A 144179-nucleotide genomic window follows, 5' to 3' on the forward strand; every position below is an offset into this window, starting at 1 on the left:
AGGCTTTGTTCATCCCCTTTTTGATGCATGAATATTTTTTCCAACAAAGTATGAAGCCTCTTGTCTAGTTTCAATGAAAATTTAGAAATTGATAAGGCTAATGGCTATGTCCTAAGTATAAACTATTATAGTCCTTAGTAATAGAAAGTCTAACAAATACAGCTTTTGGTTGTTCTTTTAAATGCTTCTTCATTTATGTTCATTTCCTTCTTCCAAGCTAATGCAGATGCTAACTAAATACATAAATCTGCATCAGCTAGCACTGCCCTCACTGAAAACATGACATAATTTTTTTTTACCATTGTTTAGCATTTTCTGTCACTTTTGGACATCATGAGAATACAGATATATTATCAACTTGTGTTTAATGTCATGACATATATTATATGTTTCATAAAAGAAATACGGTATGACAATAATGGTATTCTGTTTATAGTTACAAAAAGCAGTCAATTATTATCATCCTTTTAAAAAAGGCCAAATAACTATTGTTTTTGATCTCTATAATCTCTCTGTTATAATAAGTATTTATTATAGGTATATTATAATTATAGATTGAAATAATAAGCTATAATTAACATACAATAGGATTGGAAATTGCAAAGGCCTATACCATACTTTCCAGTATTCATTATACAGTACTCAGTATTCTCCCACTTTTGCTATCTTCTATAAAAAAAATATACCTCTCAAAGGAGAGCAGTAAAATGCAAATTGCTGGCCTACAGTCATCTAAAATACAGCAAACTTGTCAAACTATTGAAAAGTATGTGCAGCTAATAGGATATTTCAGAAATTAGAGGGCTTTTAATTGAAAGCATGTCTAGTCTCATGGAAGCCCTGGGGTTTCTCACATAAGTAAGGACAAGGAAAACAACAGAATTAAGTATGTAACAGGATAGCAGAAAGAGAAGAGATTCTTGAGTTTTTCCTCACAAATTTCTAACTGTAGGATAATGCAGAATTAGATTCCTTTCAAAATGGAAAACAGAGTGTCTATGGAACATGAAAATATTGGCCTCAAATGAGTATAACAGAAAACCACTTTAGATATTCCACTACTATTATTATTCATTTTTTCCCTCACACAGACTTAAAAAACTGGGCCATAACTAAATCTGTCTTATAGATTTTCCACCCAAGTGTTTTGCTGAATCCATCTGACCTTCTAACCACAGCATTAATGACTGTAGTTTATTCTGGCATTATGTGCAGATTCTCCCAGCTTTATAAGTCAGTCTGAAATGATAATAAATGGAGTTTGGCTGTGTAGGGGAAGTATGAGCAGGCAAGAAAAATAAGGGTAACTAAATACTTAAGCTTTTGCTTGTCTTCATGCTGTTTGGATGAGAATAGTAAAAAAAAAAAAAAAAGGCTCATAGCACCAATTGGCCTTTGTCCACATCACAAAACCACCACAGAATTTAGCACAATTCAACACAGTTTCTGTTTCTGAAAGGCCCGGGACTGGAAACACATTGAAAAACATAAAATAAGGGAAGACCAGTACTCACAAAATCCACAGGACAATACATTTACTTCCAAAAATCACCAAACCCCCCTGAAATCCATAGCATAGAGCCAAGATCTCAAATACCACTGCATTTGTTCTGAGGCTAATGTACATGATACCTGCTACCCCAGCTTACAGATGATCACCACATGACAAGCATTCTTGTCCAGAGAAATAGATCACATCTCTGAACCTACCACCCAAATAAAACATGTAGACATACTATGCTCTGCATGGATCCTGTACATATTCATACCAAAATATGATATATTTCTTCCAGTACATTAATCATTTCATGGAAAGGAAATGGATGAAGCAAACATTGTTTGATCTGAATGAATATGAGTGAATGGATGCAACCAGATGCCAATAGGGAAACATTATTCAAAACCATAGTTCCACTCCCATCTCTCAAGGCAGGCCTGAAAAACATATATTCTTACTGGAAATTAGCACATACTCAATGGAGTTACTGATTTTGTGGCACATTACAATCTTCCTGCTACTTCTTCCCCATTACATAAGCATTAATGATATTTTTTCCCTCCATTCCACCATGTCTTGCTATTTTCCTATATTCTGTCTCTCCCTGGTACAAGCATCTCTTGGTCAGTGTTATTAATGGCCTTTCTCTCTCAGGTGTTCCAATCAAGCAACATAATCAAAGTTAACGAAGAGCAATTACATCTAATGTGTATTTAGATTACACTTTCCTGCTTCTTCTCAAACTTGATGGAGGGATGCTGAACCGGAAAGCTTTGTCTGCTTTTTCCACCTATATCATCTCCTCTAATAAGGTATGACCTCTTCCTATATTCTTCTGTGAAACAAAGAATCTCTCTAGGTTAAGAATAAACAGACTATATTGACTAGACTTATCTTCATCATATACAGTTTATCTCAACATTTTAAAATGTTTATAAGTTTAAGAGAGAAGACTTAAACAACTGTCTAGTTTCAATAAATTACACCTCTATTTTCTTTCAGATGCTTTTTAGTGGCAAAATCTTTGCTTCGCTATCCCTCCTGCACAACTGCATAGCTCCTTGGTGGTATGAGCAATGTTTGGATATGGCAGAATACCAATTTTGTGTGATGCCAAGAGCTTAGCAGGACTCAAGAAAGGATTAGACATTTATATGGATAATGAGAACATCCAAAGTTACATTAAACAGTGTAAAAAATTAAAGGAATAAAGCTTAATTCTAAAATTCTGAAAACAACCACTATCCAGTTGGGAGCTATGCAGAAACTTTTACCAGTAAGTAGGTTACAGTAGAGTTTTGCTACAATATTTTCTGCAGCAATGGACAGTGATATGTATTCTATTTAGATGGACTAGCCTATGGATGTAGTAATAAGATTCTTATGTTTCTTCATTGCTGTCTAATCAATCAAACCTGTTTTAGTTGCACCAAAGTTTGAGAGCAGTTTATCACCTAAAACAAAATGGATGCAAACGTATATTGGAAAGCTAGTTTAATTTAGAATAACTGAAACAATAATGTTCTCTGCAGAAAAAATGCCAAGACTAAATGTAGTAAGTATACTGAAAATACAGCAAATACTTCCTTAATTCAATTGTTTTTTACAAAAGCAAATCAGCCCTTCAGGTTCATTTTTCTGATTGCTGCTAAATTCTAAAAGCCTCTTGCTCCCTACTATAAACACTAGAGATTAGAAATAAGATAAACAACAGAACAAACAACACCATTTTTAAGAGAAGCTCAGCCCAGAAAAGAATTCCTCTATTTCTCAGTATTATAAATAAAAAGCAATAGCTTTTTTAAAAGATGATTCAACTTCAAAGACTTCCTGTGATTTCTAACAATTGAAACAAAATCAGATTATGAAATCTTTTTTATTTTGTATCCCCTCTCTAAAGAAGAGGGGAGTCAGAGCAAATGAAAACACAAGGCTCATATATCTCCAGGAAATGCTTGCATAAGGCTTATTTATCTTTTAACTAACATTTGTTAACTATGGATTAGTGGAACAGCCTCTTGTAATTATGGTTACTGTTCCATTTGTGGCTATCTTCATGAGGCCAGTGACTCTTTAAATTACAGGCTGACCACTCCGAAGCACAAGGATTGAATCAGCCACATCTCCATAGGTGCCACATGTGGATGATTATCCCAGAAGATGACATGCTAACACACACATACACAACAAAGAAGGTTTATGCTCACAGCTTCAGAGTCACTTTCAGTCCCTGTAGTGGTTTTGACTTCAATAAAACCAGGGTGGCCCCTGACATAATGTGTTCCATTTTAGTAAGGGAGAAATAGCTGGTGAAGACAGTCTTTGTTAAATACCTATTCTGATACCTATCATAGACTTCTTCAGTTATATGCCAGAAATTAGGCTGTAATAGAAGTTAAGAAATTGGTGCAAGGAAAAAAAATGTTTTAGTTTTCTTAAAGGCTTTGCAATTCAAAATATACATTTTTTTTAATTTTTATGTTGTAAATGTAAACAAGATCTTACTGCAAACTTATACCTAGCAAATGGCAAGAGAAATAAAACCATTATTTTATTCTTAAGAGTTGGTATAGTTAAGGGGATTTTACTATGGGTTTGTTATTGTCAATATAGCCCTAAGGGCTTGTCATTCAAACCACTGCTTCCGATATAAAAGACCTTATGATCCTTGTGAACAAGGAAAAACATCATTCATCTTGAGACTCACCTTTCTGCAGTCCCTTGGGATCAGCTCAGAGATCCAGTTCTCAAATGCCTGGATCTAAAGAAATCCACAGTCAGCCAGCAGAGTACATTTTGGGGCTCTGTGCAGTGCCAGCCCTCCCTTCTCTCATGGCTCTGTGTAAGTTGTGCTGGCATCAGAGATGTACCCAGGTGCCATCTGAAGGACTTACAAAGAAAGTAGTACAGTCCCAATCTGAGATTTATAATGATAAATTTACAAATCTGAACCAATTCTTGACTGAAGGGTTTTCTGCAGGCCTTAGGTAGGGGTGGCAGAGTCGGCATCACAGAGCCGTGACCTTGCCCTATCCCAGGGCATAGCTATAGGTGGATAGGCAACATCATACAAACACTATTCTTCCAGAAAATTTACTCTTATATATTTATTGTCTAATAAATTAGCCCTTTAGGATAGAATTTCAGAAACAGATGCAGCACTCTTCAAAAATCCCACTCTAAGTAAATAAGGGCAGGAAATCTGGATTTTACTTGGTTGTTGTTCAGCTCTTCTATAATGCATAAATAGTATATGTGTAATATATACACACTTATAGACACATTTTGATGGCATCTAAGAATTCAAAGAGGATTTGGTTTCTCATTGTGCAGGGCATTATATAAACACTGATTGGAAAGGTGGTCCTTTCCTCAGAGGCCTTTTAATATACAGGTTTAAGGTGCACTAATGGATCGCACCTGCCCTGCCATGAGGATATGGTCCAACGATATGGTAGGTACTCCAGGACCACAACTTCAAGAAAGTACCGTGGAGTGTGCTTTGCATTATTATGCGGTAGATTATAGCCTTTGTGTTACCCTCTCTCCTTCAATGGCAGGTGAGAGGTAATGGGGATCAATAAGGAAGTGATTCTGTGGGAGTGTTGACCCTTGTGGGTCTCTTCCCTTGAATAGTCTGTGAAAATATTCCCGTGAAACATCACCTTTGCTCCCTCATCTCTTGGCAAGGATGGAAGCAGACAGAAAATAGTTATTTATCCTGCAGTTTGCAAGCTTTCTCTGAGCACTCATTCTCTGCTACCGTTATCATCATGTACCACCTCACCTGCCTGCTTCTCTGAAACTTTGGGTCCAAATTCAGAGTCCAGTCATTTATACCAAATTGTCTTCTAGTTGCTACACGGCCTTTCTGCAACACTGATGTTGTTTCATTTCTTTTCTGACAGTTGGCAAACAAGATATTGAGGCTTTCAACTTCATACAGTTTTTTCTTCTTCTATATAGCCACAAGTGTATTTTATGTAGTGTGAATGTTACTCCTTTGACTGTTTCATTCTGGCAACAAAAAACTGCCTATGGAGAATGGTTGGTGTTCATTCTATTGTTTCCCTATCAAAAAGAATTTGGAGGAGGAACAGAAGTGGAACAGTAACAAGACAAAATAGCCACAGTTGTAAATATGCTGCATTCCTTTCAGGTTGCTGCAACATTTAAAGGTAGCTTGTTTCAGATACCAAAAAGGTTGGGAAGCATTACTGAGGCATCAGATACAAATCTGCCACAAACACCAAAAAATGCTTCTGTCTATTAGGACAGATTAATTGATAAGTGCCAAAGCTAAGACTGCAATTAGCAGCATTGACAGAGGGAAGCTTGTCATATCAAAAAATCCCTGTAACAATTTTAGGCAATACCTCTACGATAATGTTTTTTATTATTCTTTAAGAATGGGTAAGAAATCAAATTAACAATTGCCCATATCTATAAAAGTGCACAAGTGTGTTCTACTGTAAAGGTGATTTGGGATGGCCACAAATATCTTTAAGCATAATTCTAAGAAAGTTTACCTTTTGACTGAGATAAAACCACTTGTTTTTTATTTCTTGGGAGAGTGGAAAAATGTATTGGTACTACATTCACCCACACTAGAGCTGCAGCTAGGACTATACCCAAAGACCAAATCAAAAGATATACAGCGAGCAGCCTTTTTAAGCTGTCTGAGTGCTGTCTTAAGGATTCTGGAGATGTTGGGTATCATGGTATTTAGGGCCTCTGTCATGAGAAGCTGGCTAGGTCTGAAATGCCAAATCTTGGACAATCTTGAACCAATAAATCACATGTGCACTGTGCAACTCAGGATTAGATACATGACCAATCAGATTCATTGCAGATATGGTACAGAATGCATATGCAATTTGACATTGTGTATTACAAAATTTCTGTGCATACACAGTAGATGTTTTTTCAGATGACTGAAAACCTGGGCTGATGTGTCCATCTGCCACAAAACTAGTGAAAAGAGCTGTGTTCTGTGTGCTTTTCACATTGGACTGGGAATTGATCGTAAAATATGAAAAATCTGGTATTCTCTGGTATATCTAGTCTCTAGCTTTAGACCAAGGGGTCTCAAGAGCCCTTTCTGATTGGGCCCCTAAGATTCAGTGGGATCATGCCTTAGGTTGGCATTAGGATATCTGTTTTTAAAAGGGATTTTTGTACTTTACTTGTCCCCCATTTTGTGACAGAGAGAAGGAGCAGGTGAGTCAGTGACTGGTAACTGCTCTGAAGTTGAAGCTTAAGCTAAAATTAATCTTAGAACCACAAACTGTTTCATAATATCGTTCATAATAACAGCAGTTTATTGCCTTGTGATGCTAAGTCCCTCACTGTTTCTTCACTGTGAAAAACCTGTATTGTACTGGCTTCTTCCTGTTTCATTGAAGGGAACAGCTTGTATGAATCAGGGATGAGCTACTCTCCTGAGTTATGAATACCCTGCTCTCCCTCTCAGTCTCGACTGCCCAGAGAGACCAGAGTTGCATCTTCAAACATCCTTCCATCCTTCCATTCTTTTCCCACATTATAAGGGAGCCCTAGCTGAAAGGAGGGTATTAATCAAGAGTTTAGTATATAATAGAGATGCAGGCGTACTAATAGTATGAGCAGCACACAGCTGTCAGTTTGTGTCCCATATTTACTAAAAATCAATTTATGTTTGTAATTTCTTTATACACTTTTTAAACAAAATTAACTTCCAGGTGAAAAATCTGAGTTTGAGGCTTCCAATCAAGATGTCTTTCACTGAAACTTTATGAATCATCTGAATATATCATAAAGTCTTATGATACACAGACATCAAAGATCCCAACTTTAACATCTCAAGAAACAATTGGTGAAGTCAGCTCATAACAAAATTGTTATTATTTATGCAGTTGTCCATATTTTAAGAGTTTCCTCAGTTATTTTTATATGCTCAGTCTGTTTTCAGATTTTCTGGTTATTCAGTACTCTGGGAAATTTTGACTGGCTTAACAGTGGCCTTAAAACTTCTATTTCCTTCTTTGATGGCACAGAAACCCCTATTTGCTCTCCTCTGCTTCTCTTAATCAAATTTTCACAAATAGATGGAAAGAGTTAATGAACAAGCTGTTTTAACTTAGCATAAATATGGGATTTAGGGCCCAAAAATAAAAATGTAAAGCATTACTAAATCCACTTTTTCCCCTAAACCAAAATAAAACCGCTAATGTTAAAGGGTGGATATGACAAGTTCGTCTGCAGAGCTTTCACAATCAGTTACCGTATAATACCAAGTGTAGAGTATTTATTACATGCAATGCTGGACACTGTAGGGTTTCATTGTGAATCTGCAAGCAAATGACTGTTCAGCATTTGGATGGAGTACACAGCCAGCTTGCAGATTACCACAGAAAACATGGGACGTGGGAAGAATATTGTTTTCTGACCATGAAAAGACCACACACATGGTCCATGTGGAATGCACACTGGACCATCTTCAAAAGCATAGATGTTGCGTTCTCTGTTATGCTCACAGGCTGGTTTAATTATATATAGGCACTAGGCAATGAATGTGTTGGCAGTTTCACACTGAAATGCTGCTGTTCTACAAGTAAATTCCTCACTAGTTTATTCTTTTAAAATGGTACCATATTTTTTCATTCTACTTATAACTGTAGAGGCTTACAAAGGAAGATATTTCTACAAATCATAATTGGAAAATACAATATGATACAGAAAGTATAAATTAAATTAATAAATATTTATAAATTAATTAAACAATTTTTTTAAATAGGTGTTTACAAGGTTTAGGCTTCAAAAGGTAGTTGTGGGTCATATTATAAATTCAAGTGGTTATCAGTTTTTCAGTTTAATAATTTTTTTGACAACAATACTACTTAATACTGTTATATTTTTATATAAACATATATATTTATGTAAATGGCATTTATACTTTATTCAGTTTACAATGTCAAAGTTAGACTGTGACTGAAAAATATACATTACAATATTTGTGACCCAAAAATGTAATTGAATAAAACTTGCTATATGAGCTTTGTAAATTTTAGGAATATAAACCTCAGCCATTCCCTTAGTGTATGCATTTTTTAGCCTTGAAGTTTGAAGATCTGATGAAAGATCTCAAACGGTCCATATATAATATTGCTTTTCTTCACCCAATAACATCCTTTCAATGATAAAAGCAATCATTGCTAGTAATGTTTTCCTTTCAAGGTACATTTTCTAATTGCAGGTTACATGCTTGTGTAACACATTGCTATGAAGTCATGATCTATATGGCTTGCTGATTTGTATGGCTGCAAGCTTACAGTTTATATCATTATTCTGCTTTGCACAAGCAGGTAGGAAGGAGGTACAAAGGTCATCTTTTCCTTATATTTTCCCCTTTCAAAATAGGAGACACAACATCAGACTAAAAAAGATGCACAGACTAAAAGGGGCATTGCCATTAGCTGGTTTGCCTGTTAAGAAGATGCCTTACCTGGAGAAACCCAAAGTCCCCATTTACAGAAGCAGCAGTTATATATATGCATACCATCCTCAGCTAAGTTCATGGCTTTCCTTAAGCACTGTCATTTCAGCATGAAAGATGAAATTATCTCTCTCTCATGTATTTGGGAAAAAGTAAGCTTAGTGTTGAGAAAGATATTGATTCTTGTTGAACGAAACTGTTGTTGTTGTTGTTATTGTGACTCACCTGCAACTTTCAATGGGCTCTACTTTATTTGATAAGTGTAAATTAGCATAAACTAGGCAAAGAAGCAACACTAATGAGAAATATGTATCACGAAAGTGATTATAGGCAAGGAAAGATCAGAAATGAGTGGAGTGAGAAGACTTTCAAGCTCTAGAGTCAACTTAGAATCAGCTGTAGGCCAGATAGCTCTTGCTTGATGGCAAAGTAGAAAAAATGGTATATCCCCTTACCATTTGTTGTCAAGCAGTTTATCTATGGGATGAGGTGGTGAGAGGAGAGCTCTTCTCCAGGTGTGTGTTCTTCTCATATTGAATTTGGTCAGATCTTGCTAACAGGTTGGCCAACTGTTAGCTACTCTTAGGATGTGGAAGCCAGCATTTCTAGGTGTTTTAAGCTTTCTGTGATAACTTTAGAAGTAATTTTAAAGAATATAACTTTTTTTTTGGTTATGCATTATTTGTGTGGCTCTCAATTTACTAGCTCTACTACTGTTTTAAGACTCAGAGTAAAATTCTCCTAAGCTCACTCCTTTGAAGTGGTCTCTCTGAGACAAATCCCTTGAATTCCACTTGGTTACCAGGTCATGGCTGAGGGTCAGTTTGCCTCTGTTCAGGATACCCCCTTGACACTTCCCACGAGCGTTACAGTCTCTGAGGTGACATGTCCTGTGGGCTTGGGAAAGTTTACTTTTTTATCCTGTCTCTACATCACAGAGATTTTGAAGCTATCTTGAAAGAAACCAATATGCTTAATAACCTGTTTTCAGGCCACACTGATATGATAAATATGTCCAAATTATTGAGCAGTACAGTGTGTGTAGAAGTGGCTTTGTAGCTGAGGTATCAGCACTGGCCTGAATGAAGCATTAATAGTCCCCTGGTGACTGGGGATATACATCACTATATAAATAAATGAAGGTTTCATGCACTTTACTTTGACTTTTTAATTTTTTTTATTAAAAAGATCTTTTTATTTTACAAAGTCTGCCTTTTATGTACGTTCTATATGTTCATAAGCTTTTCTGTAACATACTAAAGAAACTGATATTTCAGTAAAATGTGTTAAAATTTTTCATTAAAAATCTGTTTAGCCTGGAGAAGAGAAGACTGAGAGGGGATCTCATCAATGTGTACAAATATCTGAAGGGAGGGTGTCAAGAGGATGGGGCCAGACTCTTCTCCGTGGTGCCCAGCGACAGGACAAGAGGCAACGGGCACAAACTGAACCACAGGCAGTCCCATCTGAACATGAGGAAAAACTTCTTTCCTGTGAGGGTGCCTGAGCCCTGGAACAGGTTGCCCAGAGAGGTTGTGGAGTCTCCTTCCCTGGAGATATTCAAAACCCTCCTGGACGCGATCCTGGGCAATGTGCTCTAGAGGACCCTGCTTGAGCAGGGAGGTTGGGCTAGATGATCTCCAGAGGTCCCTGCCAACCTCAACCATTCTGTGCTTCTGTGCTTCTGTGCTTCTGTGCTTCTGTGATTCTGTGCTCTTTAGGAGGCACAGCAGTATTTATTCTTACTCCGAGGAAAAAGATTATTTTAGTAGATGGCATAGACTGAGGCAAATTATTTGGAGGAATGGAGTGACTATTCTGGTTTTTACAACTTAAGTTACACTTCTCCTGCCATTCCCTATCATCATTTGTGTAACCCTCAGGGTATGATGTGTCCTGTTTTTTCTGATGTGCATGGAGAGAACTGTCGAATGACCTGTCATTTTCCCAAATTGACAGCAATATATTTATTCTGTTTTGAGCCTGCATGTATGCACATCTCAAGTCAGAATTTAGTACTGAAAGCATATGTTGTTGTAATCTGCTTTACATCTACTATCAGTAATAACAGCAGTAATATAACCCATTTATTTTGCCTGAATGAAAGAAGCCAAAAGCCACCCTTTTAATGATTTTTCCATTCCTGCTGTTTATATTTTTATAGTGCCTATTAATTGGAGACTATTAGTAAAACAATACTGTGTACATTATTTAGGAGCCGTGTTTAAAAAGAACTCATTAGCTGACAAGTTGTTATAGAGAAATACTTTGGTGATTAAAATAAATAAATAAAAAGTGCATGTACTTTAATCCAATATTCTGTCACTGGCACTAAAAGGAATTCCCCCATTTTCTGAAAGCCCTTCCATGGGGGAGAGTGAGCCTACTTCCTAAGAAAACTACTGTAGAAGTGTCTGCAAGAGAAAACCAGGCACTGCTTTGCAGCTCTACAACTGCAACGAGAGTAGTCATGAATGAACACTGAGCCAAAAGCATGATGCATGTTTACATTATGCTTACTATATTATTCCTGCAAATGCATGAAAACATAGCTGCTATGAACAACTGTCATGTATAGCACTTAGCATTAGGGAAAGCATTTGGTTCAGGGTATAGGACTGTGCATTGAACTTCTTTAAAAAATCCTCCTCCAGATAGTTTCAGACTTGGAAGGATGAAGGGTCTGGCACGTAATGCAAACTACAGCAGATGAGCACGGCCTGCTGGTATGTTTAATCAGAAGCCATTCTTTTCTGAACTGGTTTTTCATTTATAGAAACCCTGCTGCTGCCCCTTACATTGTTCTGGGACTTTAAAGAGAGCAAGGCTTCCTCTGCACTAGGCAGTCACTTTGCGCTGCCCAAGTGACAGAGAGGGAGGTAATGGATTACATGCATGTGTCCTTTGGCAACTGGAGAATCTCCCCCCGCACTTTTCCACCTGGCACAGGTTTATGCTGGTACCATGGTTTACAGGACCACATGATGAACTGGGTCAGGGAGTGAGCCAAGTTTGAAATTACCCTTAAAAAAAAAAAAGAGGGATTATTTTTAATCTGGATATATTCCCTGATTATTTCATGTTACAGCTTCATAAGCACTTATACTGACACCATCGAGAGCCTGGCACAGGACAAAAAATGAGCAGGTGGAAACCACTTAAATGACACTACCACTGAAAAACAGGCATGTGTAAGCCATACCCTTAGTGTAGACAAGATAAAGAAAATCAATCCATGGGTATTTGTCTTGTGATTCCTTTGGGACCAGTTAATGACATTTTGTTTCGGTATTGTGAATTCTCTTAGTCCTCCTAACCAAGAGGTTTTCCCAGACTGATACATTTACAGAGGCCAAAAGAGATTTAAAAGTTGATTTAGAAAAACAATGGTGACTGAAGAAACAAACACTTTAATAATTTCTTTCAAGATTAGCAAATCAGCCTGATTAGGCAGAAATTTGTGCTACCAAGCCTGTAATACATTTGGAAATCAGAGGCTAATAAAAGAAGATGAGTCATGTATGAATTTCTTTTGCATGACCCTAAAAAATGAGTGTCTTCACTAAGTCTATCGTGGAGAAAAATGTTTTCACAAGCAATTCTTCCTTTCTATTTTGCATATTGTTTTTGTGACTGGTATATTAGCATTTTAACATTCATCACATAGTGAGTGCACCAGCTGAATGACTCCTTAACTAGGAGCAGAAATACACGTTGATTAAATTCTTTCAAACTCCTTGACAAGAAAATGAGTGTTATAAGAGTGTTGAAATTGAATTATTCAAGTAGTGCTACATTCACAACTTAATTCCTTGAGCCTGCCTATTTCCTCTGGACTTATTAACTTCTAAAATCCTTCAATGCACCGTGTAGGCCAACACAGAACAAATTAACCCAGTGCTGAGGCGAGCTGGCATTCAGGCACACCTGTAAATCCTGGCACAGGTAGTACACCTGCTGTGAAGCTCTGTGATCAGTAAAATAGGAGTCTGCAGGCAAACAGGAGATAGATTGATAAACTCTGTGCCTAATTTCTGTAACCGTCATGCAACTTGAGTAGCCAAGTGTAACAACATCCTGTGCTCCTACCCAGGCACAAAGCTTGCTGTCTCCTGAAGGCAGGGTGCTGGAGGGAAGGGGGAAGCAAAAGCACTGTCAGTGTCTCGTTGTACCAAAACATAACTAAAGTTGTGGTATGTACAACATAAATAACATTTGGCTGTTTTTAAGCCGAAATATCATACTCACTTTCAGTTCACTTTCAGTTCTCAAATACTTGAAATCCACATTTGCATCGTGTAGCTGGTCATATACTACATGCATACACACATCAGGTGATCTTCTAATACTAATATTTTGCACCTAGTTGACATCTGCAAGATCTTACTAAGCCTAGCCAATTAACCTTGTTTGTACTGAGAATTCAGAAAGAAATCATCGCAATTGCTCTGCTGTCAGTTTTCCCAATCCCTTCAAACAATTACTCCTGAGGACTTTCACTAAATGTTCGTAAAATACATCCTTCCCTTATAGTCATTCTTATAAGCATTACATTAGTTCATATTGCATTTTCCGAGCTGACACACGAGAGCATCAGTGAGCATGTGCCTCCAACAAGCACCCCAAGAAGTCTGAGAGCAGCAAGCTCCCTGTCTCCTTGGTCACTCTCCATGTATTTACATGCCAGAGTGATGAGAGTGGATGACAAGCTGCTGTTCTTCAGAAACCTTGCAGCTCCCTCAGTAGGGACATTTTAGGAGCAGATAACCTCTGCTTTTTAAAGTCCCACTACAAATGGACAGACAGGGAGAAAATAGCAGTTGGTAGATGTAAAGCTAGAGACAGAAAAGAGTCAGCAGAGGTTTGGACAACCTCAGGAAGTGAAGCTGGCAGGCTGCGTCAATTATAAAGGCAAGATAGGGAAAGGAGGATGAAATGTATTAGTTGTACATGTTTTCTGTTCACTTGAAAATCAGGTTGATTAGAGTTTCTTGCTCAGTATTCAAATCCTGAACATTTTTACATCCACAGAGGATGATGTGAAGTGTCAGGTCTTGAACGTTTAGCACTGTTCACTTGCAGGCTTCACCTTTTAGAGGTCCAGGACTCCAGCTCTGAAACTCAAGTACATGAAGACAAGGAATGTTAAGGCAATTCTTGGATAAGAGTGGGTTAAACCACTTTAGAGTGATCTGGTCAAAGAGTTATACATGAGGGATTTTGTACTGAGAGTCTACTTAAAAAACAAATCAGTCTCAACAGAGCTTTTCAGTACTAAATGTGTGAGTTTTAACACAGATACAGTTTGTAGGAAGCCCAAATATCACCATTTTAGCTTTCTATCTTGTTAATGTTTTAAACACACTCTACCATATTTACTTCACAACAACAAATCCTCTTGCTCCAAAAAGGCAGTCTGCCCACAATACTTTCCATCTCCTAACTGTTTTTTTTCAATTCACATTATATGGAGCTGGTCATGGAAGCAAAAAATAGGCTACAACTCAGGCAAGATGAGGCTATTTCATTATTTGGATGAGCTGCCATCAACAGCCATAGCTGTCATGAAGACACAGTCTTTTGCAATAAGGTAGCTTGTTAAACAGAGTAACATCCAGAAATAGAAATAAGCATTCTCTGGCAAGATCTGTATTTGAGAGCTGTTTGTGTGCTTATATAAAATTTAGCTCTCTCCATTAAATCATTCTTAGATATGTGGTTGCTAAAAGATATACATGCCAGTCCTATTTACAGTCTTCTCCTTGCTACCAGAGTACATAATGGTATGGGGGAAGAGTGGAGTGAAAGCTCAGAGAGCTAGAGTAGAGAAGAAATATCTAAAGGCCTTTGGCCCTAGCGCATCATGGTTGCAAACACCTGTGAAATTCTCATTGACAATAGCAAGCAATAAAATACCTTGACTTTTTCAGCATGTATGACTTATTTTTGATCTGATTGTTACTGACTAACGTACTACATATACCTCCAGTATTCTACGACACTGATGCATGATTGTTAACATCTTTTGGTAGCTAGAGAAGGTGGTATTAGTGAGTGACATCATTTTTGATTGGCTGTAAAGGGATCTATAACCATTCTCAGGCATATTACTGAACAGTAAGGGAGCTAGGCCATTGCAGGTAAGGGCAAATGACTGCAAGAAGGATAAATAAAATCCTATGCAAACAATGGTTCTACTAATTAGTCTTTCTTGGCAGACGCTGAGTTGCTCAAAACTAATGCTTTACCTACAAAGCACGCTTTGATCATCTGTTTTAAAGCAGACTGCATTAGCTTGGTTTTCTGAGGAAATGAGAAGTATGGAGCTGTGTGGTCTGTTTGTTTGTCCATCTCCTCTCCTTAAAAAAATTTTGGATCTATTCACTGATTTTAACCAAATTTAAAAGATAAGAAGTTTTACAAGGTGTTACAAGGGATAGAAATAGGTCAGGGAAACCAAAATTCATTAGTGCTTGTTTGAATGGAAGAACTTATTTTTCTGTTTCAGTCAATAGCACATGCTACCTGCTTCTTTTGTCATCCTCGCTGACGCTGTCAGAAAGGAGACATGAAGAAGTTTTGCTTCTCAACTGTAGAGAAACTGAGACTCAGAAAAGCATAGGGAAGGCAACAGCTTCTACACAGGCTATATCCATTCTGTGGGTGGCAGGCTAGACTGTGTTTAACTTCATTTTTTTAAAGGTTAATAAAGTAGATATCTAATTTTTTTTCTGATCAAGGACTCAGAAACATCTAAAAAGTTTCTTGTTGATCTACTACATTATGCTGCTTGCACTGCTTTTCTGTTTTATCAGACATGATAAGAACATTTTTGACTTTTTCTATGGACTGATTCTCCTCTTCTTTTGATGTTTTTTCTATGTGGCCATGTTACTAGTTGCAGTATCATGCCACCCAAGTGTGAAAATCCAGAAGATCCTTGTTTAAAGATTTATATGGATCTACATGTTCTGCTACCTCCTGGAATCAGAGTGGAACAGTGCTGATTTTTACATGCTTTTCCTACTTCTCTTGATTCATGTCAGACATATGCTGATGTGAGTGAGCAGAGTAGAATAGGTTCTTTGCATTAGCATTTGGGTGATTTCTGAAGCGCAATAGCTGATACTAATGAATAATTCATAAATCTTAGTAAAGGAAGGATTCAATTCTAAACTATGCTACAGGTGAAGTAATATTAGGGGATACCAAAGTTTCCAACAATTATTTGACTTAAGAATAAGTCCTTAGTCAAAAGCTATAGATTGCTTATGCAATCTTGATGTTTAAAACTTAGCAGAATTTGCACAGCTCTTTTGCCATTTCGAGAAGCAATCCCAGTAATTACTTGGTCTATGCAGCAAAACAGCAGCAGGATTTTAAAGGCCAACAGGAATGGCCACATTGTTTATTATGGGTGACGACAGCCACCTTTCTCTTTAGTCTGACTTCATATCAGCCTTTCATGCATTCAAATTCCCATCTGCAGCCGTTCATCTCCACGCAGGCTCCCCGTGTGGGCTGCTCACAGAGGGGCTTTCCAGTGCTTCAAGGCTATATGTTGTGCCAGCTCTGATGCCTATATGGCTGCATAGTGAAATAGATTAGGAAACTGATCTGGCTGAAAGCTAACCATAAAGAAAAAAAGACTGGTTGGCTCTCTATCATCAGTTATCTCCTTATTATTAGGGCTCAGGTTGAACACCAGAAAAGTTGGAGGCTTTGTATGGGTACCAGGTCTGCCCATGTGCTTCTGATAGTGTTATGTGGCCAAAAAATGCTTCTGTAAAAGCCCATCATCATTTGCTTAAGTTAAACACCTTTTAAAGTATTTAGAAGGAAAACTTTAACAAGTATTATGAAGGTAAAATTGAATGAATTACAACTTTCAACATTCAAAGGTTTCTATTTTATTTTAGATTCAGAAGAACTTCTATGCCCTGTGTTCTCTCAGCCTAACTGAATAAATTCTAATTCAACCAATTTATTTTATAAGTTATAATAGGTGAATAGGGAGGCAAAGCTTTGGCTTAAAAAAAAAGAGTGAAATATTCAGATTCCTCTATAGCTATGCCTCTTTTAAAAGTTTCCCTTTATCTTTAAAAATCTGAGCTGGAAGGGCCTTGCCAGAGTTTCAGAAGTGCTAACTACCCAAAGCTGTGCTGGATGGTGCCCACATTAGCTTGAATGAGCAGTCAGGGTCTCAGGCAGAGAACTACAGAGAATTCAACTCTGAAAATACAGGCTTTAGTCTAACTGTGTGACTATGGATTTAGGTACTAATGCTAAGCACATAACAAGCACATAACTGAGCTCTACACAACAGCGTGCAAACTACTAACATTCTTCAAAATGTATTTAATAAGTACAAGACATTTCAAGCCTTACCATGCATAGAAAGGCCTTTCCATAATGGCCTTTTAGTATAGCCTTTTACTAAGAAGATTGGTCTTTGTTGTTAAAGAGTAAAAAAAAGTATCTGCTATGCGGTACATCATGTCCACTTTTTCCATACAATTGACTACAGTCAAAGAGCAAAGATTCCCATACATTAACTTCTACAACATAGACAAAAAATACTTTTTCCTCTTCAAAGATAAACTTTTTTTAAGAAAAGTCTTAAAACAATGTCAATAATGTTTCATGAGTCCTAAATTCATTCTAAAGCATCCTTAGTGCTTTATGCCTACTGACTGTTAAAAAGTAGCCTTTACATTACAAAGCTGCAGCTTAGTTTCATGAAGCACTAAGCTGAGGTGGCTATTGAAAACCACTCAACCAGTGCTAGCCAAATATACCCATTAATCAGTGCTATTTGCCTCTTAAAGTTAGGACCTAATCCCTAATGTGATACCTAAGAAGCCTCTACTTTATTTTTTGTTTTTTTCCCTTGGAATCTACTGCCTTCTTCACCACAGAGAACAATTGATGTCTCTCCCCCTCTCTCTCAGTTGTGTCACACCCAAAATTGTAAGCAGAGCTGGAGGGATCAGTTCAGAACAAGTACAAGCTCAAAGCAGGCCTTGCTGGCAGTTTGAAAGAGTATAATTGCTTTATTCCATTGTTTTTCTTTTTTCTCTTTTTTTTTTTTGTCTAGCTCTGTATGTTCTGATTCCTGCAGGGACTGGAAGTGGAGATGGGGAAATGCCATGAGAAAAGCTGTTTATGCAAGACTGTTAGCCTGCTCAGAAGCATTAGAAATCTCGTGAGGACTCTTGTATACATGAGATTTTCAGCCCAATTGTACAAACTGAAGAGTACTGTCAAAGTTTCAGATCAACACCCACACATCAGTTGATAATTATTGTTATGTATTTGTGGTGTGGCAAGAAGAAGAGTTCCCACAAGGTTAGGTACAGTGCAAAAGAGTCTCTCTTCTTCAAGCTTCAGATTAGCAATAGATTGTTATGCATCATTTGTACTGTGATGGCTCAAAAGAGTGCTAGGCAGGATCATAACCCTCTTGAAGTAGATACGAGAAAAAAGCTTGATTACACATAAAGTAGGATAGCTGTCCCCAAATAGCTTCCAGCTTATTGTTAAGTGAGAACACTGTGTTCTAAGGTAGGGTATCTTAATTCATCCTAAAAATGAATAAACTAAAAGGGAACAAGGTCCCTTTACTCTCCAATGAGATTGTTCACAGCTGAAGTAAGCCAGGAATAGCTAGAATGCCATAAATTCAGACACTTTCATCTGAACTCATTTTCAAGTGTTATCAAACCCCTAAGAGAGAGTACCTATCCTATACTTCAATTTAGATTCTACAGCTTGGGTAACAAGGAACGACAACTAAATTTGTCTCCCTGTTATTGGGTCTACATATTGTGGTACCCATGTGCCTCATGTATTTTGGAAGAAAAAATACATAGATTATTACACATTTGCAGGTTTTGCTTTATATCCTGCTAACCTCTAAAATCATAAGTTCAAAACAGTTGCCTTTTGGTCTCATACAAATATCAGGGTAATTAAACAGCTGGGGGGGGTTCTACATACTATGGTAGCTAAAAATAAAATATTAGGAATTCTAGCAATTAATGCATTTTTATTTGGTGTATTTCCTACTTTTCTTTCCATATAAGAAAAGCCAGTTCCAAAAAGACATTTATTATGTAGCAAGAGTTAATAATTACTCCCTAGTGATACATATATAACTTCCGTGTCAGTTTTGCTTGGTTTATAGGTCAATAGCTTATTTTTTAATGAAAGAAGAAAAAAATGGTGCTGAAATCTTAGTAACAGTTCCAGAGCAATGCAAAACCCTTGTAAATCATGATTCCCTCACAAGGCAACCAACATGAAGGATTTCCCCAAACTACTCTTATTTTGCTAAAAGTGTCATCTTGTGGAATTCTTGGAATGCTCTTTGGCCCTGATTGGCAGCTCAAGAGAAGGATTAGTTTTCCTCCTGGTGGAGTAGTCCATTATAGTTGAGGGCGATTGCTTTTAGGAGAGCAGTGTGTCAACAAAACACGAGAAAATGTGGTTCCCTGACATATAACACTAATGAGACACCATTCTTTTGTCTGCTCTCCAGAGGTATTTATTAACGAAGATTGAGATTTTTGTTTGTTTTTTAACCTATGGCAGCTGTACAGACTTTGATATCAAGCTATTGTAATCTTAAATCAAAAGGCTCTTACCACCCATAGGACTATACTGGCTTCATTACACCTGATCAGCTTGACTCCCCCATTTCTATCACAGTTATCCTCACCTACAAGGCTCTGCAATACCAATAAGCGATAACCTTAACCTATGCATACATCATCCTCTTGATATCACACTGCAAGAGGAGTTTCTTCACATTCCCTACTTTTGTCCATCTTTCTGTAGTGCCTGCTGTAGGTCACAGTAGTGTCAAATCACAGTAATGTCAAGTCAATCAAAAATATCAATTCTGAGAATGGAATTTATTTCCTGTATCTAAAGCTGTACACCATGGCACTATGCCAAAAGGGAAGTTCATTTCTCTTTAATCATCTAAAGCAATTCATGTTCTAAAGCATTTTTTGCTTTAGAAAAAAGCAAAGAAAATATGGGTTCGAAGCTTTAATGATATTATATAGGTCAGCAGACAAGGACACAGTTTTCCAAGTACAGTTCAGCACGATTCATTGTACGGTGGCTTAACATTTAACTTTGTGTCACTCAGCCCACACAGCTTCTATATAGGATAGTCAAACTAAATACGAAAGGTTAGAAAGGCTGCTAGCTGGAGATTTAGAAAAGGAGCTATTGCTCTTCTTTATTTGACATATTTGATGAATCTTTGCTGTAGGCAGATACCTTCTGTAGGTAGCATACAGGCACCTGGCTTGCAAAAAACGCTCTTTATAAAGAAGAGAAAGAAAATAGACATTTCTGAATGTTCACAAATTCTGAACTGAAATTTTATTAAATAACACATGAACAAGTCAAAATGAGTAGTTTTACTAATACTGAAAATAGCAATGAACTCTTTAACTAGCTCACAATACTAGGGCTCACCCAGATAGAAGAGTTCTGTCCAATAAATCAACAGTACTACTTCATTTAAGAGCAATTAATTCTCAATGAAGTCAAAGCAGCTGGATTTAAGCCCATGGTTCTAAAAGGTTGCATTTTCCTAAGGTCTTCCATGCAAATATCATGTAGCCTTACAGTGCTCATTTTGCTAGAAATGACAGAATTGTTGCACACAAAGATACAACTGCAGGTATTTTTGAAGGGATTAATTTTACCAGGATACAAACATTCACCTTTCTTAAGTGAGGTCTCAGGTTTTTAAGCAGATTTTCACTTGCTTATTTGTTTGGGGAGGGGCTCCTGACTGCCTCAGAAGTGGAGGAAATTAAGTGCTTCTCAAATCAGGAACACAGTCGATAAAAAGAAAATACAAATCATAAGTCTGCAATGACGAGAAAAAAAACACTATCACTACTACCAATGCAAGCTGTAAATGGTCACTTGCAGAATAAAAGGTAGTGTAATAAATGTATCTCAGAATCACAGAAGGGCTGAGGTTGGAAGGGACCTCTGGAGATCATCTAGTCCAACCTCCCTCTAGAGCACATGGCCCAGGATCACATCCAGACGGGTTCTGAATATCTCCAGGGAAGGAGACTCCACTACCTCTCTGGGCAACCTGTTCCAGGGCTCAGTCACCCTCACAGGAAAGAAGTTTTCCCTCAGGTTCAGATGGAACTGCCTGTGTTTCAGTTTGTGCCCATTGCCTCTTGTCCTGTCGCTGGGCACCACGGAGAAGAGTCTGGCCCCATCCTCTTGACACCCTCCCTTCAGATGCTTGTACACATTGATGAGATTTCCAGCAGGTCAACCCCCAGCCTGTACTGGTGCCTGGGGTTATTCCTCCCCAGGTGCAGGACCCTGCACTTGCCTTTGTTGAAGTTCATGCGGTTCCTCTCCGCCCAGCTCTCCAGCCTGTCCAGGTCCCTCTGAATGGCAGCACAGTCTTCTGGTGTGTCAGCCACTCCCCCCAGTTTAGTATCATCAGCAAACTTGCTGAGGGTGCACTCTGTCCCTTCCTCCAGGTCATCGATGAATACATTGAACAAGACTGGACCCAGGACTGACCCCTGGGGGACACCACTAGCTACAGGCCTCCAACTTGACTCTGCACCACTGACCACAACCCTCTGAGCTCGGCCATCCAGCCAGTTCTCAATCCACCTCACCGTCCACTCATCCAACCCACACTTCCTGAGTTTACCTATGAGGATGTGATGGGAGACAGTGTCAAAAGCCTTGCTGAAGTCCAGGGACACAACGTTCACGGCTCTCCCCTCCTCTACCCAGCCAGTCATCCCATCATAGAAGGCTATCAGGTTGGTCAAGCATGATTTCCCTTTGGTGAATCCAGGCTGACTACTCCTGATCACCTTCTTGTCCTCCACATGCTTAGTGAGGACCTCCAGGAGGAGCTGTTCCATCACCTTTCCAGGGATGGAGGTGAGGCTGACAGGCCTGTAGTTCCCTGGCTCCTCCTTCTTGCCCTTTTTGAAGGCTGGAGTGACATTGGCTTTCTTCCAGTCCTCAGGCACCTCTCCTGATCTCCATGACCTTTCAAAGATGATGGAGAGTGGCCTAGCAATGATGTAATGTAAATGGCAGAAGCCCTAAGAAAGGAAAAGAAAATAACTTTTTCCAAAATGAAGCTCAACTAAGTAGTAGCAATAATGATGAGATATGGAAAAATGAGTAAGTATGAGAAATAGATTCATAAACTTTTCTGTGTGTGACTCTGAATAGTTGCTAGTTTGGTGAATCCTAGCCTATTTGTCCAGACGATTTGTTGCAGATGACCACAGAATGCTCACTAGCATATGCTATAAAATTTTACTAATATGGATGCTTTCTTAAGTTTTACATTTAGCAAAGATTTAGTCGCAGAGCATTACAATGTACTTTCCTATTAGTGTAATAGCATAATGAGTGCTAAGATGTCATTAAATCATTTTCTAGGAGATTAAATAATGTCATTAATAAGGAAAATGAAACTGCCAAAATAAATGTAGAAAGTACGTTGTGATGCATGATTCTTGGGGCAAGCGGGAGAAAGTTGCTCTGTGCATTCCTTTCCTACTTTACAAAATAAAAGGCACAATTTTTCCATTGTTATTTAAGAGGAAATACTCTACCACACGAGTGTTTTGGGTTACAATTTATAATACAGTATTTTTACCCAGGCTCATTAGAGAAGACCAACTGGCTGCTCTTCCCCCATTGGAACATGAAAGTACTTGATGGAATGAAAAGGCAAAAAAAACCCAAAACCATGCAAAGTACATCTTCATAATGTTACTGAGGCAAATAGCTGGCATTTATATGGGAAGAAAAATTCTACAGCTAACTTAGCTGGGATGAAATGCCAAGAGCAGTCTTTCAGTTCTCATGATTCACAGCCTAAATTCACCAGCAAAGACCAAAGCAGATTTCTGTCCTGCCATCTATGGTTGAATGGCTAAGTGCCTGAAGAGGAGAGGAAAATTAGACTTTCTTCTTAACAGTTTGGCATTCAGACCCACTGGACTTTTCTACCACTGAACTGCCACTTTGTTAAAATGTGTGCAGGTAGAGATATGTCAGTCCAATTTGTACAGCTGGAGAGAAAAGGATAGCTTCTGGGTGCTTCTTCCTTCTTCCGTTTTTCCCTCAGCTCCCTCCGAAAACCTGTGTGTGTTCCCCAGGCAATAAATTACCTGTTTCTCAACTACCATAGGAGATGGTACCTCTTAACACTTCTCCCCTCTACTCCAGAGGCCCAAATACCTTTTCTCTCATTTCTAATTAAACTCAGCATAATTAAATTCACAAGCACTGTTCATAACTTGCATGTAGCTTTGAAGTTTACTGTTTCTATTTCGTAGCTGAAGAAAGACTTGTGTACCCATGAGTTTGTCTAGATTCCCAGCTGTTCCAATTGTTCCAATTAAACAAAAAAAATTACCTCTACTTACAAAATCACTCTTTGTTATCTCTTTAGTATACGCGAACCCAGCACCCCACAGTCATTCACAACTCTTCAACATATCCTCCTAGCCCTACGTCCCAAATCCTCATTTACCACCGAGGTTTCAGTAGATACAAGGTATGTTTCTGTTTATTGGATCCAAACAAATCCCTGACAACCACTCAGATCCATAGTGCTGCTTCTGTTGCTTTTCTGTACCACACCAAATCTTCAGTCCCACAGAGACAGTTTGTGCCACATCTTTGGGCTGACATGTAGCCCTAGCAAAAGGCCACGAACACTTGCACACACATATGAAACTTCACAGCTCCAGCTTTGAGGCTGATGCAAAGGGAGAGACCATAGAGAAGATGTGCCTCTCTTTTGCCATTTGCTACTTACATACAACCAAGAAATTCTGCCTGAGAGCCCACCATATTTCCTGCATGAACACACTGCAGACCTTACACATTTGGTTTATTAGCTGAGAAGGCTCACCAGGGACAGCCTAAAAGTACAGCCTGGAGAGCACTTATTTGTTTTCTGCAAAGGGCTTCCCTCACTTTTAAATTTCTGTTAGGTTTGAGAGTATGGCAGGACTCCTTGATATGACATGGGGTCTTATATTCTTGATATGACATTCTGAAACTGAGCTATTGATTTTAGTAACCTGTACTTAATGAATTAGCAGATGTAAATCACTGTACTCTTGCTGACTTATGGAAGATGTGCTGAATCACAACAGCTGAGCACACATCCTTATTAATTTTCAGAGTACTCTTAATCAAAAAAGTATCTTTACATTAAGTCATTGAGTTTTGGGTTCCCTTAAAAGATTTCCAAGCATAATTGTTCTAACAAGGCCTAACAGAGATAAGGTAAAACACTTCATGTTTTCATTGACATAACGATGGCCAAACTTTTACTAGAAAGCTTACTGTATTGCAAGATGATACCAAAGTAAAGTAGATAAGAAAATCATGAGATTTCATAGCATTGAGTGGTGTAAAAAAGGTGGAATATAGCTGTTTTCCAATGACATATAGACATGCTTAAAATGAAGACTTCAATGAAGGGTACTGCAGAAAAGGATTTGGGGATTATAGTGGATCCTATGCTGAGCATGAGCAAAAAATGCCATGCTGTTGCAAATAAGGCAAACCCCACGCTAGAGTCTATAAAGAGAAATCCTGTGTGTAAGCCATGATTCCCCACCTTTTGGACCAGCTGTTGAGTGTCCTGGGGAGACTGATAACAGTGATCAGAGGTTTAGAAAATATACCTCTGGAGAAAGGTTGAATGAATTGTCTAGAGACTAAAGACTGAGGAAAGACATATATAGTCTAATGTATTTTTTTTAATGTAAAGAAGAAGGAAATAAACTGTGTGTTCACTGTGAGAAGGGCAAGAAGCAGCAAGCCTAAACTATAGAAAAGGAAATTTAGGTTAGACATTGGGAAAAATTTTCTAGGAGTCTGAACCAGTCTCCCTACAGGTTGAAGAGGAAGACTGTGAAAGACTGGACAAGCATCTTTCAGGAATATAAGAAGAACTGATCCTGTCTTCAGGCAGAAGGATGGACTAGACCTAGCTGGCCCTATTTGCTAATGTTTCTATGACTTCTAGAAGCTTTTTTTTTGGAGATCTTTTTGCCATGTGAACATATCTTTTCCTAGGGTTTCTTGAATTACCAACTGTCTGCAAGATCCTCACAATATCAGGTTACAAAGGACAAGCAGATTTAGATACACAGCTGTGTTTCTTCTCCATACCAAATTAAAGCAAAAGGGTCAATATCTTCCTCTTCCCCCTCTCCTTTTTCTGCTCCAGAGATGAACACACTCAGGGCTGAAAATCATGGGACTTTTCTGTCCCCTTAACAGTGTTGCGTCCCTGACAGAGGTGTGACACAGTCATTGACATTGTGGCATTGTCACGTTTTTGGAATAGTTTTCTTGGCAGCACCATCTGTCATTACAACCAAGACAAACTTAAGACCCACAAAAGTGGCCTCAGAATAAAAGAACAGTTGGGCAGAGTTGGACTGAAATATGATCTTTAGTAGCACAGAAGGAAAAGGGGACTAAAACAGGATGAGATCCTGCAGTGGGATGCTGTTTACAGAAAAGATATCTGATTTTAAACAGCAAAACCTTAGAAAAGTCAGTTTTGTATTAGTTTTTTCACTTTTAGCATGGAATAAGATTCCTTCCTTTCCCTTGTGAAGCACTGAGATCCAAGTACAACCAGAATGAACTTCCAGATTATTATTTGTAATTATCAGTAGAGTAAATACTGAAGCACTGGCCAGTGTAGGGTTACCTGTCTGCATTAGGAAGCTGTGATTGGAGATGCCATTGGAAACTATCCACCAGAAGCCTCTGAGCTTTCACGCTCAGGTAACCTCCTAACAATTAAATCTGCCAGTGGGGGCTCACACAGTCATTTCTACTCTTTGGGGACAGCATGATGATTCATGTTTGCCTAGCTATGAATTGTGTTCCCCATCATTTGCAAAGGTTATTGTCAATGGATTATAATCTGTACTCATTTTAAGAGTATGGGTCATGCAGTAACCGAATCACCTATGTTTTTTTCCAAGAGTTCCATTAAGCATACATAGACAGATGTAGATAGCTACTCACTATTTAGTAACAGCTACTTCTAGTAAATAATAATAATTTAGTGAAATAACAGTCAAAACACCAAACTATTTGCTATATAACATCATAAATAAAAACATTGTGTGTCATGCGAAACCCCAGCCTGATCAACATGCCATCTCCAACAGGGTCCAGTAGGAGGTGCTTAGGGAAATAGTATAGAAAACAGGATGATTATACTGTGATTCTTCCCTGGTTTATTCTTCCAGCTATATATAACCATAAGTATTTATATTTTACATGATGAAGTATTTTTGTCTAAATAGCTGCATTAAAGAATGCAGAACCTGGCACTCTTACCTCCGCCCTCCTCTTCTGAAACATTCTAGGCAAGCCTCATCCATGTCTGTTTTTTTTCTGTCCTTTGTGTTGTGTGTCTGGACAGCTCATGTCTAATTATGCTACATTTTCTGAACACATGAGGCGCGTTAATGACATGGAGTGCAGAGGACTCAGGTTTGCTGAGTAGGACAGGAGTAACTAGTGAAATTAGACTGGCAAAAGAGAGAGGCAGTGAAGACTGGAATTTACCACTGAACTGTTTGATGTTGAACAAGTGAGGAATTTTATAACATATTTCTGATGTTATTTTCTCTGATACTTCCTAATTTGCACTAACATCCCACTTATTGTATTGTTTCTAATTCTTTGTCTATATTGCATGCCTCTTTCTAACATGCACACGCACATATTGCACTACTTTCACCTTGGTCTTCTTCCCTAGCAGGATAGTTGGCAATTTTTAGGTGACTTTTCTGCTGTTTTCCCTCCTACCAGTTTAAATAACATTATTGTGGCTACATGGCATGGCTAGGCTAGGCACTGTGAACACTATCCTGTCAGATATGTAGAGTTGGAAACCACTGGAACTTATTGCCAGGAGTTATGATGAATTTCTCTGGAAATTTTAAATCAAGATTGAATGTGATGTTCAACTAGAGTGTGCTGGGTGGGAGGACAGACTAGAGGATTATAGCCATGATGTTTATGCACCCTCTGCCCCTGTAAGTCTGTCTTTTGCTTCAGTAATCTAACTGTGATTGATCAGTGAGGCCATAAAAAAGTGATGTATGTTTTTCATACACTCTTTAAAAATCCTGTAAAATGTCTTTTCCCATGCTCTTCCAGCTCTTTATCATTGACACAGGCCCCTCTGTCATGTAAAAATAATATCAATTTTGTAGGCAAAATATCCTTCTTGCTTGTTATTTTGATGCCTAGCCTGGTTTAATGCAGATAAGAATATACATGGAATTAGGCTGTTTAACGCAATCTGATTGTGAGATGTTCCCTAACAGTTTTGCTTACATAGCTTTTATATTCTTAATAGTGAACATATGACCCTACAATATACATTATTTTCTATTAGTGGAATTCTCTAATAGGAGTAATATAGATAAAGCATGGCTAAAAGAGTATCCAGTAAATTCATGTGAAACCATTGAACCCAATCATGAAGCACACTTTCTAAATGTAACACAAATAGAAATATCTGGGCAATGTGGACACAAGACTTTGGCAGTATGGAATATCTTTTATTCTCAGAATACACTGTGGGTGTGTTATTCAAATACAAATGAGCAAATCAAATGTACAGTCTGGTGACTAACTAGAATAAAAGGACCTTCTCTCTTCCATAAGCAGTGTGACATGTCTTGCAAGAGACACTATTTATTCCTTGCAGTGTGCTGTAATCCAGGAGCAATACTTAAAATCACCTCTCCCAGATCCTGTAATGATATTCAGCCACCACTAGATCTTAAAAAGGGAAATCTTTGTAGTAATTTTCTAGTGTTTATATCCTTTTAGGAAATATGCAAGAAAATGTTTTTAAAAAAAATCCCTGCGGTCCTTCCCGGGAACAATAACATTCAGGTATTATTTACCTGAGCTAATTTTCTTGCTTCGCCTTGCTTCACCACCTGATAGCCAACTTCCTAGTGACTCCTAGCAAAAATGACCAGGACGGGCATAAATCTTTCAGACCCAAACATACTAAATCCAGTGCAGCGCGGAGTCCTAAACAGCGGTAAGAAAACTCCCGCCGCCTTTCCCCTCACCGCGCTCCGTGTCCGCGCAAGGGAGCCGCGTCGCAGCGCCGGGCACTTTCCCGCTCCCCCCCCGTGCCGAAAGCCGGGCAAGGAGAGGGGGCAGCGCGGAGCGGGCCGAGAGCGGCCGCCCAGCGGTGCCCGGCCCGGGGTAGTGGGAGGCGCGGCGGGTCCTGGCGCGGGGGGCGTCGGGGGGGCGCCGGGGCCGGGGAAGGGCGGCGCTCGCCTTCCCCTCGCCCCTTCGCGGAGTTTCTTGTAAAGGGGTGAAGTGTGCGGCGGCGTCACGTGACCCTGACAGGTCCTGCCTATTGAGAGCCAGACCACCCACATGGAGGACGATGGAGCTGCTTAATAGAAACAGGCATGTAATTGTGAGCCTTTCCAGCACTCCGCAGAATGCCTGCAACCTAGGAGGGTTATTTTTTTACACTTTCAGTTCCTTTGGGGTTAAAAAAAAAAAGAAGAAGAAGAAGAAGAAGGAGGAGGAGAAGAGAGAGGAGAGAGGGAGGGAGGAAAGGAGGAAGGAAGGAAGGAGAAAAAGAAAAGAAAAGAAAAGAAAAGAAAAGAAAAGAAAAGAAAAGAGAGAAAGAAAAGAGAAACGAGTGAAAAGAAGAAGAAAAGAGAAAAGAAGAGACTGATGTCCTATCAAAGCCATCACTGGTACTGAATGAAGTCGCACCTGGCCCCTCGGCACGGCTCCCCCCGGGCGGCTCCAGCAAGGGCAGCGATGGTAGGTGCAGTCGCGGGGCGCGGGCCGCCCGTGACAGCCGCGCCGGGGCCCGGCCGGGGCTCCGTGCGGGCCCGGCGCCGGGAGGCAGGCACGGCCGGGGCACGGGGCGGCGGGGCTCCCCGGGGGGCCGGCACTGCCCCTGCCGCCCGACCGGCCGGCTCCCCACGCCTTGGGGCTGCTCTTGCTTTGACCTGCCGGGAAAGATGCTCGGGGGTAATGCCACTGATTGGAAGCGGCTCCTGCGGTGTCTCTCTGCAGTCCTGCGGAGGACTGTAAACGGGTCCCCGGTCTCAGCATCTTGACACTTGTGTGAGATGTGGCTCAAACAACCTGCCGTGTAGAAAGCAGAGAGCTTTCTCAGAGCCAGGCTCTGTAGGACAAGAACGACAGGGAAGATGCAGTTTGCAATTCTTCTTTCTCCTAGGGAAAGCCAAATAGGGGTTCTTAAACGAGGTGCACCGAGGAGCCCTTTTACTCTGTTTGCAGCTCCGAGTGAATGTCCATAGTGAATGGAAGCTGGTGAAAACATATAGGTATAGAGAAAAGGGGTGACAGTGGCTTTGTAACTACAGCAGTGAGATCGGAAGTGTGCCTTAGACTGAGGTGACAATCCCTCGCCAAGAACAGTAGAAGTCGATGGGTTTTGATCAATTAAAATAAGCTGAATACCGGCCTCAATCTCTGGCTCCAGGATAACACTGAGGATGCAGCTGGTACCTGACACCTTGAGGCTGGGCTAGCGCTGCTGTGATCGGTCTTGCCCCTGATATCTCACTGCACCCAGGAGCTGGGGGATGGAGGGTGTTCAGTGACATAACTCCCTCTGGCCGCCTGCCTCCGCCTGAGCTTGGGAGGTAGAGCTGGGGGGCCGCGGGAGGGGAAGGGAGTGGGGCCGGGTGTTGCGGAGTAGTTTAAAAAGAAATGTTGGGGCCAAGGTGGGTATCTGCCAGCTCCTAACCAGACAGCAATTACCAGTTCCGGTTCGAGGGTCTTTCACGTCGTTTCAGCACCAGGCTGATAGGTGTATCTAATTTCTGGGCTATTAGTCATTGTGCGGCTGGATTATAATCTGACACTATATCTGAACAGGAGTTAGTATTGTTGAAAAATGTTAGGGCTGACGGGGGGGAGGAGGAGGAGGAGGAGTAATCCTTTAAAATCTGTTTGCTTTCAAGAGCCGGTAGATACAAAACTGGCAGCTCGCTCTGAATTAAAATGTCTTGAGCTCCTCTGTTTTTATCCTTATTTCACACACACATGCACACACCCGCATGCACTCACACACACACACACACACACACCTTTTATTTTCTTCTGCCTTTGCCACAGTGTATAAAGCCCTATTGAGACATGTTGGCGTGATGTGTAAACCGGATTAGCAGTATGAAAGAAAGACACACAATGAGCCTGAATTGTTTTACTTCCTTTTCATTTCTCACGCCTATATCTCTAATAAATTTGTTGCTCCAGCAGTGGGTCAAAGAGATCGTGTCGCTCAGCTTTTTTCCTGCAAGACCCGATGGCAGAGATCATGAAAATGAATGTCCTGCCTTCTGCCAAATGCAAGGGTTGAGCTATATCGTTACACAGACTCGGTGTTGTCCGGACTGGCTAAAAACTGTTCAGTGTAACTTTCCCCCCTCTGTGCACATTAAAGTACTGCAAGTGGCAGGGCAGTCTGCCAGAGAAGGAATGCGTTTTGAAGACGACTTTGGTTTATAAAGCTAAAGCGCCTTGCAGAGTATGACAAGGGCTGCTATAGCTGGGATGTCCTCCAGGTTTCCGAGCGCGAAGGCTGCTGCTGCCGCTCCGTCCTCCGCAGCTCGGCGGGCGCCCGGGTCGCCCTCCCCGGGCAGTTTGCTGGAGGAGCGCGTAGATCTCGGCGGCTCTGGAGGCACATCTCCCCGCAGCCCTCTGCGGAAGAAAATGCCTGCGCTCCCGGGCTGCTGCCGCAGATCCCTCATTTGCTCCTTTGTGGCGTGCAGAGCAGCTTTCCATTAAAGGAGATCAGGGGTAATTAGCCGCATTATTTTGACAAGTTGGCTCGAGCAGTTCCCTTTCTTGCAGGGCTGGGGAGGGGGAGAGGGCGAGCAGCGAGCGGGGCTCAGTGCCCGCCGCCGGCTCCTTTCGCGGCGTGCAGGGGCCGCCCCGCCGCCGCGGGGCCTCCGCGCGAAGGCGGGGAAGGGCGCAGGCGGTGGGCTCAGGGACGGTCTGCAAAAGGCAGCCAGGGGGCTGCTGCCCTGTGGCCTTCCTGAGCGCCGAAGCCGGCGAAAGGCGGCTACGCGGATCCTGGGGCCGCGGCAGACCTGCGCCCTTGCCCGGAGGCAGCGCGTGCGCGGGGCAAAAATCGGGAGACTGCGCGAAAGCAGCTGATTTTCCTGCCAGTCAGTTCTGCTCTCTGCTCTGCCATGCTCAGCTCTCTCCTAGCCGCGAGCAAGTAAGGTGAAGGGCAGGTGCTTCGTTTCAACGTCGTTTCTTTATTAACATGATCAGAAGCTCCGGCAGTGTGCTAATGTTCCTGGTAGTGTGACCACAGGCAATGGGCAACCTGGAAAAATGTATTAACATAAACTCAGTGTAAATATCTGTTACCCACTGTTAACCTCTATCGGATTTGATCTCCTGGCTGGGGAAGTGTAAAGCTCTGCAGCATTAGGGATTATAAAGCGGTACCTCTGAGCACAACGGTGGCCTAAGAAAGAGGCAGAACCTTACAAAATTAAGTTATTTGTGTATGACCAAAGCGCTGAGATTCTTGTACGCCAGCCCTAGCCTCGATAGGACCAGGTATAAAAGAGTTCAGGCTGCAGCCAGTTTACCCAACGAGACACGTTGTCCCAGGCCTTCACCCACAGAGCAAGTCCGAGATAGGAAATCTGTGGGATCCTTGCAAGTTGTTGAAGCTAGAAAAAGCCCCTCGGTGTCGAAGAGCAGTTGCATGCAAAGGGCATGCATATCACAGCGAGCAGTGCTTACAAATGTAAATAAGGGCAGATTGATTAGGAACAACATTATCGCTGGGAATGCATGCATCAGCTATGAGGCAAAATGGGGGCAGCCACTGCTCTGACCACCCAAGTGGAGACTTTTACACTGACACTTCTTCCTTAAGGGGAAAAAAAACAGAAACAAGGTCAATTAGATCCCTGCAGTAATTCATCTCTTGTGTATGCTAAAAAAAAAAAAAACCCTCCAGACCACAGGGAGAGAGAGGAGATTAAGATAGCACTTGTTAAATTTGAGTTTTCAGATTGAGTTTTGGAACCTGGAGCAAGAACTGACAGGCACTGGGTTATTGTGTGAAGCCCTGAGAAGTCAGCACAGGAGGCAGGAAGGGAACCTCTGAAGGCTCCAGGTACTTGAAGGCACAGTCTTCCCCGGTTTGGGGGACTGATGGGAGGCTGAGCCTGGCTACCAGTCCCTTCCTTCCCCATCTCCCAGCCCTGCCACCCCATCAGGTCACACTGAATGGGAGCAAGAGCAGTGGCATGTCACTTCCCAACGAGATGTGAGGTCATTTTCCCAAGCTGAAACTTGAGTAAGAGGTGGTTGACTGCACCTTAGGTACGGGTTTCAGCCTCCCACTGAAACCAGCCTCCATCTCTAGCCTCTTCAGCTTTCTTTCTCTCATGTTGGTGTATGTATGTGCGTGTGTGGAACAGTCTGCTGCGCCTAGCAGCTTTCTCGGAGACAGCCCTGTAAGGAGCACAGGGCCTGGCTCTCAAAGATGCAGGTTTCCCGGCAATCAAGAGACTAGGAGGAAGTGTGGGAAAAATGGGGCGTTGGGAGAGGAAAGCAAAGGGGATCCCCCACGGGCGGCTCTGCCCCTGGAAATCCCCTGTCAATAGGTGCCGCTATGTAATTTTCATTGACAGAGCCTCCCCATCTATGCGGCGCGTAGCCAGCTCCTGCCGGCGGCTCCGGGCTCGGGGCCGGGGGCAGCCCCGCCTGCACCCGGTGCGCACCCACTGGGCTGGTGGAAACGTCTCCGGTCCCCGCCGGCCTGGGAGAGGAGCCGGTACCGGGGAGAGACCTCATCGGGCCCGGCCGGCTCCCGCTCGCACGCTGTGGCCCTCCTTCCCCCACCTTTGCCTCCTCGTTTTTTTTTTTTTCAATGAACACACACCGTGCGCCCATCCAGCCGCGCTCCTCCGCTGCCGGCCAGCAGCTCCCCCGCTCCGAGGCAGCCCTCCCCTCCAAAAAAGCGTCCGCAGGCCGAGCGGTTTCCGCGCTGCCCTCTGCGCCCCGGCGGTGGGCGGTCTGCCGGGCTGGGGCCGCCCCGGGGCCCGAGCGCGCAGCGCGGCGCGGCGGCCTCCGCGCTGCCCCCTTCCTCCCGCCCTTCCGCGGGGAGCCGCGCTTGGGCCGGTGCGCGCAGCCCCGCGGCTGGCCCCGGCGGCCGAGAACGCGCGCAGCTGTAACGGCGGCAATTAATGGCTGGTTCTCAATGAACAGAGACGGGGAAGAGTGGTGCCAAAAAAGTAAACGATCACGTATAGTTTAAGAAGTGTTTAGTACGGCCAGGCAGGCTGCGTTTCGTGAATTTTTACACTAAAAACATTAAAATTGGCTTTCCTCAGGTTTCAGTTGAAGAACGAGCCCTAAGTTGAAACAGGCTAGCTACTGCGCAGCTTTAAATCCCTCAAGTGTTAAGTTTTCATTGTGTTTTTCTAACTGGACAGAGTGGTTTTCTTGCAAGGAACTAACTCGCCTATTTAGTTAAAAAATAGAGGGAGAAAAATCTAGCACTTTCTACCCTGTCATTATTTCTGCAAGTCTGGGAATTCAGCTTGGACCTCCCAGCATTTGTTGCAGCTTGAGACCAAGGTGCCTCTAAAAGGATTTTCTTTTAAGGGCTTTAGAAATCGTTTAATACTTCTTTCCCCCCGTTTCCCCCTCTTTTTTAAAAGAAAAAAAAAATATATTTCTGTACATCGATCGCGAGAAAGTTCTGCGTGTGTATTTGTCTAAAAGCATCTCGGAAGAAAAAAAAACGTTCTTGAAAAGAAAACGAAGAAGAAAAGGAGGGAGGCATTCCTTAATGGAAGCATTGCATGCAAAGAAGGCTGGATCTCTTTAAGGCTCCCCCTGAAGCTGGAGATGCACACACAAGGGTTGCCTGCCTGGGTGGTCTCCCTACTTTGGTGAGCTGTTGCTAAGCAGCTAATAATAGTCATGTTTGCTGAGTAATTTCTGCCCTCCTCGAGCCAATCGCCTCGCAGAAACCCAAGCCATCTGACAGCCCCAGGGGCGGGCTTTCAGCTCTCGCTCTCACTCTCTTTTTTTTTTTCTCCCTCCCTCTCTCTCACTCCCCCCCTTCCACCCCTCCTCCTCTTTATCCAAATGGAGAGAGTCCTTTTTTTCTTCTTCATCTCATCTTTAGAACCGAGCGGCTGCAGCTCGGTGCTGCCGCGCACACACCGGGGGAGAGCGCCAGGCAGCCGCCCGCCCGCCGCCGCCGCGGGGCAGAGCCTGGAGCTCCGCCGCCCGCGGGCAGCACCTCGGCCCTGAGGCAGGATGGTGCAGCGCGGCCAGACAGCACAGCAGCAACAGCAACCGCCGCAGCGGCCAGCCGCGCCGCCGCCGCCGCCGCGCCGCCGCGGCTGAGCGCCGCCGCGGACACCGGCGCCGCCGCTTCCCGGAGGCAGCGGCGGCCACAGGAGGCGACTTCGGCAGGCGGCGAGAGCGCGGCGGCGGCGGCAGCCGGAGGGGTGGCGGGCCGGTGCCGCTCACAGCCTGCGCGCCCCCCCCTGTCGCTCCTGCCCTCGCTGGATGCAGGGAGCGGCCGCCAGCAGCGCGGGGTCAGCGCGCGATGTGGCAATGCGAGGCGCGGGGCGCGACTCGGCCGGAGCGGCCGCCGCCGCCCCGTGCCCCGCGTGAGCCGGCCGCGCCGCAGCCCCAGCTCCCGCAGCAGCAGCCCCAGCCCGCGGCCAGCAGCGCCGGCAGCCCCCCGCGGCTCCCGCCGCGCCCCGTGGTGCCCCGCCGCGCCCCCGGCCCCCCGGGCCCCGCGGCGGCGGCGACAGCACCAGCGGCCGCACCCCTGGCCCGGCGGCGGCAACATGGCCTCGGCCGTTAACGCGTCGGAGCCGGAGACCAGCGACGGTGCGGGCGGCGGCGGCCGCCGCCTCGGACGAGCGGCGAGGAGCGGCGGCGGGAGGCGGAGACGGACCGGCGGGGACCTGCGCGCCGCGGCGCCCGACCGGGAGTATCTGCAGCGGCCAAGCTACTGTGATGCGGCTTTCGCCTTGGAGCAGATCTCAAAGGTGCATTCACTCTCTCACTCTTTTTTCCGGATATATAGATACGCATTATTATTCTTTCGGCGGGGGAGGGGGGTGGTGTGGTTTCTCGCGGGGGTGGAAGGAGGAGATGGAAATGAAACAGCCACCAATAAAATGCTGGGAAAAAGAGAGGGACGTCTGTGACTCTTCAGTGCGGGAGAGAGTGCCCTCCTTCCCTTCCTTCTTGCATATGCTTTCCCTGGCGCGTGTTAGCGCAGTGGAGTAGTAGTGCTCTCATTGAATTGCCCTGAGACAGTCTCACCTCCCTTCCTGCCTCTCCCCGGGGAGTTTAGGGCTCGCTCTCTCGCTTTTCTTCTCCCCTCTCCGCTTCCTCTGCTTCTCTCCATCCCCACGTAGTGCCCTGTGGCTTCGTTAACGCAGGTCTCTGTGCAGAAAAGGGCCGAAAACGAGCGGCTGCTTTCTTGGCAAAAGTTGTGCTTTTGTGAAGTTCTCCACCGAGTGCCGAAAACGCGACTCCCCTAAGGGGGGGGAGTCACAGAGCAGAGGAAGTTTGTAACGTTTACCCCCAGCGGCTGGAGGAAAAGTGAAAGCTGTAAACAAATTGCCACCTTAAATCCGCCGTGCGGGTCGCGCTGAGCCGCGGCCGCCGCCGTTATTGTTAGCGGGGAGACGCCGCGGTGCGGGGGCACCGACCCCGCCGCTCACCTCCGCCGGCCAAATTGCTCAAAGTAAACAACCCTGAGACGTTGCCTTTCTTCGGAGATCGTTGCGTTTCAGAGAGCAGATTTCTAGGCTTTATAATAAGGGGAAAGGCGCAAAAAAAAATGTGGCTGCCCTCTTCCGTTCACAAATATTGTCGTAACTTACAGATGGCTGCTCTACTTCCTAATTCAGATCACACAGCGTCTCCAAACTCTATGGAAATGAATTACTTATGATCCTACAGCACTGCTCACCACGTGGACCGTGCGTTTACTACAAAGTTGGTGCTAAGAGCTGGGAAAGAGGGAAACGGCAACAGATTGCTACAAAGTAGCTTTCCTTCACCACCGACACCCCGCTCCCCATCAGCCCTTTAAAGGTCTAATGAGAACAGGAAAGGGGACTTTTTTTTTCTTGGCATGCCTGTTGGGATTCATCTGCACGGGGTATTTCTACCCTGGAGCCACAGCTCTTGCCGGTGCGAGTGAGTGCTTTGCAGCCTGGGCTGGCAGCAGGGATCTGGGTGCAAGGGGACAACAAGTAGTGGCTTAGGCAGGAGCACATGCTGCCTGCCTCGTATTATATGGTTTTCAGGGAGCAATGTAAACCCAGGCCCGTGTGCAAGTCTGGGAATAGGATGGTCACCAGCAGTTACACACATCTTGGCCTAGGCCAGGGTTTATGGTGGTTGCAAGCTGCCTGGCAGAGCCATGGCGTGAAGGCTCTTCACCAAGGATGTCCTTTAAACCTCTGAGTTTGTTGCATTATAGCCCTTACTCCAAGGGGCCCCTGCAAGATGTGCATTTATGCATAAATATCAGTTCTGCTTGTGCTAGTGCTTTTGGGGAGGGGCTTTCCCCATGTGCCCCCTCGAAATAAGTAACATGCATCTCACCTATGTCCATGCCTGCCCTGGCCTCTTGACTACTAACCTCTCCTTGCCTTGCAGGGGAAAGCAACGGGAAGGAAAGCACCACTGTGGCTGCGAGCAAAGTTTCAGAGACTATTATTTAAACTGGGCTGTTACATTCAAAAAAACTGCGGGAAGTTTTTGGTGGTCGGCCTCCTGATATTTGGGGCTTTCGCTGTAGGATTAAGGGCAGCTAACCTGGAGACCAACGTGGAGGAACTGTGGGTAGAAGGTAAGTCCCCGTCCGGGCCGGGCTGTCCCCCCTCCCCCCTTCCACCTCTGGCACGTGGTGAGAGAGGCTGAGCATCAGGGGGCCTCAATGCGTGAGTGTATATAGGTATATGTGTGTATAAAAACGCTTCTCCATGCAAGGGGGGCCTGCTTACCGCTCGGGGCCGGGCAGGCGGCCGGGTGAAGCTCCACACGACAGCGCCAGCGCCGTGTGTACGTTGGGGTGGGGCGGCCAGCAGGTACCACCTCCCCGCCTGCGGGGGGGCGGCGCGGCCGTCCTGGCCGGGCGCTGCGGTGGCGCTGTCCGGCCCCGTCGCTCTCGGCTATCTCGCTCCGCTCCTCTGTGGGCGGAAGCGGTGGTGGTGTTTCTCTGGCGCTGCCTCCGGGGCCACCCCTCCGCCATTTTGGGAGTGCGCGCGCCTGCGGTGGGGGGAGGGGGCGGGCCGGGAGGAGCGCGGCCCGGCGAGCGCCTGTGTGTGGTCCTGTGTCCTGTTTTTTTGGATAGTTTTTAACGGGGGGAGGAGGGAACGTTTGCCTCAAGGGTGTTTTTGTTGTTGTTTGTTTTTTAAAGGGGGGAGGGGAAAGAAAGAAAATGAGCGTGGCGAAGCGAAGCCCGGCTGTTTGACGGGCTGCGGCGGGGCAGTGGGTAAAGGAGAGGTAACTGTACCTGGGAGTTGGGGGTTCGCTTGTTTTCTTCCGAAATAGGCGCCCCCAAACGCACGTCGGGGCAGCGCGGTGGTGCTGGCGCGGCCCGCGGGCTCCTGAGGTGAGGGGCGGCTCCCGCTTGCTCGGGGTTACGCCTCTCGCAGAAGCTGCGGTTTTTCCTTTATGGAGGCAGCAGGGGAATGCTATTTGCTTAGCGTCAGATTCCCCCTTCAGCTGTGTTGATGCAAAACCAGGCTGACTTGGTTGACGTAAATCCAGTGTAGCTTGCGGCAGAATTTATAAAAGTTAATATGGAGAGCTGTACAAGTAATCATTGCTAAATACATGTGTGTTTATGTATGTATTATGGAAGTGGTCTGTCTTGCGCTGTGGATGGATTGTAGCATTGAGGACCAGATTTCATCCTTGTGGATGCCAGCCATATTGGGGTCAGGATGAAGTTCATGGGTCGTTTAGTGAGTATTGGTTTTTCTGTTTTGGAAAATAATGTGTTACTAACTGGACTTTTTTTAGTACGTGTAGTCTCAGAACCTAAATGCACTGAGAATGGCCCCCACAGCCCAGAGAAAGAGCAAGGACTGTAGGAGCCCATCCATAGTCAGAGATGTGCATTCAGAAACTGCCTGTCCTTAGGTGTTGTGTACCTTAATTACTAATGCAAACAATTGTGAATATCTTTTTTTTTCCCTCCACTCTTTTTCTTAATTCTTTGTGAGGTTCCCTTGTGACAAAGTTTCTTTTGTCAATTTTTGCTCTTAATTTTTTGTCTCTGCCTTTTTTTTTTAATGTTTGGTAAATGATATCTGATTGCAGTCTCATTCAGCACTCTTCCTTGAGGTTTATTACCTTGATATTACTGGGGTGAATGCTCCCATCTTATGCCACCTGTTTTTCCAGACAGTTTAATACAAAGAAACTGCTTGATTAACATCCTGACAACTTGTGTGTGACTGGCCCAGCAGTTAAAAATGCATTTCTCAAGGAAAAATATGATTTGCAAAATAGCCATTTAGTTCAGTTATGGCTTAGACCTCTTCTCATGTCATTATTGCTTCATGGGGGCAGGGGGAAATTCCTAGTATAAACCCTAGTTGAAATGGGCCTTGGAGTTCTTATGGCCAAGACTGACTCATAATGCAGTTGGTTGTCAGAGTTGACCTATTTAATTTCACATCTGTTGAGTTTAGTTTTCATAACAGAAGTTAAATAATGTAAATATTAAAACTCCACATTTAGAAACCCCTTTATTTCTAGACTGCAAAAAAAGTTAGCAAATAAAGATGAAAGAAAATATTCTGAATTTAAATTAATTTCTGGTCTTCCCAGACTAGCACTACATGACCATCAACACAAAAGGCCTTGCTAATTCATGTTTTCTCAGTGGAAACTATATAAATGTTCTGGTCATGAACAAGGGTGTTAAACCTAATATATAGCAATTGCATACTTCTCTGACTAAAGTATAGGCAGAAGAGGTGCAAAGTTAGAATTTGAGATTGAAAAAGCATAGAAAGAGGTGGTGTGGAACATGCTGTTTCTCCTATGCATAAGTAGAAAGCAGTGACCAAATTTTTATTTTTCTGTGCATGTATATACCTAACTCATAAGCTTATTGTTTAAAGTATATGCTGTCAAAGCTGTTATACCAAGGAACCCTTTAGATCAAACTTTCTTTTAATATAAGCAGTGACTAAATTGCACTGTTTATTAGACTAGATCTCTTATTTTGCTTTTATATTTTGTTCAAACTAAGAGTTTGAATAGACTAAGCAATATTGGCCAAATATGGTAAATAACTTGAAATGTATTTCAAGTAACGGTTGCAATAAAATGAGTTTTGCTTTGCTACTAAAGCTTTTTACAATGATTACTGCTGAATAAATTGTCAGTATTTTTATATAAAGAGACTGATTTTATATGATATATTTCTGAATACCATGGGGCATGGAACATAATATAGCACTGAAGTTTGCTAGAAGTAAATGATCGCTCTAAAACCATAACACAATTAATTAAAAGTAGTGAAGTTTGAATGAGTTTTAAGACCATCCACATTCCAAAATAAATGATTAGTAGTCTGGACTTGAAGCTATTATGGCTGAAGTATTTACATAAGAAGTTCAGAAACCCACCTGGTAGGTAAACTTTCAAAGCAAGAAAAAGAAAAGCAGATCTCCAAAGCTTCATTCTTTCAGTTTTCTTGTAGTAGTCTTTCTCCTTCGCAACTTGTGCCAACACACTTTTTGCCCAATCCTGCTCTGGCTACTGTTCAGTTACTGTACTTCAGTTATTACTATATGTCCCACAACTGATGCTTTTAATCTGCTTCCCAAGCGCTCCTCTCTCAATCTGACTCTAGCATCTTTGGTAACCAGGACTCATACCTGTCTCCTGTCAGCCCATCAGCAGGGCTGTCAACCCCATGTACCTACCTTGCTACTGTGGGATGCTCACTTTAGTTTTTTGGGCAAACAAATTCTGGACTGACAGTTTTAGTTGAAAACAGAACTGTCATTAAAATGCATGGCTGTGGATCTGCTGTGTGTAGGTGTCCATTCATACTGGACTTGTAGAGTCTGTTTAGTATCTTTATATATCATACAACATTGAGAGAACAAAAAGCTTTGTATTGATTTCCTCTGTGACTGAATTTTGTTGGATGCAGACATGGTTTTAGAAACATCCACTCATAACTATGAAGTACACTGGATGGAAAAGAAGTCATGTCTGTAACTGGTTGCACTCTCCACTACCACTCTGGTAGGCACTGAAAGAATGTGATATTTGAGCAGCAGTCACACATGTAAATTCACAGCCTTTGTATCTCAAATATGATGATTTTGTGGCTCCAGAGAGGATTCTGTTACATGGAACTTGAAATCTGACTGCTTGAATGGCATTGATTGGAGCAGATCATAAAGGCAGAGATGCTCCAGTCTTGTTCCTTGATACTTCATTTCATGTCATCATTGTTTTGGGTTTTTTCCTCACTTTGCTCTTCCTTTATCCTTATTTAAGAAGTTAAAGATCATATTGCTTGCTCCTTCCTTCCTTTCTGCAGTTTTTGCACCAGCTATAGCTCAGTTGAATTTTTTCTTGGTTTCTGGTGCCAGCCCCCTTCACAAAGCTAACCAACATCTAATATGCAGAGCCCCTTCTTTAAGCCAGTTTGAAGCAAAAAGGTGGATGATATGGGTAGGGACAGGACAGACTGGAGGAAAGGAAAATGTCTTGGTAACAACATAAAGTTCAGCTTTGGTACTTGCAACAAAGTAAGTGTATTCTAATTGTGAGTGAATTAGCATTGAGCCTGTAAGACAGAAACAGCTTGTAAGTGAAGATTTGAGCTATCTGTAGTATTGTTCTCTTTTGCTCTAGAGGAGCAAAAGTTCAGTGCCCCTACTGTTGTATTTATAGATAACCTATCTTAAAATGTTTTAATCTACTTGTGCAACAGAAGAATGAGATGAAGATGAGGAAAGTGTGCAAACGTGTCAGGAACCAGTGTTATTTCCATAGGTTCTCAGTTTGCATAACCCATCAAGATCAAGTGCAGGTGGAAGGGAAAGTTACTCACAAGTTCTGCCTAATGCTGTCAGTTAACTTTACACTAGTATTCTTTGGAGGAACAGCAACAAAAAAAGGTAGTGGAATAGATCTTTGGGTTTGTTGTTTCAAGGGGACAAATTTATGTGAGTGGGCTAGAGTAGCATGTTTGGTTTGAATACAGTTAGCAGGAATTGACCCAGTTGGTAATAATTCAGTTCTCTCCATACCCTTTCCCCAAGTTTGTTCACAGTAGTAGAGTTGTACTGCTTAAGGTGTGCTTACCTTTACATCGCTACATTGGCACAGAGTGGATGGCAGAAGAGCAGAAGTTACTCTGCTGGTAAATTGGAGGTGGCATGTCAGTGGGCTGTGTGGCAGTCTGGGGAATCTGGCAGAGTCTGTGTCTCTGATCATGTTTTGTGACTACTGGTCCTGTCCATGAAGCAGAGGGGTGAAGTGGGATTTTTAGCTCCAAAAGAACACAAAAAGCTCTTTTGATCATTTACTGTATTTGTCTGGTTTGTAGATGGCTAGCTACTGGTTATAATACAGCTTTTGACAAATATTGAAGTTGATGCAATTGGATTGCAAGTGGTAGATGACACCAAATCCATTAGATTTGTAGGTATCTGGTGACATAAGAGCTTACCTCTGAATTCTCTCTGATACTGTGTTGTGTCCGTCAACATGTGTAAAAGGGTTCATTGAAAGGTTTTGTTTATCTGGAAAACTTCTAAGTCCACTGTTTTGTTTGAATAAATTGTGGCTTACTATGTTGTCTCTCAAATGGGAAAGTAGCAGTGGTGTTCCCATATGTCAGCCAAAGGATCACAGAATCGTTTAGGTTGGAAGGGACCTCTGGAGATCATCTAGTCCAACCTCCCTGCTCAAGCAGGGTCCTCTAGAGCATATTGCCCAGGATCACATCCAGACGGGTTTTGAATATCTCCAGGGAAGGAGACTCCACTACCTCTCTGGGCAACCTGTTCCAGGGCTCAGTCACCCTCACAGTGAAGAAGTTTTTCCTCAGGTTCAGATGGAACTTCCTGTGGTTCAGTTTCTAAACACCTGGATGGTAATCCAGGTAATAGATTTTTGAAGTTTAAAATCTTTTTTTAAAGTTAATTGTTCAAAATGAAAGAGTGTTTCAGTCCATGCTTCTATTTTTGAAGATTACTATCAAATTTTTATGGATAAAGCAACAGGATGATGAGTGTTATGTTCCTGTGAAGTTGAACTCCCTCCGTTTCCATATATTAAAATATGTTAAGAAAATATGTGTAAAGGATTTTCCTTATATGGACACATAGCCTTCTTTTAAAGGCTAGCTATTAAATTCAAAATTATTGGGGGTTTCTGTCAATTTCCATCTTGACAGGTGTCCACATCACTAAAATTACTAGAAGTAATTTTTTGGAGAAGTCTTCAGAGAAGCCAAGGGTTCAATGAGTATAGAGAACAAACAACCATCTCTGTTTAGATACAGTCTACTCTGGTCAAGGTTGATACTCATTGCTGTAAAGCTCATGCATCAAAAAAAAGTATTTAAAATTCCTCTTTCATCTTTAAGAATTTTAACACAATTAAGGTATCACATGTGGCCATTCTTTGGTTGTTGAGAAGGTAAAGGGTGAAATTCTGAAGTAATGGAAGACAGTGGCAGAACTTGGAGTGATTTTAGTGTAGCCAGGCCTTTGCCCAGCATTTGTACAAAACTGCACCAGGCAATACATGACAGGTGCGCACCCTGTACCTATTTTGGGAATGGCAAGAGGAAGACCTTGTTCTGCAGAACTGGCACCCCTCCTATGCTCTAAATGCACAGTAGTATGATTCCTGTTTACCTTTCAAAATTCAGAGAAGTTTAATTTTCTGGAACTTCAAGTAAATTAATCTTTGTTATTATCTCCAAACCTTAACATGCTGTGGCTAATGTCTGTGCCAAAATGTGCCCTATAGATCCTTGTTTGGAAGGATCTGTTTTTCTTTTCTGTTGGAACATGTGTGTTTGAGAGAGGGCACTGCCTTGGCTGCACCATTCCCCTCTTCTGAACTCTGAGAGAATTCCTGCACCCTGGGGATTTTGCTGGTCACGAACAATGTGAGAGGGCATTTTTGCAACACTGGAGAGCTTGGAGATTTCTGTGTAGAAATTCAGGAGTAAAATAGTGCAGTTGAAAGCCACATTACTTTCCTGTTGGTCTCCTTATGCCACTGCTGCTGAGCAGGTGCAGAGGGAATGTAGGTAAGGTCCACTCAGCAGTGTGTATGGCTCCTGCTGGAGTTGTGGTGCCATGTAAAGGTGCTGGTGAGCGATCTGAGGTCTGTTAACAGCTCCTGTTACCCGTTAAGGGGATTTTTTCTTTTTTTAATAGAACGGGCCTTCCTTTCTCGTTATTCCTCAGCAGACACTGGGTTCAGACAAGAGTGAACTCTAAAAGCAACGGCCACTCAAAATTGCTTTCAACAGAGTGCGTTAAGGCAAGCTCTAACTCCTCACCCTGGCTCCATCTATTTTTCTGATTTATTTTTTTCCATGGGAAGAGATGGTCCAAGCCTTGTTATTAAATAGTATTTGTGGTGGCTCCCCAGAAAGGGGGAATATAATAACAATTCTTGACCACTCAACAAATTTAAAGACTATTACACGCAAGTGGATGTTTCAGTTGCACGTAACTGTTAAGAGGCTCCAAAATATGACAGCTTCCAGATGTATGAACCGACTGATCCCTTTGTTTAGATTATGCACCACATTTGATGCCTAGATTAGTGCTAGCTGGACAAAGCTATGGGAGATTTGTCTGGTTTCCACCATGCCATGTTTATATTTCATTTGGATTTCTCCTTCAAAGCTGACCTTCCTATGACTTGTTAGAGCTGCATCCGCTAGGATGCTAGTTTTAATGTGTCTGCAATTGCTTTCCTTCTGGCATCTAATGGAATATGTTCTCATCTTGACACTTGTGGACTTCTATGCACGACTCCTGTTAACATAACGGTGAATTATGCACTTCAGCCTGTGAGCACTCAGGTAAAACTGTACTTCTAAAGTTTTCTGCCCCACAGCTAGCTATTTAAGAATATTCTGATTGGTTAAAGTACTGTTTTGGTTATAGACATTGCAGTACTGTTCCTTGTCAGGCTTTTTTCTCCTGCATATATAATAAAGTTCAATCTTCCAGCCTTTGCATGGTGCGTTTTCTCTCTGTAGATGAAGATGAAGATATACATGGTCCTAGCTGCTCTTTTGGGAGTTCAGCAGGAGCTGAAGTGCAGAATTCTACTAAGCAGTTCATTATTCTTTGTCTACCTTGTGTGATTACAGTTGTGTATATATATTTCTTAATCTTCCTTATTTATCTTTAATACATCTGGTTCTCTTTGTTTCTCTAATCTCTCCAGTCTTGTACTATGCAGGAGGTCTTTCCCCATGTGTGTTTGTTAGCAACTATCTGGGAAAACCAGAAGAAACCAGTAAAACTCCTTAATGGCTAAGTGACAGTTCTGCAGTAAGAAGTGTAGTCTCCTGTCAGAGTTCAAAAAGATGCACAGCTTTCACTATTACTGATAGACACTACATAAGTTTCTACTGTTGATGCTTTACTGAGGGAGCAGATTCCTGAGATAGTGCCTCACAAGAGAGAACCCAGTGATATGAAGTATGATTTTTCTGTACTGAAAATGCATAGTATCTTAAAATAGCTGCTTTATTTCTCTGCCCCTGAATCAAGGAGAATGGGAAAATGTTTTGCTCCTGTTTTGTGTGATCTATGCTAGTTTTATTATTCCACTTAAAATATGCTAAACATGAATGATGAATGCCAGATAGAATAAGCTGTGTTCATCCTTGATGCTCATGCAGTGATGTTGACTTGGAATAATGTTGGCCCATTGTGTATTGCAGGGTTTTACTAGAAATAGGTGGAGTAGAATTGCAAGGAATAATGCTGAATTCAGAATTTTAAAATATCATATATTTTTCTTCTTAGCTGTATAAGCCTAGTTTTTTCTTTAACAGAAAGGTTTAATATCCATAAATACAATTTACTTGTTATTATTTTTCTGTTATTTTTATTCAGCATCACCTCATTTGCTGTAAACATCCTGAATTTGACAGTAGTAGTAGTTTTCTGAGGTAAAAAGCCCTTTATAGAAACTGTTGACCATGTATGCATTTTGATGTGTGGACTATTTTAACTTTGTTTTTTAGAACAAATGTCTTAGCTTTAACTTCTGCTTGATTTTGTGAAAACTTAGTTATTTCAGTCCTTGAGCAAAATATGTAAGAGGTAAGGGAATGAAGAAAACCATAACCTGACTCCTCCTGCAAAGGTGCTGATCCTTTAGAAAATTGTATAGAACTTCATTCTAGCTTCAAATACACAAGTCGTCATTGTATATTTGAAACATCTGTATATTGCTCATGTGCAAGAAAAAGCTGATATTAAGACATGTGCAGTGTTGAACACCCATATACCTGAAGTTGGAACTGAGCCCTTGAACTGGAATATGGTCTTCATTTATTAACAGTAAGATAAACAGCCTTTTCTTGTTTACCAGTCTGATACGTTTCTGCTTTTCAGTCAGTAACCAAAAGCTAAGTGCAACAAACTAGAAATGAGCACTGTTAAGTCCACTTGTATGATTTCCCCCCCCCCCTCCTTAAATCATTGCTTAGGGACTTCTGGCCCCTAGCTCAGGAATTCTGCCCAAAAATGCCGGATGTATTACACAGTCAAGTATTGCAATATAAATAGTGTTCTGTGCCATGAGAGCAGGGTGGTCCATCTCCTATTTAAAAAGAGGAAGAAAAAAAGGGGAGGGGAAACGGGGGAGGGGGGGGGGGAAAGAAGGGGGAGGAAAAAGACAGAGGGACAATCCATGTGCTCTGAAATAAGCACAGTAGATGTAGTGTTATTTGTATTTTTGGCTGCACAGCCAGTATTTTGGAGCTGAAAGAGCACAGATAAATTAGTGCTTTGGACTGGCAGATAGTAATAACTGAAACTGAGATGCTAGAGTGCAAGATGTGGCTTGGCTGAGACTGCTTAATTTAGTCAAACAAGGATGTAATATGTAAAATATTAGAAAAAAGCAAAACTTTTCACTTTACCTTATTGTGAGCAGTGATCTCATGCACATGGAAGCAGAGTGGACAAAGGATGGGAAGTAGGACGGCAGAGGCATAGGGCTCTCCTTGACCTCACACTGTGTAATGGAAAGACTGGGTGTGTTACTGCACCTTCTGGATATAAACATTGCAGAGCTGTTCTTGTTTTAATTAAATATCTTTTGGTGTATATTAAGAATGAATTACCTTCCAATGTGCTTATCTCTGTCAGAGGCAGTAGTGGATATAGGAGGTTTATTTGCACATTTTTCCTTCTTGTACATGAACATGTCATTAAATAACACGTAAAGTAGTTGAAAAGAGATTCCACAAATCTGAACTAAAAGGAAATTGCCAAGGGTGATGCAGTAATCAGATTTACATTTGGGTTATCTGACAAATCTCTGAGTTGCTATAGCTTCCTTAGGCGTGTGTAGAGGGGAAAGGGGTTATAGAAACTTATTTGTATGTGATGAACTGTATTTAAATAGCTACAGGAATGTAATCCAAATGCAGATCTCGGTGTAGTCTCCTCAGCGAGATAGCCATAAGAAAAATAAGCTTTAGGAACTCTTTTAACCTCTCCCTTCCCACTGACACTGTGATAATATAATAAAACCCACCCATTGCAACTTTGAATTTTTCTTTGTAAGTTACCTTTTCTATAATGGCAAAAAAAGCATACAGTTTTCTAAAAGGACATATTTTCCTGGATGATGTTTCTTGTGCATTTGTCTTGATTGTCCACTTGAGCCTGATTCTGATTTCATTTACACTAGTCTAGAATTTTATTGACTTTTTGAGGGGAAGCTATACTCATAAAAGAAGCTTTTGCTGTTTAGAAACTGATGGTCTTTAAGAGGCAAATAATAGAAAATATGATACTCTGGTGCCAGTTATTAAGATTGAGAAACAAAGTAAAACTAAAACATTGTTTATTATGACTTCTAACTGTAGATAAAAGCTACTTGAGAGAATTATGATCAAGCCTAAACATCTATTAACTGCTCTTTCTAGAGATTTGGGGAAATAGGATGACCTTTTTTATTCTTTTTTTTTTAAATAGGCTACAGTTTCGCATGACTTGCAAAATAAATCTTTCTCCCTTTTTGTTTCCCACACCGATTGATTTATCATTTTGCTTGCAAGCAGACTTAGAATGTTAGGGCAGGAACACACTCACTTTTTTTCTCGTAACTTTTTTGTTGCGGACCAAAACCAGTTGACTTGAATAAATTTTTCTGTGGTCTGAATGAGGCCAGCAACGTGGAAAAATCTTGCCATTCAGGGCCATCTGAATGTACATTTCAGCCACACAGTAAGCTGTATTGGTAGGCAGTGGACTGCTAAATACAACCATTTTTCGCAGCAGAGAGTTAGACAGGTGATTAGCATAATTAGCACAGAGTAGGCTATACATATGGTAATGTTAAGTGTGTAAATGGCAGCTGCGGTTTAAAAATTTATGTCAGGGGTCGACAGGGCTGTGCGAAAGTATTGTGTTACAGCTGCGGGTCAAAGACTCCATTGCTTTACCCCCTTTTCTCTTGTTGGTGAATGTGCTAAACTGAAGAGAAAGACAGACAGAAAAATATAACAGATAAGGCTTTGAACAGCCTGGTTCTGTGCAAGAGGGACTGCTCTTGGGGAGAGAGAGAGGGGAAAAAAATCCCCCAAACTACACACACGCACACAAAACAAAAGTCCCCCTCTTTCACTATAGATTTTGTTTTGCATCATGCAGCCTACAAATGTGTTGCTGTCTCTGAGTTATGTCATTATGACTGGGAGAGGGGGATCTTTGAGGGGAAAGGTAAGAGTGTGGTAATTGTGCTTTAAGGAACAAAACCAAACAAACTTGAATTCAGCTTCTTGCTGCATTCCAACCTGTAATTTCTTTTTTTACATCTCTGTTACTTATTGTGCTTAGGGGGCTGGGAATTAAAAAGTCTTGAAGGTGACAGCATTATATGTAATAAAATCTCAACAGTGCAACAGTCTTCAAGCTGCATGACTGGTTCCTCTGTGGTTGTGTGTGGGTTGCTACACTTATTCCTCAGGTTCCTCCTGCCTCCTAAACCACTGAATTCTTTATAAATTAAAAATGACTAATACAAGTTTCTAGTTTTAAAGGAACACAGCATTGAAGTGTATGTATCTTTTTCAACAGCTGATGGGGAAATCTGTAAATCTCTGTTGCTGTAAAGTGTTCATTCATATATTTCACATTTGCAACTTTTCTCTTTTGTATTTTTTTTGTAGTCAGCTATAAGGAGTGGTGGTGTTGACAGAATATAGTTCACACCACGCTGACCTTGTGATGAAACTTCCTCACAGCCACAGGGGGTCCTTATGAATCAACCCCTAATCCAGCTAATCCTGATCACAACAAAATCATGAAAGTGGCTCCCAGTGATGTGTGTTTCCCTGCACAGATGCAGCAAGAAGGAACAGTGCTGGAAATAAATCAGTGCAGCATGATGCTCCTTGCAGGCTGGGGGAGCCTGCATGTGAAGCTGGGGCCATTCATTGTGTTCTGCCCCATGTGGCCTCAAGCGGGAAGCCAAGGAAAGGGGGCTGGGCTGCACAGTGGTGAGAAGAGGGCTGCGAGCAGGGCCATGACAGCTTCGCAGAAGGCCAGTGAGGGAGCTGGGGTTAATGTTATACAGCAGGCCAAACACACTGGTGGAGTGCTATGCTGCCAGCCCTTGCCTTCTCTTGCAGGGGGTTTCAGGGGGTCTCTGCTGATTGCGGGGAGCTCAGGTTAATAAAATCACCAGTAGCTTGCATGTACTCTCCACTGTTACCCCAGCCGCACATCTCCTTCTCTTCCTTGAGCTTAGAAAGTTCTGCATTTAATGGGAGAATAGACTGTTTATTGCGACGTGGGGGGGATTTGTAGCAAAGCAAAATGTCTGAATGGTCAGGCTAGCTGCAAGCAGAAAGTAAAGATCGTTTTGTGGGGTCACTTTGTTCATTTGTTTAATTTTCTTTCCCAGTCCTTTGTGTTCTAGAATAAACTTGGCCATATGGTCACACTCTTGGTGTATCTGACAGGAATCTCTGAGTGCATCCTGCACGAAGTTGAATGTGCTCTTTACTGCTTGGTGCAAATAGCAAGCAAACTATGAAAAATGGGCTTCTTGACAAATGCAGCACTGTTTTGGGAGCTGGTGGCCAGTAAGAAATATTGAGATGGGGGGAGTTGTGACAGGCAGCAGGTTCGATGCTGGGGGAGTGCTGACCTGACCTGATTGTGTCCAACAGCGAGAGCAGTTCTACTTCTGTACCCTGTTTCATAACATGTTCATTCCTTTCATTTTTCTATATGTTAGTTTTGCTGTCTCCTAAAAGCACAGTTTAGGAAATGGTATTCCCTGAAAGGTTCTGGATGAAGAGTTCATCCTGACTGTTTTCTGTTCCTTTTTAAAAAAAAAAAAAAAAAAGTATATTCAAATTTTGTGCTACTCCAGGTACAGATTAAACTTATGCTATCCTAGGAGTACAGATGAAAATACTTTAAAATGTTACTTTTAACCACACAGGAAAACAATTACATATTTGAGGAAAGGGCACTGAGAGTTTAAATGAAAAGTTGGATCTAGAGGAAAGCTGACTGCTGTGGAACAACACAGCAAATCATTTTTAACATATTACCATGTAGATTCTTAGTCAAGTTAAAGTAACTTAAAATAATTATATTCAGCTGTTTTTAAATAATTAGATTTAGACCTTGAAGCCCTTTACATCTTCTCAGCAGACCTCCTGGAAACCTCAGTCATTTTTAGTATGATTGAGGATTTTGACCTGTTATTAAGAACACATTCATGTGTTCTTAAATGATTGAAAAGTAAAAATTTCAGCTTTGCTCATCAGCTGGTGTAAATTGTCATAGGACCATGAACTGTTAGAGAGTTGCAACAGTCTACACTAGCTGTAGATCTTCTCCCTGATTTCTAGGAAGAAGTAGAGTCTAAGGTCCTTTATTTCTTTGCTTCACCCAGAAAATTCTATAATTAGGCTCCTCCACCAAAAACTGGCTCAGCTCTGACCTGAAGGGATCACCTCTTTGGAAGAAAGGATTGTTCACTCTCCATATCCATTCATTCCCCAGTCTTTTTGTTGAAATGGTCAACAAGGATGGCAATTATGATGGTGGCTTTCTATAATATGGACACCTGCCCATTAGGAAATGGACTGAGACCACCAACTCATTTCACATAAGCTACCAAACAGCTGTCAGATGGTAAACAACTTGTGGTCACTATTGTTCCTGGCCGGATTAGAACCAGTGACCCAGAGGTGAACAGCTCATATCCTGTTACCAAGGACATGTGTCCCAGCTCAGTAAGCAGCTACTGAATTTTATGTTTAATTAATTCATGTTACAGTGTCTATTTGGATGCTGGGAAGGGAAATGGTAGAGTGCAGGCTGTTTTAACCTGGGCAGGCATGATTGTTGCTATTACAGGTGAACTATACAAATGTGGATATGTGTATTAAGTGGAGTAAATGTCATGCAAGAGAACCTAAATGCAGCATGAAATTTCTGACTGTCCTTAGTTCAGTGCTAGCATAAATTGTGTTTAATTACGTGATAAAGGTTATCATTTTTCATTGAGCTGTTGCACAGCCCTTTGAATGACCATGTAATCTCTTAAAAACACTGATTGCATACTATTATGTTCCAACTCTTGTAGTGCATCATTTCTGACTCTTTTTTTTGATAGTTCCATTTCAGACACACCCTATTATGTCTCTATTTTGCACAATGAAATAAATGAGCAGAAAAATCAGTGCAGGTAGCAAAAACTTTATTTATAATATAACCCTGAGGGACTTCAGAGATCTATCCTTAGCACTGTTAGAAAATCAGAATGTACATGATAGTGTCTTACAACCAATAGTTAAATTCAGAGATTGACCATGCAAACCAAAACCAGTTCTGATGACTCTACAAGTAACAGCATTTTAAAAGCTTTAAGGAAATAGATATGCCAACCAGTCCCATTTATTGTACAGAATAACCTTAAATTTCAATCAAAAAGTGTTTTGCAAGTCTTTCAAACAGTTTTACCTCTGTACTCTGCCAGTCAGTGCTAGAGAAAGCATTGTTTAAAGTAAGATAGCACCTTCTTAGAATTACCTGCTCCTCTGTTAGGAAGAATCAGGACACGCTGTCTGTGTGCAGAAAAACTGTTGCTGACAAAGAACATGATGAGCAGCGCACATGAGCTCAGACATCCAAGAGAACCCAAAGCCAGAACTCCTGTGACAGCGATGGGAAGCTTTAAATCAAAAGGCTGTTATTTTCCCATGCCCAATAAGAGGCAGGGTAATCTTCATACCTGCCAGAGAACTTCAGCTCTTGTATCTCAATTTCTTTTTATGTGGTTTCAATCATGTATGATTAGTACTTGGCTGCTTTGTTTTGCTGTCATGAGATGTGTGCTCCTTTATTAATAAAAATTGAAATTGTCATTGATGTCCTTAGATACTGCCTTCTGCTATGTGACAGGTGACGTTTTTCTAGTCCTGGTGCACACTTAGGACAGGGAGCTGAAGCTGTGGCTGGATGCCTTATACACATACTACTGTAAAGGACTGAAGTTGGCTTCATTGTTTTAAGAAGCGTCAATGTACGCATGCAGTAGAAATGGCATGGGAACAGCACAAAGAGAGACTAAGTGAGGAAGAGGAGTAGAGCAGTTAAAGTTTAGAGGGAGGCGTACTACGTGGAGGCTGTGGAGAGAGATGGAATAAGGGAGACCCTTCCTGATCACGGGCCCAGCAGAGAGAAGGTGATGAAGAGGAGGCAAGCAGCCTGTGACTTCCCTGTGAGCACCGCCCACTGTGGGGTGCTGGAGGTGGCGTGATGTACGAGAGGCTGGGTAGTCCCCTTGCAAGTCCCGATTGAGTTCGTCTTTCTCTGCACACGACTGCTTTTTTCAGATTGGTTAGTAAAGGTTAAGTCTCAGGTGACCCTACTGGGGTATGTTACTCATCTTTGTTTTTATGTTTACCAAGTCATGGAGGGTTTAATTCCTCTCTAGTCCCATTCTGGTGATAACAGATATTGCAGATGTTGCCCTTACTGGGTATTGCTCAAGCAGTAATGGAAGCATTGCAAGGTGCTGATCTGCATGTCTGATTCATCAAAAAGGTATCTTTTGGAAGGGTGAAAAGAAAATGCAAAGTGTGAGGTGTCCATGACTATTAGAGGTATGATTTCAGTGCTTTGAGCTGTCAACATCAAAACGTTGAACCAGACTGCTCTAATGATATGTTTGCAATGCTGTAAAAATGGAAAGTATAATGTCTTTCAAATAAAGTGGAAGAATGCTTGTTGATTTTATTTATTCATTTACTTATTCTTCCTCAAGTGCTCAAATGGAAACATAGTCTTTAGGAGGGAGGTTCTCCTGAAAACTTTGCTCCATTCAGGCACTTCAGAATGGTCATACAAAAACAAGCTCCAAAACCAGTAGGTACTTCTGGAAGCTTGGCTCTGATTTATCAAGGTCTGTCCTCCACTTAGTAGAGAAACATTTTTATTCCAAGTGTTTGGCTCTCAGGAATGTTCTTTTTTTAGAGAGAGCTTGCTCTCTACTAAGCTATTTGTAGTGCAGTCACATACAAGGTAGCTATTGAATGGTTAATAAAGGTAGCGTTCATATCAAAAAAATAACAAAACCATAGGCTTTATGCTGCAATTCCAGTAATTTGAAATGGAACATTGTAAGATATCCGGAAAAAGAAATACTTCATGCCTTTTGAATAACTGGACAGCAAATTAACAAGCAGTAATTTTTGGCTGTCATTCATTGCCTGGGGATCAAGATCTGCTAGTGTAGCAGAGGTCAAACTTACTCCTAAAATTATTCTGTACAGAAGGGACTGCAGTTTCTAGTAGCAGATTCCAGAGTTCTTTATAAGCATGTTAATGTAATAGCATGCAAATATTGAATGCTAATTTTGAGAAAGTTCATACAGATAAGAGTGACATTTGAGGTAGAAATTAGTGCATGAATGGAATGACCCAATGACTTCAAAATTGTTAGCAAGTCAGTGGAAATCTGAGTCAGAAATTGTGCCAATGAAAACAAATTGAGTTTCACACTTTTGTTACTGGGGAAGGTGCACCAGCGTTGTGAAAATGTGTACTAGAGGTGAGCAGTTTTGGTTTTCTGAGTGCTTCTCACTTAAGATGCACCAAAGCATTTTATTGCATGATGACTGCGATGCTGGGACTGAGACACAAATGCTTGGTAACAGGATATAGAGACTTTCACCTTTAGATCATGGGTTCAGGTCTGCCTCAAGTTAAGGATGACTAAAACTTGTTACCACCTGTCAGCTGTTCATTGCACTTGGGAGAGGGAGACGTGCTGGTCCTCAGATAGTTCTTAGCAACCCAGTGTCTATATTGATAATTAAATACTCTTTGCAGGCCCTTGAGAAGGGCAAAAGATTTAGTACATTAACCAGCTTCCATTTCAGCCAGGAGGCACAACGATGTGTTTAATGGCCCAGGAGACCCACTGTTTCAGGTCAGCTCTCCTGTGTGCTGGCAAAGAACTGAGAGGGGAGCTGTGGTTGTCCTGCATCAGGGGGAAAAAGGACTTCCCTCTTCTCTGGAAAAGCCACGCAGGGGCTTTTAACAAGAACTAATATTCAGCAACAAAGATGCTGACAGTAAAACTGTCTTATGTTGAACACCAGCCTTCACACACATTCTTGAGCATTAGAAACTGATATATTAAGTGAGGAATGGTGCCAGGACACTGATGTTATTACTTTGACTTGATTTTATTTTATTTTTTCCTCTTGTTAGCTTAATTTTACAGAGGGCGTAGTATCTCGTTTCCACTAGACAGTCACCCAGAATCTGATGACACTACTAAAAGGGTAATGTACAGGCTGCTGTGTTGTATTACCACTGGCCATGAGCCCATGTACTGATCTGTTATTTAAATAAGCGTTCTGGCTTGTGGGCAAGAGTGCTACCAACTCGGCTATCTAGGCACTAAATCATAAGGAATCATGTAATACAGGGCTAGAATGCCATCAAGTGGCTTTTGATATATCAGAAAAGGATAGCATTGTTTGGACTTTGTCACCAGAATATTGACATGGAATAGCTCTGTCTTCAGTGTGGAATGAAATGGGAAGTACTGGTACTCTATGCTATACATACGATTTAAGTCAGTAGCATTTTAACTCTAAAATATTGTTGTCTCCAAATATACAAAAACAGAGTCCAGAAAGGAAAACCACAAAAGACCATCTCTTTGGTCATAGTTTCCATTGCATCGGTTTCCCTGTAGTGTGGGAATCTTCTGATGAATGTAATATGTATATATTGTTTTTCTTATAAGTGTAAGGAATGATATTCTGTGAAGTGTGTGTCTGTGTTGAGCATGGTATTGCTTATCTTCAGTACACAATGAGGCCAAAGGCTTCAGGTTTTTAGTGGTCTCCCTAGGTTTTGGCACCAATTGTGGACACCTTAAAATAAATAAATAAAAGCACAACAAGAGTGCCTGCATAATAAAAGTGCTTATGCAGCCAATTGTGGAGGCTTAAGATCCTTTAGCATGGCAGCCTCCAATGATTTTTTGTAAACTTTCAGTTAAAATAAGTGAAAACATACAACTGGTAGAAGCTTTCTGTAATTTTTTGTCTTCCTTCTTGCTCTTTATTGCTTCTGATATATTGAAAGGCCACTGATGTATCTACTTGCTTCTGGTCCATCCATATGTTTTCACATAATCTGTCTTTGGCAGTCAGTCAGAATTTTCCTCTGCAATCTAAGTGTATAATTTTTTGTATATGAGCATTATGTTAGAAATGTGTTATGTTAAGAAAAATGCGCAGCAGCTCTATTGTTGAGATCTGGAACGTGTGCCCACTTTCTTTGATGTTTTTGTTATTCCTGTTTTGAATGTAAAAGGAGGAAAAAACAGTATCTCCTCCAATGACTGACTTGTGCAATGCAGTTTTGATTAGCTAAATCTGCCTCGTTCAGTGAAATTAATATAGTTTGACAAGAGTTTGATTAGGAAGCAATCATTTCTGTTGATAGTAAACAGTTGACCCTTTGCAGAATGGGAATGCCCTCCTTTCTCATGCTCCAAGTTTGCTCTCTCTGTTCAAGTCCTAGTTAAACACAGAAGTAAAGTGCGAGTGGAAAGGGAGAGACTATAGTACCAGGAGGAGATGTTTACATAGACTTCACAGTCCTGATCAAATTGAGGCTTTATTGTCTTGGGTGGCATTGAAACACAGAGGAAGGGAGGTGGTTTGTGTTCTGAAGTACTTGTCATGTAAAGGACTGCAAAAGTAAGGTTTTGTTCCAAGACCTATAGATTAGGATACATGTGTTCCCCTGCCACGTCCCTGTAAGATGAAGCAAAACGTAGCATATCAGAGTTCTGACTGGTGGGGAATTAATGTTTGATATAACTTAACATTAGCTTTTTTGTTATTATGCATATACAGCCTCAATGATTATATATCCTGTCACTGTAATAAGGGGAATCCAGGTGTGGAATTTGCACTTTGCTTTTTATTTTTTGTGATTGTGGCCTGGTTGCTGTTACATGATGTGAAGGAGGTAATAACATATGTGACAGGCTGAGAAAATGGTTGGAATGTGTTGTGGAAATACTTATTTTTTCACAGAATTATTGAACTAGATATTAAGTGATGCTTTGTGACAGAATAAATATATGACTTAATTGTTGAGGACCTGATTCTGACAGCTTTACCTGTGCCGGGGCCCAGCTTCTTGCCTGGTGGTCCTGTCATCCCCGATGGGATTACAGGTAGAGTGAGGGTCCAGCTGACTGAAAAAGTATGTCCCAGGCCTGTTCACAGACTTGAACGTCATCTACCACACTGCCAACTAGTTACAGTCTTCAGTTACGCGGCCTAAGAAGATGTACGTGTCTAATTTCTATTCACACTGTCACACAACTTCTAAACTTTGGCAGTAATTCAGATCACCAGTGCCAAGGTGACTAGAACTGACAAAAATGTAACCAATTAGACCAGGTCTCTAGGCTTGAACTTAGCAGAACAATAAAGGTAATAAATTGTAAGGGATGGAAACAATTTGTTAGTGGTGTTCTTGTCTTCCTCATCTGGATATGGTCTTGATTCAGCTAATGAACTGAATTAATTGAACTCCCTCCCACATGCATTTGCTAGAGAGACTATAGGGGAGGTTGTGTAAAGTATATAAACTCTAACTGAATGCTTTTTTGTAAGCTGGAAGACAATTTTCCATTTTTTACATAATTTTCTCTGGCAAGGCAAATCAAATATGGCTCCCTCTAGAGCCTTTCTGCTTTGCAGTCTCCTGCCTCTTTTTTAACCTTGTTTTGTTATGCAGCACACTGTTCAATGCATGTAGGTTTAGAAACAAATGTTGAGTATGAATTGTCTTCTGCGTCCCACCACGTTATGTAGGTACCAGACCACTGGGGCAAATTGTTTGACTGCAAATGGTCTGTTCTGCTATGCTCAAAACTGTACCTCTTTACGTGAACTTAATATTTTTTCATTTTACCTAAGGTTCAGAGAAGTACACATGCTCATTTACTCTTTCCCTCCTCCCTTTTTTTTTTAAACTGAGGAGAAACATTCCCCTTCTGCCTTTGCCAAATTATTTAGAAGAGTGTAAATTGAAGCCATTTATCTTGAAATGTGCTATTGGACCAGACTGTTTATACAAGTGTAAGAAATTGTAACATAGGAATATTTGGTCTGGTCTGCAAGGAAAAGATTTCTCTCTTTTTTTTTTTTTTTAATTTTTACATATGGAATATTGGTTATAATGTAGGAAAAACGTGTGTAAGGGGCTCCAATTTGCACACCAATGTTTTAGTGCAGTTGGGACAATGGTGTTTTTTAATGAGGAACAGGATTTTTTTTTTCCCCTCATAGCGTTACTAAAACAAATTTGATATTTGTTTTAGAGTTGCACTGTAATCAGTTTGAGGTAGAATATTCCATGCGTATGGTAAAGTTTTTCTGACCGGAGAGTGCTTATCATGTGAATCCAGAATAACTTGTCATTGGCTAATACAAAGCTGTTAATATTTATCCATCAGTTGGTGGACGAGTGAGTTGGGAGTTAAATTACACACGGCAGAAGATTGGAGAAGAGGCCATGTTTAACCCCCAGCTCATGATTCAGACTCCACAAGAAGATGGTGCTAATGTACTAACAACAGAAGCGCTCAGACAGCACCTTGACTCTGCACTTCAGGCCAGCAGAGTGCACATTTATATGTACAACAGGTAAGGGGAAAAGCAAAGGTTTACTTGGTCATCTGTAACAACTAAAAAGTTGGACACATGCTCCTTTGCATGTATTTTTAAATGGGTAGCACCTCAGAGCCCTACCCTTTGGGACTCTGTTTTGATTTGAATGTCACTGGTTACTGATGCTTGAAAATGTGGTATGATAGCAGTGACCAGCTGGCTTTTAACACATTAAATGGTGTAAGAGGTATTGGATGAGATTCTGAAAATGTACCCCCATGACCAGTGCTACAGTATCCAGCTTTTGTCTTGGTAAAGGAGCTATAACTGTGCTGTTAAACATAGGACGTTATTGATGGGATTCATAACAGTGAAAAGCTTTCCATATTGTAGTTGAATTCTCTTGCTGATACCTGCAGGAGGCACGTATTGGTTGTGCACACTAGTACAGGTTACTGTCCTTCCAGTAGTGTGGGTATAAAGAGAAATGCAAAATGTATAAAGAGAAATAGCAGCGGGTGGAATAACTGGGCTATTTAACAACATAGATGTAGTCATGTCAGAGTTGGCCTTCAGTGTGTCTGTGTGCCAAAGCTGAAGGGTGAAGGTTGGGAGTTTCCCAGAGAGCAGGAGCTAAGAGTTGTCCAAAAATACAAGTATTAAAGATGTGTCTTAACAAGTCACCAGCTTTGGGCTAGTGGGATCTCTCCGTGAGAAGCTGTTCCTCCAAGATTGCTCCTTACAGGATGGAAATGTGCCTAGGGATGCAATCTGTGAGGCATAAAGTTCACTATGTTTTCAGCACATCCAGCTGATGCCTAAGAGAACTAGGGCCATGGTTCCAACTATCTTTTACCCAGCCTTGTCTAGGGCGCTAGAAGCCGCAACAGTGGTAGCTGTAATACGGCTGAACAAAGAAGGCAGAAATTCTAATGGTTTCTTTTCTCACAGAATCACAGAATGGTTTAGGTTGGAAGGGACCGCTGGAGATCATCTAGTCCAAAATCTAGGGTCATCTAGTCTCCCGCATGCAGGAGTTAGGGCTAGTATTCTAGCCCTCTGAGCCCGAAGCTGACCTCTCTCTCACTTGTGTCACTGAGTGATATCTTAAGTCACAAGTGGTCTCACTTATATAGAGCCAGATTTCTGTCCCTTTTAGTTGTTTTGAATAGCCTGATAATCCAAAAGTAGCTCCATTATTTTTAATGAGTTTTACAGAGACTGTTTATCATAACTGAAACAAATAATTCTAGTCTATAACTACAAAAAGAAAGGCCTTTGCCTTTGTGAGGTGTGGTATACCTACACTGAATAAAACCTGCCCTTCTCAGTAATTCGCTACTTGAGGTCAGCTTGTGTATATGAATTGCCATTTTACATGTATGTTACATTTTTAAAATACCTTTTCAGTACTTGTGAATAAAAAAAAATGTGTTGTTCTTTATTACAGGCAATGGAAACTGGAACACTTATGTTATAAATCAGGAGAACTCATCACAGAAGCAGGTTACATGGACCAGGTAGGCATAACAGGCATTTGGTTATAAGCATTTTATATTCTCATGATTCAGCTTGTGCTATTTGATTATGTTCTAGTATAACTGTGTGTTTTTTCCCCTTTCTGACTTTGACAGATTATAGAATATCTTTATCCTTGTTTAATTATCACTCCTTTGGACTGCTTCTGGGAGGGAGCAAAGCTACAGTCAGGAACTGCCTATCTGTTGTAAGTGTGCTGTTTTTATAACTTTATAGTCTGACTGATTTTAAATGTAAAATTATGCATGTTTTTGAGTTGTGTTCCCATTGTTTATTCAGAAAAAAGGTGATGTCACTTCAGAAAATATGCTTTTTTTTTTTTTAATCGAACAAAGATTTTCTGTTTCTAAAAGATGATTTGTAGGCATCAATTGGAAGTCCTATGTTGTTACTTTTCTTGTTCTGCTGGCATGTAAAAGAAAATATAAGTTCTGAAATCAAGCTTTTAAATTTTTTTTCCCTTTTGAAAATAAAAACAGAAAAGTTTATTTTCATAAACTACAGAAATATTGATTGGCTGGGAAGTCATTGTAGTTCTAAGAAAATGTAGCTGTCTTGGGTAAAATCTCAAGTCCTCCTAAGGAATTAAAAAACAAAATCCTTTGACATCATTAAAAAAATCAAATATAGTATCTGTTATGGGTGGTTTCTCACAATTTACAAGTATAATATTATATGCACTGGATCCTTCAAAGAGTTAATTGTTAATCTGTGCATGCATTTTCTGTTAATTATGCAAGAGTTAGCTTTTGAGTTACTGTTTCTGTCCTGGTTTGCATGTCTCTGTAAAAGCAATTTGCAATGGCCATCTCCTAACCTTTAGTGTACAGTTTTAGATGGGGAAATAAGAGGGGTTGTGTTTTCTGGTTGAGAGATTCGGAATAATGACTTAAGCCTGGTTAAGCAGATACAGTGTAGTTTGAACCACAGAATAAGGCAGCCAAAAGCCTTTCTGGTCTGTCAACATCACAAATTCAAAGGTGAGGGGTGGGAGATGTGATAGTGGTGACAGCCATGTCAGCAGGAAAGCATGATGGTTGATAGTCAAGCTGCCAGAGCATTTGAAGGAGCACAGTATTGTTATAGATAAACAAAGATCAGCTATATTGATTGATTACATTTGCAAGATCATTATTAGACTAGCAAGAAGTAATGTGATACTATGTGAAAGGCTTTCTTTCCTCAGCCCCCTCCCTTTTTCCCCCTCTCCTTTCCCCCCCCAAATTCTTTGAAGCAGCAGTTGGCTGCTTTTTTGTTATTTAGGTGCTTGATGCTTTGTTTTACTTTGTAAATTGAAGTATTTTTAACATGTGAATATTCCTTTTCATAGAGTAACTTGGTCTGTAAGTTCTGAGTGTTTTTGTTAAAATTAATGGGACTACAAGAAAAGTATACATACATGAATATAATTAAAGCATGCATTTGATGTTATGAAACAACCTTACCAGAAAGAGTTTAGCTTGTAACAGAAAACAACTCAGTCATTTGTGTGAATGTGAATTAAAAAATTGTTTGTTTCAGTACTTATTTTGTCATTTTCTTTGTCATTTTCCCCTGATTTATTTTACAGAGGGAAACCTCCTTTGCAGTGGATCAACTTTGACCCCTTAGAATTCTTGGAAGAGTTAAAGAAAATAAACTACCAAGTGGAGAGCTGGGAAGAAATGCTGAATAAAGCAGAGGTTGGTCATGGTTATATGGATCGACCTTGCCTGAATCCTGCTGATCCCAATTGCCCAATCACAGCTCCCAACAAAAATTCCACCAAAGTAAGTTTTCTTATCCTTGCATAGATCTTTTCAAAGGAGGCTGTGTATTCGGGGAGAGAAGATGGTACTGTTTCCTTCCAAACAATATATATTTCATATTCTTCAGCAATTTCATTACTCTGCTCCTATTATATACCATTAGCCCAGAGTTGCTAACATTTCCTCAGTCTGTGACGCAATATTTAATCCCACATGTTTAAAGTGAGGTTATGGTTCTCAGCTACCAACTAGGTGTGGCAATGCGGTGACACACCATTTCAGCAGGCAACATGTCTCAGGCAGACACAGCCACTCCTGGAATACGGCTGCGGCTGTACACTGACGCCATGCAGCAAGGCTTCCTTCAAGTAGGGCCAGTTTTGTCAACCTTTGTGAAGAATTGGAAGCCGTGGGCCCCAACTTCATCTATCCCTTTCTCAGTCACACTAGGCTTTGGAGAAGCTGCTGCCTGGTGAACGAGTATTGGGCTGGTTTGGTTATTCCCTTTGAGCACATTTCTTTTTGTAGAGTTCTTAGACTGTCTTTCATATCTGTTATTCCAGTACACTAGGTGTTCATTTAGGATTTGAGTTTGTTTGAAGTTGTACAACTGATGAATTGAGCACATTTCTTTTTGTAGAGTTCCTAGACTGTCTTTCATATCTGTTATTCCAGTACACTAGGTGTTCATTTAGGATTTGAGTTTGTTTGAAGTTGTACAACTGATGAATTGCTTCTTCATAACCTTATTCTAGCCTCTTGATGTGGCCCTTGTTTTGAGTGGTGGATGCTATGGACTGTCAAGAAAATACATGCATTGGCAGGAGGAGTTGATTATAGGTGGTACAGTCAAGAACAGTTCTGGTAAACTTGTCAGGTAAGCAAACAAATGTTTAAAGAAAACTTTAAAGCTTTTATTTGTTAGGGCTTTTGGGGAGGTGTGGGGGATCATGCAAAATCAGTTGCCTTTCAGAATCTGTGAATGATGCGTATTATTATCCCTGGTCTAGGAGGACATCCCTGATAAGGACAGAATTTAAAAGTGTGATTAGACAGTTGTTTAAAGGAGGTGTCATTGCTGCCTGCTTCTAACCTAAGAATAATAGTGTACGTTGCTCAGAAAGAAATTTTTTTCCTGGCAATTTTGTATTCAGAATGTATGTATAAAGCATTGAACAGTGTTTAAAGCATTGAACAACTTTGATCATGTTTTGAAATATGATCAAAGGAAAAAGGGAAAAAAAATAACCTGGGTAATGTGCCTGCTCGCTTGACTTTTCTCAGAATTTTAATATCTCCATTGAACTATTTGTTTAAGATCAATACAGAGAAAAGTCTGTTCTTTGTCACTATAACTTGAATACCATTTTGACTGATGAAACAAAACCCTTTGTTTCAGACTTCTTGAATAAGTCATGGAACACTTGACTTTGGGGGGGAAACCCCTTTGGAATAGAATCGTTCTGAAAAATAAGACACACAAAATCATTAAACAGATGAATAAGCTGAATCCAAATTTATATTAAGCTAAAAGTAATATAATGCTTGCATATTTAATACAAATAATTTTTACTAGAAATATTGATATAGATTCTGAAGGGTTTTTTTACATTGGTACTAAATATTGAAGTTTGGAGCCAAAGGATATATTTTTGGTGAAAAACAAAATAGTTCCTTAAGATTCTAAAATTGTTGGATATAATTGCCTACTATGGAAATTTATGATGAATAATTATTGCCTTTTGGGTATTCCTTGCTGCTTGTCAGGTATTAGGAGTTTAGTCTGGCATTTCTCTCCAAGAAAAAGACCAAGGTCTTCAAATGACAAATTGCCAACAACTTACTGCATTTACAACATCTCATAGAAATAACTAGTTCTGTGTCCTCCTCATAGTAATATGTCTGTTAATTATGATCTTTATAACTGATTTGTAGGGTTACATTCTCTGTTCCTGAAACTGATTCTATTGAAAATAATGGCAAAACTCTCATTAACTTCAGTGAACCCAGATTTAGCCTCAATACTGTATAGACCAGTACAGCTGCACCAGATACATAGTAGAATAATTATACTCTGTTCAATTTTAATGTGAACATGTGCCCTATAAATTCAAAAACTCATGCAAGCTTCTATTAGGCTTTCATTTGGGACTTTATGCAATGGAAATCACTTCCTGAAAATGCTTATTTTATGCTTCTTCCTCCTCCCTCTTTTCTCCCTGCTACAGTGCCCAGGCTTTGCAAACCATGTTTCAGTTAATGACTCCAAAGCAAATGTATGAGCACTTCAAGGGGTATGAATATGTTTCACACATCAACTGGAACGAGGATAAGGCAGCAGCAATTCTGGAAGCCTGGCAGAGGATGTATGTTGAGGTAAAATTGAAAAAAACCTAGATAACATACTATAAAGTCTTACTAAGATCCACTGCCTTCTGTCATGGCTTTACAGTATTTGTTCAAGGAAGATGCTTAAACTAGAACTGTGAGTGGTTGTCTCTTGGTTTTAGCTGCAACAGGCTATTTATAAAGGCAAATTTCTTCCCTTTTTAATTAAGGTGCTTGCTTATTCACACATGAGAAGCCAGGAAGGTTTTGCTGTTTGCTGTCTAGAACTCTAGAACTTTTTTGCTTTCCTGAGACTTAAAAGGAACTGAAGAGCTAGACTGAATTTAAAAGCATCTGGTTGGGTTGATTACTCTAAAGGTGTCTGGAAAACATTAGCTAGCTACTGACTCCTCTTCCAGCAGCAGTCCTGGCGAGGAGGCCATGTGACAGTGCCTGGCCTTTGTGTCCCAAGCCCTGACCTCTGCCACGCTGCTTCTGACCTCTGTGAAACAGCCAGGCAGTGGGGGAAAGATGAGCACCCTGACAAGCTCTCTGGCCTTGGATTAAAGGCAAAACTTGTACAACAGCAAATCAGTGGCAGAGTTATGGAAGGAATAAACCTCCTTACATTTCAGGATTTAAATTAAATGTTTTGAATGAGCTGCAAGTGCAGTGGCCTTTCCTGAAGGATGCACATTCTACTTGGATAATCAGTAGCTTGCAGGGAATAACTATCAAAAATATTTATTTCATGCAGCATCAGTGAAACCTCTTGTGTAGGATGTGTGTCTTAACAGGAACGCTTAAGGCATAAGTAGTTGATTTCAAATGTGTGCTGTGGAAGATGACATGCTTTTGGTTTTTTGTTTAAAGTCCCACTAAGTTTTGTTTTTCTTTTCATAGGTTGTTCATCAAAGTGTTGCACAAAACTCTACTCAGAAGGTGCTTTCCTTCACTACAACTACCCTAGATGACATCCTAAAGTCATTTTCTGATGTCAGTGTCATCAGAGTAGCTAGTGGCTACTTGCTAATGGTAATAAAATATTTTTATTTAATTGTCTTGAGTAGTATAGTAAGCCTTAAACAGCTTCTTTATTGTTACCAGTCAGTGGTTCAGAACATTTTCAGAATACTTAAAATTGTCAGTTTGTAAACATTGGCTTCAGAGTTGTCACCTATTCCTCTATGTAACATCTCTAATGTGTCTATTCTGTTTAGAAATGCTTGTAAGCTGTGTGTATTCTTGGGGGGGGATATAGCTGTTAGAGAAAGATCCATTCTAATATTTTGTTTGTGTCTCTCTTTTTTTTCCCCTACTCTGCTTTCAGCTTGCCTATGCCTGTTTAACAATGCTGCGGTGGGACTGTGCCAAGTCTCAGGGTGCCGTAGGGCTGGCAGGAGTCTTGTTGGTTGCACTGTCAGTGGCTGCAGGATTGGGCCTGTGCTCATTGATTGGAATTTCCTTTAATGCTGCCACAACTCAGGTATCAAGGAGCCACAAGTCTGCTGCTAAATTACAAGTACTTTGTTAGTAAATGAACACATTTGAGTCGATCTTTGAGGAAAAACAAGAGCTGCAAAAGTATATGGATTATTAGATTTTTTTACTTGTGCCTTCTATCTCATAGATTGTGCTGTGAGAAATCAAGAGATAGTGCTGCCCTATGATATTAAAAAAAAAGGGCAGATATCTTTGCAGTTTGTTTCATTAGGTAGATTTTGGAATATTTGTTTCACTGTGTCCCAATGTGAGTGTAGGCATCCAGTTGTGCATAAGCTGCTGCAGGTGTTGTCCTTACATCTGAATATATCAGGATGTTTGAATTCTGCAAGTATTTTGAAAATAATTTGAAATATTCTCTAGTATTCTTTGCCTACCCGAGCCTTGAATTATTTTTAGTGCGGTTTTGTGCCCATACATGGTCTACCCCAAGTTCTTCAGCAGTGTTTGAAAATAAAAGAGCTGTATTGCATCCTTTTGATTTTCATTTTACTCTTGGATTTGAGTTCAAATGTAGTGTGAAAGTTATTTTAATTAGCCATCTAATGACTAGCTGCATGGTAGATCATAGAAGTAAATATATTAATTTTCTTGTCCTTTTGTTTTTTTTCCCCAAGGTTTTGCCTTTTCTTGCTCTTGGAGTTGGTGTCGATGATGTTTTCCTTCTAGCACATGCATTTAGTGAAACAGGGCAGAATAAGAGAATTCCATTTGAGGTAATGACAAAATGGGGAGTTGGGGGAAAACAAAAGAAAAAGCTTCACATAGGAAAATATATTGTACCTAGAATTGATTAGTAGGGTTTTTTTGGGATGTGTGGGTTTTGGGGTTTTTTTGATGATGAATGCAATACACGTGATCTTAGAATATTTTGGAACATTCTTTTTTTTTTCTATATAGTAGTGTCCTAGATTTATTTTATTTTGGAAATTTAATTTATAGCTGTGATATAAAAGCTCATTTACATAATGCAAATTCCACGTGTGCCCAAAACTTAAGTGAAAGTCGATGTAAATTTTGGAGCAAACTGAAATGCAAGAGTCTGATGTTAAAATGATAAAATATTTTTAATGGAAAAAAAATCTTTATGTGTAAAGGAAGAGATGGAGGTCAACTTAGAGAAGAAACATTTTTACTTGCGTTCACTATTACCTTTGTGTTATATCCTTAAATGTGTGTTTTTTCTATATGTTTTTCCCTGTTTCTCTTTCCTTTTATTTATAATTGGCCATGACATTCCAAAGCATAGCATCTTCATGTTATGAAATCTGAAATCTCCTCACTTTTATGATCTTTGACCTTTTTGTTCTCAGTCCAAAGTTTCATATCCAACGTACAAATCATTTAAAAGCAATGTATGTTTGCCCATTTTGTTTTGTACAAGCAATGTCTTCGATGTACTCTTTTCAGCTGGTTCAGCATGCAGGGCACTACAAATGTATTCTACTACAAATGTATTCTATTCTACTACAAATGTATTCTACTACAACCTCCATATACTTCAAAATAGCCTACTGGGTTGGGAAAGGGTCCTGTGTGTATATGCTTGTTTCTTTCTCTTTTTTGTGTGTGTGATCCCTGGTTGTTTTTTTGGTTGGTTTATTTGTTTTTGCATACTTCAAGACATGTAGATACATTATGTATCTATGCTGTTAATGCATGCTTATTTTGTCTGAAAAATGATGAGAACACGAAGCGACTGCACTGCTACAAAATACATCCTACTTAATAACAGATTTATTTGATATCTAATGTCAGTATTCATGTAGCTTTGACTTTTGAAGCTAGAGTCAGCTTTGATAATACTTTCTACCTTCAAAAATGTTAGCGCTTCATGTGTCATCTGCTTTTCTCCTGGACGCTGTTTATTGTCAGATTTTTTCAAATGCACACTTGTATTCAGAAGTTCCTTGTAATAGTTTTCACTGTTACCATGTTATATCTATATGATGACCCCTTCATTTGCAGGACATCACCTTATTCACTTGACTTTTAAGATACACCATTTATTTTGCAGGACAGAACAGGTGAATGTTTGAAGCGAACAGGAGCAAGCGTAGCCCTTACATCTATCAGCAATGTTACTGCTTTCTTTATGGCTGCTTTAATCCCTATTCCTGCTTTACGAGCATTTTCACTGCAAGTAAGTTTATATGCTGTTTTGTTAGCTCCTATAGATGGTCTCATCATGGGAGGCCAATGATAACTATTAGTGTTAGTGTTAAAGTCCATGTTCAGTGCTTCTGCAGTTCACTGAACCAACATGTGATTTCTGGATGATGACAACTGCTTTTTTTCCTTGATTCTGCTCCTCTCATTTCTCACACCTTGAGTCTCTCACATCCTATTGGTGGGTGAATATCCTGCCTCGTCCCAACTGGGTTGAGTGCAAAAACCAAGAAGTATGCAACTAAGCAGAAACAAGTCTCCAGCAAGATTTGAATTCTTAAGACAGTCAAGAGCAGTAGATTGTATTCTAGTTTATAATACCATTGCATTTCCAGAGTAGGAATTCAGTCCTTTCATTGAGGTTTGTCCAATTTGCTGCTGTTATAAACCACAACCAAAGTGCAATGACAGCAGTGAGAATGCATTTGCCACGTTAATTATTACTGCAGCAGTTTGTACTGCCTTATTCTGAAAGTAAGTTTAGCAAACTGTTGGAGAAAACTTCATCAAGAATTTTATGTTCCAACTGTTTTGAGAGAAAATGTGAATTTTATGTGCTGAACCATGTATCGCTCACTCTCCCTTTCTCTCTTTTTCTCATTGTCTTCTCATTTTTGTTTGTGATAATATATCTTCAGGAAGATGAAATAATAAAGGATGCTGAAGAAAGTTTCTTTTAAAAATAAGGATGCTTTGAAGAAAGCTCTGGGATGTTCTCCTCTGACACAGCTTTAACACAGAAGCAATTTATAGCAGTGTCTGACCTTGGTGCAGAGCAGGAAAACTGTACTTCTTCAGTAGTCATTTTTCTTCTGTTATAGCCTGGCTCTCCAAACATTTTTCATTCTCCTTGAGCCCTTGACCTAACCAGAGGAAGCAAGGACTGCAATTTTTCTTAATATCTGTGGCAATTATTGCTGTTTTCAGAGATTTAAGCATGTCTGCATTAAGCTGTAAAATGGTAAAACATTCATGATTGCAGTTAAATGACCAATAAACATTAATAACTTGTTTACAATTTTCTTTTCAAAAGGCAATTTGGTAGTAAATAATAGAGAAAGTGAAGGAGAATAAAGGCATCATTGGTCTGCTGCGTAGTTGGCATTTGAGGAGATATCTGTGGCATCTAAAACTAGAGCTTTTGTCCTGAATGCTTAGCAGTATTCAGTTCTGCTGCCTTGCCAAAACCTAGATTTCTCTTCTTACAGGGAATATGACAGTGAATTGTTTTATATTAGGGCAAAGACCAGAGCAAAAAGGATACTGAAGATCTTTACTAGGAATCAGAAGGTGATGCATTTAATCATAGCATTCAGAATCAGATAGCCATGGCAGATTTTGGTGGGTGGTCTGTATTTCTATATGGATTTATTTATTTACAGTCTTCTTCCTCCCTCTCCTCCTTACTCAGGCTTGTTTAAACAAGAATTCCTTGCTGTCTTTGATAGCTTCCTAGCAAAATTTAGAAAGTGATGAAGTACTGCAGTTTACTTTTCACAGATGCTGACTTCTCATCTAGATAGTGAATTTTTAACAGATGGGCTAAAAATAGGATTGCTCTTGACCTTATTTTACTCTTCGTTCACTTTTCTTAAGGCATTGCAAGATAATTGTCAAAGTTTCTATAACTTTTGAGGCCCAGTATCTTTAAAATAACCCAGCTGCTGAGGGAGAATAAATGGTTTCCTGACTAGCCCTGCATGTGGAAACCCAACTTTTAGTTAGAAACTGATGTTTTGTGTATCAGTGCTTTCTTCTTTCTCAGCTTCTTTTCTGTCAGCTAATGCAGTTCATCGATACCTGTGAATTATTCATTTACTTTATGGAATTTAAACAGTGCAAGTTTGCTGCTGTCTCAGGAGTTTGTTAGAGTTAGCTCTTGCTGAGTTAAACAAAATGAAATTGGTGATTTTTAAAGTGAGATTTTTTTTTTTGAATTAATTCCCTTATGGGGATAGGGACTGTTTTAGCTTTTTAGCTGTCTGCAATTTTTTCCCATTTGTTAATCTTATTAGCCCCTTATTTGAGGGGGTTTAGGCTTTGAGATGCTGAATGTATCCCAAGTACTCAGTCACAAGCATCACCTGCAAGGGAGTGCTGGGGACTTTGAAAGAGTAGGTCCTAAGCTTTCAGATGTGTTGCACTTCTTAAAATCCGGGGAGGGGGATATTGAAGAAATCCCCTGAAAGTGTTTGAAGTTTGCTGTAGGGATGTCTTAAATATATCACTTTGTTTTGAGGATAAATGAAGGAGGCATGGCAGAGTATAAGTACTGCACACAGAATATTCAGACCCCCTTATGGAATATATTCTGCCCTGGAAAGAGAAGGCACAGCTTCATAAAAATTCACCTAACTCTTCTTGCTTACACCAGAAATTTCCTCCCCTAACAGCAGAAAAGTGGTATAGATTCACCTAATGAATAAGGGTGGAACTTTGCCCAATAAGTCTTAGCAGTAACATTTTTTTCCTCACAGTATGGATGACAAGTTTTTTCCTATATATAAAAGTGCATTACCAGGTGGTGGTGGTAGGTTTGTGGAAAGAATGTAAGTTTTTAAGCTCATTCATTATCTTACTATGCTGAAGTGGTTTGTCCCCCTCCTCTTACCCAAGTCTTTTCACTTTCTCTGCTCCTGACATGAGAATTTAACAAGCAAAATTAAAGCCTAAGGGGAAGGGGGGAGGATCTGAGTCTGTGCTGTCAGGAAGGAGCTGCAGATAGGCAGCAGCAGGGTAGAAGTTTGCCTGACAGACCTCCTGTCTGTTCATCACCTATATATGGCTATATACAGCACACCCATTCTCCTTGGGTGGGCTGCCAGGAATGGCAAATAGCAGCACGTACCTTCGTCAGGGCCCCAGCCTACCAGCCTGGCTCGCTTCTCCCTCACTGCCTCCAGCACAGACTGCCATTCCTCTGTTTCAGTTAACAGTTGCTGCAGCAGCAGCAATAATATTTTTAGGCTGTGCTTTATTAAAAGATGCTTCTCAGAAAGTGACCAAAATTTTGTCTGCTTTGTGGCATTTTCTGACTTTGCTCTGATGTTCTCATTTCAGTGAACTCCTTCATTTCACACCCTTGAGTAGGCCCCATGCTTTTTCCCCTTCTAGGACTAATCTCACCTTTGTTGGGTTTTTTTTTTTTTTTTTTTTTCAAGGAGAAGGCCTGAGGCCCTTTCCTCTCCCATTTGACCATTCCTTTCTGAAAGGGTGAAAGCAGATGCCCTGCCTATTCCCAAAAATCCTCAGCATGCTTTCCACTCAGCTGCTGCTAACAGATTGCCTGTATGCTGGGAGCTGTGCTACCACAGACTTTTGTTGGTGCTTTTCCAATCAACATAATTGTTACAGATTGTGGATATTACCAAGATTAAGATCACATTTTTTCATAAGTTCCCATTCACAGCCACCAGACTTCCATGTAGTATTGGGAGGGGAAGTGTTGGCTGATGTGTCAGTATAGAGACTCAGTTGCTCCTTAACAGCTCTTCCTTCTCTCCTTGCTAATCTGAATCTCAACCTACTTCTCCTTCCTCTGTCTCGTTTGCTTCCAGGTGCCCCTGGAGTTGGGGATGTAAAGCATGAATTGAGATCTCAGGGAGGCATGCTGCACCTTATCAGTTCATTGGGTGTTTTTTGATGAGACAACAAATTAGAATGGATATAAGAACAATATTTTATGTATTTAACTATGACAACTGAGGAGTGATATGTCCTTGAAATGCTGGGGTGAGAGGGGGATGAGAGAAAAGTGTATAATATATAGGAAGCATGATGTTAAGCTGTAGGAATTCATTAAAATACAAGTCCGGATAGTGAGGATTGTTTAGAAGTGTTTGACTTGTAGGGTCAGTACATCAACACCAGTATGGCATGATGGAAGATCTAGTTGTTTTAAAAAGAGATGCAATGTTAATAAGTGGATTTACTATGTGTTGCTGGGATAGCTCCCAACATTCTTCTTTAAAAATCAAATGTGAATGCAACTAACTTTAATGGCTTCTCTGCCACGCACTTAAGTATTAGTTCTCAGGTTTAGCAGCATTTGGGATTCAAGGTTGTTGGACTCTACAAAGAGAACTGATAAGGCAGGAGGTGTTTATAAAAGTGAGCAGAAGTAGAGGACTTCAGTTAGTTTTTCAGGCATGCTGGGAAGAATACAAATTCTTGGACCAGGCCTCAGCTGATTTTTTCCATATCTCAACAGTCCTTAGCTGATCCTTGATAGGAGCTTTTGGTTAGACACAGCTAGTTACTCATGTTTTATGGGTGATTCAACTTTCACTGATTTGGCAGCAATAAATAGAGCAGTTGTATGAACTAGGTCCAGCAAACACCTTGCTTGCAACAGCAGCCATTTGTTTTCCTGACAGATTCAATCCATTCTGGAGAAGATCAAAAGGAAATCACTTAATTTTGAAGTCTTGGCTCTGACCTTACATACCTTTCTATGTGGATACTTATAAATCATGAAATGGTCATTGGATCTTTTCTCTCAAAGATTAAAGTGATAGTTAAATGCTAATTAGTCTTTAAACACTAGATAAACTCTGTTTTAATGGTTATGTCTCCAACTAATCATCAGGACCAAAATCTTACTTTAAACAGGCTGGAGACAACAAAAGAGAACCACTTTTGTGTACGATATATGTATGATGTTATGATTGAAATAACTACAAAATATTTACATAACTGATTCTGCCATTCTCACAAAAATAAAAACAATAACTAGCCTTTTATTATCCTTAATAGGTTCAAAATCCTTAAAATCATTCAGCAGGTTACTACTTTGATTTTTCACAGATAAGAGACAAAAAATCAAAATTGCGTTATTTAGGGTCATGTAAATCAAGTATTTTTAAAACATTAATTTTGGATGGCTTGTCTTTTGAGTTGCCAATTTTGAGGGCTGATGTTCAACATCAAAAGCAGCCATTAATTTATTTTTGGAAAAAAGAGGACCCATTTACATCAGACACTTAATTTGTGTAACCCAATTTTAGTTCTTTTTTGACTGTCTTAACCCAAGTGGCATTTACCTCAGAAGTTACAGATGGAGGAACTTGATAGTTTATATACTTTCCTCAGCCTGAAACTGGGCTATGATAGAGATTCCTATGGTTTGTATAATGTGTAGTAAGTAAATAATGGGTAAAATATAAGGGTTTCAGATTTTTTTTTTGCCTGTTAATAGCTCAACCATTTTTTTAGTTGCCTTTTTTTTTTGTTTTAAAAAATCTTTGTTGACTTTATCCTTTGTCTCTACTACTCTCTTCTAATCCCACCTGTGCCCAAATTTTCCCTTTGTGATGAATAGTGCTCCTAGCTACTCTGCACTACAAATAAATGCTTTTAACAATAACGATAGATACTGCACCATGACATATGTTTATAGAGATTCTCTGGAAATCTCTGTGTAGGAAAGGGTTATCGTTTGAAGGGAGGGCTGTCGTTTTTCTTTAAGTAATGTTTACTTTACAAATTAACTTCAGTATCCTTGTTCTAATTTAAGACTCATTTTGGTAGACTGGCTCATTTATCAAGTTCAGTTTAACACAAGCAGGAATGTTCAACAGATAGTCCCAAGATGTTACTCTTTTTAGCTAGCCTTTAAGTACAGCAAATGCATAGCTATTTTACAAAATAGAGCAGTTTCATTAACATTTATTTAAACATTTATTTTATTATTGATTTAATAATGTCCTTTCATGTTATTGTGGTACTTAAGTTACTTCAGATTCCTTAAATGTGAGAACTTAACTCCTAGTTCCAGGTTCGATTTTGCTTCCATCTTTTTGTACTGTGAGACTCTCCAGTAGGGCAGAATCTCATACAAAAATGTAATTAATTGACTGTCTTTTCCACTTAAAAAATCTTGGTGCCACCACATCTATAGGTACAGAAGTATAAAATAATATGAAGTTTAATATCAAAAGAAATGAATTAACTACAACAGACCTATCATAATGAAACTGGAATGTAAAAATATACCTCCCACTTCCCTCAGGAAGCAGCTTGAAAGCATCTGATGACTCAACAGGATAAGTGGGTGGGTGGGTGAGAACTAAAAGGAGATTTTAGGCTTGGTAAAGCTGATGCCCTAAGTGAAGCTTAGTAACGACATCTTTTCTCGTGGTTGATTTCTAGGCAGCGGTTGTGGTGGTATTCAACTTTGCTATGATTCTGCTGATTTTTCCTGCTATCCTGAGCATGGACCTTTATCGTCGGGAAGACAGGAGGTTGGATATATTCTGCTGTTTTACAAGGTAAGAATGTGTGATAGAATTGCAGTATGTGAGGTACATCATTTTTGTGGTCACCAACAGTGCTACCACCCCTTCTCAGGTGTGGGAGGTTTTCATTGCAGCAAGATGGGAGGAGGGTCATATGTTATTGTCATGGTTTTATTGCTAGAGACTGAATTATATTTGCTACCTTGTTTTTTGCCTGACTGAAAGGAAAAGTTAAAACATTTCTCTCCCTCTCTCCCTCTCCCTCCCTCTCTCCCACTCACACCCTTTTCCCTTCATTCATGTGCATATTCATTTTAACTATTGGAAGGCAACTTTCTCAAAGCACATATGACATCTAAGCTTTAGTAATGTCTATAAGTATTCTTAGAGTTTTATGGTGTATTGCAAGATGTCCAGTGCTGGTATTGGGTAACCTTGGAAGACCTGATTCCAGTCTCTTATGGAAGACTGTAAATAACTTGGATACCCAGAAGCCTTAATTATACTTAATCACTATGTGTTAATTTTTATGCTTTTTAAGCATTGAAACTTAAATACATAAAAATAATATAAAAACTATAAACATGACTTCCCTTTAGTCTGGTTTTTCATAGGACTGTGGGGAATTCAGGATGCTCAATACCACTGCAGGATAGTGCTTGGTAAAGTTTCTGTTATGGCTCCAATATTAGTTGAGAATTGTAGTATGCACGCTCTTACCTAATACAGCTTTGTATTAGGCCAGATCTGAGGGCAGGGTTATGCTAGGAGGAGACTACTGTCATCAGTGGAGCTACTGCTTAGAGATCAAGCATGTTTTCTACCTTAGTTTTTGCTTTTGCCTGTAATGAAGAAGACAAGCTGCATTTCTACACATGCACTTTCACATGTATGTCATAACCAGGATGTAGAGAAAGCACTTTGTGTCCTCTTAGCCTTTCATACCTACTTAGGAGCAGACATAGTTTGACCAATTTAACTTCAAAGTCAAAGAGAGAAAGTGCTTTCCTAAATTTGTTTTTGAGGGGATGGTTAGAGCAGGGAGTTGATCACAAGCCAGGACTCCTGCTTTCTATTTCTGATTCAGCCATAGTTTCACTAACTGGTCTTAATGTGCTTGAATTTTTGGAGCCCTGATTCTCAGAACTACAGGGCAGTCAGACCTTTCATTTATTCCCCTGTCTTAAGTTGCACCAAATGTGAATCAGAATTTGGGCCCACGTACATATGAACGAATTCAGTTAACAAGAGCTTTCTTTGTTTAGGTAGGCAACATTCAGAATTCCTCTTTTTTGTAGCATTTGTCCACTTGGTGAAAAATCTCTAATGCTGTTTTCTATTGTCACTTTGTTGTTTCTTATTTACAGAAGGGGGCTCGTCTCTGATAACTTATTTAAATAAAATGAGTATCTGTTATGCTTTGAAATATACTACAATAAAGGGAATGATTCAAAGAAATACTTCTGTAATTTTGTCTCCATGTTGCCTGTCCTTCCTGTGAATTAATCCTTGCATATGTTTATTTCATTTTTAAAACATGCAGTCAGTGTATGGCAAGTGATTTCAGCCTGTCTCCCAAAAGCCTGAGATGTTATCCAGAAGGCCCAAATATTATTTAACAGTTACTTTAATAGTTCTAAACAGAAGAACTCAGCATGTCATATGTTTACATTTTGATCTTCTAAATAGTTTAATCCTCAGCATGGTCACATAGATGCAAACTTGCACACCTATTGTGCATTCAGACTGTATGTGATTATCTGGCTATTGACCTGATTAGTGTGTGTAATTAATGGAGCAATGTGAGATGGATGCCAGTGTCTTCAGACAAATGCTGGTTTCTTCTTTCTTGGGCACAAGAAATGTGTATGTTCTCAGAGACCTTCACTTTCAACCATGTCTAAGAAATATTTCCTAAAAGTGCAGAAGGAAATCCACATCAAAACATTATGCTTAATTAACATAAACCATCTAATAGTAGAAGCAGGCTCAAATAGAAGCAGATTATTCTGTTTAGCCTGATTTAAAAAAAAGGACCTATCTAAATATGAATGTATGTTTTTTTCTCTCCTCTTACAGTCCATGTGCCACTAGAGTGATTCAGATTGAGCCTCAAGCATATGCAGAAAACAATGATAATACTTGCTACAGTCCTCCACCCCCATACAGCAGTCACAGTTTTGCACATGAAACTCGGATTACAATGCAGTCTACAGTGCAGTTGCGCACAGAATATGATCCTCATACGCAGGTGTACTACACCACAGCAGAGCCTCGCTCAGAAATATCTGTGCAGCCAGTGACAGTAACACAAGATAATCTCAACTGCCAGAGCCCAGAAAGCACAAGCTCGACGAGGGATTTGCTCTCCCAATTCTCAGACTCCAGTATGCACTGCCTTGACCCACCCTGTACTAAATGGACACTCTCTTCTTTTGCAGAAAAGCATTATGCTCCATTTCTGTTAAAACCAAAAGCTAAGGTAACCAGAAAACTATTTACCCGTTTTTCAGAAATAGACTTCTTCCTTGCCCAATAGGAAAGTTATCCTGACAATAGTATTAAATATAAGGAATAAATAGAACACTTTTGGAATAACAATTCTTAATTATTTTACAGTTAATTTCATAATTTAAAAGTTTTATCTTGCTAGTGCTGTAGTGACATACTTCCCAAATGTAAGTTGGGGGGGGTTCAGTGACTTTCATATTCATTTACCATATACATTTCCTGTTCATGATCTAGCGCCCCTTCACTAAAACACAAATTAGTTTGGGCTTGTAGAGTGCGTGTGTGTGTGTGTGTGCGTGCGTGTCTATATATGTGTGTGTGTATATAAATAAAAAAGCTTAAAATTATAGTGTTGGGTGCTAATTTTGAACCTGGTCCTGTAGTGTGCGATTATGAGTTGTTAGTTTTGGTTAGAAACATAAAACCAAATGCATTTCCATTTTCTGTTGCAGATTGTGGTTATTTTTCTTTTTCTGGGTTTACTTGGGTTCAGTCTTTATGGAACTACCCGAGTGAGAGATGGACTGGATCTCACAGACATTGTACCACGGGAAACCCAGGAATATGATTTTATTGCTGCACAGTTCAAGTACTTCTCTTTCTACAACATGTATATAGTGACACAGAAAGCAGACTATCCCAATGTCCAGGACTTGCTTTATGAACTTCACAGAAGTTTCAGCAACGTGACATACATTTTGTTGGAAGAGGATAAGCAGCTTCCCAAAATGTGGTTGCACTACTTTCGAGACTGGCTGCAAGGTAAGAGACATTTGCATGACCTTTTTTTTAATTTTAATTCTACAGTAGCAACCACTTGTTCACTGTAGTAATGCTCTCCTCTTCTGATAAAGCAACATGACTAAAGCCTAAACATGACTAAAGTTAATCCAGCAATTCACTTAAATTCTTTGTGGCTAAGTTTAGTCCCCAATAAAACAATTTTGAAGCTTTAAAAGATTATATCCATGAGAGGCCATCTCATGTCATTAATTTCTACACAGCTAATGAGGAGATGATTCTTAGAAAACACGTACATAACTGTCAGTATTTGGGGTATTTTCTTCTTCTGAAAATATGTTGGGCAATATTAGGAAAGCTGAGGCCGCCAAGTGACATGCATAACAAAATGATTGTTTCCTGTGTGTTTAATGCACTGATAAATCAGGCAGAGCAAGATTTCAGTTATTAGTTTTGATTTTTTTTTTTAATGGTTTTCAAATATATTGGATCCATTCGTTACAGTCGTCTTACTGGAAGTTTTACTTAAAATATTTTGCTCACATAAGCATATTCAACTGCAAGAGAAGGCAATACTGGCAGGAAGAAAATGCAGCATACCTTAGATGTTTTACTCGATTGGAACCTTACTACACTTTCTAGATTTCTAAGCAAGCATCTTCATGCTTCCTACAGGGCTTTTCCAATTTCTCTTGCAACTCTAGTGTCTTGTTTATTTTTCTTCTTTTTTGGATATTTTTACCAAAACAATAGGAAGAAATGCAGCAGACTGTGGGGTGTTTCTCTCTTCCCCCTCCCCCCCCCCCGGATGCAGACCTGTAAAGTAGATAGAAATCTGTCAGTTGCTAACTCAAGGAGAGATTGTTTATTGTGGGAGTGAGTTCAGTGTCTTCATGTAGGAGTGCTGACCCTCAGCAGCGCAGTCTGCAGTGATAAAGGCAGGAAGAGGCAGCCTTGGATCTGCTTTGCTGCTGGTTTTTCCCATTGAAACGCTGGAGATTGGCCTCAAAAACGCCAAGGGGGCTATAGAGCCTCCCAGGGGTGTTTGCGTTCCCCTTTCCCATCTCACAGGCCCACCATGTACCTCCCCCAGCTCTTCCGTTTCAGACACCTCCCATCCTGCCTATAATCCCCTCCTTGTGCCAAGGACTGTCCATGCAGCCCCCCACCCAATGCCAGGGGCCTGCACATCTCCTTCCCTACGCGGCATGTACGTGCTCATGCAGGAGCTATCTTAGAACTGCACTTGTCCTGTGTTTTTGGGGTGTTCCTGTTCTCTTCATATTGTCCATGATTATTACATTTCCCCTTCTGTTTCTCTGTTAGCCTGCCTGTTCTCCTTCTTTATCCTCTGCTGCACTTCCACCAGAGGAGCTGTGTGTATTGCTAGCGCTCTTGGGTACACTGAGGGAATGTGTGGAGCTAACATGTTATACTGAGACATTAAGGGATGCCCTTGGGAAACGGTGACTACCAGTGATTCGGAGTGGACGTTCCAGTCTTGTGACAGAACCAGTAATTTTTGCCCATTGATTACCCTCAGGTTCAGAATTGATAATTATGATTATTATTAGTACTAAGCATTTAGGACTGTCTGTGATACCCTCCCCCCACCAGAGTGGCACAATTAATACAAAACAGCTGCTTTGTAAAGACACAAGACCATTTTTACAGAGTTTTACAACACTAAAGGAGAAGGATATTGTATCAATAGGAAGAAGTTATGTTTTTAAAACGATACAAGGGATTAATGTAATAAGGAAAACTAAACTATTATAGTAAAAGCTGTCACATTTGTCATAGTTATGGGATTATGTGAAAGTGCAGACAGTAATGAACAGAGTAATACCTCTGGCCATTACTAACTGGGACTGATCCTGAGGGAGTAGATTGGAGGGAAGGTGAAAATAGAATTTATAAACAAGGGACAGTTTTCCCTGGATTCACTCTGAAATGCTGGATGAGCATAGGAATGGTTATGTTGGTGCATTTTTTACATGCTGGAGAGAGCAGGATAATCAAAGTAGGGGTAACTGTTTGAACTTCATGGCTAATTCCCACTGACTTCACTGGGAATTCAGTACTAGAGATTAATGGCTCAAGATGGCCTTCTGACACCTCCGCGTTTGTCTGGCAGAATACAGGATGGATTGGAAGGAAGCAATAGCATGTGAACAAAAGCATTTTTTATCAAGACAGCATGCTTGGTCTTAGCCACGTATTTTCCCCTGGTTTACTTGCAGTGGAGTGCCTTCAGACTAACACACCTCTGTTTTCAGAGGTTACCTTGTATTTTGCTTCTTGGTAACAAATCATGTTAATATATTTTCCATTATCTTAAAATGCAATAGAAGAGAGTTAACACTAATCATTTGTTTAAACTGGAAATGTTAACAGTATTTTTGTAAGTGACTGAATGTAAATGAGGTAGCTTGAATTCCCTGATGGCTTGTAGTTAGGCTTGCTTTTGCAAAGGGTAATCTTATCTCAAGTTTCATGGTGCCAGCTGTTCACGTGGGTCAGAAGGAATTCCTTCCTCACCCCCATTCCAGCATCCCACATAACTTTGGAGGATTTCACTTTCTTCTGAAGTATCAAGCAAAAGTCACTGCTGATATGAAAAGTCCCATATATAATGTTTTTAAAAATGGTCTTCATTTGTATAGCTTTTATGCAGAAAGGGGTGGACAAGTTACTTTTATCTTTCTGCCCAGAAACATTTCATTAATCTCAGTCATCTTTGAAATTGATCCAATGTCTTAAAGTCATTGGTGTGAACAATTTATAATAAAAGATACTGTTCACTTTGAAATCAGCAGCTCTGCTATTAATTTCAAAATGTTATGGGAAACTTTTATTACTGAAATGTTGAAATTCTCTACAATTTAAGCACAACTGATGGTGGTTTCTTGGAATTCTTTCCCATCTTTCAGTTTCAGCAATGTACAAGGTCAGTAATAAAATGATCTGAAGTGTAAAGTGGTTAAGCCAGCTGAGAAATAAAGATAAAGGGAGCTGGATTTGAGGGATGATCAAACTTGTAAGAACTGGAGCACACATTGGGGTGGGGATGTGTGAAAGAGCTGAGTTACTACCCACTGTAGTAATGTAAAATGTATATACCATTTTTTAATGCAGTTTGCAAACACAAACTAGTAATGTTGCCTGCAAATGCATATATTTGGTATTGTGTGTCTGGGTTAGCCCCGAGACAGGAATTGGTTATTAGACTGAGAGTTCTGCCCCTGAATATTGTCTAATATAGCAACTTGTGTGCTCCTCTTACTAAAGAAAGCCATTTTTATTGTGACTTAAAAGTTAAGCTGTTCTTTGGTGGTCTCTCCTCCTTTCCCACATTCTTCTTCAATAGCCTCCTCTTAACTCCTAAAGTGATCTTTTATGTGACTATTACGATAGCACAAATGCTCTCATATAGCTGCTTTCGAAGAGGCCGAAACAGAATAAAACTGTCTTCAGGAAGGACAGATTTGTATTTCTGTACTTCCTCAGTTGTTTTCCCCACACCAAGGGCTTGAACAAACAGCACTTTCTTAAAGGGGGCTTTGAAGTTCCTTCGAGGTTGTCAGAATATCTAGTGTTAAATCATCCTCTTTGTGGGCAGGTATGTGGCAGGTTTGGCAGGCTTATTTCATTGCTTTGTTCCCAACCTGCTGGCTTTCCAGGCGGGTATGATTTTGTTAAGAAGACATGGGAGGCAGTTTTCTAATGGTAGGGGGAAGAGTGTATAAATGGGAACGAGCGCTCACGCCCTGAGGCAGTGTCAGTCAGGCGGTGTTTTCTCTTCCAACACTCTTATCTCCTTACAGCTGTAGCTAACCTATCAGAGCTGTAATGATGGTTTTCATTACAGCTCCTCCGTGCAGCTGTGAGGTGGGTCAGTGATTTCCACCAGCGGGCCCCCCCCCCCCCCCAGCCTTTTCCTTCCCTTCCCTGGACATGCGGTTTGTCATCTGTTCGCACAGAGCCTCCTTGTGCTGGACTGTGGCTTCCTGTGCTAAATCTGATCCAAATTTGCACTGTGAGGTATTCCCTCCCCCTTAAAGGGTGGCAAAGAGGAAAATAACAGTTGAGAGTGAATAGGTGTTGGCTGTGATCTTTACACATGCTGGCAGCAGATCCCACGACTTGTATTAGCTGCACAAGTTGAACAGATGGAACAAATTGACAAAATCATGTTCGTTCATGCTGTGCTTGAGAAGCAGCTGAGTTGCTGTCTGAAGTTGGAGTGTGTTCTTTTTCCCTGCTTGTAGTGGAATTTCTGGTTATATCATAAACTGTTGCCTCAGTGCTCTGCAGTAGCCCAAGATGGTTAATGAGTGGTATGTGTCCTCTTCTGTGGCTTAATGTGCTTGGCCAGGATTTGGGGGGGGTATGGAGAGAGTTTCTCTTCTGGGTAATGGACTAAATCTCTTCCTGGTTTTAACTCCACAGTAGGCAATGAAGTTAAATCAGGACTGAGCTCAGCCCCTTCTGTTTTGCACCATCCATGTCAGGCTGAGACTTCAGCTTTGGTTTGGGAAGGATATATATGGAAGAGGTGATAAATGCAAATATGACTCTAGATTTTGAGTATGATCATTCTGGAATTGTGGTTTGTGAGGAAAAACACTTTTTCTTTTAGACATCTTTGACTCTTACTTGCATAAGTCTACAAGCAGAGTGCTAGGTTGCACTCTCGCATCCAGCCTTGCCCTGAGGCAGTGATGTGGCTATGCCAACTCAGGAAAGGCTCTGAGAAGGACAGGAGACCCAAGAGTCCTAATCTCATCCACGCTGTCTCCTTTGCCATGAGAGGAAGCTGGTTGTTCCAGTGCATCTGTCTTTTGCTAGTTCTCCTTTACTGGTCAGCATAACATGGGAAGAGTCTTGACTCTCCTCCCTTGCACCTTCTTGCTTCTGCCTTTCTCTCGGGGAAGTACTGGACATGCAACTGGTAATTTTATCTTCCAGCACGCTGACTGTGAGGTGGAGAGCCCAAATGGAGGATACATAGTTTTCTCCCTGCTTCAGCTGTAGAAGGTCACAGTTTATATTAAAAAGAATCATTAGTATTATTTCTTCCTACTGAAAATTGTTTTAAAGATTGGTTTCTTATCTGCATGTTTTATCTTCCCCATGCCTCTTAACTCTTCAGGACTTCAGGATGCATTTGACAGTGACTGGGAAACTGGGAAAATCACTTACAACAATTATAAAAATGGATCTGACAATGCTGTTCTGGCTTACAAACTCTTGGTGCAAACTGGCAACCCAGCAAAGCCCATTGACATCAGCCAGGTACCGTATCAGAGTCCATACTGGTTTATACAGGAACACACAATCCATCAGGAGTGGGGGGAGATGCAAAGAGCATGTCAGTGTCTTTTTTTTTTTTTCATCTTGATGAATTGAAATGCCTGAGTTATACCTGACAGCATGGCCTCGCGAGCTTCGCTAGAGCTATATGTTAGACGCAGAGTCTGGCCTGCGTTGCGAAGTGTTCAAAATCAACACTGGGGATGCCTGTCCGTGGTCGTTGCTGACTGGCATGTGTTAAACACTGCTCCTGTCCTATACACACTCAATTTCCACTGAAATTGGTGTGAAAGATGCTCCTCCGCATCCACAGGTAGATGGAGCCTGGTCCCATGCCAGACATGCAGCCAGTGTTAGCCTTGTTGCCCTAAGTGGCATTGCTTCTGATTTGAATTCTATTTGCTTATGGGGTTCACCTTAGCTCAGCCTTCTGCTGTGACTTTGAATCTAGCATTTGTAATTCTTTGGTTAGTTCCTATCAATTTATTCCAAACACATTTTTAAGAAAGGTGTTTATGAATGATAGTGGGGCTGAAGTAATTATATGCTTTGTAATATTCTTATGTTGTCATTACTAAATATGGATATACTGTAGTAGAACTGAGAATGGTGGTTGGTTGAGCTGCCTAAATAAAATACATCTGAGCTTCTTTCATAAGGTTCATACAGTTCATATGACTGTATTTGCTGCTTTTTATTATCATATTGGAAGGTGAAACATACAGTTTTTCACTCTTTATGCTAGAATTAGATTTTAAACCTCTAAGAAAAATTCTGCAATAACCTAGCTTCTCCTCTCCTAGAATCATCATTGACTCTCTGTGCTTTCAGGCAGAAAATAGTCTCTCTAATAAGCTTCTCGGTAGATCTGCTTATTGTCTCTTTTTTTTTTTGCTGGTATTAAAGGTGACAGATTTACAGAGTACATTGTTCAAAGTTACTATGGTATGTAAAACACACTGCTATATGGCAACATGCAATGTGCTGTCAGGTCTGAATGAAGCTTCAGCTATGAATTAAGCAAAGGAAGGGAGGCAAAGTGAAAAACCTTTAGTGAGGTTTTGTTTAGCAGTATGTACCAGGTACGCTGTGGAACAAATGTGATTGGGCTACAGCTGCTGATATAATTTCCTATGCCTGGGAGGGAGAAAAGTGTGGTGCACCCACAGGGGCTGTACTAGGCAATTCCAAAGACAGCTTGAAGACATACAGTTGTTGCATATCCTGTGGATTAATTGAATCCGGATCCTTGGAATCCAGCTCTTTTTTTTTTTTTAAACTGCTGTCACCATTGCTTTTCATTTAATTAAAAAGACCTGAAACTGGAACCAAGCCAGAATTTTAAATAAACAAAACAAAACCAAAAAAACAGTAACACTTTTCATCCACAGAGTCCTCTGTCAGGGCTCTAGCTGTGCGGTATTTGGCTACAGAACCCCAGAAGTGCACCACTGCTGTTTACCCCACAGATGCGTTTGCCCATGGCGACCCAAGGAACACAGTGCACTCATCTGCTTTCTTGGCGCTGGACATTTTCTGAATACATAGGTCATAGGAGGCAAGTGTTAGCCAAATTTATACAGATGTTGTTTTATTTTTATAGCTCTCCTCCATTTACTGGGTGGCATTTCCTTCAGTGTTAACAACAGAGGTTAACTGCACACAGACATGTGTAGGGACTCTTGCCAGGTTTTTTTCTCCTTTCTTTAAATATGTTTCTCCAACTTGGTTGTTTTTCACTCTTGGCTGCAGACAGTCTTTCAGAATTCAGATTTAATTGGTTCAGTCTATTCTGAAACCATCTGCTGATTTAGTTATTATAAATATTATAGAAATATTTATTTATAAATAAACACTTTCCACTGTCACTGTAGTTTAGATTTTTCTTCATTGTCAAACAATAGTTTTCTGATAAGTCATTTCAAGTGGAAGTTCATACTGGTTTTTTTTTGTTTGTTTGTTTTTTTGTCCTGTATGTGTGTCACATCTCCAGGCTTTTTGTTGTAAGCTTTGCAGCAAGGGCCCTGAAAACAAAGCTCATTCTGAAAGGCTTCTAATCTTTCCATTTTGCAGTTGACTAAACAGCGTCTGGTGGACGCAGATGGAATCATTAACCCGAATGCTTTCTACATCTACCTGACAGCCTGGGTTAGCAATGACCCTGTGGCCTATGCTGCCTCACAAGCCAACATCCGGCCTCACTGCCCCGAATGGGTCCATGACAAAGCAGACTATATGCCAGAAACAAGGCTGAGAAGTAAGTAACATTTCATCTTAATGTCTTACAGCTTATATAAGTGCCCTCACTCCTTTCTTCAAGACCCAGTAACTCTATAGTTGGTTGAGGCTGCACAGGGCTCCAAAGCGTAAACAGAACAATATATTGTGTTACTCCTTAGCCTCAGGAGACAGATGCTGTTGTGGAATACAGTGTAATGTGGCACCATTGCAGGCTTTTCTCATGTTGAAAAGTGAGTTTTATAACAGTTTCTAGCAAAACTCTAAAAACTTGTACTAGACATTGCTTTTTTTATGTCACCTGTTTGTTCTGTATGTGAGAGAAACCTGGAGATTGCATGAAATTCCTGCATGTGTCATTCTGGAACTTGATCATTGAGACTGTATCATGTTTATCTTCAATTTGTAATATGCAAGGAATTTTTATCAAGTTAGCTCATACATATAAGCCACCACTTCTGATACCGTGGCAAGAGCTATTTAGGTAGGGGACCAGTCTGTGTAAGTGGGTGTTCTCCCTCCATCCCTCCCGCTCTGTGCCGTTCACTGCTTTGCATCCTGAGCAGTAATGCTGGTTCGCTGTGCTTTGCTTCAGCTTTGAATTTGAGAGGATTGCTAGTTGGATGCTGGTGGGGAAGGGGAGAGGGCACGTGAGGGAGGACTGGTGCTCTTGGAAATGTGATTGGGTAACAAGCTAGTTGTGCTTCAGTGTATCTGAACCCTAGAGCTTTGTGGCAGTCAGCCAAGTCTTGGCTTAATGAAAACTTATAATTGAGGTTATAATAGGGCAAATCATGTTTAGCAAGTCAACTGAATGACCCTGCAGGATCTGGAACACACAACGGCAGTAACAAAATGCTTGTTGTAGAAGCTTTTTTCTCTTTTTTTTTTTTTTTGAGGGGGGAGGATACAGTAGACTTAGCATTATGTTCAGAAAGAAGCATGGAGAGTTTACATTTGTCAGATTATTAAAGGATAAAAAGTTATGTATTTCCTTAGTAAACCATTACTTTTAAATTGTTTTTTCCCCTCTTTTTGCTTGAATAACAGCAAAAGTTATTCAAGTTATTTCTCTAGTTTTATATCAACGGACCATGATTGATCTCAGGGAAATTACCTTTGTTTTCAAAGCAACTACATCTGCATAAAACCAAAGACCATTTGGATAAAATGTTTAAGATTTCTCTTTTATATTGCAGATAGGGACTTTTGACCAGGTATTCAATAAAAAGCACTTGCAGCACTTACAGATGAAGATTATGTGCATATTGAAATATATCTAGTTGTTAAATTACATCAAACTGTTTGGGGACTTGATATCGAGTGTGTTCGTCCCATTGCACTGCATGATAAAATATAGTCCTGCCCTGTACTGAAAGTTTTTAGCATGTTAGTTGTTCCAAAGATGTAACATTTAAATTCAGTGCCTTTAAGCATTTCGCTATGGAGAACAAAGCATTTTGTTAATCATGCTCTCTGTGCATCTCCTTCTTCCCAAACATGCATTTAAACATTGCTATCTTTTTCCTAGTTCCAGCAGCTGAGCCCATAGAATATGCTCAGTTTCCTTTCTACCTCAATGGATTGCGTGAAACTTCTGACTTTGTGGAAGCTATCGAGAAAGTGAGAGCTATCTGTAATAACTACAGCAGCCTGGGGATTGCCAGCTACCCAAACGGTTACCCGTTTCTATTTTGGGAGCAGTATATTGGACTTCGTCACTGGCTCCTCTTATCCATTAGTGTGGTTTTGGCTTGCACGTTTCTGGTGTGTGCCCTTTTCCTCCTGAACCCCTGGACGGCTGGGATCATTGTAAGTTTATTATAAGGGTCTTTGTTGAAGTCAAATTCCTTTCAGCCTAGCTCTTGCTGTAGTCAGAAAGGATTTGTTTATGTCTGGGCCTCTGGTGTAGTATGTATATTGCATCATTCATTATATATTTATTCAACTTGAGGGGTAGGGTTCATGCTAAAGGTACAAACCTTAATAACCTTAATCCTTTGGCCACCTTTTTGTAGCTTTAAAGGTTTCTTATAAAGGCACATAAACTTTTGCCCTTGCTGAGATGCACATTAACATGAGAAATAAAGACACAGAGGAAAATTAGGAGCTTTATTAAATATTACAGCTATTTCTATTTAATTATTCCCTTCCTCCTTTATCAGAGAATGTTATTTTTCAAGGCAGTTGCTTGTGACAAACGTAAATTTGCCCATTGATTTCTGAATGTGAGCTTTTTGGAAAGATTGAAGTGATTGCACATTATGCACTATGAAAAGACAGTAACTGGGCTATTGAGGAGAAAGAGCCATAAGATTATAAATTGAAGACAATACTCCTCCATGCTTTCTGCAAGGCACCATAAGTCCCACAGTAAACATTCAAGTTAAATTGAATGATGATGTTCCTATGTTTAAATTCCATAAACTATCATATGCCAGAAGTAGAAAAGCATGAAACAGTTCCTAGTTTTTGCAATGTATGTTTATATGACAGGTATGTTAAAAGGTAAATGTTTAGTCTATAATATTTTTCAAGCAATTTATGTTGTTGTTCTTGATTTATTAGCTTATAAAATCATTTATTGTAGTGCATATTTTTTTCCCTTGGAAAAGGGGTTTATTTTCAGAGTCCGTCATCACTTTTACAAGTATGTCTATTTTTTTTTTCCTGCTTGGCTTTAGAAACTTTTAAGTTGATTCCACAGATTTCTTTCCCTCCCTCTTCTTCACTTTTTTACAAGATAGATGAAAGAAAAATAAAACCTTTCCCTTAGATTTAACTGTTTGCTTTGTCCAAGTCAATCCCTCTCAGTATCTTTAAAGCTAAAAGGCCCTCTGTAACCCGAGACTCATCAGCTGATTATGGCATTCACTTTCTTCTGGGTTTTAAACCTGCTCTGGAGTCATCCTCACTTAATTTGGAGTGCTACAAGAATTCCTATACAGTATTTGAAAGTTAGGGTTTTTTTTAGAAGGATTGTCACAGAAATGGATGAAAAATAGGAAATTTATGTACCAGTGGATATCCAGGAGAAGGAGGTATAAATTATTTTTTAGATTACATTGATAAATTGAAAATTGATGCTTGATCTGTTAACTGGTTATTGGGAGAATATTTTAAACTGGATCTTTAGAGGGTCATTGCTATTGAGCACAATGAAATAAGGAAAAATGGCTTGTCTTTGGGGATATGAGAGAGACTGCTTTGAAGGATATGTTTTATAGCCCTGTGTTGTTTTGAAATATCTTTCCTCTTCATTTATCTAGAGTATGAGAAGTTACTAACAGCTGTTTGAAATCATCTAGGTGGTGGTGTTGGCTCTGATGACCATGGAGCTGTTTGGCATGATGGGTCTAATTGGAATAAAGCTGAGTGCAGTGCCTGTGGTTATCCTGATTGCTTCTGTTGGCATTGGTGTGGAATTCACTGTTCACATTGCTTTGGTACGTACAGCTAGGAAGCATTTTCAAAGTATTTTAAAATAAAATGACTAATGGTATGATCACGAATCCTTGCTTAGACTCCTAAGTCAATGACATGAATCTCAGAAAAGAATCACTCATAAACCTTGCACAAAGTTTTGTGTGCCATTTTGATTGTCTTGGTAGAGCACAGTTGTTCTGATGAAATAGTTCCTAACCACTGAGTCAGTCTCCTTGGAGATAAGAAGAAGGGAATACATTACAGTATTTTAGTATTTAATGATAATTTTTGAAGGCTGTGATTAAGATCATGTGTAAACGTGTGGTATCTAGTTGTGTGAGCCATACAAATATATAGACAAAGCAGAGCACTTAATGCTTTTTATTTTGGTCCAGACTCTCTCACTCATTGCAGCCTCGCTGTTGTTGCCTCTCAGTGCTTGTAGCTGTTTGTGCCTGCTTGTATGTAGACTTTGTATCTTTTGGTAAAGAAGCCTTTGAAGGGAGATTTTTAAAATCACACATCATTTAATCTCTCTGGACTTCTAAAATTTGAATGATTTGTATTCTTCACGTTAAAAATCTTTACTTTCTTTCCAAAACCCATCAACTATTAATAACGGATTCAAATGTGTGATCTTTAGGGAAATAGTTTTCCAGTGTTACAAAGAGAAGCAGAGAGGGGAGAATATCTTTGAATGTTTTATGTAAATGTTTTCAATATTGTCAGAGTTTGGTGTCCAATCTAGTGTGCACCAAATCACCCAGCTTCGTCAACCTGATGTACAGAAGTGTGAAGCAATGACACTTCTATTGCAAGGGGGCGCTCAAGATATGCACAACTCATCCCACTTTATTTGATGACAAAGAATGGAGTAAAGGGCTATTTTTTGGTGTTCGCATTTGACAATGGTAGTGCTGATCTTTCATATCCTAAGGACAAGCTTAGACAGAGGCCCGTTTTTCTATTTTTTCAAAATGCCAATTAAGCAATTTTAACAGTAAGTTGGAGTTCTTAAATCTTTTCTTAGAAATTGAGGAGTTTAAGAAATTAAATGTTTATATACTATGAATGAAAAGCTATCCATATTTTAAAACATTTTATTTGGTTTTAGCAGTGGTAATGTTGAGCGAGTTTTGAGAACTACATACAGGGAAGGCTCTCCATACACTCCGCATAAGTCACTTTCCTATAAGACTATTTTAACCCATTTTTTTCAGAAGAATATTATTTTAATGATATCATTATCTTCATGGATTTGAATTTTACTGTATTAAAAAGTAGGAAAGGATGAGTCTGATCAATATTATCATCATCATCTTAGGAAAGAGATGCTTGCAGCCTACTATAATCTCTAGTATGTTTGTACCATAGCAATCCAAAAATAAGTGAAAGGAGGGGGCTGGAAAATGGTTGTGAGAAATGGAGAGAAATTGGATGAGGATTTAATGGGCCTTTTAGACTCAACAGACAGACCTTGTAGGCTGCTGACAGGATCTGGTGACAGTGAAAAGGAGATGAGAACTAAAGGGAATCTCAGCATGCTGGAGATCCCCAAATATTGGGAACATGTTGCAGATGAGGTACACGGTTGGGGCCCTTCAGGTGGCAGGATTCAAGGAGTAATTTAAAGAAAAATATTAGGGAAAGTAGGGTAGGATTAAAGAAGAGCAACTGGATGGCTCAAGTGGTGGCCCTTTTCCCTCCTATTGCTATGCATAGTTAGTGTTTTGGAGGTAAACTTGTTTGCTAAGGCTTGCAATAGCTTGGGCAGTGTCAGAGATCAGCTGCACAAGAATTTCTTATAAGTTCAGATTTAAAACAGAAAATTGGAATAAGGAAATACAAAATGCTTCCATTCTAAATGGGAAGAAACCAATTTAATTTACAGATTTTTTTACATGTATATTTAAAAAAAAAGACTTAAGTTAAAATGCCAAGTAAATTTAAAATAAGATTTTTTTTTTTCATGTTGACATGGAGACAAAATTTTTCAAAAGTAGGCTTTAAAATGGAAAAAAATGCCTAGTAGACCTCAGATGATAGGAGCACCACTGACCAGTATGTTCTTATAACTTACTGAATATAAATAATCAAACCAGTGTTGCAGAAACAAAATATGCAATGCTGACACTGTTGATACAGAACTTAATTGAACTTGTTTAAGACAAATTCACAATCCACTTGTGGCTCAGTTCTCTGCTGCCACTTGTAAGTTGTGACCTCATATTTTTTTAATTCCTGCAAATAAATTTTTGAATCAACAGTGGGCTCATTGTATTATCCATCCTTTGAATACACACATATACATATGCAGTGTATATAACTTGTTAATATGTTTGTGGATCAGATTCCCACAGCTCCCGTTCACATGAGTTGTCTCATTGACAGCTGCCTTTACCCTGAAGGGGATTCTTTATTCATTTGTGAATATGGGAATGTAAAAAGTATCCTGGATACATTAATTTTCCATGGACCACTGTTAATCCACTACTAAAGATTAATAATACATGTTTTGGTTTCCTATGGAAATGAGATTTGGGAATCTCACTCCTCTTGTATGTGTACCCAGTTTTGGTCTGCTTGTCCCACCAAATAACTCTAATGTGTTGGCTGATTTCAGCCCAAATTTGTCAGACAAGTGAAAATAAGCTGCCAGAGAAGTGACTTAAATTCCAGGACCAAGAAGATAGCTGCATGAGCTCATTTCTTAATAGGTGCTAGAGAATTCACCTAAGAGAAAGCCATTATAAATCACAGGAAAAACATCAACCAGGTTCTTGTTTTCTTAAGCTGTAAGTTGGACAATGAGAAGACAAATTTATAAGAATCAGCACTTTGAGTGTTGGTACAGCTTGTTCACTAAGGAGTAACAGGGAGAGACAGACATCTCGTAAGTCATATTGTTGCTCAGGTACTATGTTAAGCACTATTCCTAAGGCAATTTTATGTATAGGGCTGCTAGCTCTTAAGTAGGAAAAGTTGCAAAAACATGCATCTTGAGTGAAATAGAAACATTTAAAAAAAAAAAAAAGCAGCACACAATCTGGTAGTGTTACTTTATACTGGTCCTGTTGAATTCACTGGCAACTTTCCATCTTACTGGGTGCTTACTGGGTACAATACCTGATAGTCTGGATCCTCAAGCCTGTGAGCAGAAATGCACTGTATCATTGGAGACTTTTGTATAAAGTAACAGAAAGACCTGATGCACTAATAAATGCTGCTGTGGATGTGGCTGTGTGTGTGAGCAAGGGCTGCAAGTCCTTGGTCTGTTCCAAGTGCATAGGAAAACCGGAATCAATATTGGCTATTTTTACAGCAAACTTTGACAGCGATGGAAGCTATGTCCCTATGAGAGTGACAAGAGTGGCACTATAATTTTTACACCCAAAGTGCTTTCATTTTGAGTATAAATGAAATTAATTCTTTGTGGGTAGAAAGAAGCAAGTCTGGAAACAAATGAAAAGCCTCCTGGTGCAAGCAGGCATCATTTCTAAAAATTATTACTATGGCTCTGACTCTAATCAAAGCTTACTCTGGTCGTGTGATTTCAGCGGCAGCTATGTTGTATGACTGTGTCATCAGACCTTGTCTTGAAGTCTAGCCAGCTGTAAGGATACTTTAATAAACTGTAAATTGGAGTAATTAACCAGTGAAAAACTGTTTATGCTATGAGAGAGTCTGTTTGAAAGGCTGTGTGTGTATCTCTAATGAAATGGATTTCATTGTTTTACAGGCATTTTTAACTGCCATAGGAGACAAGAACCATAGGGCTGTCCTTGCACTGAAACATATGTTTGCACCAGTGTTGGATGGAGCCGTGTCCACTCTGCTTGGAGTGCTAATGCTTGCAGGATCGGAGTTTGATTTTATTGTCAGGTAAAGCATTTGTGTGTCTTGATTTTCTTTTTAAAATAAAAATAAGTATGCTTTTAATATTTAGTCATTTCAGTGTATCTGTCATGTTATTACTATGCATGGTGTGTCAAGCATGCTTACATCATGGTCCAGCTTTCCCTCTGTTTTATTAACTCCTTGTTACATGCTAGACTTAGTAGTGTTTCCATTGCTGGCATTAAAATCTGTTCCAGGAAAATCTGACCCCCAGCATGGGAGGAAACAAAAGTGGCCCTAATTCTGCTAATTCTAATAATGCTAATTCTGGAATTAAGTCAGTTTGGAGCAGCTGGCATTGTCCAGTATTGGCTGGATTGACCTTTAACCTTAAGGTCTTTCTTACTTATATGCACAGCATTTTGCATGGAAAGACCACATGGAGCTACAAACATGCTGCAACTGACACTCTCTGGGCCGCCTTCTGCTATCTACATAAAGCTTTTTTAATGAGCAATTTATAAATGGGGGAGGAAAAAAGCCCTTTAGGGAGCCATAAGTATGAACACAGAACTTCATATTAAAATTTTGTAAAGCAAATCCTGAAGGCCCTTCTGTTTAGAACTACAGGCAGACTGTTTCTTGTGGATTTAATTAAGAATGTGAATTTGTCAAGTGTGAAAGGAGAGCAAGTTTTTCTTTTGAGAAGTGCAATGAAATGGATCCTATTCTATTCCAAACAACCTGTGGAGCTCTGCAAAATGGCTAATCTCAGAAGTAACGTACACAGGTTCTTTGTGGCAAACTGCAGTACCAAAAAAAAAAAAAAAATCCAAGCCCTGAAAGAATGGAGGTGAAACTGGGCCAATAAAAAAATGCTCTGAGAGATGATTTAACTGCTTAGGTAGACATAAGCTGGATAGATTATCAGACTCAACTGACATCCATTTGACAACAACAACAAAATGTCAGAGGCAGGAATTGAGAGAAGGGCTGCTAAATCTCATCAGGATTTTTTGTTTGTGTGTAAGAGATTTGCAGAAGGCATGGAGTAGGGGGTTTGCAGGTAGGCCTAAATGCATTAAACCTACATGGGAATTATTACTATACTTTACAATATCTTTGCATGCCCTGCAATAAAATTTGTATTTCTCTTTCAGGTCAGTATATTTTATTTTATTGGTGGTGAAGAAGTAAGTTGGAATTATTCTTTTAGGACCTGATCTTGTAAGGGATGGAACATTTTGATGCATAGGTTACTGATAGATTAGCTGTAGATTTAACACAAATTTACAGGGGTATATTTGCTGTGGTACTTTCCTATTTAACAGACGAGATTTTGGCAAGCATGTTTTTGTGTCATAGCAACTGGAAGTCTGTAGCAGCCCTTTGCTCCAAATTTGGATTGGATGTTCTCTTAGTATATAAAATGAGCCTTTCAACTTCTGTTATTTTACTTTCTTTGCTCATTAGTTTCTTGTTTTCTAGCACAATCTGACTTTAGTTTGGCTTGTTTTAAAAAATAAATAAAATAAACTTTCAGAGCCCCAAGCATTGCTATAGTGGGTAAAGAAGACCCCAAACTTCCGGAAAGGAATAGATTAGTCCAATAATTTGGAAGATAAAATAAATTAACAGACATTGTATACACCAAGTGGTCAGAGCTATAATCTCCTGTTTATCCTAGTGTTAGATGGATGAGATGCAAATGTTTTTAATGCCTGTTGTTGATCTCTGTCCCAGTATAAAGTTTTGGTGGTTTATGTTAGTGGAGTAGATTGGTTCCCTGATTTTTGCTAATGCAGATTGGAAATCCCAAAATGTTTACACTAGCAGGATATTTGCAGTTTTACTGGAGGCTGACATTTGATCAGTTGTGGAACTATGGAGGCAGTAAAGTTTGCTGCCAGCTACACAATGTAATCAGCAGAGCCATTAGCAGCAAAGTTGCCCTCAGTTCTTCTCCTGCCCCTTCTCTGCCAGAAATTTACCCAAGACTAACTCCTCAAAATCATTAGCTACAAGGCAGCCTTAAGTTTAGTCTGAGCTCCAGCTGTGCTGAATACCAACTAGCAAGGCTTTCCTTTTACTGACAGGTTTACCTTGGTATTCATGAAGGATCCCAGACCTTAGCCCTCGATGGTGGGAAAGGACAACCACTTGTGCACTTTCCTCTTCTTCCATAGTATTTCAACCTTTATGTTTGAATTGGCTGACACAAAGCAAGAGTATTCAGAGATGCTAAATTGTTCAACAAAAGATTAGCCTGCAATGCAGCTCTGCCATTGTGGAGTGCTCTTGCTCAGTACAATGCTCAAGCTCACTATAGAATGGGCAGCATTTTCTTTGCGGAAAGCTGGTTCCTGTGCTGTGAAAAGGTTGCAATTGGAGCTATTTGGTAAACCTGGAACTCACAGAATTCTAGGCGGAAAGTTGTGATTAATGAACAGCGAGGGAAAAGCCTTACCTGATACACTAGAGATTTAATTAGAGATTCCGCTGTAAGATGCAGAAGCATTTCACAGTGGATTAGCTGCTGGGAGAAGTGGGCTTCTTTCCTTCTAGGCTAAATTGTTTAAATTCTACACCCTTCACTTCATTTGTTTGCTTCTGCTGGGTTTGCACTAATGGGGGCCCCTTTTCATTGTATTTGTGCTTTCAATCCATTCATCCATTCACTGCACATTCCATATTTTTGTGTTTGTGTAATAAATTCATAAATAACATTACATGCTGCCAGATTCTGGTAAATTAACAAACATAATTTTTTTTTCTTTCCTTTATCAACTAACACTTTGAGTTGTGGAATGTAGCTTCTCTAATCCAAAAGGTAAAAAGCTATATCTATATATAGAAAGTGATATAATTAGTATGTTAGTAATATTTGAGATTGAATTTAGTGTATGCATTATTTTAATATTAATATATTTAGCAGTAGTATGTAATCCCTTATTTCTAACAATATTTATGGTTCTTCTCCTTTCTCTTCCACCCTTAAACTCTACTTCAGGTATTTTTTTGCTGTTTTGGCAATCTTAACCATTTTGGGAGTTCTCAATGGATTGGTGCTGCTTCCTGTTCTTCTTTCACTCTTTGGACCATACCCTGAGGTCAGTAAAACTAATGGTGAACAGAAGAAATAACAATATTCTCCCCCCCCAACCCTTTTTCTAGAACCTTTTTTTAATTCTCTCTGGATTTTTTTTTTAATTTTTATTTTAAACTTCTTGCTCTGTTTTTATTTTAAATCTTTATTAATGTGATTTTTTTTTTATTTATTCAGTAAGTACTGTTTTAAAGTTTGCAATCAGCAAGCTAGATACAAATGTAGGATTAGGTAAGCTTTTAAAAGAAGAATGTGATATGCAAGCTAGTCTGTAAAACCAGACTTTTTCTTGACGTTTTGCAAAAGATAGTTCCTTTTGTACACATACCTTCTCCTCTCTTACCCCACTGTCTCTATTGCTTTCCTCAAAATATTTAACTCAGCAGACCACCAGGGAGGCCTGTGTGGACCAACATTATACCAGTGGTGTGGTCCACGGACCACACCTGGATAACCAGGGCCACAGGACTGTCAGGAGGTCCCTGGTCCTGGCACCCCCTCCATGTAACACCCTCTTGGCTTGAGCAAGGATCTTGGTGGGTGGAAGGCTCCACTTGGATGTTGAGGACATGGCAGTATAAAGCCCAAGTCCAGCAAAAAAGGATTAATAGCTATCAAATTTGTATTTGATTGTTCATTATCTGCCCTATAGTTAATATGATTGTTGTGTTATGTAGGGATATCTTTATTCTGCCTTATTAGAAGGCAGTAATGGTATGCTGCGTGTGTCTATGTGTGTGTATATATAAAAATAAAACACAGGGTCTGTTTACAGCACTACTAATATTTGAGATGTATTATTTTGGTTTTTTAGCATTAGTAAAATAGTTTTGACAACAGTGTATAATTTCTTATGTTTCTAACAGTGTACATAGCCTATTCAAACAATACATATGTGCCTATTTTATTATGTATGTTGCCATAATGTGCATATCCATCTCTTTGCAAATAGACACTGAACCAAATTATACGTACACATTTGAAATGATTTATGAAATCACTCTTAATATATGCTGAAGGGGGAGACAAACCCAGGAATCATCTATATATTTATAAGCACAAGTGCATGTGTGCACTCACATACATGCACTTACTGAGACAGTGATACATAGAGGAATATGTATAATCCTATTTACACACACCTCCACAGATGGAGATCATGTCTCTCTTTCTTTCATACGTTTTTCAGTGTAATACAAATCTTGATCAGAAACTCAGTGCTAAAGCTCTCATGGCTTGGGAAGGTGTGTTTGGCAGAAGAATACTTGTATCAAGCGCTAGTAATTATAAGGGCAATACTAACTGAATGCTGCTGAATGCTAATGCTTGTAATTGTAATTGCTATTATCAGGTTTCTCCAGCCAGTGGACGAAACAGATTACCCACACCGTCTCCTGAGCTGCCCCACAGCATTGTCAGGTTTGCATTGCCACACGGGCATACAAACAATGGGTCAGATTCCTCTGATTCAGAGTACAGTTCTCAAACCACAGTGTCAGGCATCAGTGAAGAGCTCCATCAATATGAGGCCGCCCAAGGCCCTGGGGCACCAGTCCATCAAGTAATAGTGGAAGCCACCGAGAATCCTGTCTTTGCAAGATCCACTGTAAGTAGTTCACATATTGACTGGAGAGAGGGGCAAAAAAGTGGGGATTTCTATTTAAATCTATTTCTGTGGGAAAGCTGTAATATTTCTTATATGTTTCTGGCTGATTATGCTTTGTGACTCTCTAATACAAGTAGCTAAAATTTAGAGTACTTGTAGACAGGGCATGAAGGCTTTCATCACCCTCTCCTCTAGAATCAAGCTGAGGATAAAATGATGGTACCAAAGCAGAGGTCTTTAGCACGTGTAATTGCTATTTTATTGTATTGGCACCAGCCACAAGAGAGCACTCTGTCTGCTCCATGACTGTTCTGGGCAATCTGATGGAAAGAGAGGGGGGAGAGGTTAAAAGTTCCAACCTCTTCCATGCAGCACCTGTGTGGGTCACTGCCTCCCTGTACCTCTTCTCTGGCAGCACGCTTTTGGGGAGAAAGATTGATAGAGCCCAGAAAAAAGAAGTTTCAGAGTTGTACCAAATCTTGGGTTTGTTGCATCTTGCTACTGGGTTGGCGTAACTGTGATTTCAAAGGAAAGTGAAAAAGCTCCATCTCCTACCCCCCATGACACTGCATGCTGAGCTGCAATGTGGATCTGTTTTTGTTCAGCAGAGGCCTAAAAATAGATACAAGCACAGCCACATTTGAAGTTTGTCACGGTTTATTGACTGATGTGGCTGCTGTGCTTCACGCTTTTTACAGAAATCCAGAAAACAGATTCCTACAGTCTATACAAACTATACTCCACTAACATCCTGTGTGTGTACCCTGTGTGGAGTAGAGCCTTTTCCAAATGCCTGCATTTCTGCTTGTTGAACCAGTTAAGATCAGCTGCTTGCTATCCATCTCTTTAAAGATGGAGCAGTATGCAGGAAGCATATATAATAATTTCAGCTGTAGTCCTGTGTTTATCTGAAGTTATGCTTTCTAGGTTATAACAACTTCAGACAAACTGTCTGGAAAAATGAGCAGGTTTAAGACTCCAGAACACTACCTTTATAGCATTAGAACCAGGACAGTACCATTATAAATGTTATTCCTGGCATAAAATATAGAAGAGCATCATAATATTGTTTGCTGTACTTTGTCAGAGGCATAACTGTGCATCTCCCTTTCAGGTGGTTCAGCCAGAGACAAGGCACCAGTTGAGTCCCAGATTACAATCAAATCCAGAGGCTGGCACCCAGCAGGCCTGGCGTCAGGGCAGGCAACCCAAACGGGAAGCGAAGGAAAGGCTACGACCGCCTCCTTACCACCCTCGCCAGGATGCTTTTGAAATTTCTACTGAAGGGCATTCAGGACCTAGCAATAGGGATCACTTGGGCCACAGGGCTCGCTCTCACAATGTGAGAAGCCCAGCATTCGGTGCTGTGGGTACTTTGGGACCGGCGTACTGCCAGCCTATCACTACTGTGACTGCCTCAGCTTCAGTGACTGTTGCTGTCCACCCTGCCGTGCACAGCCACAGCTCTCGGGGAGGGAGCTTTCTGTCCGGTGAGGGGTACCATGAAGCTGACCATGGGCTGTTTGAGGACCCCCATGTGCCTTTTAATGTGCGATGTGAAAGAAGAAATTCTAAAGTAGAAGTTATAGAACTGCAAGATGTTGAATGTGAAGAAAGGATACCTGGCAACAGCTCAGAGTAAGGTAGGTCTCCTGCAGTCAGTAGCTTTGCTCATCTCAGGCAATGGCGTGATCAAAAGAAAGAGGAAAGATGAGAATTCTCTGAAGTGCCTTTCATTCAGGTAGTCTTCCTTCTCAGTCCCTGATCATCTGGAATCTGCTGACGTTTTGCACTAGAAATTAGGTTGAGTAAGATAGTACTTGACCCACAATATCTTCTTACTGTACTATAGTACAAACATGAACTGCTTCCAAGAGCCTTGCAAAATGGGTACATCCGTATTTCAATCCCAGTCTACTGGATGAGGAAAATGAAGCAGAGACGCTGCGTAGCCTGTTCAAAGCTGTGCAATTGCATGTTGGCAGATCCTGTGCTCTCACTGAAGCAGACTACCTTCTAAAACGTCACATGTAATGATGTTGCCTAGGAGAGGGTAAAATTGTCAGCTACTTCAAGAATTATCCTTCGAATAAAATTTAGTGAAAGAATTTGAAGTCCTTAGAAAGGACTGAATCCCTCTGGGAGATGGGCTGAGTGAGAGAGGTGGGAAGGCCCTACCATGCCTAGCATGGCGCTGTGAGGCATCCCCCACACTTTGGGGGTGCAGTGCTGCCCAAGTGACCTGCCCAGGGAACTCCCAGAGTGGAGGGATCCCTGGGCCAAGCCCTCTGTTTTGTCAAAAGAAGCTGCAATGGCCCACCACAGATTTGTCTGGATCAGAGCTGGTCTAGCAGAACACCTGATCCATTCCTGTGAAATAACATTCTGCTCGTTCACCCAAGAATTTGTGACTTGAAACTTAAATCATGATCTCTCCTTGGGCTAGCAAGAGAAAGTTGCAGGAAATTGCACTGTTCAGAACAGACAGGATAATGAAGAATATGTTTGGGGAGGAATAAAGCTCTTTATTTTCTTCAAAATTTTCCATTAATTGTATAGGGATTGCTTTGAAGGGGAGGAACAAACTGAGTTTTTACCCCCAAAACTTTTGGAGGCTTGTAATTGGAAAGCAACTTCTCACCATTTTAACTCGTTTTTTTCTTCTTTTGGGGGGAAGAAAAAAGTAAAAACAATGTTTAAAAAAAAGTGTTAAATCTTACTCGAACTCTTGGTTAGATGTGAATAGATGTGAATGCATTTATCCTTACAGTCTAGGAATATGGTAAGTAATAATATCCTCAGAATAAGAAAATACTCAGGCTCAGAATTTACAAGCTGAACAGCAGGCTCCTATCTTAACTGTGCTGTGTAGCTTCTTTCTCCTTGAAGGGCCCATTGATTTTGATTGAATTTGTGGCAAGTATCTAAAGCTGGGCATTCAGAAATCAAGGCATCTATGCTTTTTTTAATTGATGTCAGGATTTCTTTAACAGGAAGTCCATGACTGAGATGGAAAAAGAGCCCACATTTCCTGACTGCTAACTGTAACCACAAGAATCATGAAAAAGAGTTTTGAATTAGCTTGATTTGTTTTTATTGAACTTCAATGAATGCCTGTGGTTTTTTTCTTTTTATTTGTAAAGGGTAATAACTGAAGCAAAGAAGAGGCCAAAGATGGAAAACTGTATTTCCAGAACTGCTTGAAGTTGTGGAAAAGGACATGCTGCATCAGGTCAACAGTTCACTGTTACTGTAACCTATTGTATTATTTTGTTAAATATTTCTATAAATATTTAAAAGATGTACACATATGTAATATACAAAAGAATAATGTATAGTAGTATAATCTGGAGTCATTTGCCTCCAGTTAGAGTGGGGACAATATTGTTTATGCTCTGTACTTATTGTACATTGATCTCTGTGCAACAACTAAGCTTAATCCAGTTCTAAATTTCAGCATAAGTTGCTGCTGCTTAAATATTGTATAATTTACTTGTATAATTCTATGCAAATATTGCTTATGTAATAGAATTTTTGTTTTTGTAAAGGTACATGTCTGTTTAAAATATTTTAAATTTGCATATCACAACCCTGTGGTAGTATGAAATGTTGCTATTAACTTTCAAACACGCTATGCGTGATAATTTTTTTAAAATAAGCAGATATGAAGAAAAGCACGTTAATCTTGGAGGCTTAAATAGGTTTAGCTATGTGCAGGTTTTGTTTTGCTGTGTGTATCCATGTGTGCACCTGGAAGTGTGCATGCTTGTGTGTGTATGTTCCCGGTGTACTGTAGTTTATCTCTTTTACTGTATGGTAACCCTTAGTGGTCTTAGAAACCCACTGATGTTGGTGCGAGTCTGGTTTTCCCTGTTAGTAGGCACTAGTGAAAACTGCATTAGTGTCTAACAACACATACCATAGACTGCCATCATCAGAGGGCCAAGACAAAACAGAAGACAGGGAGTCAGGGTTTGGGGTTGTGGTTCAGTTTCCCACTCTGTTAATGACTTGGTATACATTGACTTTGGTTAAGTCACTTAACTGCCCTGTGCCTCAGTCTCTAAATCTGTAAAATGGGTATAATTATACTTACCTACCTCCCAGGAGAGTTGTGAGGCTTAATTATTGTTTGTGAAGTGCTTTGTTTTTTTGTAAAAGGTGCCAGGTAAGTGCAAACGCTATAACCATTCTTTTTTCATTTCAAAAGGTGCTGGATATTGAGAGGTGCTGGCAGTTATAGAAATTCAATGAGCATATGCCTTATTTTGATGTTGATACTGTTAACTATGAGTGGCATTACAATCTGAATAATCTAATTGTTTGATGGTGGAGCCACAGCCCAGCTGTGTCCTTATAGCATTCAAAGCAGTGTCCTCTGTCACCTTATTTTCATGTCAGGAAAGAAATTAATAGTAAGTGATTAAAAATCAAATGGAAGGATGAAAAAATATGTTAAAAATCTTCTATTTTCACTTATTAAATATAAATGACTTTCTATTGGGTCCAGGACTGTAATGAATGACAGACAAGGCCTGGGGTGGTTTTTTTTTTCCCCGTTTGTTTTTTCCCATGCTGCATTGGCACTTTTAATTAAAACAGCTAAACTAGGATCCCTTTGCAAAACTAATTTAGCTTTTTTTATTATTATTATTTTTAAACTAAAGATGGATTGCTGCAGGTGAAGGGCCTGAAAAATACAATCTCTATGTTCTGGTTGGAACCAAATCCTAAGAGTGGAGAACCTTAATTTAAAATACTTAGAACAAAGTTCTCATTATCTCTCTCTCCCTCCATCTTTTTTCTGCCCTTATCCAAGCTGTTTTTCAGAGCATGTGGATGTTCAAACATGTATTCAGAGCCAAACAAAAACAACCAATACTCAGTTTCTAAGCACAGTGCTGATGAGGCTTTTCTTTAAATATGCCACCTGAACAGCAGCAGCTGATTCTTTGATGGTAAAGCATATTTCTCCAGCAGCTGCAGGGAGTCTCTCTTTGACTAAAGACTTTCCCAGCACAGTGAATGAGGATAACTAGAATGCACAAATTCTCGTGCCCCCCCCCCTTTTTTTTTTTTTTCTCACTTGAAAACGCTTTGATATGAGGCACTTGTTTACAGATCTCCAATGTGAACACTCACAGAGCAGGTTATAGCCTGACATTGTTCCCGTGATACGTAAGCTACTGTTTTGATGCACACCAAGGGTTAATGTCACAACTGTCTACTGGTCCAGTTCACTGTCTTAACATGACAACTCTTAATGACAAAAAGATAAGGGGCCCCAATTTAGCATGAGCAGCATAGTGACCTCAGATCAGAAAAGCTCTGCAATAAAACTGTATGATCCTAATTGGAAGCTACCTTCAACGGCCAAGTGTGTGCACTCCCATGTCAGGGGACGGCAGGGCTCCCACGGACACCACTGGTGCCGCGCTCACTTCCTCCTCTTCCTCTGAGGCAGCAGCCAGTGGGGTGGACAAGGAAGAGCTGCGAGGCCTCCTGGCTGCCCCAGCCCCCTCCCTTGCTCCACGTGTCTGTGTGTCGCTGAGCTGTCTGCTGCTTCGTGCACCACGTAGAACTTCTCCAATAGTCACATTGTCAAAGGGAGAACTCGGTGGCTGGCAACGTTTCTTTTGGGTTTTTTTTTTTTTGTTTTAACCTTTTTTTTTAATTGTGGGTGATATTTATATTTTTGTATTATAAGAATGTTTTCTTACAGTGTTTGTCATGCCAGTTTATAACAAACAAAAGGCAGGGATTTTATTTCTATTGGAAACACTATTACATCTATGTTTTTACTTTTTAAATGGATTTTTATTTGTATAGAGTGCTTACTAATGTTAAATAGGAAAAAATATATGACATTTACATTTAAGGACTCATAGCTTTTAGCATAAGGAGTTAAAAGGAAAAACATATTCAAACTGGGTCTCATTGCCTGCCTATTTTGGTAGGAGTGGGTTTGTGTCATTTCAGTTACAAAGATAAAATTATGCCATATAATTTATTTATATGAAAATTTATTTTTGTAGTGTACATAGTCATCAAGTCTTTTGACAGAAGTATATTTTTAAAGAGTTTATATGTAATGATGATACCATTATGTTTTGGAACACTGCTGAGATGTGATTACAGTGCACACTTTTCCTTGTAAAACCCTGGCAGAAAAGAAAGTGCTTAACAGTGTTAAGAGAGAAAGAGAGTGTGGATATTCATACAATTCTGAACTGTGTTTTAGTTACCATTTGTGATCTAGTGTGGTTCTCATTTTAAACCTTGAATGGAAATTGTACAAACTCTCTAAATATTAATGTTCAAACACTGATAGAAATTCTAACATGAATAAAAAATATTATAACTTATTGGTTATGGATTTGGTTGTTTCTAGAATGCTTTTTTTATGTAGTGGTCAACTATGCATGTACAATCATACAATTATATTGATTGCTGTTGAGGGAGTCACAATCATCCTTCAGAGCCTACGCTGTATTATCGGCAAGTCTGCTACATGCTGCTGTCAAATAGTTATTGTATCACATGCCAGTTTGCACTTTCACAGCCAGAGCTGAGCCTAAATCCAACTTGAAACATCAGTCTTACTTCTGAACTGCAGATTTATGCAGTTCAGCAAACTCAACTCCCAAATCTGGAACTTCCATAATTTGGAGCATGAATTTGGAGTGTTCCAATATTCAGGATGTTTGGAAGATTCAGAATCTGTTCCTTCCCCAAAATAGGCCAAATCTAAAATCATACCTATATTGTAACGTGTAGGTGCTTGTCTGTTGACTCTATTGCCTTTTTTACATCTATGGTGGATAGATATGGGACTAGATTACACTTTTCTCTTTCTGAACAAAATGTTTTATCCAAATGTTTAATACTTGGGTATGGCAGTTTATCATACAGGTTACTTCTGCTTAGAGAGGAGCGGAAATTGTTTGGCTTTTTTCCTCTCTATGGTTGTTCCTTAAAATGGATTGGAGAAATAGTCAAGTTTTCCCACTTTGTGGAACAACAACAACAAAATTAGAGTTCTGAAAACTGTAGAGCTCCCTAAGACAGGAGGGTCTTGGCAACACTTCTGTCAGGAAGCGTGTTAGCAACTGCAAGCTGGTGTGCTGGGCCCCAGTCGAGCTCTCTTTGGGAAGGAGGGACTACTGTGGTGGGTACCAGGGTGAATATTGTAAGTAGCAAAGTCTGTATTGGCATTCATGTGCATCATAAACTCCTGTGTGGCTTGCTGTGTGCAAAGATGCTGTGCTGAGCATCCACCAAAGTACCACAGAGCCAGCAGTTCTTAGCTTTGTCCCATATCCCTTATGTGAATCTGTCCTGAGTCCTCTAAACTTCTCATAAACCAAAAGCCCAAACGTGTCTTGGGATAATTCAGCCTCTACTTTTCATGGGCAGATGAAATATGAATATCACTTTGTATTTTACGCTCTCTGAAAGTTTAACTGTAAAATAGATAAATACAGTTAAAGGACTTGAACTGCAACACTCTTACATATATTTTTGCTACTCGCACATTTTTCTTCAAATCCATAGGACTAGCAGCAAGAAGTGTTGCTTTGAGTCAGATTGCAGATTTTAGTGGGTTACAGCAGCTAAGACGACCACTCAGTGTCTGTTAAATCATGCACCAGCTGAAAACACTGCCTTTGCCTTTTGTGTCCCAACCATTAATGGAAACAGCTTAATTCACTAACTAGAAACCATAGGAATAAATCAATACATGCTTCCAGTCAGAACAGGATTTTTCTTTCAAAATTCCATTTTACATCAACTGTAGTTATTTACATTATGTTACTTGTCATGTTTAGGTTTCTTATAAATGACACTTCTTACTGTCAGTCTTATTAACCCCAGGTAAGACTTTAATCAGATTTTTGTTGGAGATCAGCCATATTTATTCAGGCCTTAAGTAAACACATGGCCAAATTTTTGTTGGCATAATACATGTATTTAATAGTTTCAGGAATGCTGCATGCTGCTAAACTGCAGCAGCACTGATATATAAACAGGTGTTTCATTTTTGGTAACTTGCACTCCCAATGAGCATCTGTTTATATTTGAAAATCACCTTTGCCAAATTGTAATTACTTTTAACGGCTGCTGCAAGTAATGAGAACAATTACTGCTTCCCTATTCCATTTAATCATTCTTGTCTTTGTTGCAGACATATTGACTCTTATTGCTAGAACAAGACGTGTGCCAGGGAATGGCACTGCCCAGCCCAAGTGACTTAAGAAATACTTGCCTGGTTTAACTTTACATGGTTAATTGCAGCTAATTAAACACAAAAATGAAGACAGTGTGTGCTGATTGTTGTATAGAAAAGTTCAATATATACAGGCTCATTTGCTAATGTGGAAAAGGTGCTGCCTCCAGGGGTACTATGTAAGCAAAGGAAATCTCTACCTCAGATTTTGGGGTTGTCTACAGTGGCATCCAAACTGCTTACTATCCTATAACAGCTTTTTGTAGGAACACCTTCATCCCTGTTTGAACAGCTGTAACTCCATAGACAAGTTACTAGTGTTGGTGCAGTCATGCCAGCTGTCCCTGTTTGGCCCTGATGTGGGGTAAGGCTGCACTGGAGAAGGGTGCATCTGCCTTGGGTTAGCTATCTTGCTATAACTTGCTTAAAGGAGCCGCAAGCACGTAGCAGCCCAGATTTCGACTCTGAAAAGAGGAAGAGCTCCAGCATCTGGTTTAGGGGACTCAGAATGGTATTGCCATTGTATTTTAAAGCCTGGGTAAGGAGACTTTTTTTTTTTCTTTATTCCAGTTTGAATCTGGTTTAGCAACCCTGGGGTTTTTGTTCTGAACTTTGCATTGGGGAATAGACCTGTAGGGGCAAGAAGTCTGGCTAGGCTTTTTGAAAGAAGGGAAAGGAGTTAAATGTGAATTATTCAGTAAGTAGAAAGGACTCAAAGGAAGAGTGTTGTTACACTTCCTTTCCTCAGCCTATGTAACTGACTAAAATAAAAGTTTCCTCCCCCTTTCCTTGTGACATGGGTTGTGCTTTGTGCAGAAGCTGGGGTGGTTGTGCTGCTGGTCTGCCTCACTGGCAGGGCTGCATGGGGCAGCCTCCTGTGGTAACAGTTGTTTATTGAAAGTATATTTGACTTCATAGGTCACCAAACATAGGTGACAAATGAATTACTTTTGAGAGGGGCTGGATTTAAACTAATAATCTTGAGGTTAACATACCAATTATCCAGTTACCAAATGTATAGCCCATCTGTACTTACAGTTTACCTCTAAGAGCCAAACAGGTTATTTGTCCTCATTAAATCAAGGGAGCAGATATTTTGTTAGTCATTAAGACCTAGATTTGAGTGCCATATTTCAATAGAACAACTGAAAACAAATAGGATGCTCACAATTTTCACCCACAATAACTAGCAAACACCATAAGAGAATTCAGGCAAACCTGCTTTCTCTTTATTGCTTCCTTTTTATGCAACCATATTAAGTAATACTGTTAAGTTAAAACAAATAGCTTTATTTTGATAGCTGTTTTAATGTGCTTCTGTACCATTCTGTAAGATTTTAGAAGACTCTAAGGGATTCAAATGTAAAGATTTTAAAAAAACTAAAGGAGAGCAATAGTGTATGGTGCCACACACCTTAGTGTAGCACTTATGCAGATTGTCACATGACAGCTAAAAGTTTTTATTTTTATGTTAGTATTATAGAGCTTTCTACCTGGTAAAAGGAGGAAGAAATCTCTTTGTTCAGTTTTAGCTTCTCAGAATTTGGAAAAAATCAACCACAGAAGATCTCGTGAAACTAAATGAATGAAATAAAAGCATCCATGATATGAGCTTCGCAAACACCATGCATTCATATTTTTGTTCAATCTGGCCTGTATTAAAACAAGTTAGGAAATGGAACTATACATTAAGATGAGTTAAGTTATTCTTAGCCCTTAAAAAGGTCTGAATGTGAATATAACAAATTATTAAGCATATAATTGGTGCAAAAACTAACAAATACATAAGCTGACTCTTCTGTATAAGTTAACACTTAACATTGCTTCATTTTGTTAATTTAATTCTTTTTACTCTGCGTCTCTATGCTATTGCCAGGCATTTCAGTATAATTTTGAGGAAAAGTACACGTATGGAGGCAAAAAGGGCTTTTAAGCACATTGTCTGTGGGAGCTTTAATCCCATTCAGTAATAGATTTCCTGATGAATGTATATAGTACATGGATTTAAAGCAATTTCAATGGATGTTCACTAACGCAATAGACTGTAATGCTCCAAAGTAACCATTACAGTCTATTGAATCAGTAGCCCGTGAACTAATGAGGATTTACACATTAGTTGGTTATGGTTCCTTAGGAGCTATTAAGACCTTTTTAACATTTTGTTATTGAAATGAGTGTATGTGGAATGTCATGGATATTCCTGCCAAGCCTAATGGGAATAAACCATGAGTCAGCAAGGCTGTTCAAGAACATGCTCAGCCTTAAGCAGGTATTACTTTTAAATCATCTTCAGAGGATTTACTCATAGGTAAATCTGCATTTGTGTTAATATTTGCAGGGTTTGGCCCATAGACAGTATAGTGAAACATGTGGTCCTGTTTATGCTATTAATACCCTTCCTTTAATACTGGATATGCACACAGTGAATCATCCTGTGGAGATATCCATCTCTTGCTATTGATCACATAGGGAATATGGATTTCTATCTATAGAGGCTCTAGCTCATAACCTGAGCTAGATGATCAAAATAGAGAGTATGAATCAAGCCAAAAAAGACCCCCCCCCAGTTGTAAATCATATTTTTGTTGATAACACTCTGGAATTTCTTGGATTTCTTGGATTCACGCACTTTGGGAGCCTTTTTGATTTCCATCTGAAACAGAAAGTTGCTCAAGGAAAACCAGCCAGCAGAGATTTTTGTCCATGAAAGTGTCCTGGCTCGCTCCCATCAAAGACACACAGAAGAGCTATTCTGGGATATGCTCGTGAATCTTAATCCTACGCCTCCAGGTCACTGCCATTACATTCAGTCTTTCTTTCATTATTTTGATATTTCATAATTGTTTTTTGTGTTTTGCCCATTCTGAATTAAATTACCACCTTTTACATTTTCCTTTTATTTAAATCTTACAAAACTGCTGAATTAAGAAAAGTGTCATGCCCGAAGTGCATGCAATGACCCAAATCACACAGAATCACAGAATGGTTGAGGTTGGCAGGGACCTCTGGAGATCATCTAGTCCAACCCCCCTGCTCAAGCAGGGTCCTCTAGAGCATATTGCCTAGGATCGCGTCCAGGAGGGTTTTGAATATCTCCAGGGAAGGAGACTCCACAACCTCTCTGGGCAACCTGTTCCAGGGCTCAGTCACCCTCACAGGAAAGAAGTTTTCCCTCAGGTTCAGACGGAACTGCCTGTGTTTCAGTTTGTGCCCGTTGCCTCTTGTCCTGTCGCTGGGCACCACGGAGAAGAGTCTGGCCCCATCCTCTTGACACCCTCCCTTCAGATGCTTGTACACATTGATGAGATTTCCAGCAGGTCAACCCCCAGCCTGTACTGGTGCCTGGGGTTATTCCTCCCCAGGTGCAGGACCCTGCACTTGCCTTTGTTGAAGTTCATGCGGTTCCTCTCCGCCCATCTCTCCAGCCTGTCCAGGTCCCTCTGAATGGCAGCACAGTCTTCTGGTGTGTCAGCCACTCCTCCCAGTTTAGTATCATCAGCAGACTTGCTGAGGGTGCACTCTGTCCCTTCCTCCAGGTCATCGATGAATACGTTGAACAAGACTGGACCCAGGACTGACCCCTGGGGGACACCGCTAGCTACAGGCCTCCAACTAGACTCTGCGCCATTCACCACAACCCTCTGAGCTCGGCCATCCAGCCAGTTCTCAATCCACCTCACCGTCCACTCATCCAGCCCATACTTCCTGAGCTTGCCTATGAGGATGTGATGGGAGACAGTGTCAAAAGCCTTGCTGAAGTCCAGGGAGACAACATCCACTGCTCTCCCCTCCTCTACCCAGCCAGTCATCCCATCATAGAAGGCCGTCAGGCTGGTCAAGCATGATTTCCCTTTGGTGAATCCATGCTGACTACTCCTGATCACCTTCTAGTCCTCCACATGCTTAGTGAGGACCTCCAGGATGAGCTGTTCCATCGCCTTTCCAGGGATGGAGGTGAGGCTGACCAGGACCTTTAAAGATAATGGAGAGTGGCCTAGCAATAACATCTGCCAGCTCCCTCAGCACTCGTGGGTGCATCCCATCAGGGCCCATGGATTTGTGGATGCCAAGTTCGCCGAAATGATCCCTAACCCGATCCTCCTCGACCAAGGGAGAGTCTTCCTTTCTCCAGCCTTCCTCTCTTGTCCCCAGGGTCTGGAATTCCTGAGGGCTGGCCTTAGCAGTAAAGACTGAAGCAAAGGCAGCATTCAGCAACTCTGCCTTCTCTGCATCCTTTGTCACCAGGGCACCCACCCCATTCAGCAGCAGGCCCACATTTTCCCTAAGCTTCCTTTTGCTACTGATGTATTTGAAGAAGCCCTTCTTGTTGTCCTTGACATCCCTTGCCAGATTTAATTCCAAATGGGCCTTAGCCTTCCTTGTCGCATCCCTGCACACTCTGACAACGTCCCTGTATTCCTCCCAAGTGGCCTGTCCCCTTTTCCACATTCTGTGTACTTCCTTCTTCTGTTGGAGTTTTGCCAGGAGTTCCTTGCTCATCCATGCAGGTCTCCTGCCCACTTTGCTGGACTTCTTACTCAGAGGGATGCACCCGTCTTGAGCCTGGAGGAGGTGATGCTTGAATATTAACCAGCTCTCCTGGACCCCTCTTCCTTCTGGGGCCCTAACCCATGAGATTCCCCTAAGTAGGTCCCTGAAGAGGCCAAAGTTAGCTCTCCTGAAGTCCAGGGTTGCGATCCTACTTATTGCCCTGCTCCCTCCTCGCAGGATCCTCAACTCCACCATCTCATGGTCACTGCTTCAGGCTTCCCAGGAGAGGTGCAAGAGGATCCTCCATAGCCATGTCCCATGCTGTCTCCCCTGGCTGCATGCACCCGCTGGAGGCATCCTGACTTGATTGGTGTTTTACTTACTACCCTGTCACTATACCATTCCCCTTCCCCCAATAGCACCCTTTAGCTCTGTGGCAGTGGCTCTCTGCATGGAGATAGCCCATTTTTTTTGTTTAAATAGGCTGACAGTCACCACTACAATGCTGCTGTTCTCCCTTCCTCTTCCTGGCTTCCCCCTTGCATTTCCCCCACATGGACCTCCATGTGGTACATAGCAAGGCCCGAAGAATCCCAGAAAAAAAAATGTTGTAAAGGTTCATCCCTAAGAAGCCTCTCAGGGTAGGTCCCCTGGGAAGCACTCACCTGCTTTTGTTTTGTTTTGGTTTGGGTTTTTTTCTGCTTTGTGCAAAGGTTTCAAAAATGGTTGTATGATTCTGGTTTTGCTCAAGTTTTCTGAACAAATTTATATTTTTACAAGGCAAGTTAGTTATATCAGATATGTTTAGCAGAAAGCACTCTGTTATGCAGAAATCAGGATTTTCCTAACAAAAAGTGACTTGCGCCCTGAGCCTTCAAACCCATAGGTGCTTTATTTATTACAGTGAGTAAATTAAATATGTACTAAAGTATTTGCAGAAATGGGATAGCAGTGCTTTAATGCTTGTTTAACTATATGAACGTGTGAGTTATACCATGCTAACAACAGTGAAACTTGGTTCAACTTGAGGCTGGGCGCTGGGATTGTACAGCATACAGTAGTGCATGCATGTGCACCCCCCCCCCCAACACACACACTGCAGTACTCGTTTGCTCACCTTGGTAGATGCAGGGATGCTGAGAAAGACAGCAGCAAAAGAGGCAGCGAGCTGTACAGTAGAAAGAGAGGGGAAGCAGAGCAGAAAAAGAGAAATGAGAGAGAATTATATCTGAGTGCATGTGGTTGCACCCACAAAAGTTTCTTAAAAAGCTGCATTTTGAAGTTTGTGTAAAATCAGTGAGTCTCATTCTGCTGGGCAAGGGAGGCTCAGGAGATTTGGCTGTGACAGGCTGCTGAGCATAAGAGCCCAGTGTTCCTGCTCATTGGGGAGGTAATAACTTGCTTTGGGTTTTTTTTTTTTATAACGTTGATGCTGGCTTTTTGAATGTTTTTCTACGTGGTGTGTGTGTATGTGTGTGTGCGCGTGCGCGCATGGGTCTGTGTGTGTTGGGAAACACACGAGCACGTAGAATGAACTGTGGTTTCAGTGTGTGGAATTTGCTACTGGCAAGTTATTCCAGCACCTAGTCCAAGATAAACACCAGGTAGGCCTATATTTTTGCATGCGCTTTTTTTGTTCTGAAATGTTTTAAAAAATCTTCCAAAATGCAGGAAATTGCACCTGGAGTTTCAGCATTTTCTCAGGGCTGGTGTTCGTGGTGCACATCATATAATGCTTGATTTCTGCTTTAATTTTTGTTGTTTCACAAACTCACTGAAGGGAAGCTTAGAGGGAGAGGCTCCAGAAAATTCTTTTTTTCTTGGTCTGGGGGCTGTCCTTATTGACACTTCCTAACAAATTTTCTTTGCGCTGTCCTACAGACTATGGGACTCTCTAGACATCTTCTCCATACTCCTCTTGTTTTGATTCATTTCTTCAGAGTACAAAAAAACAGAAGGGCACTGACTTACTGGAAATGGTCTTGTTAGCTTCCTTAATATATATATAATAGAAGCAAAAGGCTTTGACTTGAAGCCACTCCAGAGTCATTTAAAATTTTTTTCTCTGGTCTTGGAGTACCTTTCCCTTTGAAGCCTTCTTTGCAAAGATACCTGCACTACTCTGAGTTTATTTCTGTTGAAATTGTGTGTTAGACCCAGAAGTGGGAAAAAGACACTTTTTGCCTATTCCAGGGAACACACATCCCACTAATAAACATCACATTATTCCTCACATGCCACCTAACAGGCTAAGTACGTGCAGCATGGTGCATATTTTTTAATCCCTGCACCTCTGGTCAAGAAGAATTGAAAGAGCGAATGGACTTGGCTAGACATGAAAGCCAATAAAAGAGTGGCAGATGGGGAGGAAAGAGCCAGAAAGAGCATTATCTGGGTCTGAATTGCAGAGAGCAGTGGCAATATCCCCTCAAACAGCCTCAGGAGCAGGGGAAGAAGAGCTGATATCCCTTGTACTTGGGCAGCAGAAAGGAAGGAGGTTTGGGAAATCGGGGATTAGTCTGGGGAAGGGTGAAAGGGGCTCGAGCCAGGAAAGGCCAGGGCTAGGAGGAGTGTGTGACCTCTGAGAGGGGAGTCTGGGGCTGGTGGGTCGGAAAGAGCAAAGAAGTCAGGATCAGATGTCAGGATCAGATGTTGGAAATGGGAACTTTTTAAATGAAAACATCCTGACAAAACTGCATAACCCCACACAGCTGAAAGCCAAATCCAGCATCTGTACTTTAAAATCTTCCAAAACCTAAAAATATTCATAGAGCTATATCACATTCCAATGAAATTCTGCACAAAACAGATGGAAAGCAATGCAATCACAACTATTATTAACAAAATTAAAATCGTGATCTTTGAGTCACAGGAAATCAGTCCTTGTAATATGCTCATTAAGTACATGGAATACTTATGACCTGTTCAGTCCAAATATTATATTTAAGAGTCCTACCTTACAATAACAATAAATCCTACACAAGATTTGGGAAGTCTTTGGAGAGGAAAGAGCGTATCGCATGCGTGGGTAGGTAATGCACTTGCAGTTCATAGAGCTCAGAGCAGGAGTCTTGTGTAGGCATCCCAGAGCATGAATGTACTTCACTTGACATTTTGCCCACTTTGTTGTCATTTTTTCATAATTCTCACCACCAAAAAAAAAAAGATGCCAGTGTTGTCCTAGAACCTTTTCTTTCAAAATTCTGCTATATGAAAGTCACTGATGGGGAGGAATGCATTTTAGAATTTTTTTTCTGTTTTTGCTACAAGCCAGTTGTTTTTTTTTCAAGATCAAATTCCTAGTTGTCATCCTTTTTATAAAGATAGGTTTAAAATGCAAATAGGATTTTGTGACAGGCTGCCAGTGCGAGTGTAAGCTTGCTAAAGGTACCCAGAATTAAACAAATTCTTTAATTTCAGAAATTCTGCTTGCACTTCATAGGTGTACATCTATAGTCAGTGACAAAGAAGGCTTTTCACCGGGTTAACTTCTTGAATATTTGTTTTGCCAAAGCTTCATGAACAAAACAGTTTTACATCACTTAAAAACCAAGCATGAAAGAATCACAACAGAAAACAGTAACACTGTGGGGCTGTTACAAGTGGATGGGGAATTCTGCCTTCCTAAAAGCCCTTTGTGTCTCTGGTTTATCCTGTGGATCATACATTTCTATTTAGGCACCAAAATAGGTCACCAAATTTTCTGGAGTCCTGAGACCTCAGCTGTGTTTTACCCTGTTGGATGCTGGCCCCTTTATTCTACCCTATAGAGGTAGGAAAGGACTATCAAAGCTTGCTTTTTTTTTTCCTTCCTCCCTCTTCTATACTTTGTTCCAAAGGAAGTGGGGTTCTGGAAACGTTCACTATTATAAATCATGGCTTAAATTCGATACTTGTTCATCTACTTAACTGCTGCTCTGTATTTTCAGAATCTCACCCAGTGCAATGTTCTCAGCAGAGCAGAGGTAGCTGTATTGCCATCCAAAAATATGTGAAAATTATAACAGCTTGTAGTAATTTGCATAAAATACTGATATTTGATGAATTCTTTAACCTCTAATTTAAAATTAAAAATGGTTACACATCTTATTTATTGTGTGCTATGAATACTTTCCTGTTCTTTTATGGTTATATCTTGTATTAGCTGATAAAATCTAAGCCTTACATTCGTCAGAGGCTTTCCATATCCCGGTGGACCTTTGATCCAATATGATCTCCTTAAACAGTGTTGTAGGGTCAGAGCATTTTCTTTGGAGAGTTTTGAGCTGAAGCATATTTCATAATGAGGCCCTTTTATTAAGTTCCAGTCTGCCACTCTAATGGAAAATATAGATATGTGATCAGTTGCTTGCAATATATTAAAAAAAATCTATGCTTTAATTATTGGATTAGTTGCCTTAGGACTTTCAAAGATGAATTCATTATCATTGCATTTTTCTAAATGGCTTATGGCTTGTTTAGTATGAACAGATTTTCTGTGGTCCTGATAAATGGAGAGGAAGCGTAATCTTTTAGACTAATCAAAAAAACATGTGGCACTCAGCTTTGTAGAGTTAAATTTGATTTTCTCTTATTGAAATACCAAAATTTGTGTTCGCTTCAATTTTCCAGTGTTCTATTTTGGACTTCTGTATTGCTCATGTTCACTCTTTACTAGCATAGGTCACTTGGATTTTTACTTGGGTTTAGCCCTATTTCCCCTTCTGTCTACCTAAAAAACTGACTTTCCTGAGTTTGGCCTTTTACCATTAGGTAAACTAAAGGGAATAAATGCTAAGGTGTGGCACCATTAGAAGACTTCCTTTTATTTTGATGCAACATATTCAGCTCTGGAAAGAGCACTTTTTTAGCCAGTTGAGCGATATCTACCTCTCTTCACAAGGATAGAAGGGTGGTGCTATGTTGTGTTTTGGAATAGTGGTTTTATTATTAATTGTTTGGTTGAGACACTTAAACCATTTGGTGCTTGGAAAAATTGGAATCCTTTAAGTAAACAGTTTAGTCTTGGCATCCTTTCACTCTAACTGCTGCAACTTATCCAGTTAATGTCAGAGGGGTGGATGTTTCATCTCAAAAGCACATTTAGGACAAAATTTGGTTTTATACACACTCTTACACTAAAAGCACAGATTGCCAAACAGTGTATAAAAGACAATAATTCATACCCAGCCACAAGCAGCATTTGCAACCTATTCAGTTCCCTAAACTGGGAAGGCACTTTTATTATTTATGTTTTTTTATGTTTGGTCAGAGGAACCTGAATTTCTTAGACTGTCCTGAATTTGGGTTGGGACTCTGACTTCATGGACCACATTCGGTTACAGCTATTAAATGCTGGGCGCTGAGAGGGAAAATTTACAGATAATATAGTCATACAGCTATAAGCACACTCCTGCATGCATAATAATATATTACAATTGAAAATACTTAAGCTTCAATCCTGTAAATGTTTATTAAGTGCTTAACTCCGAGAGGACTCTCAAGTCTGTAAAATTAAGCAGATGTGTAACTGTTTACAGGATTTGTGCCTTAGGACTTGCTCTGAATCCCACTGAGCTCAATGGATGTTGGGTTTAGGCTATTCGGAAGTCTTAAGGTAACATATGCATACCTTGTTGGGGCTTTGAAAAATTACTGAAATGCAAAATAGAAGAAACCCATTAAACGTGTCAGCGGAAATGATCGTCAAATAGGATAGAGTGGCTGCTGGGTTGCGTATGCATGTATGGAAAACAAGCAAAACAGTTGCCAAAGTATTTCCATAGCAATGATAGGAGCTTTTGTAGTGAGACAGGATGTTGACAGGTTTGCTGGAATTATCTTTTGCTCTGCAGCTCTGGGCACCTTAAGAAAATAATGATTTTTTCACTGCTGAAACACTGTTTGCCAAGCAGGATGACTGGCTTTAGAAACGTCTCTATTTACTGATAACTATTTGAAGAACAGCTAAAAGGGATGTGTTGCTACTCATCTCCATCTTATTAAAAGTGGTGAAGACAAGTCCTAAAGCCCAGTCATCTCTCTCAAAAGGTAATTGTCGAGTTGATGAAATTATTAAATTTTGATGAAATTATTAAATGTTGATGAAATTTAAATCTGTCATTTGACAAAAGCAAAGCTGTTTTTATGCACTGACCAAGCTCAGAAGCTTCAAATGAGTTGTCTAACATTTAGTCTGAAAATCAGTAGTGAGATAAAAGACTGAAACATTATATAATTGGCAGAGTGAGAAGCTTTATCTGTACCAGGGCTTCTCTGTGTTATCACTGTACAAATATATACAACAGTAAAAAATAATGTTTTATTCTAAACTTCCAGAATTTACTTTTTTTTCCCCCAGCAGCAATAGCAATATTTCAAGGATAATACTTGTACAGTATTTTGTTTTTGTTAATTTTCTTAGAATCAGAATATTATAAAATTATAAAGCCATGAGTTGATGGCTATTCTAAAAGACAACTGATCTGTTAGTATGCATAAAATCTGAGATTTATTTAGTAGTTTGTGGAGTTTAAATCAATTCCTGTTTTATTCAAAACTGTATGGTTCCTATCTCCACTTATGAGCAGGAATACTTCCACTAAAGGCTCCTTTTCTGTTCCAGCAAATCAATTCCAAATGTATTTTCTCAAACCCTTCTTCTGCTACTACACTGTCTCCCCAGAAGATGTTTTAAATGGAATTATTTATAGGCTCTTGCTAAAACCTATAAAATCCTGCCTGTGTTAAATTTTCATTTTGGCCTGGTGGCCAGCTGGTATTCTGAACTATCACGTCTTTGTGCAAACATATGAGACAATGAGGAGGAGGAGATGGAACACTTCATGGCGAATACAGGTGCATTTCAGCATGTGTGTTTGGAAGGCAAAAAGCATCCCATGTCTGCCAAGCGATCTGATACGTTAACAGGATAAACTCATTTGAAAATTGTGAGTGCTCTGCTTCCATTTTTCATAATAAATGTAATTAAACCAAAATGATGACTGGAATGCTGAGAGGTGACTCAAGTAATTGGGCTGGTTAATATTAAGAAGGTGTAAATTTTCCAGAAAAGCCCTGTGCATACCAACTGAAAATTCAATCCATGAAATAAATCCATGTGCCTACATTTGTATAACAGTAATACTGACCTTAGAGCAAGGTATTTCCTAAGGATTTTTAATGACCAGCTGGAGTTAATAGCCTTTGGCTGTACCTTGGGCTTTAAACTCTGCCCAGCCAGTCATTAATTCTTAAGAAATGCTCTGTTCCTTGATTGGTATTGCTTAACTGCATGACAAGCTACAGTGTAAATAGCCGTTAGCAGAGAAAATATGATTATTGTTAAATGCATGATGTACCTTTCTTCAGAAAAGACTCCAGAATATATACAAGCTGGGAGTTCTGAAAAAAATAAGAAAAGGTGATTTTTACTGCTGTGGAAAGAGGCTATGTCATAACAGACAGGGCTCAAAGAACCATATTCTCAGCCAGTCTCTGAGGAATTAGACACTCTTTGGGTTGTCTCATTGCCAACTACTGGTGTTTCTGGCTATAGGCTGAAGAACCATTACTGGCTTTTGGCCAAGAGGATCTGAATTTTGTGGACATTTACTGATCTTTTGGGGAAACATGTCAAAAGCCTTCAAATATCTGCCACCAGAGGTCCAACACGCAGGAAAAAAAAAAAAAGCTCATATAAGTAGCTTAAGTCTTATTATATAGGTGTAACATCTAAAGCAGTATAGCCTTGTCTGTGATGGCTGCATGCTGCAGAGTATTAGGAGGGGGACATTTGATTACTGAAAAGGCTGAGTCAGACAAAATAAGCTTCATTTCTAAGGCCTCATCAAAAACATCCCCAGAGACATTAAGAACTGGAAGGATGAAGAGAGAGACCCAGTGAGTCATAAAGCAGAGGATGCAGGGGGCCAAAAGCCAGATTTTTCTGCCTTACTCTACTCCCCCAGTGTGGTCAAAGGGGGTCGAATCAGGCCATTGTTTCCCATTCAGCCATGAGCATTGGTGAGCTGCAGAGAAAGTTAGCCCTGGTGCTAGAAAACCAGGTGTGCTTGTGTTTGTCAGCAGGCACAATGGCAGCACTGACTTTTGCCAGGATACGCTGCTTGACTTTATGCACAACCAGCTTTTGCCAGGCTATCAGCAACAGCTGTAGAGAAGGCTTTGCAAGGCATCTGGCTGCACTGTACAGAAATACAGAATTTCTGGAGTCCCATATGACTATTAAAACTGCCTCTTTTTAAACTGAATGAGGAGACTGATACTACTGACTTGTAACGCCTGTAGCTATAACATGCTCAGTGATTTTTGACACAGTTAGGTTAAGGAATTTTATCATGTGGCTATGAAGAAAAAGTGAAGATGAGGATGAGGCAACATGAGGTTTCACTTATACATAGCTTCAAATTTATAGCCAACAGAAAAAAAAAAACTACTTTTGGTAATATACAGAATCCTTTGCAGCAGTGATCTTTTTAGTTCTTCATTATCTGTAACTGAGCTAGTGTGACTTTACTGTATCTAACCTAGTTAGAAATTCTCTGAACAAGAAATAATATATTTTACTATAATTTTAAACAGTGTGCTGCTAAGCTAGCAAAATGACATTTTAAATACTTTCTCAGTGGTGGCAGACTTTCTCAAAAATAACAGACCTCTTGTATTTTCCCCTGCAGTTTTGTAATTAGGTTTTCTGTATTACCTCAGAATCACAGAATGGTTGAGATTGGCAGGGACCTCTGGAGATCATCTAGTCCAACCTCCCTGCTCAAGCAGGGTCACCTAGAGCATATTGCCCAGGATCACATCCAGACAGGTTTTGAATATCTCCAGGGAAGGAGACTCCACAACCTCTCTGGGCAACCTGTTCCAGGGCTCAGTCACCCTCACAGGAAAGAAGTTTTTCCTCATGTTCAGATGGAACTTCCTGTGTTTCGGTTTGTGCCCATTGCCTCTTGTCCTGTTGCTGGGCACCACGGAGAAGAGTCGGGCCCCATCCTCTTGACACCCTCCCTTCAGATACTTGTACACATTGATGAGATCCCCTCTCAGTCTTCTCTTCTCCAGGCTGAACAGGCCCAGCTCTCGCAGCCTTTCCTCATAGGAGAGATGCTCCAGGCCCCTCATCATCTTGGTAGCCCTCCGCTGGACTCTCTCCAGTAGTGCCATGTCTCTCTTGTACTGGGGAGCCCAGCACTGGGCACAGGACTCCAGGTGAGGCCTCACCAGGGCTGAGTAGAGGGGCAGGATCACCTCCCTCGACCTGCTGGCAGCACTCTGCCTAATGCAGCCCAGGATACCCTTGGCCTTCTTGGCCACAAGGGCACACTGCTGGCTCATGTTCAACTTGTGGTCCACCAGGACTCCCAGGCCCTTCTCTGCAGAGCTGCTTTCCAGCAGGTCAACCCCCAGCCTGTACTGGTGCATGGGGTTATTCCTCCCCAGGTGCAGGACCCTGCACTTGCCTTTGTTGAACTTCATGAGGTTCCTCTCTGCCCAGCTCTCCAGCGTGTCCAGGTCCCTCTGAATGGCAGCACAGCCTTCTGGTGTGTCAGCCACTCCTCCCAGTTTAGTATCATCAGCAGACTTGCTGAGGGTGCACTCTGTCCCTTCCTCCAGGTCATCGATGAATACGTTGAACAAGACTGGACCCAGGACTGACCCCTGGGGGACACCGCTAGCTACAGGCCTCCAACTAGACTCTGCGCCACTGACCACAACCCTCTGAGCTCGGCCATCCAGCCAGTTCTCAATCCACCTCACTGTCCACTCATCCAGCCCACACTTCCTGAGTTTACCTATGAGGATGTGATGGGAGACAGTGTCAAAAGCCTTGCTGAAGTCCAGGGACACAACGTTCACGGCTCTCCCCTCCTCTACCCAGCCAGTCATTCCGTCATAGAAGGCTATCAGATTGGTCAAGCATGATTTCCCTTTGGTGAATCCATGCTGACTACTCCTGATCACCTTCTAGTCCTCCACATGCTTAGTGAGGACCTCCAGGAGGAGCTGTTCCATCACCTTTCCAGGGATGGAGGTGAGGCTGACAGGCCTGTAGTTCCCTGGCTCCTCCTCCAGTCTTCAAAAAAGGCAAGGAGTGACACTGGCTTTCTTCCAGTCCTCAGGCACCTCTCCTGATCTCCAGGACCTTTCAAAGATGATGGAGAGTGGCCTAGCAATAACATCCGCCAGCTCCCTCAGCACTCGTGGGTGCATCCCATCAGGGCCCATAGATTTGTGGATGCCAAGTTTGGACAAATGATCTCTAACCTGATCCTCCTCCACCAAGGGAGGGTCTTCCTTTCTCCAGCCTTCCTCTCTTGTCCCCAGGGTCTGGAATTCCTGAGGGCTGGCCTTAGCAGTAAAGACTGAAGCAAAGGCAGCATTCAGCAACTCTGCCTTCTCTGCATCCTTCGGTACCAGGGCACCCACCCCATTCAGCAGCAGGCCCACATTTTCCCTAAGCTTCCTTTTGCTACTGATGTATTTGAAGAAGCCCTTCTTGTTGTCCTTGACATCCCTTGCCAGATTTAATTCCAAATGGGCCTTAGCCTTCCTTGTCGCATCCCTGCACACTCTGACAACGTCCCTGTATTCCTCCCAAGTGGCCTGTCCCCTTTTCCACATTCTGTGTACTTCCTTCTTCTGTTGGAGGTTTGCCAGGAGGTCCTTGTTCATCCATGCAGGTCTCCTACCCCTTTGCTGGACTTCTTACTCAGAGGGATGCACCCGTCTTGAGCCTGGAGGAAGTGATGCTTGAATATTAACCAGCTTTCTTGGACCCCTCTTCCTTCTAGGGCCCTACCCCATGAGATTCCCCTAAGTAGGTCCCTGAAGAGGCCAAAGTTAGCTCTCCTGAAGTCCAGGGTTGCGATCCTACTTATTGCTCTGCTCCCTCCTCGCAGGATCCTCAACTCCACCATCTCATGGTCACTGCAGCCAAGGCTGCCCCCAACCTTCGCATCTCCAACCAGACCTTCTTTGTTTGTTAGTACAAGGTCCAGCAGCGCACCTCTCCTTGTTGGCGTCTCCACCACTTGTGTCAAGAAGTTATCCTCAGTGCTCTGCAGGAACCTCCTGGACTGTGCCTAGCTGTGCTGTCTTCCCAGCAGATGTCAGGGTGGTTCAAGTCTCCCATGAGAACCAGGGCCTGTGATTGTGAGGCTACTTCCAGCTGTCTGTAGAAGGCCTCATTGACTTCCTCTTCCTGATCAGGTGGCCTGTAGTAAACCCCCACAACAGTGTCACCCATGTTAGCCTGCCCTTTAATCCTTACCCATAGGCTCTCAACTTGCTCTTCATCCACCCCTAGGCAGAGCTCCACACATTCTAGTTGCTCCCTCACATAAAGGGCAACTCCACCACCTCACCTTCCTGGCCTCTCTTTCCTAAAACGCACATAGCCATCCATGGCAGCATTCCAGTCATGTGAGCTATCCCACCATGTCTCTGTAACTGCAATGAGATCATGGCCCTGCAACTGCACACAGATCTCTAGTTCTTCCTGCTTATTCCCCATGCTGCGTGCATTGGTGTACAGGCATTTCAGAGAGCCAATCGAGCATGCAGGCTTCTCAGGAGAGGTGCAAGAGGATCCTCCATAGCCATGCCCCACGCTGTCTCCCCTGGCTGCATGTACCCGCTGGAGGCATCCTGCCTCGAGTGGCGTTTTACTGACTACCGTGTCTCTATACCACTCCCATCTTTCCTAGTCTAAAGCCCTCCTTACCAGGCTGGCCAACCTGTTGGCAAAGAAAGACGTGCATGCTCCGCTTAAGCAAGGTGGATCCCATCTCTCTCCATCAGCTGTTGATCTTCAAACAGGGTCCCATGGTCATAGAAACCAAAGCCCTGTTGCCAACACCAGCGGCGCAGCCAGTTGTTAACTTGGAAAAAAATCCGTCTACTCCTCCTCCCGTCCTTCCCCCTCACAGGCAGGATTGAGGAGAAAATGGCCTGGGCTCCCAGTCCCTTGACCACCATCCCCAGAGCTCTGAAGTCCTGTTTGATGGTATCCAATTTGCCCTTGGTGTCATTAGTGCCCACATGGAAGAGCAGCAGAGGGTAATAGCCTGATGCATGGACAAGCCTTGGCAGTCTTTCCATGACATCTCTTATTTGAGACCCTGGCAGGCAGCAAACCTCTCTAGACAAGAGTTCAGGTCGGCAGATAGGTGCCTCTGTCCCCTGCAGCAGGGAGTCACCCACAACAATCCCTCACTGCTTCTTCCGGGTGTTCCTGCATGGCACAGGGTCTGTCAGGCCAGTTGCTTCCCTTGAAGCCATGTCCAGCTCCTCCTCAGCCTGGAGGGCACTAAACTTGTTCTTCAAGGGTAAGTCTTGAGGAGGAGCAAGAGCCTTTCTCCTTCTATGAGAGGTCACCAGCTTCCAGCCCTCTTCAACAGTGTTATGATGCACCTTTACACACGGTACTGAGCCCTCCAGCAACTCCATTGCAGTGGGGGGTGGGGACTCCTGGAGCTGCACAGTCTCTGAGAATACCCTGTCAATCTCTTGCTCATCTTCTCGGATGCTATGCAGCCTACTGACTTCCTCCTGTAACTCCTTTACCTGGCAATACAACTGGTCAACCACAGCACACCTTCTGCAGGAGAGCTGACTGTCAGCCCAGGCCTCACAGAGAGGCCCCAGGCATTCCCTGCAGCCTGACACCTGTAGGGCTGCATCTGCTGTCTGAGGGTCTGTCTGAGTTGAAGCCTCAGACACAGGTGATGCAGCACCTCCAGCAGCCACTGGGGAATGTGCTCTGCAGCATGTCATGCCCCTACCTGGGGAAGCACACACTACTATGAGAAATGAAGGTGCCTTCTTGCCTTCTGGCACCCTTCTGCACAAACTGCTGCCTCTGTTCACTGCACTTTGGGAGCTGTGCTCTAGGCCTGGCTCTTATATAGGCCTCTGCCTAGCGCTGGCTCACAGGGTGCTTGACCCACCCAATCAAGAGCCACCTGGAACAAAGGCCCCAACTCCCTCTGACCAGGGGCCACCCAGAGAGCTTGTTAGCAGAAGCTACACCTAGCTAGAGCTTCCCAGACGTTAAGGCCTCCTGCAGTAGTCCTTGCCTAGCTCTCCCTTCCTCCTAGCAGCAAGCACCGTCTAGTTCCTTGGGGGTCCCCAGAAAGCCTCCACAACTTCCAACAAGGTCCATGAGCAGTAATCAGAAAATTATCCAGTTACAGATCAGTCTTCACATGGCTTCCCCCATTCCCATCAGTGCACTGGCACAACCCTGAGCACCATTTAATTATGTCCTGTTTATCATTCCCTTTGGTGCTTCAGAGCACCCATCCCTGAACAGATCGCCCTGCAAGCTGCAAAGCATGGAGACATCAGCATTAGTGCGAGGGCCCCTCTGGTAACAGCAGCCCCAGGTCTTGCCCAGATTTTACTTCGCCCTTGTTTCAGCCTGAGGAAAAAGTCCAGATGGAGTCAAGCTCTGATCTTTTGGCCAGCTGTTGCCATTGACAGCCTGGCTCTCATTTATGGGCATGGGGTGGATTTGTGTGTGTGTGTGTGTGTGTGTGTGTGTGTGTGTGTGTATGTATGTGAGAGACAAGTAATGCTCCTACATAGGTTTTGGATATTGAGGAAATTGGAACCACTGAAGATAATGGCTTGCTAACTAATTCAGCTACTCATCTGCAACTTTTCATGTGCTATCATGCAAAGCCACTTATTATTACATTTAAGGTATTTCACTGCCATATCCTGTATGTGTCCAGTAAATATGCTCACTGTTTGGGAAACCACCCAGAAGCCTTTTTGTATTCTCGATGCTTTGCCAGTGTAAGCTCTTGCTGATACTTTTACAGGCCCTCTAGCCTTTAGTTAATGCATGGAAAAGCCAAAGGTTAATGACTTACTTGATGTCACAAAACCAGTTAATGAAGAGTTGGAGGAATCAAGCCTCTTGACTCCTATCTTTCAAATGTCTTTTTTTTTTCCCTCTACAGTAATTATTAGACTTATTTTCATAATGTTCCTTATTCCTGAATCCTAGAGCATTTTACAAGCCCAGTATCATTATTCCCATTTAACATATGGGGAAAAATTGCCACACAGAGCAAGGAAATTAAATGCCTTCAGGCATCCCGTAGACTCATGGTTCATCCAGTGCACCCTCCCCAAAATTTGTTGTCCACTGAATACATTTGAATGTTATTTTACTGCCTGGGATGTAGTTGGATGCAATGCACTGCTTTATGCCCTATGAAATGAAAGAAGTATACAAATGTAAGGATACTTAAAGTTAAAGCCTAAGGTTGAGTTAGAGCTCTTGAGCAACCTTTCAGTGTCATCATCGAGAGAAAACAAGGGGTGTGACATTGTGGGGGACATGAGAAACAGGGGATAGGCTACTTTTTTCAAAATTAATAGAATCTAGTACAGAGCAACAGACTGTCTTAATCTTGTGATCATTGCATGAACAGCCTTAAGAGATTTTTGGCTTTTATTTTTTTATTACTCAAATCTTTTATATGCACTGTAGAAATCAGTATTAGGAATGTTATGGTTAATATGTGGAATCCACATATTGACTAAGTATTGATCATGTCTTCCTTTTTCTTCTGATGTAAGTATTTGCATTTACAGTTTGGTTTTGTTTGGTTTTGATGGACACACATGCTTGGAAAGGCTTATAGATCAAAAGCTGATCTGATGTTTCAAACAAAACTACATCAGTTTGGCAACTATGCTTCCATTTTTAATGTATGCTTCATCCAGATGATAAAAAGCTATTATAAGAGAAATTGATCCACTTATATGCTTACATTTCCTCCTTTTCTTCTCCCTCTTGTCCTCTCCTCTATGGACAGTCACTGTGTTTTGCTGTGTTTTTAGTGCAGCAGGATGTATTATGGCAACATTTTGCTTTTATCTCAGTTTGGGATTTGTATAATGCTATGAAAAGTTGAGGTATACCTTTTGTGTGTGTGAACTTTGTTTTTTGTTTTATTTCAAAATTTCTCTATGCAATGGAACAAGTACTTAAATACTGTTTAGAGTGCTCTGGGTTTGTTTGAAATTTTAGTTTCAAGTTGTGATCAGCTTTCTCTCAGATACATATAAACTGTGAGGAAAAAGGAATTTATTGAAATTTAATTTCTTAGTTTCATATTCCCACTTGGAATAATCAAGTTTGTAAAGAAAAAATATACTAATGACTTTCAATGAGTGATGTCTCTGAGTTCACTGATGCACTTTTAATTATGCTTGTAACTTCATTTTCTAAGATTTAATGCTTCATAGATTTAATGCTTCATTTAATGCTTCTAAGATTTAACGCTTCATAGAGCGCAGCCAACAGAGGCAGCCAACAGACGCAGCAGTTTGTGCAGCAGTTCGCGCAGAAGGACGCCAGAAGGCAAAGAAGGCACCTCTCCATTTTGCACAGTGGTGTGTCCTTCCCAGGGGCATGGTCATGACATACTGCAGAGCACATTCCCCAGTGGCTGCTGGAGGTGCTGCATCACCTGTGTCTGAGGCTTCAACCCAGACAGCCCCTCAGACAGCAGATGCAGCTCTGCAGGTGTCAGGCTGCAGGGAGTGCCTGGGGCCTCTCCATGAGGCCTGGGCTGACAGTCAGCTCGCCTGCAAAAGCTGTGCTGTGGTTGACCAGTTGCATCACCAGATAAAGGAGTTACGGGAGGCGGTTAGTCAGCTGTGTAGCATCCGAGAGGATGAGCAGGAGATTGACAGGGTATTCTCAGAGACTGTGCAGCTCCAGGAGTCCCCACCCCCCACTGCAATGGAGTTGCTGGAGGGCTCAGTACCGTGTGTAAAGGTGCATCATAACACTGTTGAAGAGGGCTGGAAGCTGGTGACCTCTCATAGAAGGAGAAAGGCTCTTGCTCCTCCTCAAGAGTTACCCTCGAAGAACAAGTTTAGTGCCCTCCAAGCTGAGGAGGAGCTGGGCATGGCTCCAAGGGAGGCAACAGGCCTGGCAGACCCTGTGCCATGCAGGAACACCCAGAAGAAGCGGCGAGGGATTGTTGTGGGTGACTCCCTGCTGCAGGGGACAGAGGCACCTATCTGCTGGCCTGACCTCTTGTCCAGAGAGGTTTGCTGCCTGCCGGGGGCTCGAATAAGAGATGTCATGGAAAGACTGCCAAGGCTTGTCCATGCATCAGACTACTACCCTCTGCTGATCTTCCATGTGGGTGCTAACGACACAAAAGGCAAATTGGAAACCATCAAACGGGACTTCAGAGCTCTGGGAATGGTGGTCAAGGGTCTGGGAGCCCAGGTCGTTTTCTCCTCAATCTTGCCTGTGAGGGGAAAGGACAGGAGGAGGAGTAGACGAGTTTTCCAAGTTAACAACTGGCTGCGCCGCTGGTGTTGGCAACAGGGCTTTGGTTTCTACGACCATGGGACCCTGTTTGAAGATCAACAGCTGATGGGGAGAGATGGGATCCACCTTACCAAGCGGGGCACGTGTGTCTTTCTTTGCCAACAGATTGGCTAGCCTAGTAAGGAGGGCTTTAAACTAGGCAAGATGGGGGAAGGGGAGTGGTATAGTGGCAGGAGAGTCAGTAAAACACCGCTCAAGTCAGGATGCCTCCAGCGGGTGCATGCAGCCAGGAGAGACAGCATGGGGCATGGCTATGGAGGATCCTCTTGGGAAGCTTGCATGCTTGACTGGCTCTCTGAAATACCTGTACACCAATGCGCACAGCATGGAGAATAAACAGGAAGAGTTAGAGATCTGTGTGCAGTCGCAGGGCCATGATCTCATTGCAGTTGATGCAGGGATGCGATGAGGAAGGCTAAGGCCCATTTGGAATTAAATTTGGCAAGGGATGTCAAGGACAACAAGAAGGGGTTCTTCAAATACATCAATAGCAAAAGGAAGACTAGGGAAAATGTGGGCCCGCTGCTGAATGGGGTGGGTGCCCTGGTACCGAAGGATGCAGAGAAGGCAGAGTTGCTGAATGCTGCCTTTGCTTCAGTCTTTACTGCTAAGGCCAGCCCTCAGGAATTCCAGACCCTGGGGACAAGAGAGGAAGGCTGGAGAAAGGAAGACCCTCCCTTGGTGGAGGAGGATGGGGGTAGAGATCATTTGTCCAAACTTGGCATCCACAAATCTATGGGCCCTGATGGGATGCACCCACGAGTGCTGAGGGAGCTCGCGGATGTTATTGCTAGGCCACTCTCCATCATCTTTGAAAGGTCCTGGAGATCAGGAGAGGTGCCTGAGGACTGGAAGAAAGGCAATGTCACTCCAGTCTTCTGGGCAACCTGTTCCAGGGCTCAGTCACCCTCACAGGAAAGAAGTTTTTCCTCATGTTCAGATGGGACTGCCTGTGTTTCAGTTTGTGCCCATTGCCTCTTGTCCTGTCGCTGGGCACCACGGAGAAGAGCCTGGCCCCATCCTCTTGACACTCCCCCTTCAGATACTTGTACACATTGATGAGATCCCCCCTCAGCCTTCTCTTCTCCAGGCTGAACAGGCCCAGCTCCCTCAGCCTTTCTTCATAGGAGAGATGCTCCAGGCCCCTCATCATCTTTGTAGCCCTCCGCTGGACTCTCTCCAGTAGTGCCATGTCTCTCTTGTACTGGGGAGCCCAGAACTGGACACAGGACTCCAGGTGAGGCCTCACCAGGGCTGAGTAGAGGGGCAGGATCACCTCCCTCGACCTGCTGGCAACACTCTGCCTAATGCAGCCTAGGATACCATTGGCCTTCTTGGCCACAAGGGCACATTGCTGGCTCATGGTCAACTTGTGGTCCACCAGGACTCCCAGGTCCTTCTCTGCAGAGCTGCTTTCCAGCAGGTCAACCCCCAGCCTGTACTGGTGCATGGGATTATTCCTCCCCAGGTGCAGGACCCTGCACTTGCCTTTGTTGAACTTCATGAGGTTCCTCTCCGCCCATCTCTCCAGCCTGTCCAGGTCCCTCTGAATGGCAGCACAGCCTTCTGGTGTGTCAGCCACTCCTCCCAGTTTAGTATCATCAGCAGACTTGCTGAGGGTGCACTCTGTCCCTTCCTCAAGGTCACTGAGGAATACATTGAACAAGACTGGACCCAGGACTGACCCCTGGGGGACACTGCTAGCTACAGGCCTCCAACTAGACTGCGCGACTGACCACAACCCTCTGAGCTCTGCCATCCAGCCAGTTCTCAATCCACCTCACCGTCCACTCATCCAGCCCACACTTCCTGAGTTTACCTACAAGGATGTGATGGGAGACAGTGTCAAAAGCCTTGCTGAAGTCCAGGGAGACAACATCCACTGCTCTGCCCTCCTCTACCCAGCCAGTCATTCCGTCATAGAAGGCTATCAGATTGGTCAAGCATGATTTCCCTTTGGTGAATCCATGCTGACTACTCCTGATCACCTTCTAGTCCTCCACATGCTTAGTGAGGACCTCCAGGAGGAGCTGTTCCATCACCTTTCCAGGGATGGAGGTGAGGCTGACAGGCCTGTAGTTCCCTGGCTCCTCCTTCTTGCCCTTTTTGAAGACTGGCGTGACACTGGCTTTCTTCCAGTCCTCAGGCACCTCTCCTGATCTCCAGGACCTTTCAAAGATGATGGAGAGTGGCCTAGCGATAACATCCGCCAGCTCCCTCAGCACTCGTGGGTGCATCCCATCAGGGCCCATGGATTTGTGGATGCCAAGTTCGCCCAAATGATCCCTAACCCGATCCTCCTCGACCAAGGGAGGGTCTTCCTTTCTCCAGCCTTCCTCTCTTGTCCCCAGGGTCTGGAATTCCTGAGGGCTGGCCTTAGCAGTAAAGACTGAAGCAAAGGCAGCATTCAGCAACTCTGCCTTCTCTGCATCCTTCGGTACCAGGGCACCCACCCCATTCAGCAGCGGGCCCACCTTTTCCCTAGTGTTCCTTCTTCTGTTGGAGGTTTGCCAGGAGGTCCTTGTTCATCCATGCAGGTCTCCTGCCCACTTTGCTGGACTTCTTACTCAGAGGGATGCACCCGTCTTGAGCCTGGAGGAAGTGATGCTTGAATATTAACCAGCTCTCCTGGACCCCTCTTCCTTCTAGGGCCCTCCCCCATGGGGTTCCTCCAAGCAGGTCCCTGAAGAGGTCAAAGTTAGCTCTCCTGAAGTCCAGGGTTGGGATCCTACTTATTGCCCTGCTCCCTCCTCGCAGGATCCTCAACTCCACCATCTCATGGTTACTGCAGCCAAGGCTGCCCCCAACCTTCGCATCTCCAACCAGACCTTCTTTGTTTGTTAGTACAAGGTCTAGCATTGCACCTCTCCTTGTTGGCGTCTCTACCACTTGTGTCAAGAAGTTATCCGCAGTGCTCTGCAGGAACCTCTTTGACTGTTTGTGCCTAGCTGTGCTCTCTTCCCAGCAGGTGTCAGGGTGGTTGAAGTCTCCCATGAGAACCAGGGCCTGTGACTGTGAGGCTACTTCCAGCTGTCTGTAGAAGGCCTCCTTGACTTCCTCTTCCTGATCAGGTGGCCTGTAGTAAACCCCCACCACCGTGTCACCCATGTTAGCCTGCCCTTTAATCCTTACCCATAGGCTCTCAACTTGCTCTTCATCCAGAGGTTGGACTAGATGATCTCCAGAGGTCCCTTCCAACCTTGGCCATTCTGTGATCTTTGAAGCGGGGAATAAAGAATGCTAGAAACATTACTACTTAAAAGAAAACATAATATATGCTTAGTTAAGTCTTGGCAAGTTTAAGGAGTGTTTTCAAGGTGGAGATGAAAAATAGATTTGTGGGGAAAAAGATGAAGCAACCCAATAGATATTTTATAGAGAGAAATAATGAATGAGAAAATAGTAGCTTTATTCTGGATACTTACTAATTTTTTTGCCATAACTGTCCTCTGTTTAATAGTAAATCTGTGGCTTGATTATCATCATCTTTAAAACCTGGAAAGAGGAAGTTAAGAGAGTCTTCTGCTATATTAATGTTTCAACCATGTTATATCATAATTCAGTTGATGATTAACTAAGGGGCCAAAAGCATGGTATCTTTCAATTATAAAATATACTGGAGTGCTTACAAGTCTCCTAATATCCATTAGAGTAATAACAAACATGCATTAAAGAAACTGTTCTCCTGCTTTTATAAGTTTAACAACTCTAAAAATCATTTGGAATGTCTTTATATGTTCTATTAGCTCAACAGAGACCTGTTATGGTTGGGGCCTTTAGACCCTGATGTCATATTAACATTTTAACTGGCTTTCTTTTCTCACAAGCTGGGGTTGTTGATAGGTATGACTTGAGAGAGGAGATGGGGTAATGGAAAGTGAAGTGTTCTTTTTGGAGTGTGGGGCTACTTACTGCCATGGAGAGATTTGGTTTAGGGGAAAAGTTAAGAAAATGGGTTTTTACTGAACAATGGGTATAAGGTGTCAATCACCCTGTCCTTCTGTGACCCTGGTTAGCCTGCAGAAATCTCCCACTGCCACAATCTAAGATCATTAGCAGAGGGCTAACATGTAACCTAGCAGCCCGTACTGGTCAGTCAAGTAGAATATTCAAGAAGGAAGGTGAGTCTACACGGCCGTCTGCAAACAGATCCACGTTAAAATTAGGGATTGAAACCGGACCACTAAGAGCGAGGGTCTAGACAACTTTAACCAGTCACTTGCCTGCAGTCCCAAAGTGGGCTAGGGATAAAAGGGGCACATGCAAGCCCAGCACTGGCTTTTGTAGCAGCAGCAGAGAGAAGAGAGCTGAAATTACTGAAGAAGCGGCGGCAGCAAAGGCAAAGAAGCTGCCGAGAGCTGAAATCACTGAAGAAGTGGCGGCAGCAAAGGCAAAGAAGCCGCCGAGAGCTGAAATGGCTGAAGCAGCTAGGGAAGAAGCAGCCTCGGCGACCTTTTTCAAGGCCCCCCCTCCACCGAGGGAAGCTCTCTGCCCCGGCAGGCTGTGGGCAGCTAGTGCTGCCGTGCCCCCTGATCCAGGACGCTGGGTCAGGCAGCTAGGGATCCCCCACCGCTACTAACACGGGTGGCACGTGAGTACTCCCCTTCCCTCGGGGAGCAGTAACCGAAGCGGCACACCGGCTCGGCTGTGGCCTGCTTACTTGCAGAGCGCGCATGGCGGCAGCGGCGCACTGCGCCCGGTGTGGCCTGCTTAGGAATCCTCGGGCTCGAAGCGGCACCCCCCACCCCGGGCGTGGCCTGCTTGTCCCTTCCTCCTCCTCCCCCCTGCCCCGCGCCTTCCGGCGTAACCGCCAGGTACCCTCACCCTTACCGGTTTGAGCTCGTGTTTGTAATGACTGTAATTGAACTCCCCACGCAACACAGGACAGGAACAATGTGTGGTTACTGACTGATTAATGGTGTATTGCTACTATTGTTGTTGCTAGCTTTTAATTGTTATTGTTACCAGTGATACATCTTAAACTTTGTTATTGTTTCTGGCTGTTAATTGTGACCCCATTCATAAGTGACAGGGACATCTATACTGCCACCTGATGCTTTCTCGTAGCGTGGAGTGCTGTGGGGCCTAGAGTGTGAGGGTGCTCTGTGGTGGGCTCAGCTGCCCCTCCTGGGCCTCCTGCGACACTTACCACCATTTAAAGGAAAGGTATATGAATGAGAGTTTTTTATCTTGAATACAAATTTGTCACACTTGGAAACCTTTATGCTATGACATAAAGTAATAATGTACCTAAATGATATCTCAGCTCCTTCTACTTGAAATGCTTTTATTTATTTTAAAAAATCATAGCTGAATTTATTACTCATCTAGTTTTTAATCTTGTAAGTATTTAGTAGTCGTTTTTTGGCAATCCATTAAAGGTAGATTTGGGGGACATTGAAAGTTGTAAAAGCCTTTTTCAACTGTTTTTTTCTATGATAGACAATTTTTTTTTTTAAAGGAGTTATGTTTTAGCAGCTGCAAATTTCCTTTTTATTGTTACTGGGTCTGTGTTTCAGGATTTGGAATAGTGAATAGGTTACTTTGCTTTTACTGAGTTGTCTCTTATGGTTTTATTTAAAATGATTGTATCTCTATGCTTGTAAAGGAAAAAACCCTACTCTTTTACTACTTTATATGCCGAATGGAGGAATATTATCTCATTTTCAGACTCTAGATAGGAGATAGTTGTGAAAAAGTTTTCTGAAAACTTTGTCAGTGTCTCTTTGTGATTTCTTTTTTTGTTATTTATACATTCAGTAATTTTACTGTATGCTTTCCAGTAATGTTGAGGTAAAGACAGGATTAAGTTAAATTTGCTCTTTTGTTTTTAGGACTGGATGATATAGTTTATGTAAGTACATAAAGAAAATTGCTATTTCACTGGAGGCTTCTGAAGAAAGCAAACACATAAGTGTAGCTTAAAAAACATGCTTTTGCAAATAGAATAGGTGTGTAGGGTGTGGGCTTCCTTTTTTCCTGACTTTGTTTTAATCTGGCATAAGGAAGGTTGTGATCCAGCAAAATATTTCTGTATATTTAAGTTAAGCATGTTTTTGATCAAGGATGGATTGAAGCATACTGAAGTGCTAAACCAGGGCAAACTGCCTATATGAACAACACAGCAATTTTCAGAAACGTTACTTTAATATACTCTTTTGTTGATCTCAGTATATGTTTTATAAGAATGTGAATTGATAGTATCCCAAAACAGATAAATTCTGTGAGTACTAAAAATATTGCTATTATGTGATGTTAAAGATCTACATTCAGTTTCTAATAGTTCCCATAAGGGACTCTACCACCACTGGATTGGCAAGAGTAGTTCATGTATAAAACTCTACAAAAATGATCAACCTTGCCTCCTCTCCCTAAAAAGACACATAACTAAGATTGTTGTTCATATCACTCTTGATGGTTTAGTTCTCAGTGTTGTCAGTGTATATACCACATTTTTATTACAGATATGCATTGTGGATTACATGCTCTCTTAATCATATAGACCAGTTGCTCCTTATTTCTTATATTGATATTGTAGTCATTTTAAGGCAATTTTAGAAAATGAATTACACAGAAAAATATCAGAAAATATGCTTATTTGTCCTTTAATTTACTTTAGAAACTGGGCAGAAAGCTGGCGCCTCCATCATTGTCCATGAACGAGCATTAGACTGTGGGTAAAATTTCTATATTTCTGAAATCTGTTTTGGGAGAACTGTGAGTTATAGAAGATGATATGAAGGGAGCAAGTTCAGTATTGATCCTTCGGAAGACAGGCTCTTAAGAGTTTAAGTTTTTTGGGTTGTGTTGTGTGTGTGTGCAGCCCCTTTGCTTATACTTTCATACATCATACAACTGTTTTATTTATGTGACTAGAACATGTTCTGTAGATGAGATGGTACTTTGCTCATATCCAAGAGGTTCAGAACAGGTATCTAAAGGGAATTAACTATCAGAAACTAAAAATAAACAAATGTAGTTAGCAGTGTATTGAATATATAAACTTCTAAGACTTTCTTCCTCTTAAACTGTGTGTTGATGTTTCTCCTTTTTCGTTGTAGTTAAACAAGAATGTGCATCTCACTCTTTGACTGTTTTTCATCTAAGGAAATTGCTCTGGACCAGCTAAGGAGTTGCTAAGCAGTTGCTGTGGACCTGCAAGTTTTAGATGTAATTAAGAAGGGAGATAAAAAATCTTCCTTATTGTGGAGCTGGGTTATCAGACTTCTGGAAAAAGACTATACTCACCCTGTGATTGTTGTGCCAGTGTGCATGTTGGAATAGTTATTGTGTATACCTTGTATGGGAGAAAAGCCTGTTTGATTTGCTTACCTGGGGATCCTCTGTTCACTCTTTAGTCACCTCTGTGACTGGCCCCAAAATGCTCGAGTGTGCATTTGTTTATGGTGGTGTGTTTTTTTTGAGCAGCTATTCTGTTAGAACACTTATTTTGTAATTATTCAAGAGGATTAATCTTATCTGGGGACAAGAAACAGGCTCATTAATTTACTCAGATCTGTAAGTCAAATTTCTGGGCATAATTTGTTCTTCAATTCTTTATGTCCCTGTGATAATAGCAAGTTTGATGGCTAATTGCAGCTGGATGTTTGACCTATGTCATTTACCAGAGAACTATTGTGATGCAGTCTCATAGCTGATTTTTAATACTTACTAGTTTAGGGATATTTAAAAAATCAGTAGGATTTTGGCACTGCACAGATCCATTGAGATTTCCACTGATAGCAACAATTACAAATAGAAATGGGAGTATAATAAAGAATGCAAAAAGCACAGGCTTTACTTACGTTACTTTGATCATGTTTAGAGCAAACATGCTTTGAACTCTGGTCAGCCAACTGCCTTACCTTACTTGTTTAAGTGTTTTCTTGCTGGACAGGATCCAACTCATATAATAGCTGTGATTCATTATGGGGTATTTATTTATATATTACTATTCCAAAGTTTATTAAGATTTTTATCTGGCTTGGATTAGCATGTTATTTAAGTGATGTGAATATAAAGAGTTAATGAGAGCTGTATAAAGCAGGCTTAATTTGCAGGGCTACTGCTCAGACTGAGGTTTAATTTTTGGTCTATAGCTCCATGTCCATAGCTTACAAAAAGCTGCGGAAGATAAGTATCCAGTTGCTTCTACTAATGTCTGAATCTGCCTCCAAGTGGGCACCAATTCATATCTGAAAACTGCCACCATATTTGGCCTTAATTAACAGTCATCTTTGCAGTCTTGAGAGAAAGGACAATGATTGAAGGCTGAAGAGGTCATTTAGTCTTTAGCCTGTAAGGCGGTTCTTTCAGACAGATTTAAAGGTTAACATAGAGCCTGTTGTGCTATTATATTTTTCATCAGTAGAAGGACAGAGAAAAATTACAAAACAAAAACAATTGCTGCTTTTTCTTTTTTTTGAGGGGGAGGGTCTTTTATTGGTGGAATTTGGTTCCAGATTTTGACATTGTGACTTGGCAATAATACTGTTTTCTCAAACATGGTTTTTTTCAGTGAAGTATGTCACTATGTATACAGTTTTTAATCAGACCTGGGTTATTAGTGATGTTGCACATGGTCATGTTTTATTTTTTCCCTCCTTTGTATGAAAATAGTATTTCAGCTGCATTTTTCTTTTTATTTAAGTTTATTAGTTTCCTTGTTTTCTTTAAGAAAAACTTGTTTGGCACTTAAAGCTAATGGCCTATTACAAATGCAGAACTTATAACAGCCCCCCTGCTTTCCCTTCCCCCCTCCCCCAAAAACCCCTGATCTTTTGATCAAATCTTCTTTTAATACTCTAATTTACCTTGAAACAGGCATTTTCAGTTTTTCATCATGCACAGCATTCTAAATATTTTTTTGCAAAAGAAAATACTAGGAAAAAAAGAAAAATCATATTTCACAAAGAAATGTTGCGTTAATGTGTTTCTGCATACCCATGTGTGCTCACTCACATTATTTTAATATTATTTGAATGAAATATTGGTGATGACAAATTCAGATAATAAAAACCTGAGACCCAGCTGGGTGACACATTCTAAGGTAATTTACCAATCACTATACCACCTTTGCTGCTTTGCCACAATGGGGTTATTATTTTACCCTAAATTAAAAAGAAAATTGACAGCATTTTGGAATGTAAACACAAAGGAGAGAACCTTTGTTCTTTCTGCCTTTCCCATCTGAGCACAAAAAATTAGCAGGAGTCCTTCCTCCCTCTCACATTCTTGGTCTCAAGTCTGTGTTTAGATCCACCTGATTTGGAGTTATAATTGTTTTTTAGGACTGTGGAATGGCCCAGGATACTACAGTGCCTAAACTGAACTTTGAGTATTGGTCAGATAAAGCTACCGAGTGGGGTCAAGCCACCACTTTGGAATCCTGGAAAATGTATGCTGTCACTTGCCCCAACTGCAGGAGCTTCTACAGCAGATTTATGAAACTTTAAAACATAGTAAATAATTTAACAGGAAGAACGAACTGTTTTGGAGACAGCCTCAGAAACAATCTGAACCATGTTTTGACAAAACCAGAAGCTAACAGTAGCAAAGAAGCTTGTGGTATTGACCTAATGTATTGCTGGATCAGAGAGGCAAATTGGGGAAACAGCCACAGGTAATGCAAACAGGAACGTGCTTCCTGTTTCCCTGATTTATTGTGAAAGGAGCTTTTTCTTCTTGATTGGTTATGTTGTCACGTGAGATTTCCCAGCCAATCCTGTAGCCTCTTTTAAAAACCTCTTAAAATAAACAAGAATTTGATTCTGATTGTCAGGTCATAAATTGGATTATTTAAAGGCCTTAACATGCAAAATTGTAACTGATCCCTTAAATCTTAGAGTCTGCTGACATGCTAACCCCAGTGCTGTGGCATACATAGTGAATTCTAGAAATATGGTCAGATCTGTTGAGATCTGTTGGGTAATTTAATTGTCTGTACTCACTAGCTTTTTTTTTTTTTTTTTAGTTATTTATGTGTATGTTTTCTTGAGCATGACTCTTTCAGTGTATGTAGTCACTATAGTTATCCTTAGAAATACCATATTATGTTATGAGGTTGAGTGTTTATGAAAGTATTTCTTTTTAAATATTATTCTTCTCTCAAGATTGCAGGGTTTTTTTTCTAAACTGAAATTTGAATGTTCAAATAAAAGATTTTTGGGTAGTGGTGCTTCTTCCTTTGTGTATATACCTGATAGAAAAGGCATAATCAAAAAGGAGAAAAAAAATCTATTATTAATGTTGCTACTTCAAGTAATCTGAGGCTTGGCCTGAAATGGACCTTGTGCATGTGGCCCCAGAAAGTCTAGGGCTAGCCCCAAATGTGAGACAAATCTAAGGAATTTATTGCAGCAGCAGATGGTTATCATTCCTGCTACTTGTACATTATCTCTGCATGGTGCCATTTTTAAAAGCCTTCACTTATTAGACAGTAAAGCTACAAAAATGGAAAAATAAGTGATTACACAAGATTGTATATAAAACTACACTGCCTAATACTTTTATAGTGAAGCTACTTTCTATTTTGTTAAAGTTAAATGTCAGTTTGTTGCTGACTAGACATTATGTCATTTAATTTAAAGAAAGCAAGCAAAAGCAACAGAAAGATACTTAGTTTTATGCCATAGTGTGTATTAATTTTTTCAGAAACTCTGTGACATAGCATGTTAAAGCAATGAGGAACATCAAAATATATTTTAATTGTGCTTTTGTTATCATAAAATTATGTTTACAAATATACTTTTCTGATTGTGTGAGGGGATTTTTTCCTACCGTAATTAAATAACTAATTTCCTCAGCTAATACTTAAGCTTTAACTGTTTTGAAGTATGACATTATAGCTGATTTCAGGAAGTTTTGCTAAAGAGGTTTTACTTTCCAGAGCATTTCACAGCAAAATCATTGGGATCGTGATTTACAAAAATCTGTGTCATTAACAGTGCTCCTAACCTGCTTTTGAGACGCAGTATATTTATTATCTTTATTTTGTTTTAATTTTTTAAAAAGAATTCAATTGTGGCAATCCAGCAGTTCCCTTTAATTGGCCAGCTTCTAGGAAGGCTCTGTTGGAATCCTTTTGTTATAGGATATGGTAAGAACTTGTAATGGTCTTTTCTATAATAGTTCCTAAAATTTTATTGTCTAGAAAGTAGCAAAATCCAGCTTGAGGTGTACTTTGACTTTTCTATAAAAATCCTGCAGGGTTTTTACTATCAATAGTTGTCCATCTATTAACCTTTAATTCTTTTTTTCTTAAGTAAAATTTTGAGATAAAACAGTTAGCACAATTATTTAAAGTATGTGGCATTTAGCAATCTTAAATTTACTTTTGATGCTAATTAATTTCATGGTTTATTTGCAGAATCTTGACTTGGGAGCAGTAGGTTTTAAACCAAATGAACATTTATGTGCATCATGATTTCTGGGTTGTTTGTTTGTTTGTTTTCATTAATTATATTTTTGTTAGGATCCCAAAATGCACGTAATCCAGTATTTCAGATTACTTTCAACAGAGATTTCTTCAAGTTAACTAACAGAATATTCTATTATATATGTTAACATAAAATAATTCATTTTTCTGATACCTCTTTTGTTGTGTTTATTAATAGAAAGCTATGCTAAATTCATGAATTCATGATTATGTTTGTTTTCATAGGTTTTATTCTGTCCCCCCCCCCAGTAAATTAGTGAAAAACTAAATTAGATTAGAAAGTAAAACAGTAAAGTGGTGATGTGGAAAGAAAAGGTATAAAAAATGAATAGCCTCTTAGAGAGTGTGTGTGTGCATACACATGTGTGTACGTGAGATCAAAGAAGAGGAAAGAAGTTAGGGACATAAAAAGTGGTGGGAAGTAGTACACACTACCTGTGCTACATCAGCAGTGCATCAAGCAGGGACTGAAACGTTGATAAATGATTCAAGATCTACTGTTAAGCAGAAAACTAATTTTAAGCTACTCATTCAGCCCCTTAAAATATATGTTTTCTTAAAATAATCTTATGTCCATCTTCTACAACTACAGAAAAAGTTGCACTCTGTCTCCTCTGGTTCATGCTTCCTTTTGGGGAAATTTAGGAAAGGACGACTTTTGTGGTCTCCTGGAATGGCTTATTAGGTCAAGCACAGCATTAGACTAAAGTGATTATATGTCTTCTGGTTTGGATTTATCTTCTTCCAGCCAGTGCCAAGCACGGGCAGAATGAACTTGTCTGTGAAACACGTAGTAGACATGCATTATGTCAGCATTTCCATTTTGTAAAGAAAATTTAGGAAGGAACCATAGATTTAAACATAGCTGACTTTCACTAAGCAGCAAATGTGTATTCTTGTGGCACCTTCTGAGAAAAGCCATATTTTTTTCCTCTCTGGACTTCTTTGTTAGGGGGGAAACCATTCTCTTGCCATGGAGAAGTTCCCTTTCTAATCATAGTTCCAGTTTTGAGAATGTTGATAATGTTTACAGTTACGTGCATGCTTTCCTTCTCAGTATTCCCCTGGAATATGCAAGTCTTTAGATCACCAGTGTTTTTCAGCTGACAATATATTAAGTTGTAGAACGGGATTTCCCTCGTTTTTCATCAAAGTTGAAAGCCATCTGTTCCTGCTTTTTGACTCTTTTTCACAACAATCCCAAGAATACCTTTGTTTTCTATTCTTCTCTCCCCTTCTTTGGTATCCCTCAGCATTTTCTAAAGCAAAAAAGCACTTTTCCTACAAGTTGCTCATTACTTCTGAAGATTGCAAGAGAATGAATTTTTACTTCCAGTTTCTGTGTGTGTGTTTGTGCACGCACGCACATGTGTGTTGTTTTTGTTTGGTTTTGTGAGGAGGGGTGAGGGGAGTTGCCTCAGTTGCAAGCAAGCCAGTTCAGAAAACTTCACTTGCTCATAATGGAATCCTTCACTTCAATTCTTGGGAGATTTCCTGATGTCAGTATACCTGAAGATGTCTGCTTATACATTCCCACCACTTCCTCTTTTTAGAGCCACCTGAGTTCTCTTTGGACAGCTGGTGTTTTAAATTCAGCTAATTTTCATTTTGTTTGGCACTAGTTCTGAAGATATTCTATAGCCAACATTATCTTAAAGCAGATGCTGACTCTCAAGTGGGTTTCACGTAATTTCTCATTTGGATAAAAAGCTCATTCAGGCATATGTCTGAGACCAGGCCACCCTTGCAGCACAAGGAACTAATTTTGTTCAATTCAGTCTTTCATACTAATAAATGGAAGGGGGGGAGGGAAACATTTTACTTCTGCTTCATGTCCAAACCACAATACCTATCACCCCAGATGTATGTGTGTTGGTGCTAGGAGCTGACATAGCTGACCAGTCAGTGCAGGAAGCATGGTCTCCAAGGGAAAATAATCTTCTCATAAACACTCTTGAGCAGGAGGCAACCAAGTTAGCCGTATTTAGAAGGCTAATCTGAGGGAAGCATGACCAAACAAAATCTCATGGCCGTACTTGTGGTCCTAAACCACTGGGGGGTATATGAGGGATTCATTCTTGGTAAGGAATTCCAATGCTTTTTTCTGTGGGCTGGGGGATTATCTTCTTGATAAGCCCCTCCCTGTTTAAGTTTTGAGCCCAAATGTCTTGAATCCCAAACTAATGCTATAAATGCTGGGGAATTTCCTGGTGGCTCTGTATATCAGTATCTGCGTATGTGTATGTGTACATGCTTATATATGTATTCACTTCCACAAAAAGTTCAATTTTGGCAAGTCTAAATTTTTAGATATTTATTTTTTTTATCAGAAATTTTATGAAAGGCTCTAAAAAAAGAATGTTTCTGATTGTAAAATTAGGGCTTTTTCATTAGTTCCTTGCCTCTTGCCCAGTTCATGACAGAGTATTTATAAATGGACTGAATAATAGGATGATTCAGACCACACTGTGTTATGAGAAAGGAATTACACCCCTCCCCCCCTTTTTTTTTCCTTTTTTTTTTTTCCTCCTGGGAGACTGGCAGGGAAGGGTTGCCATATGACTCATAATAAAGCTTTTTTTTTTTCTCCTTTTACAAAAGAGAGCCCAAGCTGTCTTAAATTTCCTACAGAAAAATTTCATTCCTTTAGTTGGAGTTCCAACATTAACCTACTTAAGAAATCCAGGGAAAAAGTTGGTGAGATTTTTCTTTGGTATAATTGCCACCTTTGAGTTAGCTAATTTTGTTCCTCTGGATGTACTTATCAGGTATTTTTAGATACAGTAAGCATTCTTTCAAACCATAATAAGACCAAATGCCTTAGTTCATATCCTGACAGTGGCTTTCAGTTCATACCACGATGGTAGATTTTTCATGGGGATCACAATTACTAGAAAAATGGGAGGAGAAAAAAAACACCACTAACTTTTCCATGGTTCTCTGTGTTAGGTCTTTTGATGTGATTATTTTTTGCAGTTGCCATAATTTTGTTTAAAAGATCTCTCTCCTATTCTTAATCTTCCCATATTTCTGTCTCAGTCTTAAAGCAGCTGTGAAAAGAATATGATGAACCTGAGAATAGCCCCCAAAGTGTTATTGGGTACTTCAGCAAGAGGACTGGATGACACCTTTTCCTTTTCACGGATCTAAAGAGGCTTTAGAGCTTTCAGTTGTGTCCTGGCCAAAAAGTGATTTTGACTGGGAAAATTGCTCAGCTGTAGAAGCTCTCAATTTTGGAAGAACTGTAGGCATGGCTATGACACAAATATATGCTGGTTTCAACTAGGATGAGTTTTGAATGTATCTAGCTAAATTATGTAAACTCATTATATTGGCAAATTACACTTCATTTATTAAAGCTTTTCTTTCATCATTTTAGCTTTAATCATGTTGATTTACATTACTGACAGGCAATAGTATATGCAGTTTGCTTTAAAGTATGCAGGAAGTCTTCCTGAGTAGCAAAAGAATCTTTTCATTTGTAAGTCCTAATTAAGCTGTTACATGTATGTTTTCTTGATTCCCCTCCCCCCCCAGTCACTGAGAAACCATAATTTAAATAAAATTACTATATGGCATACTGTAGATGTACAGCTACAAATAGGCTGAGGCAAAAGAAGGACTGGAGACATTTGAACTACATACCTTTTTTTGTTCGAGATAGGTGGTTTGGACTTGATTTTTCTTTTTTCTGTTTATTTTCCTGTATATTTTCACTCTAAATATTTTTTCTATTAGTAAAGTCTGGCTTTTGAGATTGTTTTAATTACTAGTATTACAACAATATCTGTTTATAATATTATAAACTTTTTTTCTGAGAAGTAAATGACTATCATTGAGCTGGTTGCACAAATAAATCACTTGTGTTTATTTTTTTACCTCCTGTATAATTACATATCAGAGTTCATCTAGATAAAACAAATTTTGAAGGAGATGGATAGAATTGACTTTTAGTGCTGATGTCTGAATGCTAGTTGTATATGGTTACAATCAATGAATATGGATACTTCAAAGTTCTGCTGAGTACTATGCAAGATGTCTCTTATTCTGATCTTAAACAGCCAAGGAAATTATTAGCCTCATAAAAACCCATGTTTAAAAAAAAAAAATCCCCAAGCACACAATGGCAGAATATCCCAAATGGTAGTTAGTTAAATATGTATGTTTGATAAACCATTTCTGTGCAGAGATGTTAGTGGGAGGCCACTGATGGCCTACAGGCTTTTTAGACGTTTATTGAGGAATACTGGTTTAAATCAATATTAACATCTCTGATCACCTGGTGAAAATGCAGACATTACTTAATGGAGCTTTTATTTTTTCTTTAGGCTTTGTCAACACAGCACTTCTAAATAATAGTGTTTATTACATCCTGGATAACAAACATACAGAGAACAGCAGAAATAATTTGTTGAGCATTGTAATATTCAAATTATTTCCTAATGTCCTTTCTAAAACTCAGGTAGCAATACTAGTTTGTATTATTATTAAAAAATAGTAGCGCTTAGTAAGTGAATATTAGCTGCAATAGTACATCTAGTTTTCATGATTTGTATTACAACAATGCAATTGTACTCTGGGATGAAATTCAGTATAGAGGCTCTTGGTATCTGCCAAAGAACATTTTTATTTAAAAAGGAAAAAAAAAGCCAAATGAAAGCGAAATTGTGGGAAGCAATCATGAGTTAAACTGCTCTTCAACTGCTTATTCCAGATAATCAGCTCTTCTGTAATACTCTGCTTCTGAACAGTAGCAATTTTGCTAAGTATAGTAGGATTTTAGAGATGGCATCGTTAGCAATAGTTGCTTAGAATTAAGTATAAACCTGATCTGATCCTGAACAGTAAATCACAACAGGATATTTTCCGTCAGTGTTCAGGTATTCTGCTGTCTGCAGAAATGTCAGTTTCCTGAAGCATGGAGAATCTTAATACGTTTTTACAAAAAGCTCCATGTTTTACGTTCTTGTTATGAATGATTTCATGCATCCAAAACTTAATTTTTTCAGAAGCAAACACTCTTTAGTTGTACAAACTTTGGACACAACATATAAATAATATTAAATGTGTGATGTGAATCTGGTAGAATAGAGACATTATGAGTTGAGATTGATATTTAGGCCTTTGGTTTTGTGGATGGATGGATAGGGATTGTTGTGTGTAACTCTGTTTTGATTTTTCTTTTTTTTTCTAAATGTATCCTTATTTGCTTTTTTTTCTGCAGATGAAAGCCAGAAGACTCTGATGTGGTGCTTATGTTGTCTGTACAGCAGTGAACCACAGAACCCTGTGGAATTGAAGGCCAACAGCTGGATGCGGGTAAGTGAATGAATCCTTCCCAGGACTGCTTTGAATTAAATTGATTATTTAAAGGTGCTACATCTATAGCATAGAAACATTGTCATTTAAGAAACTGCTCCAAACACAACTTGCATACATATTGTGTTGAAGTGTGTTCTGCTCTAATTATAACACAATCTGTGCTAGTATGTCATTTTAAAAGTTTTTAAAAAAAAAGATATTTTAAAATGGGGCAATTTTAATGACTTTTAATCCAGTGGATTCACTAAATCTAGTAAGTGTGAGTAGAGAGTAAAGACCACAAATCAGAAGGGAAGAAAGTTTTTTTTTTTTTTTTTTTTAAAAAAAAAAAGAACCTTTCAATGAGGATAAAATAAATAATCTGGAGAAATGCCATAGTTCGTTTTGAAAACAGCTTATATTTGCTCTTTAATTTTGTTCTCTTTTGCTTTTGTTTAATCTCCTGCCTATGAAGAAGCTAATTGTATCCAAACTTTCTTCAAAGGCAGTCAGAGAGGGGAGAGGTAGTGCTTGTGTGTGGATTTATATTTAGTGACTTAAGGAATAATGAATCCTTAACTTGAATCCCAAATTTAGGGGTTTTACATAGGCACATCTGTTCATATTTTATGTATTTCCACACTGAACCAGCAAAGCACATAAACATGTAAATAACTTGCAGCACATTGATGCTTAAAGCTATACATTGCTGAATAGCAATTTGAGGGGGCCATGTTGTTGACTTTCCATCTTGGCATTCTCCATGGATCCTTATTAAAATATGCTATAAAATACATTAACAATTCCGTTAATATTTTTTTACCGTGTAGTCCTCACAACTAGTGAGATTATGGTAGCCTGATTATTATTTACTTACATTACTGCTAAAGCTGAAGATATTTTCAGGTTTATCTAAGCAGTTCATTAATCAATTGTTAGTTGACTTTGTATGTATGTATCAGTTTTCTAGGTATGTGTATCATACTAGGATGTACACATTATTATAAAACAGGTAATGATATTGCAGATGTGCGTGTTGGTAAATAACTTTTAACTGAGCAGTATTGTTGATTTTGGTGAGATAATTCTCAGCAGCAAGTTCTCACAAACATTCAGATGCCCTGTGTGTACCTGTATGCATGTAGGGTGCCTGTATGTACATATTTGCTGGGTTGTACCATAAGCCATGAAATTCTCAATAGGTTAATATTAACTAAAATCACCTTCATTTGCTTCCTGTCTTTAATCTTTCTCAAAAAGCTTTTCCTGAGTATACTCAGTATACTTGGAATTCATTGCAGCAGTGAACTATTATGGTCTTAGTCTTGGTTTGTAAAGGATTTTTTTTAAATAGACTTGAAAACCAAAGTAAAAATGATGCAAAATTTCTACCTTTTTTTAAATGTATTCTAGCTGGTTGGGACAATATCCTTCGTAATGACCTAGGAGATGCACCGTATCATGCACTTAGTTGCTATACAGACCAAGAGCAAACTATCATTGCATTTGTTATTAGCAGCAGCATATGCAGTAACCCGGTGAAGGAGAGAGATACCCAGACAATCTTTTGCAGATCACTTCCATTTCTGGGGAGGGGAAAAAAGGTCATTTTAACACAGATCAGTTACCTGATCTGGTTTATCATGTAACTGGACTGATGCTTTTGCTGGTGTAAGAGAAAGTGGCAAGGAAACAGGAACAAACAGGTGTGGTTAGACAGAAGTGGGACTGTTGCTTTTGGCAGTGCTACCACCTTAAGCTGTCTTAAATTGGGACTAACATGTAAGCATTCAATCCAAGGCTCACTGTAGCCTGCAGGATTTTTTCCACTAACTTCAGTGGGTTTGAAACAACCCTAAGTAGTTATTGTGACTTAATGGGTCAAGAGTTAATCTGTAAATGATAGGGAAGAGGGCATGAAGGGGTTAAAGGCACAAACATGACTTACCATTAGCTATTTTTATCATTCAGCACATCCCTGATTGCTTAAAGTATGTGTAGCATGCTACAATCTGAAATGTAATATGCTCATATTTTGATTGCGGGGGAAGAAATAGCCCTTGGAAAAGTTTTGATGATTAAAAAATAAATTTAGGGAAGTAAGGGAGGCTGTAAAATGCAGTGTAAGGATACAAAAGTTGAGGTTAAAAGAAAGGGTATTATTAATTTATTTTCTGTAGTAGTTAGAATTTCTTCTCACTGTCTGCCCAGTGTGCATTGTAATAAAGCTTTTTGAACAGAGTGGTTTAATCCCCTTTTTGTAATCAGCATTGTAATTCTAGTCATCATCAAATGTGATATAATAAGGACTATTGTGCATGTTTGGACAGAAGAACCCGAGTTAAATATCCTGCTACTCCTGAAGAATTCCTTTTGGGAACTATGATTTCTATTGTAATAAAAATAAACATACAAGAAGTCTATTGGCCCACCTAATGCATATTTAAAGTTGTTTTCTCCTGAGCTGTTTATTTTCCCCATTGTACTTGTCTCAAAAGATT

General features: G+C 40.7%; 1 protein-coding gene across 10 annotated transcripts; it reads left to right on the forward strand.

Annotated features, from left to right (window-relative positions):
- The first annotated feature begins 28744 nt into the window (after positions 1–28744).
- LOC104146473 (protein patched homolog 1) lies at positions 28745–102215 on the forward strand. Of its 10 annotated transcripts, XM_068925589.1 has the most exons (25): positions 35004–35128; positions 36002–36293; positions 36759–36951; positions 57393–57582; positions 58997–59066; positions 59181–59272; positions 60656–60854; positions 61589–61710; positions 63062–63209; positions 64065–64196; positions 64492–64647; positions 65282–65380; positions 66682–66807; positions 72984–73102; positions 75149–75551; positions 76033–76342; positions 81477–81619; positions 83711–83894; positions 85407–85687; positions 87184–87321; positions 91041–91183; positions 94149–94248; positions 95596–95850; positions 96965–97493; positions 98994–102215. In XM_068925589.1, the coding sequence occupies exons 4-24, from the start codon at positions 57452–57454 to the stop codon at positions 97490–97492; spliced, it is 3879 nt and encodes a 1292-aa protein (XP_068781690.1). In that variant the 5' UTR covers positions 35004–35128; positions 36002–36293; positions 36759–36951; positions 57393–57451; the 3' UTR covers position 97493; positions 98994–102215. The 10 variants fall into 10 exon arrangements, 9 of the variants coding, with proteins under 9 accessions (XP_068781688.1, XP_068781687.1, XP_068781689.1 ...); XM_068925587.1 differs by lacking the exons at positions 35004–35128; positions 36002–36293 and adding an exon at positions 28745–28868; XM_068925586.1 differs by lacking the exon at positions 36002–36293 and having other exon boundaries at positions 34909–35128.
- The last annotated feature ends 41964 nt before the right edge of the window (positions 102216–144179 follow it).

Source organism: Struthio camelus, chromosome W (assembly GCF_040807025.1).
Source record: "Struthio camelus isolate bStrCam1 chromosome W, bStrCam1.hap1, whole genome shotgun sequence".
In the NCBI taxonomy this organism is placed as follows: domain Eukaryota; kingdom Metazoa; phylum Chordata; class Aves; order Struthioniformes; family Struthionidae; genus Struthio; species Struthio camelus.

Excerpts from the sequence above, each read along its gene's own strand:
- LOC104146473 (XM_068925586.1), top strand. The coding sequence starts at position 34,925 with ATGGCCTCGGCCGTTAACGCGTCGGAGCCGGAGACCAGCGACGGTGCG. Across the intron at positions 59,273-60,655 it reads TCAGGAACTGCCTATCTGTT|AGGGAAACCTCCTTTGCAGT; the intron begins GTAAGTGTGCTG and ends TTTATTTTACAG. Across the intron at positions 81,620-83,710 it reads AGCCCATTGACATCAGCCAG|TTGACTAAACAGCGTCTGGT; the intron begins GTACCGTATCAG and ends TCCATTTTGCAG.